We start from the raw sequence: 144179 nt of genomic DNA on the forward strand, positions 1-144179 counted from the left end.
CAGCCCTGGTACACAGCCTCCACTTTGCAGCGATACTTCCAGGCACACTAACCCTTAGGCTAGGTTCACACTACGGAATCTACGGGCAGAAAATTTACGCCCGGAGATTCCGTGTGAATCAGTCGGCGCTAGGACCGCGCGGACATTGCAGTCTCCAATAGGCAGCAATGTGTTCTGCGAGCATTTAGGCTAGGTTCAGACTACGGAATTTCCGCCTTGAAATTTCCGGCAGAAATTCCGCTTACTATAATGCATAGTGTAGTGAAAGGCTTTCCGTTCACAAATTCACACTTCGGAATTTGTGAAGTGAAAAATCCGCTAGAACATTTCCGCCTGAAGAAAGGGGTTGCTCTTTCTTCAGGCGGAAATCCTAGCGGAACACGTAGCAGTCTATAGGAGACTGCAGTGTCCGTGCGGTCCTAGCGCCGACTAATTCAGTCGGAGCAGGCGGAACTCGGAATCTTCGGCTGGAAATTTTCTGCCCGGAGATTCCGATGTCTGAACCTATTACAAACGAAAAAAAACACAGGAGGTGCACCCCTAGTGAGGACCGTTAAACAATGAAAGAAGTTAACATAAAGATGGGTTCTTACCCCTAGGTGTTGCGCTCAGAGCACAACACCTACAGTAGCATCAGTGTGTGGAAGGTAAAGGGAAACCGCTGCCACGAGGAACAAGCCCGGTGAGACGCTCGTCAGTCCGGTAAGTAGCAATAGAGATAGTCCGTGAATAGGTTCCTCTCAAGAAGGCGCTGGTACCCGGGGATAGAGGTAAAGTTCTTTTATTTGCAACGCGTTTCGATCTGCCTGACGAAGATCCCGGTTCGGGATCGAAACGCGTTGCAAATAAAAGAACTTTACCTCTATCCCCGGGTACCAGCGCCTTCTTGAGAGGAACCTATTCACGGACTATCTCGATGTCTGAACCTAGCCTTAAGACTGAAAAACGAGCAACGCCATTCTTCAGGCGGAAATTTCCAAGCAGATTTTCCGTTCACAAATTCCGAAGTGTGAATGTGTGAACGGAAACCCATTCATTATACAGTACATTTTAGCAAGCGGAATTTCAAAGCGGAATTGCAGGCGGAAATTCGGTATTGTGAACCTAGCCTAAATGACCAGCAGGCTGTGCAGAAAACGAATATTTGGTGAATTTCCATTTCAGAATACATTTTATGTCATGTCCCTTTAAATGTGCCCAGTAAGATTATTCCATATTTAGCCTCCCAGCCAGCCAGCCCTCCATCCAGAATCCCATGACTGTCCTCCCCCATCCACTCGCTTCACACTTCTCCATTCACAAGTGACAAACATCTCTGGATGACTCAAGCTTTGCGTCAGCAGCCTCCATCACTGATGAGGGAAGCAGGCGCGTGTCTTCAGGCAGGCAGGTAAGGCGACCCTGTGGTCCTGGGAGTGGTCTGGTGGTCCTGGGTGATGACGTCACGCCTGCGTGCTCTGGCCCCCTAGTGTATGGTCCCCTCTCCTCACAGCCTTGGTCCTGGAGCACGGTCCCTCCTACCTGCATTCATCCAGCCGCATCCGTCCTCGCAGCATCACATGCAAACGGTAAGGGCGCCGCGTTTTCTACTAGTCGCTGCTGCGTTTTGACTGGCAGGAGGCACCGTCCATAGCTTGTGTGCCCTAGGGTGACATTGAAGGATGCCCTCACCTGCGCTGGGCACACTGGCACCACTGGTGGGGGGTGAGTGATAAGAGAGAACGTGTTAGGTGAAGGGCTCCAGATAATGCCACCTTGGAGCAGTGACGTGCCCAGCCATGCCTTTCATTGTGTGACCTTGAGTCCCATTCTCTGAGGTGAATATTTCATCCCCGCGGCCATGACATTGGGTACAGCCCAGGGCCGGGGTGTCGTCTCTCTCCTCATGGATAGGGAACTATTTCCGTATAAATGTACATTATACAATATTTCTATAAAAATGGCCATTATGTCTGTAAACATTTATGTCTGTAATGACTTGCTGTGTGGAATGATACTACAACATATTGCTTCCTAATAGGAAGTTCTGCCAATACCATGTGTGGGCATGGCATCAATATGGGCAGTTCTGGCAGCAGTGTGCTGCCCATCCTATACCACCTGTAGATTGCAGGAGCAGGATATGTGGGGGAAAAGTAAGGCCTTGTAGGGAAATGTGCCCTTATAGCAGTGTTTGCCAACCAGGGTGCCTCCAGCTGTGGCCAAACTACAACTCCCAGCATGCCCGGACAGCCAAAGGCTGTCCGGGCATGCTGGGTGTTGTAGTTTGGCCACAGCTGGAGGCACCCTGGTTGGGAAACACTGCCTTATAGTATATAACATTATGTTTATGTTCCTCTGTAAGACACACACACATGCCTCCGAGGATTTACGCTAGCGGTTTCAAACTGTGGCCCTCCAGATGTGGCAAAACTACAACTCCCAGCATGCCCGGACAGCCAACGGCTGTCTGGGCATGCTGGGAGTTGTAGTTTGGCCACAGCTGGAGGCACCCTGGTTGGGAAACACTGCCTTATAGTATATAACATTATGTTGCTGGGAATGCTGGGAATTGTAGTTTTGCCACATCTGGAGGGCCACAGTTTGAAGACCACTGATTTACGCTATCCTATTATATATATATATATATATATATATATATATATATATATATATACATGTCTTGCAGACTGTACTTTATAGGATATTAACCCTTCTCTTTTTTTGATAGCTGAGCTAAATTTCCCATTAAAAGGGTCTTATAGCTTTAACCCCTTAAGGACCCGGGGTTTTTCCATTTTTGCATTTTCGTTTTTTTCCTCCTGACCTTTAAAAAATCATAATTCTTTCAATTATGCACCTAAAAATCCATATAATGGCTTATTTTTTGCGCCACCAATTCTACTTTGTAATGACTTCACTCATTTTACCCAAAAATCTACAGCGAAACGGAATAAAAAATATTTGTGAGACAAAATTAAAAGAAAAACGCCATTTTGTAACTTTTGGGAGCTTCCGTTCTCTTTATTTTGTAGGTCCATACGATTAAAATGATACCCTACTTATATAGGTTTAATTTTGCCGTAATTCTGGAAAAAATCATAACTACATGCAGGAAAATGTATATGTTTAAAATTGTCATCTTCTGACCCCTATAACTTTTTATTTTTCTGCGTATGGAGCGGTATGAGGGCTCTTTTTTTGCGCCGTGATCTGAAGTTTTAACGGTACCATTTTTGTATTCATAGGACTTATTATTCATTTTTTCATGATATAAAAAGTGACCAAAAATACGCTTTTTTGGACTTTGGAATTTTTTTTGCGCGTACACCATTGACCGTGTGGTTTAATTAACGATATATATTTATAATTCGGACATTTCCGCACGCGTCGATACCACATATGTTTATTTTTATTTACACTGGTTTTTTTTTGGGGGGGGGGAGGGGAAAGGGGGGTGATTCAAACTTTTATTAGGGAAGGGGTTAAATGACCTTTATTCACTTTTTTTTCACTTTTTTTGCAATGTTATAGCTCCCATAGGGACCTATAACACTGCACACACTGATCTCATAGGAAACCATTGATCAATGATTCTGCAGCTTGACTGCTCATGCCTGGATCTCAGGCACTGAGCAGTCATTCGGCGATTGGACAGCGAGGAGGCAAGGTAAGAGACCCTCCTGCTTTGTCACAGCTGTTCGGGACGCCGCGGACATCCCAAACAGCCCCCTGAGCTAACTTTCACTTTAGACGCGGCGTTCAACTTTGAACGCTGTGTCTAAAGGGTTACCAACGCACGGCACCATGATCAGTGCCGCACGCTATTAGCCATGGGTCCCGGCCGTTGTTAGAGGCTGGGCCCGACCTGCTATAATGCGGGGTCACGCCGTGGCCCCGGGTTATAGAACGGGAGCGGACTCATGACATACCGGTACGTCATGGGTCCTGTAGGGGTTAAAGGGGTACTTCAGTGGAAGACATTTTTTTTTTTTTTTAAATCAACTGGTGCCAGAAAGTTAAACAGATTTGTAAATAACTTCTATTAAAAAAATATTTATCCTTCCAGTACTTTTCTTTTTGAATTTCTTTTTTGTCATGTCCACAGTGCTCTCTGCTGACACCTGATGTCCGTAGCAGGAACTGTCCAGAGCAGGAGAAAATCCCCATAACAAACCTATCCTGCTCTGGACAGTTCCTGACACGGACAGAGGTGTCAGCAGAGAGCACTGTGGACAACACAAAAAAGAAATTCAAAAAGAAAAGAATTTCCTCTGTAGCATACTGTGGCTAAAAAGTACTAGAAGGGTAAAGATGTTTTTAATAGAAGTCATTTACAAATCTTTTTAACTTTCTGGCACCAGTTGATAAAAAAAAAAAAAATGTTTTCCACCAGAGTACCCCTTTAAATAAATAGTCTGCTGCAATACGAATTGTAATTTATAGCGTAATTAAATACGTACTGTGTTTATATAGCAAAATGTATGAATGTTACCAAATGCGGCCCCTCTGCAGCTGTGATCCCCCCATGTCAGTCTATTAAGAAGTCCCCTCAAACCTTTATCTATAAAATATTCTCTAGCAACCATGTATTTTTACTGATGCCATAAATGACAAATTTATAATCTTCGTCTTGTGTGAAGGATTTACTCACAGAGCATTGCTTAGTTAACATGCCCCTGTGTGTCGACAAGACCATTTAATAGTAAATTCATGTCAGCTATAATTCAGTAATTGCTTTGTTGCCTGGGAACTGTAATAGGCTTGTACACATTTGATTTACAGTGTATGTTATTACAGCTCACATAGCCATGCATGTTGTTCGGTGCTCTTTTAGCCTATAAATCCATGTGCTTTGCTTTATGAACAGATAGAAGGAATAATTCACAGTGCTGTTACTACAGGCGAACATTCATTAATTGCTGCACAGACACAGCCAAAAAGCTTCTCAAGAGCCATTGAAATGGAACATAATTAATAATTAATATTACAAATTAATTGTTCATCTGAATGTGTCGGAGTTTTGGAGCAATTCTATTAATACTTGTTATTTGTTGATGGTATATTTAGATCAATTTCCTTACTTATTTTGTGTTATTTTTTTGTGTTTATCTATTTTCTAAAAGTATGCCATAACCTCCCATAACCTCATGAAGACACCCGATGAGAAGAGTGCCAGAACTGTAGCAGTGTCTGACATGAGTGGGGATTGGATTTTTGATATATGGAACCTGGATGGCAGCACTCTTCACAACTCCATAGCTGCGAAAAGTGCTGTCGTACAGGTTCCATATATTACACTTTTATTACAAAAAAAATCTGTAAAATAGCCATGTGCTTAAACCGGGTTCACACATAGTACAGTGATCCCTCATCTTACAATGGCCTCAACATACAATAGTTTCAACATACAATGGTCTTTTCTGGACCATAGTAACTTGAAACCAGACTCAACATACAATGCTATGGAATCTGCAAAACATGTCAATGGCTGGAAGAACCGACCAATCGGAATGGGAATTCACTGGTAAAACCTCTGTATTCCTAGGGTGCGTTCCCACACGGCGTATACGCAGCGCAAAATTTACGGCAGCAGCGGGAAATATGCTGCGTATTCCTTGCTCACTATACACACAGGGCTTTCCGGCGGCAGCCCTATGTGTGCAGTGAGTTTTGGAGGCGGAGCCGCACGTCACAGTCACGCCGGCAAAAATCACTACACGCATACGGCTGCCACCGGAAAGCCCTGTGTGTATAGTGAGCAAGGAATACACAGCGTATTTCCTGCTGCTGCCATGAATTTTGCGCAGCTTGAAATACGCTGCGTATACGCCGTGTGGGAACGCACCCTTAAAGTGTATGCACTGACTGGCTGTCTGGTTGCGCCCCCTACAGTACAGGGAGGTATTTCATGTTCTGTACTACTTTTAACTCCTGCCATGGTTAGCTGCTTGGACACCAAGAAAGGGCAGCTCCATTTTATCCATTTTACTTTTTGAAGACATTGCGTGTACTGTACAGGACCCTGAAGAAGCTCCTGTCCTCTACATAGACCAGTGTTTCCCAACGAGAGTGCCTCCAGCTGTTGCAAAACTACAATTCCAAGCATGCCCGGACAGCCAAAGGCTGTCCGGGCATGCTGGGAATTGTAGTTTTGCAACAGCTGAAGGCACCCTGGTTGGAAAACACTGACATAGACAGTGATTTACAGCTCCCAGCAGTTCTTTCTTACTTTTATATATAAGGATTTGCTTTATCTATATTAATTATCTGCTTATTTTTCTTTAATCATCACTTTCTCCTATTTTTGGATGACATTTTGGGGCTTCAGAACCAATTACCAGGTTTTCATAGAGTTATGATGTCAACATACAATGGTTTCAACATCCAATTGTCGTCCTGGAACCAATTAATATGGTAACTTGAGGGACTACTGTATTGGGGGCCTTATTATGGTCAGTATTTTTTTTTTTGTAGATAATACCAGTAGTGGAATGTACACAGAGAAAAAATCATAATGGAAAGATGTTCAACTTTTTTTCTATGTACTGACCAAAATACTACATGGGAATAAAGCCTTCAGGGGATGACATAAATGGTTAGCAGCTGAACAGGACAATTTGTGCATTGTGCAAAAGACCCAAAGAATGGCCAGCAAACAAGAAAGCACTAATTTGGCTGATCGCTCGGGTCATGTGGCACTGGAAATCTCTATTATTTTGCTACAGGGCATGTGTGGTCTAAAAAGATGAGAGTAAGGGCAGCATGAAGGATCCGGTGATGCTGCCCTGCACTCACAATAATTGAGTAGAGGATCCTTTTAATCCTTTATTTTGTTATGATATCTCTCTGGGTTCCATTCAGCTGCGGGGCCGGTGCTCACTCCTCCCGATTGCAGGAGATCTGAACAGTCAGCTCACTAACTGAGTTGCCTTGATTGTGGATATTCCCTTCACTAGCATTCCTAACCCTGTAATATTCTGTCATCTGATCTCACCTGCCCTTTGCTTGTGACCTCAACTGCCCTTGTCTGCTGACTTTGTACTATGCAACTCGCCTGGATTGACCATTGCTTGTCCTGACTCTGCCCTTTCATCTGCTGAGTGGTCTACTTCCTTGCCCGTGTATTGCTATCCTGGCCCGTCTTATTTCCCTGATGCCCTCTGATCTCAGTGAGTGCCAGTTGGGAGTCACAATTTAGGGAATAATCTAAGTAGTGTGGTGCAGTGGGATGAGATTCAGGTCTGTACTGATCCCCACCGGACATAACACTAGATTTGCCTGTCCAAAATGAGATTTAGGCTAGGTTTCCACAAAGGTTTTTTCTGGTGTTTTTTTTGGAAAGCTGCCGCTTCAGTTTTTTAGCCAAAGCCAAAAGTGGATCCAGTAGGAAGAAGTAAACAAGAAATATTGTTCGTCTGTGCAAGGATACAGCAAGGTGGCTGAAGAATACGGCAACTGCGATGTTTGTTGTGATCAATAGATATCTCTGACCATTTGACAAACAATTAGGAGTAAATATGTCCAAGAGTCTCAAGGATTATGGTTCAACATATTTCTACAACTGCCTAAACTACTCATACAATGATTTTGACAAGCTAATAGAAGAAAGGCCAAGGTCTAATGAGATATATATCATTTAAGCTGCATTTCCTTTTTTTTTTTGGAAAACTGCCACTGCAATTTTTAAACCAAAGCCAGAAGTGGAACCATGATGAAGGAGGAGTCTAAGTCCTTCCTTTATATTTCCCTTTCCTCTCACTTCTGGCTTTGGCTCAAAAACGGCAATTTAGTGATTGACAGGCCGGGTACGCATCATCGCTCTGCTCCATTTGCTTAGGGAACAGAGCGGTCAGTCACGCCTAGGGGGCGTGATTACAGCCAGAGAAGACTGGACTAGGTAAATATAGCTCCCTGCCAAGGGGACTACCTATGGGGTTGGCGGGGAAGACTTACTAACTTCATATCCTTACCATCCCTGCGGGTAGGTACGCAGGGATGGTAAGGATATGAAGTCCCCCCTGGTATGTTGAGTAAGAAGATATTACCATATATAAAGCATTGCCACGCGTTGTATTTGGTTAAACCTCATGATTGGTTCCCTTTAAAGAGTACACATGGTCCTGCAAAAAGACAAGCCCTCATGGTTATATGACTCTGTGGATGGAAACATAAAAGTTATGACTCTTAGAAGAAGAGGCAGAAAAAAACAAAACAGCAAAAATGGAAAATGGCTGCATCAACGGAAGCAGAATGCAGCCCTCACACCTGTGTTTGACCCAGAAAACACAACATGCAGCTGTCTGAGGTTGACAGTAATCGCTCTAACCATGATGCTAAGGGGAGGCTGTGTCGAAACTCGGATAGGTGTGTACCACCCACCTGCCAGCAGAGGGGACAACATATAGTCAGACCCACAATTAAACTAAAGTAACTTGCCCATTTGGCTGGGCTGTCACTCTTCTGTCACATGACCTGCTTGACCCCCTCCCTCCCTCAGCTACGCCCCTGTACCTGTCTATCTGTGAGTATTCTGGAAATACAGTAAAGAAAGTATAGAACCACTAATTCTTGTGACAGTGCTTTTCAGTACCATAAATAGTAGGTGTTATGACACACCATTGCATAAAGCTTTACATAACTTAAAGCATTATACATAGGCTAGACTAGTCATATGCTGATCACATCACTGGGTCTATTCATGAACTGTTACTGTAAAATCAAACAAATTAAGAAAGTTACTGAAAGCTACTGTAACGGCACATTGACAAGAAAAGCTGTAACCTTGACTTTCTATAAAACATGCAGGAGCAGATGCAACTAGAACACAGGAAATATTGATCATCTGTGCAAGGATACAGAAAGATAGCTGAAGAATACGGCAATTCTGCTGATTTTTTGTGATCAATAGATGTTTCTCGACCAGTTGACAAACAATTAGGAGTAAATATGTCCAAGATTCTCAAGAAATATGGTTCAACATAATTCTACAACTGCTAAAACTATTTGGACAATGATTTTGGCCAGCTAATAGAAGAAAGGTCAAGGTCTTACAAGTTTTCTATATCATTTAGGCTGCATCCAGGGTCCATGAGGAAGGAGACGTATAAGTTCCTTTATATTTCCCATTCCTTTTTTTAATACACTTTTGGCTTTGGATCAAAAACTGAAGCTGCAATAAAAAAATAAATAAAAAAAAGCCAAGTGGTAATGCAGCTTTAGGGTGTCTGAAATTCTTTGCACAACAGGTGAAAGAGCCAGCACCATAAAATCCGGAGTTTATTGATATCTTTAAAATTCCATAATAAAAGCAGGTATAAGGAGTGCAAAAGGCGATATCACAGCAGTTACCAGCATGGATAGAGGGTCCCTTCACGTCAACGCATTTAGGGTCATAGACCCTTAGTCATGGCATGCATGTTCATTCAACAAGTAACAAGGTCCACCTTCAGACAAAGGGAGGGGGAACTTCCAAGAAGGTTCAAAAAACTTTATCACCTATGTACATAGTAAAAAAAAGAACAAACAAAAAAGAAAAAGAAAGGAACTCCAAAATAACAAAAAAGAAGAAGAAAAAAGAGACATACAGGTATTTAGAGCTCAGTAGTGTAAGATCAAATCAGTCTTGCAGTTCATTCCATTTGGTTGAATACTGTTCAATAGATAGATCCACATTGTTTCTCTGTTAGGGTGTATTCACACCACGTTTTGTACATACGGGTGCCGGATCCGGCGGGGGGAGGGGCAAACCGGGTGCTCCCGTACCCCAAAAATGAGCCATCATACTGCCCCATACGTAGAAAAATAAAAAAGTTATAGGGGTCATAAGATGACAATTTTAAACGTATAAATTTCCGTGCCTGTAGTTATGATTTTTTCCAGATTACAACAAAATCCAACCTATATGAGTAGGGTATCATTTTAATCGTATGGATCTACAGAATAAAGATCAGGTGTCATTTTTACTGAAGAATGTACTGCATAGAAACGGAAGCCCCCAAATTTACAAAATTGCGTTTTTACAATTTTGTCGCACAATGATTTTTTTTCCCATTTTTCTGTAGATTTTTGGGTAAAATGACTGATGTCACTGCAAAGTAGAATTGGTGGCGCAAAAAATAAGCCATCATATGGATTTTTAGGTGCAAAATCTAAAGGGTTATGATTTTTAAAAGGTGAGGAGGAAAAAACGAAAGTGCAAAAACCGAAAAACCCTGTGTCCTTAAGGGGTTAACAGCAAAATGCCTGGAAACATTTGATATATTATATGTGATAGTGTTAAGGTTGGCTGCTGGTTAGGCCTTAAAATGTGCGTGACTGATGCTGTATACTGCTGAGTGTCGACACAAGAAATAAACACCAGACAAAATGTTGGTATATATCTCCTTCTCAGCATACTGGCTTAGGAGCTGTCCCAAGGAGTTCTCCTTATTATACAGAAGTACATTGGTTTTTACATTTGACAAAAAGGGGAGGTTAGTTATCATGTCAAAATCATCATGTTATATTTTGATTGGTTATTTGAGTATTGCGTCTGTATATATTAGCATATTAAGCATTAATTTCTTTCTTGGCCATAGTTCACTTATGTTGCCATCCCCCTATTCTACCAAAAAAATCCGGATTTATCTGTCCTTCTGCACAGTCTATATTTCTTCATATGTTTTAACTCTTGCTTCCAACCTTTTCTTTATCTTGGTTGTTCTTCTGGCCTCATCCCAAGGTGTTCATCTTAGTTACAAGCAAATAGCAAGCTGATATGTCTCAAGGAAAATAATGTTTTTTTGCAGCATATATATCTATTTTTAATATATAAATATATATATATATATATATATTGATCAGTAATCAAAATCATAAGGGTAATCCTTATCATTAGGTCCAGATGCATGCCACAATTCTCTTTTTTAGTGACCGTTTGGTGCTACCTATATAGTTCAAATCACATTTTGTACATGTTATTTTATCAATTAAATGTTTACTATTACAATTGATAAAGTTTTTTTATGGGATATTTTTTCATTATCAATAGTACCTTCGACCACTGAGCATTTAACAGCGTACTGACACACCACACATCTGGACTCCGAACACCTGTGAAATCCTCTTACAGACAACCAGGAATCCTTTTTATTCTTTCCACTAAACTGGGGACTAATGTAGATAACAAAGTAGGCGCTCTTCTACTAGAAAAAAATACACCTCCTTGTAAGCTGTTTAAGATCCAGATCACAAAAAAGTATAGGTAAATGCTTATTAACAATGTTTTAAATTTTATTAAACTCTGCACTAAATGTGGTAAAAAATGTTAACTTATTACTATTCTCAGTCATAAGTTTTACCTTCTCTAGAAGTACGTTGCATAGGATCCACTCGCTTTATGAAGAAGCCATTGGGGGTAACCTCTTTGTCGGAGTCTGGTGCACGTATTTTTAGCTTCCCTAAGATACACATCTCTGTGGAACTGTTCTGTTTAATACGGATTAGTTCCCCTACTGGTATGCTTTCTATTGTGTGTCTCGGATGACATGAGTCAGTTCTGAGCGTGATGTAGCCTGAAATGGGTTTACGGAATGGAATTTTTTCCTCTCTGTTGCCTTTAGCAACCAAGACAATATCTAAAAAGGGTACAGTGTTTTGGTCCCAGGTGTGGGTAAATTTTAGATTGCAATTGTTTGCATTCAGATATTCAATGAATTGTATAGCTTGATTTTTATACCCATTCCAGGCAACAACCACGTCATCTATACACCTGCCATACCAAATTAAACAATGTTTGAAGGGATTATTATCTGAGAATATATACATTTCTTCCCACCAGAAGACAAACAGATTAGCGAGAGCAGGTGAGGATTTAGCCCCCATAGAGGCTCCTGTTTTCTGCAGATAAAAATAATCATTAAACATAAAATAATTATGTTTCAAAACATACGATGTAACTTCCAAAATACATTTCTTGAGATCATCACTATAATTTGAAAAACCATACATGACACTCTCAATTGCTTGCAAAGCTACCTCATGTGGTATGGCAGAATAGAGCGATTCAATATCGCAGGTGATCCACAAATACGAATCGCTCCATGTGAACTGCTGCATAATTCTCAATAAGTGTTTGGAATCTCTAATGTAGCTCGGACACTTCACTAAGAGAAGCTTGAGTACCGAGTCTAACCATTCACAAATCTTTTCTTTTAAAGAACCTATTCCCGCCACGATGGGATGCATCGGCGGCAGGAATTGGTTCTTATGCATTTTAGGCAAAATGTGAAAAATAGGAATAATGGGTTTTTCCACAATTATATACTCTTTCTTTCTCAGGAAAGACAGATAGAGACACTCCCTCCTGTAACAGGTCTCTTAGTTTAGTTTGAAAAGTGGTGTAGGGTCGGTGCCCAAAAGACGGTAAGTATTTTTATCCAAGAGCATTTCTTCACTTAGTTTTAGATATAATCCGGTGTTTAAGCACACTACAGAACCACCCTTATCTGCAGCACGAACAGTCAAATATCCATTTTTTTAAAGAGAATTCATTGCTTGTCTTTCCTTTTTAGTTAAATTATCCTTTGTTCCATTGTTTTCAATACTATGTTTTTTCAAAACTACCAGATCCAATACTGCTGGTCTTGTCTGTACAGGATAGAAATCACAGTTCTTGGTTTTAAACGTTGGAGACTTATTTTGTTATTTCTGGCTTCTACTTCCAAAATATTTAGATTGCGATAAGCCGTTTGTTCCTCAAATGATGTTAATATTGCACATGTTTCTTCCTGTGATTCAGTCCCCGATTCCAATTCCAACATTTCCGATGGACACTCCTCATTTAATGGCAATTTTTTTTTTTTTTATAGTCAACTGTCAAATTTATTTATATCCAAAATAGTTTTAAAAACGTCAAAGTGGTGTGTTGGTAAAAATCCCAAACTTTTGGATAATAATAGTTTTTCTGTAATGTTATACAATGAAAGATTTATAACTTGATATGCATCTATTTTTTCTTCGTTTTGTTTCGCTCTGAGGTTTTTCGTTCGGTGTTTCCTCCCTGCCATCCTTTGTCGTTTTTTGACTGTTGTTTTTTGTTGTTTTTCTCATATTTGGAATTTATGTCTGTGTTCACACAAGATGACACAGACTCTCCGCTGGTTTCTGAGCAGTCTGAGTAATCTGTTGGACTTTCTCTAGTTTTCTTGTTCAGTTGAACTGAAAGTGACGTGTTGGGAATTTCTACGAATTTTATTATATTTATTGTTGCGTCTTTTTAAGATAGATTTTGTATTCCTAAAAATACTCTCCCATTTGCCCCAGTCATATTGTGTATTTGTGTCATGTCTCTATTGGTCTGTATTCACACACAGCCTATTGGTATGGCTGTGTTGTGAATAGTTTTATCTTCCCTGGGTAGGGAAGAGTTAATTTCTCTGGCTGTTTCAGCCCAAGCCTCTGGTAGCCGCTAGCTGCTAGGGTGTGTCAGCCCAGGCTAGTATCTGGGCTGGTGATTACAGAGACTTCTTGATGTCTAGCTGGTAACATACTGCCATGCAGGTAATGGAGGCTGGGTGAAACACTCTGTGCTTTTTGTCTACTATATCTGTTTCTGCTTGCACTTTGTTTTTCTGGTTTCAGTCATGTGTCATGCTCTTAGTGGATTTTAAGCTGTGTTTATTTAGTCGGTTTTAGGGTTTTATTATCCTTTCTGTTATGTGTCTGTTCACACTGTTTGCTCACACTGTTTTTGCTCTAGTTTTTGTGAAGTTCTGTCTTTTAGATTTCTGTTTTCCTACTGGGCCAGAATCCTGACCACACTGAGGTGTGTGTGCCGCTGGTCAGTAGTCTATGTGGATTTATTATGGCTATTCCTATAGTGGACAGTCCAGTGTGAACAGTGTCCTAATATCTGGCATCCCTGTTTCTGGTCCATGGGACTTGGAGTCTGCTGGACGTTTCTGAGGGATTGCGGTTTTCTGGTGTGTTCTGTGTGAACAGTGTTCTGTTACCTGTTCAGTTTGTGTTTTGGCTCTCAGTTTTTCTGCTATCCCCTGCATCTCCTGAATTCTGCTGTATACTCATATCATGCTTAGTCTTGTTCATTTTTAGCATATCTGCTGTTAATCTGATATCTGGTTTATGAACTGTTTGCTATTCACTATATTCTGCCCTGTTAGCGATATATTCCTGTTTCTGGTCCTTGGACTTGGGGTCTATTGGATGTCCTGGGGGATTATGCTAAATTACTGTCTGTTTCTGAAGTCTGTTGACTTATCCGTTTTTCTTGTCTAGCCTCTTAGGGACGCAGGGCGTACCTGTATGCCCTGTGCCAGGTCCTGGTGTTTAAAACAGGGTCACACTGTGACCCCGCATCATACCGGGTCGGTCTCGGCTGCTAATGATAGCTGGGACCCTGGACTAATAGCTCGCGGCACAGAGAGTTGTTTTGGCGTGCTATTAACCCTTCAGACGCAGTGATCAAAGTTGATTGCCGCGTCTAAAACGAAAGTAAAAGCTTTCTGGCAGCTCAGTCGGGCTGATCGGGACCAGTGTGATAAAATCTTGATGTCCCGATCAGCTAGGACGTGAGCGGAGGTCCCCTTACCTTGCTCTGTCGCGTCCGATCGGTGTTTGATTGCTCCAGGCCTGAGCTACAGGCTTGAGCAATTGAGCCACTAGAATGCTGATCCATGCAAAGCCATGGCTTTGCAGGGATATGGGTAAAAGATCAGTGTGTGCAGTGTTATAGCCCCCTATGGGAGCTAGAACACTGCAAAAAAAGTGAAAAGAAAAAAAAATTAATAAAGGTCATTTAACCCCTTCCCTAATAAAAGTTTGAATCGCCCCCCTTTTCCCATAAAAAAAACTGTGTAAATAAACATATGTGGTATTGGAGCGTGCGTAAATGTCCGAACTATAAAATATATAGTTAATTAAACCGCACGGTCAATGGCGTACGTGCAAAAAAATCCAAAGTCCAAAATAGCATATTTTGTTCACTCTTTATATAATTAAAAATGAATAAAAAGCGATCCAAAAAGTCTGATCAATGCAAAAATGGTACCAATAAAAACTTCAGAACACGGCGCAAAAAATTAGCCCTCATACTGGCCCATGTGCGGAAAAATTTAAGTTATAGGGGTCAGAAGATGACAATTTTAAACGTATAAATTTTCCTGCATGTAGTTATGATTTTTTTTTTCCAGAAGTATGACAAAATCAAACCTATATAAGTAGGGTATGGACCTACAGAATAAAGATAAGGTGTCATTTTTACCAAAAAATGTACTGCGTAGAAACTGAAGCCCCTAAAAGTTACAAAATGAATTTTTTTTTTCCGTTTCACCGTGGATTTTTTGGTAAAATGACTAATGTCATTGCAAAGTAGAATTGGTGGTGCAAACAATAAGCCATCATATGGAATTTTATGTGCAACATTTAAAGCGTTAAGATTTTTAGAACGTAATGAGGAAAAAATGAAAATGCCAAAATGGAAAAACGCTGAGTCCTTAAGGGGCTAGTGTTTTGAACTTTGTTTATTAGTTCTTGTATTCTGATTTCTTGAGTTTGGTACATGTCTACTTATCTATAGTGACGTCTGTTCATGACCACAGATCTATAGAGTCCTCTGTTCACGGCCACTGTGCCCCCTGTTTATGTCCAATGATCTTTAGTGTCCTCTGTTCATGTCCACTGATGGTGTCCTCTTTGATAGAGTTGAATGTTCCTGTTAGTTTTCTGGTTGGTGACCGACTATTTATCAGTGTGTGTTTTTATTAGGCCCCAGCTCTTTAGTTGAGGGAGGGACCGGTGCCCAGTTGTCGACTCACTGGTTAGGGTGGGTGGACAAGTAGGGAGGCAGAGCAGTTTTAGGGTCAGTTTAGGGCTCACTCTCCCTGTCCCCCGGTCGGTCCCTAACAACTTGTTTGAAAGTCATTATTTTGAACAAGCCTTTGCTTGGTCTTTAATCATTCACCCCACTATCGCTGACAGACCAGCCCTGTTACAGTCAGGAGTTCGACATCATTTACACTTTCAGGATTCACACCAATACGTAGCTAAAATAAAATCTGCTGACCTCTTTTCTCACCGCACAATTGTTCTTCTGTGTTTTTTCTCTCATTTAAAATCTGTTTGGATGTGCAGACATTTATTTATTTTTTTAATTATAAATAACGGTTCTGGTTGGTCTAAACATCCTCAGGAAAAGTTGGAGTGCATAAAGTCAAGGTCATGACTAGTCCACCAACATAGACTCATTCGGCACTGCATGTAATTAGTAGAGATGAGCAAAGTTGCAGTAATTCGATTCGTTGCAAACTTCTCGGCTTGGCGGTTGCTGACTTTAGCTTGCATGAATTAGTTCAGCTGTCAGGTGCTCCGGTGGGCTGGAAAAGGTGGATACAGTCCTAGGTGAGAGTCTCCTAGGACTGTATCCACCTTTTCCAGCCCACCAGAGCACCTGAAAGCTGAACTAATTTATGCAGGCTAAAGTCAGCAACTGTCGAGAAGTTCATGACTAATGGAATCACTGTAACTTTGCTCATCTCTAGTAATTGAGGTACCTGCTTAAGGATGCTAGTGCAGATATACGGATCCCCCCTTCCTGGAAAACAGGGCTGTGCTCACTCTATGAAGAATGGCAGTCTACAAGTATAGTCCATGAGAACAGAAAAACGGGGCACTCACCACATGATTAGATGCTTCAGTGAAGGGTTTATTTGCAGATCCTGATAACATCAAGTGCTGTGCAGACGAGAATCTGTGCAGGGGTGTCTCGTAGGGCAACAGTGCCGTTTTGCGCACTGGCCGCGCTTCAACTGGCCCACACTATGAACACAAAAGGAAAAAAGTTGCACACCAACTACCATATATATGTATAATGAATAAAACATTTTCTTTATTGAAAAAACACACATAAGAAGGGGTACAGACACCATTAAAACAACTTAAAAAACATACAACTAAATTCAGAGAGCCTAGGAACATAATCCTATCTCTATCCCCTGACTCGTGCAAAATGAGCAGATAAGGTGACCATATTAAATTGCATATATGTAAACAGCCATATAGGCACGCCAGAGCCCCACAATGTGGCAAAAATTTAAGACAACACAATCCCCATATGAAGTGCCTAATGCATAAGAACTGATCACAACATTATGTACCATGAAACAAGGAAGAAAAAACCCTTACAAGGTGGAAACCATGCACTGACTAACTATAAATAATGTATGTGACAGAATACCTAGGGCCCCCCTATAAACTAGTAATAAGCCCCAATAACCCTGTGAAAAGCTAGGGCATCTGGCTGCAGAAAGAATACCAACTACTGTAATCGACAGTCAAACATAAGAATAGTGTCACCCAGAGTCAGGGGACTGGCTTGCTCCATGCGTTCCGCAACACTAGACGGTGGCTTCCTCAGGAAACTGGCCCACACATCTTTGCCTTCCGAGACACGTTATATAATCCCCAACCCGAGTGTCCATGGTTACATGTAAACAACATTGGACAGGTAAGTGATCATAAAAACATATCTAAAAACGCTATAGAGACTCATAACAGTACATTTAGCTCAGTTCTATCACTTAGACCTGTCGTACCCATAGCCTCTAGCCGTAAAATCCACCTTACTTATTTTTTGTCCAGAATTTCTTCTTTTGTCATGCCTCCGTGTGCACGCTTGACCCTTTTAATGCCGGTGAATTGAAAAGTATTTTTTTCTCCTTTTTTGTTTTTCATTTATATGTTGAATAAATCGAGCTGCTCCTACTCCGGTTTTGGATTGTGCGTGTTCACAGATGCGGTGGAATAATGGCCTTTTTATATTCCCGACATAGAACAAATGACAACTACATGTTAAAGCATATACAATATGAGTAGATCAGCAGGTTATTAGTTGGTTTATCTTTATATCATACCCATTTAACGTGATTTTTTTTTTTTTTTTTCCTTTCGAGTTCAGATGGCAAAATGTGCAGGAACCACAGCAGTAATTGCCAATTAGTCTCTATTCAGAAAGCCAATCTTGTTTCTCGTATATATATATATATTTTTTTGTAATCTCTAATGGTAATGTTCTTTTTATATGTTATGATGGGTTTTAATTCCATTACTTGTTCTAAATCCTAATCTACCTGCAACAAATGCAAGTTGTTAAAAATGGCACTTTTGATTGTATTTAACAGGGAATTTGCAAAAGAGAACACCATTCTGGTTTCATCTGTTTTTTGGTTTTAACAACTGTCTCCTTGGAATCAATTCTACTTTTTTTCTTGCCTCATCAATAGGCAGCAAGAAAGAGGCAAGAAAAAAAAGTAGAACTAATTCCAAGGAGACAGTTGTTAAAACCAAAACCGAATAAAAAACAGATGAAACCAGGATGGGGTTCTCTTTTGCAAATTCCCTGTTAAATAATACAATCAAAAGTGCCGTTTTTAACAACTGGCATTTGTTGCAGGGAGATGAGGATTTAAAACAAGTAAAGGAATTAAAACCTATCATAACATATAAAAAGAACATTACTATTAGAGATTACATAAAAAAAAAATAAAAAAAAAAAAATATATATATATATATATATATATATATATATATATACACATTCCAGCAGGTGGAGCAGCACTCAAGTATTGGTGATGGAGTGCAAAGCGGTGGTTGAATCCTGGCCACGGATTCCAAAGGTATACAGCAAATGGAAACACAGCAGCACTTCCAGATGGTGATTAATTAGTGGCTTTATTAATCACAGAGTGAATATGCGACGTTTCGGCCACCTCTCGTGGCCTTCATCAAGCCTGTTGATGAAGGTTGATGAAGGCCACGAGAGGTGGCCGAAACGTCGCATATTCACTCTGTGATTAATAAAGCCACTAATTAATCACCATCTGGAAGTGCTGCTGTGTTTCCATTTGCTATATATATATATATATATATATATATATATATATATATATATGTGTGTGTATGTGTACAGAAAAAAGAGAGAAACAAGATTGGCTTTCTGAACAGAGACCAATCGGCAATTACTGCTGTGGTTCCTGCACATTTTGCCATCTGAACTCTAAAGCGAAAAATCTCACGTTGAATGGGTATGGGTATGATATAAAGATAAACCAACTAATAACCTGCTGATCCACTCATATTGGATATGCTTTAACATGTAGTTGTCATTTGTTCTATGTGGGGAAAACAAAAAAGGCCATTTTTCCACCACATCCATGAACACGCGACATCCTTAAAAACAGGAGTAGGAGCAGCTCCATTTATTCAACATCACCGGCATTGAAAGGGGGGAGCGTGCACACGGAGGCATGACAAAAGAAGAAATTCTGGACAAAAAAAGTAAGATGGATTTTACGGTTAGAGGCTATGGGTACAACAGGTCTTAATGATAGTACTGAACTGTACAGCTCAAAACGCGTCAGTGACCACTGCGACTGTATGTCTTGTCATTAATAAATGCATTAAGTTTTATATCTTAACCCCTGGTGCCGGACATTGTGTTTCTACCTGGATAGTATCAGTGAAGCCGGGGCGGTGCTGGCGGGTTCGCCGCAAAGGTGTGCTCAGAAGGCGGGACTAAGCTGACTTCAATACAAACTATAATCCATTATAGTCTATGGCTGTGTTTTCCAAGCATACAAAAAGTGATACTGTCAGTGGTGACTGGCCCCTGTCACCATGTAAGGACACACCTCTGTGAAGGAGAATGGTAATGTTATGAGTAGCACCGCTGACCGTGGGCACTCTCCCTGCTCGACTTCCCGCATGGACTGTACTGAGCCTCGCATGATGCGATGCAAAAGCGCGCGGTCCACTGCTTCTCACCTGCACGCATACCCACCTCCTAGGGCGCTTGCCGGTTCTCAGAGATTTAAAGGGCCAGTGCATCATTGATTGGTGCTTGTCAGGAACTTACCCTATTTAACCCCACACTTCCTCCTGTTCCCTGCCGGATCTTTGTGCTCACTAGCCTAAGAGAAAGAGTTCCCGATTTTGTATTGTCTTACTGTGTACCAGACCTCCTAGCTGCGTTCTTGACCTTGCACATGTGCCGCTTGCCCTGACCTTCTGCCGGTCCTGACTTCGTAATTGCCTCATCCTTCCTGTGCCACGTTACACCTCGACTGCCTGTGTGGACGAGTCGTATCAGGGGTAGCGACCTGGGTGCCACCTGCCGCTGCAAGTCCATCCTGCTTTGCGCCGGGCTCTGGTGAAAACTAGTTGCACCTTAGACTCCACTCCCTGAAACGGCCCATGCCATCATCCTCATGGGTTCAGCAGATTCACTTCACTGCCGTTACAGGTAAAACACAGTAAAAAAATGATTCAGATCTTTTTAATAGGAATTACTGAAGAACAACAATGGCCCAGGTTTATCAATCTGCCTGAAACCAAATCTGCTTGGTTTTTACAACATATCGCAGCTCAACCTTCATATCTAAACAAGCTGTGGTAAAATGAAAGCTGAGCTGTAATTGGTATTGGCAAAATCAGACAGTATGGGTTTCAGGCAGATTGGTTCATCTGGACTAATGCATGAGTGACTGAGAATTCATTCTAAGACAAATATCTACAATTCTTTTATAATGCAAGTATTCACTAAAATAAGGTCAGGAGACCTGAAAGATCCTCTGTAGTTGTTCTGCCTGTGACTGTATTCTCCTGTATAGTCTGCAGGGTGATGAATCTCTGCAGAGTGCCTGGTGTCTGACCCCTATATAGTCACTGTATGGCGGTATTGTTGGCTATATTGGTCTGTGTATAGTCTAGCATATACTGGTCCCGGACTGAAACAAGTGTACACCTGGCTCAGACATGTTATAAGTTGTTTCTATGCTCAAATTTTACTTTCTTCCTATGTGAGATAGTGTTGAAGGGCTTGGTGAGTTTTGTGTGCCAGGGCTGCTTTTCAGTCCAAGTCGTCCCTGTTCTCACTGACTGTGTGGCGTATATATAGGGTTTCATAACTGTCCCCCTATTTTTGCCCTGGCCCTCAGTGTGCCAGATTAAGGCTGCCTGGAAGACGGAGCACTTCATTATGATGCCGTCCCCCTCCCCTTCCACTGAGTGGAGCAGGAGTCAGGCCCCCGTTAAAATAAAATGGCCTGCATGGTCTAAAATCACTTCAGTTCAAGTCACTCTTTCCAGCTGTTGCAAAGCTACAACATCCATTATGTCTGGAGAGCTGCAGGCATTATAGGAGTTGTTGTTTTGTAACAGCTAGAGCCTAAAATTGGGGTACAGTTTCATCCATTATTACTGCAAAACTTAGAAGTAACAAGAGACCTAATGGGACAGTCAGGAGAATACACAAACATAAAATGACTCACAGGAGACGTCTTCTCTGTTGTCTTTCCTTTTCTTCTACATCTGGTCCAGACCCCATGTCTTCTTCCAGCTCAATCTTCCTCTGTAAAGTTCGATGACTGGACATCTTTGGTTCCTCACTTTGACAGCCGATCCTCATCCTCTGTATAAAGTCAACAATCATTATAACCCTACAAGAGACTGTGCTTCCTAAATATAATACTGCCAAACCCTGTGTACCCTGCTATACTGCCAAACATCATGCCCTCTAAAAATAATACTACACACACTGTGTCCTCTGTAGTGTGCACAGAGCAGCAGCATCCCATTGAAAACAAACAAAATTCTGCTGGCGGAAGTTCTTAGTGTGGACGAGCCCTAATTCCCCCAGACCCCTAAGTCCTCCTCCAGACTCCTGCTCCGAGAGACCCCTAAGGCTAGGTTTCCCCCCCCCCCCCTTTTTTTTTTTCCTGCAAAAACATACAGAAAAACTGCTACTTTTTCCTGTGTTATGGTAATTTTTTAGCATTTTTTTTTCTTGTGCTTTTGCCTTCTCTGGAAACTTAGCCTTAGTCCTCCCCTTGTCCTTAAAGGGGTACTCCACCCCTAGACATCTTATCCCCTATCCAAAGGATAGGGGATAAGATGTCTGATCGCGGGGGTCCCGCCGCTGGGGACCCCTGCAATATAGCATGCAGCACCCACCTGTATCTGCTTCCGGCAGCGCTGGAGGTTCTGGCTCCCGACCACGGGAACGGACGTTACGGAATGCCACGCCCCCTCAATGCAAGTCTATGGGAGGGGGCGTGACAGCTCCCCCACAGTAGGTTGCAGTTCCCCCGCATTACGTTGGCAGTGTCCCCCACAGACATACAGCCTCCAGCCATATACAGTGTATGGCTGGAGGCTGTATGTCTGTGTACTGCCCCACTTCAGTGCTCCGACCACCGCTCCTCTGGTCCGGGGTCATGATCTACTGCTATGGCCTAGGGGCCAAAGCAGTAGGTCCTGAGACCGGAGGAGCGGTGGTCAGAGCACTGAAGATGATGCGTAGGTAACTTACCATGCGTGCATCCTCACTGCTCCGCTCCTACGGGCGCACGCACGGGACACCAGTGATGTCCGGCGGCCCCTGCGTTTTTAAAGTTAACGCGGGGCCGCATAAAGGTAACCGGGACATCCTTGTATCCCAAAAAGATCTTTCAGGACACAGGGATGTCCTGCTGAATGTGAGGGGGGGGGGGGGAATATGACAGTATTTATCTGCATATAACACGCACTGGCTTATAACACGCACCCTCATTTTCACAGGAAAATTTGAGGGGAAAAAATAAATGTAAAATAAATGACTTGGAAGCTCTGAACTACATGCCTCATCATTCCCCCCCCCCTTTGATTCCCTTGATCCTCAGTTTGCCCTCCCCCTCTTATCAGCCCCTGTGCCATATTTACACCCCCCCCACCTCCTTTCCTGTGTTTTCCCCTGCTCATCATTCCTCACCTGCTCTTTCTATTTTTCATATTTCCTTACCTGGCCGCGCTCGGCAGGCTCAGGTAATGCATCGGGTCTTGTGGGCTGTGACGAGTGACGTCTCCTGCGGCTCCTCTGCACGGCGTCAGGTATGTTACTCCTCATTTCCTGCAACGCTGGGGTGTAATGAAGAAAACTGCCCTGTAGCGGCTGCAGGAAATGGTGAGTGACGCCGTGCAGAGGAGCCGTCTCTTGTCACAGACCCACAAGACCCGATGCATTACCTGAGCCTGCAGAGCACGGCCAGGTAAGGAAATATGAAAAATAGAATAGGCAGGAGGAGAAGTGTCTGGGCCCACAGGAGCCACCGCTGGTTACTGTTTAAGTGGCCACGGCCGGGCAACTCTGCGGCCACTTTAAAACAGCCCCCCCCCCGATCCGCTACTGAGCAGCCCGCAGGGATGTCCCGAATGTGACGGGGCCCCCTGCGGGCACGGGGCCCGGAGCAGGTGCACCAGGAGTGCCAATGATCCGGCCCTGGACACCACTCCTTCCTGACTCCAAGTCTGACAATCAGAATAAATCACGAGATCAACAGCCCACTTCCAGAAACTAGTAATTGTAACCTGTAATATTTAATCTAGAAATACATCCAGGCCCCTTTTGAACGTTTTTATTGTGTTCACTATGGCCACTTACACTGGCAGAAAGTTCCCTAGTCTCACTGCTTTTACAGTAAAGAACCTGTCTGTGCTGGTGTAGAAACTTTCCTCTAGGTGTAGAGGATGCCCCCTTGTTATAGATACAGTCCTGGGTATAAATATGTCATGGGAGAGTACTAAATAACCCTAATTCTGATAATCTTTCTGGGTACTGTAGACCTCCCATTCCCCTTATTACCCTGGTCTTTGAACCCTCTCCAGCTCCACTATATCTCAGTACTGTATACAGTATTCTGTGTGGTCTGACTTGTGATTTGTACAGCGGTAGAACTATTTCCTTGTTGTGGGCATGTATGCCCCTATTGATGCACCCCATGATTTTATTTGCCTTGGCAGCAGCAGCCCAACACTGGTCACTACAGCTAAATTTACTATTAACTAAAACTCCTTTCTTCTTGTCAGTTTTTTCCCCCCAGTGTTTTCCCATTTAACCCCTTAAGGACCAAGCGTTTTTCTTTTTGCACTTTCTTTTTTCCTCCTTACCTTTTAAAAATCATCACCCTTTCAATTTTGCACCCAAAAATCCACATGAGGGCTTATTTTTTGCACCACCAATTCTACTTTGTAATGACTTCAGTTATTTTACCAAAAAATCTACGGCGAAATGGAAGAAAAATCATTGTGCGATAAAATTGAAGAAATAACACAATTTAGCACATTTGGGGGCTTCCGTTTCTACGCAGTAAATTTTTAGGTAAAAATTACTTACGGTGTCTTTATTCTGTAGGTCCATACTATTAAAATGATACCCTACTTATATAGGTTTTATATTGTCGTACTTTTGGAAAAAACAGAACTACATGCACGAAAATTAATACATTTAAAATTGTCCTCTTTGGACCCCTATAACTTTTATTTTTCTGCGTACGGGGTGGTATGAGGGCTCATTTTTGTGCCATGATCTGACGTTTTAATTGGTACCATTTTTTGTTTTTGACGAACTCTTTGATAACTCTTTGATAGCTTTAAAAAAAATTTTAATGGTATAAAAAGTGACCAAAAATACGCTATTTTGGACTTTGGAATTTTTTGGCGTGTACGCCATTGACCGTGCGGTTTAATTAACAATATATTTTTATATTTAGGACATTTACACACACGGTAATACCACATATGTTTATTTTTATTATGTTTATAGATTTTTTTTATATGGAATTTGGTAAAAGGGGGTGATTTAAACTTTTTTAATAAGTTAAACTTTATTTTTTATTTTTTTACACTTTTAGTCCCCTTAGGTAGGGGCATAGACGTACATGGTCGTTAACAGGTTAATACATAATTCCTGGATTTTTCGGCCCCATGTGCATAACCTTACATTTATCAGTGATGAATCTCATCTGCCACTTCCCAGTCCAAGTTTCCAACCTATCCAGATCCAGTTCTCTCTACAAGGTAATTAATAAGTATGAATGTGAATTCAGGTAGAGAAAACAGACATGGTCACACATCTACATATTGTATTACGATCTTCTTGCTTCTCAGCATAAATTCTAAAACTAACAGGTTGTTAGTATACATTTTGATCAAAAGGTTCAAGGCCACCTTTTTAGAGTTGGTCCCTAACGTCCCTAGCATAAAATGGTATAGCACTGGTCTGTGACCACCACCGCCGAAACACCTGTGCCCACAGGGGGAATTACCCACTGGCAGAGCAGCCCCAATGCCACTCAAACCAGTCCTAGGGCCTTGCCTCCCCACAGACAAGGTGCCACGGCAGCAATAGACGCCGCACAGCACCACACCAGTGTGAACAAGGTGTAAAAGCTCACTTACCATGTACTCCTAGTCAGACTGGGAGGCTGCCAGAAATGAAAGGGCCCTCTATAGCTACCTGCTACTTTATATAGGGTTGGGCTGAGGAGGTGGGGAAGAGTGCAGACCAAGTGAAACCAACAAAAAAAAGGAGGGGATAGAAAACACAATGTTAATTCAGATAGAGAAAACAGACATGGTCGCACATCTGCATATTGTAGTTCAATCCACTTGCTTCTCAGCATAAATTCAAAAACAAACAGGTTGTTAGTATACATTTTGATCAAAAGATACAAGCCCACGTCAAGGCCACCTATTTTAAGTTGGTCCCTAACGTTCCTAGCATAAAATGGCGTAGCACTGAGTGGCGGCCTCCACCTCTGCAACACCAGTGCCCACAGGGGGAACGACCCACTGGCAGAGCGGCTCCAATGCCACTCAAACCAGTCCTAGGGCCGCGCCTCCCCACAGACACGGTGCCATGGCAGCAATGGACGCCGCACAGCACCACACCAGTGTGGATAAGGTGTAAAAGCTCACTTACCATGTGCTCCCAGTCAGACTGGGAGGCTGCCAGAAATTAAGTATATTAACAAGAATAAGGCCCAGAACTGACCCCTGTGGTACCCCACTAGTAACGGTCACCCAATCAGTGTATATACCACCCTCCTAATAACCACCCTCTGTTTCCTATTACCAGTTACTCACCCACTTACATACATTCTGCCCCCACCCAATCCTTCTCATTTTATGTAGGAACCTCTTATGTGACACAGTATCATATGCTATGGCAAAATTGTGTTGATGCCCGGCTTGTGCAAGCCAAGCCTGGTAACATTTAAAAAGCCAAATATACCCTAAAGTTCTGAGCTAGACTGGGTTCACTGGGCTCAACTCGCTCATCTCTAGTAATATAAAATATTTAAAAAAAATGTTCCTCTATATTTTAGGAGAAAAGGGCACCTAAAGGAATTTTTTTTAACCTGTAGCTCTGACACAAGGACCTTGAAAATCTTTTTCTTTGCACTGCATAAGCACTGGTGCATGATGTCACTTGCTTCTTCCTGTCCTACATAAGAGGCTGTGCTGGCAGCTTATATTATGGGTCAATATGGTCTTTGGAGGCTGTTTCACATTACATCTTCTACATCTGTCCCATGAGTGTAAAGGGTAGTATGAGTCTTAACCCCTTAACCCCTTAAGGACCAGGCCATTTTACACCTTAAGGACCAGAGCGTTTTTTGCAATTCTGACCACTGTCACTTTAAACATTAATAACTCTGGAATGCTTTTAGTTATCATTCTGATTCCGAGATTGTTTTTTCGTGACATATTCTACTTTAACTTAGTGGTAAAATTTTATGGTAACTTGCATCCTTTCTTGGTGAAAAATCCCAAAATTTGATGAAAAAAATGAAAATTTTGCATTTTTCTAACTTTGAAGCTCTCTGATTGTAAGGAAAATGGATATTCAAAATAAAACATTTTTGGGTTCACATATACAATATGTCTACTTTATGTTTGCATCATAAAATTTATGAGTTTTTACTTTTGGAAGACACCATAGGGCTTCAAAGTTCAGCAGCAATTTGGAAATTTTTCACAAAATTTTCAAACTCCCTATTTTTCATGGACCAGTTCAGGTTTGAAGTGGATTTGAAGGGTCTTCATATTAGAAATACCCCATAAATGACCCCATTATAAAAACTACACCCCCCAAAGTATTCAAAATGACATTCAGTAAATGTTTTAACCCTTTAGGTGTTTCACAGGAATAGCAGCAAAGTGAAGGAGAAAATTCAAAATCTTCATTTTTTACACTCGCATGTTCTTGTAAACCCAATTTTTGAATTTTTGCAAGGGGTAAAAAGGAGAAAATTTTTACTTGTATTTGTAGCCCAATTTCTCTCGAGTAAGCACATACCTCATATGTCTATGTTAATTGTTCAGCGGGCGCAGTAGAGGGCTCAGAAGGGAAGGAGCGACAAATGGTTTTTGGGGGGCATGTCACCTTTAGGAAGCCCCTATGGTGCCAGGACAGCAAAAAAAAACACATGGCATACCATTTTGGAAACTAGACCCCTCGGGGAACATAACAAGGGGTAATGTGAACCTTAATACCCCACAGGTGATTCACAACTTTTGCATATGTAAAAAAAAAATAAAAAATTTTTTACCTAAAATGTTGGTTTCCCAAAAATTTTAGATTTTTAAAAAGGGTAATAGCAGAAAATACCCCCCATAATTTGTAACACAATTTCTCCCGAGTACGGCGATACCCCATATGTGACCCTAAACTGTTGCCTTGAAATACGACAGGGCTCCAAAGTGAGAGCGCCATGCGCATTTGAGGCCTAAATTAGGGATTGCATAGGGGTGGACATAGGGGTATTCTACGCCAGCGATTCCCAAACAGGGTGCCTCCAGCTGTTGTAAAAGTCCCAGCATGCCTGGACAGTCAGTGGCTATCTGGTAATACTGGGAGTAGTTGTTTTGCAACAGCTGGAGGCTCCGTTTTGCAAACAGTGGCGTACCAGACGTTTTTCATTTTTATTGGGGAGGGGAGGGGGGCTGTGTAGGGGTATGTGTATATGTAGTGTTTTTTACTTTTTATTTTATTTTTTGTGGTAGTGTAGTGTTTTTAGGGTACAGTCGCACGGGCGGGGGTTCACAGTAGTTTCTCGCTGGCAGTTTGAGCAGCGGCAGAAAATTTGCCTCAGCTCAAACTTGCAGCCGGATACTTACTGTAATCCTCCGCCCATGTGAGTGTACCCTGTACATTCACATTGGGGGGGGGGGGGGGGGGGGGGAACATCCAGCTGTTGCAAAACTACAACTCCCAGCATGTACGGTCTATCAGTGCATGTTGGGAGTTGTAGTTTTGCAACAGCTGGAGGCTCCGTTTTGGAAACGGTGGCGTACCAGACGTTTTTCATTTTTATTGTAGGGGTATGTGTATATGTAGTGTTTTTTTACTTTTTATTTTATTGTGTGGTAGTGTAGTGTTTTTAGGGTACAGTCGCACGGGCGGGGGGTTCACAGTAGTTTCTCGCTGGCAGCTTGAGCTGCAGCAGAAAATTTGCTGCAGCTCAAACTTGCAGCCGGATACTTACTGTAATCCTCCGCCCATGTGAGTGTACCCTGTACATTCACATTGGGGGGGGGGGGGGGGGGGGGGGGAACATCCAGCTGTTGCAAAACTACAACTCCCAGCATGTACGGTCTATCAGTGCATGCTGGGAGTTGTAGTTTTGCAACAGCTGGAGACACACAGGTTGTGAAACACTGAGTTTGGCAACAAACTCAGTCTTTTGCAACCAGTGTGCCTTCAGCTGTTGCAAAAGCTACAACCCCCAGCATGTACGGACAGCGGAAGGGCATGCTGGGTGTTGTAGTTATGCAACAGCGGGAGGCATACTACTTTGGCTGGGGATGCTGGCGATTGTAGTTATGCAACAGCTGGAGACACACTGGTTTGCTACTTAACTCAGTGTGCCTTCAGCTGTTGCAAAACTACAACTCTCAGCAGTCACCGACAGCCAACGGGCATGCTGGGAGTTGTAGTTATGCAACCACCAGATGCACCACTACAACTCCCAGCATGCACTTAAGCTGTTTGTGCAAGCTGGGAGTTGTAGTTACACAATAGCTGAAGGTACATTTTTCCATAGAAAGAATGTGCCTCCAGCTGTTGCAAAACCATAAGTCCCAGCATGCCCATAAGTGCATGCTGGGAGTTGTGGTGGTCTGCCTCCTCCTGTTGCATAACTACAGCTCCCAGCATGCCCTTTTTGCATGCTGGGAGCTGTTGCTAAGCAACAGCAGGAGGCTGTCACTCACCTCCTGCTGCTGCTTGATCGCCGCACAGGTCAGTCCCGCTGCCGCCGCCGTCGTCGCTCCTGGGGCCCCGATCCCAACATTAACGCCGGGGATCGGGGTCCCCAGCACCAGGGGTGCACGTCCCGCACCCGCTCACGTCCTCCGGAAGAGGGGCGGAGCGGGTGCGGGAGTGACACCCGCAGCAGGCGCCCTGATTCGTCGGCCGGTAATCCGGCCGACGAATCAGGGCGATCGTGAGGTGGCACCAGTGCCACCTCACCCCTGCAGGCTCTGGCTGTTCGGGGCCGTCTCTGACGGCCCCGATCAGCCAGTAATTCCGGGTCACCGGGTCACTGGAGACCCGATTGACCCGGAATCGCCGCAGATCGCTGGACTGAATTGTCCAGCGATCTGCGGCCATCGCCGACATGGGGGGGCATAATGACCCCCCTGGGCGATATGCCGCGATGCCTGCTGAACGATTTCAGCAGGCATCGGGCACCGGCTCCCCTCCGGCTAGCGGCAGGGGGCCGGGAAAGGACAGGACGTACTCCTACGTCCTCGGTCCTTAAGGACTCGGAAACGGGGGCGTAGGAGTACGTCCATTGTCCTTAAGGGGTTAAGGACCGGAGGTTTTTCCGTTTTTGCATTTTCGTTTTTTGCTCCTTGCCTTTAAAAAATCATAACTCTTTCAAATTTACACCTAAAAATCCATATGATGGCTTATTTTTTGCGCCACCAATTCTACTTTGTAATGACGTTAGTCATTTTGCCCAAAAATCTATGGTGAAGCGGGAAAAAAAATCATTGTGCGACAAAATTGAAAAAAAAACGCTGTTTTGTAACTTTTGGGGGCTTCCGTTTCTACGTAGTACATTTTTCGGTAAAAATGACACCTTATCTTTATTCTGTAGGTCCATACGATTAAAATGATACCCTACTTATATATGTTTGATTTTGTCGGACTTCTGGAAAAAATCATAACTACATGCAGGAAAATTAATACGTTTAAAATTGTCATCTTCTGACCCCTATAACTTTTTTATTTTTCCGTGTATGGGGCGGTATGAGCGCTCATTTTTTGCGCCGTGATCTGAAGTTTTTAACGGTACCATTTTTGCATTGATAGGACTTATTGATCACTTTTTATTCATTTTTAAATGATATAAAAAGTGACCAAAAATGCACTATTTTGGACTTTGGAATTTTTTTGCGCGCACGCCATTGACCGAGCGGTTTAATTAATGATATATTTTTATAATTCGGACATTTCCACACGCGGTGATACCACATATGTTTATTTTTATTTTTATTTACACTGTGTTTTTTTTTTTTATTGGAAAAGGGGGGTGATTCAAACTTTTAATAGGGGAGGAGTTAAATGATCTTTATTCACTTTTTTTTTTCACTTTTTTTTTGCAGTGTTATAGGTCCCATAGGGACCTATAACACTGCACACACTGATCTTCTATGTTGATCACTGGTTTCTCATAAGAAACCAGTGATCAACGATTCTGCCGGATGACTGCTCATGCCTGGATCTCAGGCACTGAGCAGTCATTCGGCGATCGGACAGCGAGGAGGCAGGAAGGGGCCCTCCCGCTGTCCTGTCAGCTGTTCGGGATGCCGCGATTAGCCGCGGCTATCCCAAACAGCTCGACTGAGTTGGCCGGGAACTTTCACTTTCACTTTTAGCCGCGCGGCTCAGCTTTGAGCGCGCGGCTAAAGGGTTAATAGCGCGCGGCGCCGCGATCGGCGCTGCGCGCTATTAGAGGCGGGTCCCGGCTTCACTATGACGCCGGGCCCGCCATGATATGACGCGGGGTTACTGTGTAACCCCGCGTTATATCAGAAGAGCAGGACCAAGGACGTACCGGTACGTCCTTGGTCCTTAAGGGGTTAATACCAGATTTTTGGTGTTCAGTTTTTCCCAGAATTGTAAGGTCATAGGTAAATAAAACAATTCAGCCTGAAGTGCTATGAAAACTGATTGAAGGGTCACTTTCACAGAAAATCCACCTTTAAGTGATCTAATGGCGTAGATAACCTTTCTGAAGATGAAAACCATGTGGACCTTGTGACAGCACTGACAAGAACACTGCAGTTGTTCATAAAGCTCCTAAATCTCTGACACTTTTACAGGAAGCCTCCGACAGCTAAGGCTGCACTGATGTGAACTTTTGACATCGATACAATGTATGGCCAATGCTATGTGACCACCTGACCATAACCTATATTATCACCCACCTATCTTCATATGCAATTCCAAAACCATAGCTTTTCTGGGAAGGTGTTGGTGTGGTTTGCAGTTTGGGTTCGGTGCAGGCCATTTGAGTTCTTCTACACCAAACTCGCCCATACATGTCTATATAGACCTTGCTTTATGTAGAGAAACACAATCTTGCTGGGACAAGAGTCTTTCCTAAACTGTTACTACAAAGATGGTAGCAAAAATGTCTTTGTATGCCGTAAACTTTAAGGGGTTGTCCAGGGATATCTGAGTACTAACCCAAACCTGAAAAACAAAACCATACCACTATGCCTCCTCTGCCAACACTTACAGTAGGCACTATGCATTCTGGTAGGTAGTGCTCCAGGCATCCACCAGAATCAGATTCTTATTCCAGATTGTTAGATAAATCAGTGAAATATGATTCATCATAGTAACAAAGTTACATAGTTTGTAAAGTAAAAAAAAAGTCCACCAAGTTTAACCTACAACCCTACTGTGTTGATCTAGAGGAAGGCAACCCCCCCCCCCCCCCCCCCACGAGAGTGATGACAATTGCCCTATTTATACAAAAAAAAAAAATATTCCCCCGTGACAGAGGAAAAATTCTGTTCTGATTCCAATATGGTAGTATAAATCCCTGGATAAACATTCTATAAGTCTCTGGATCACTTCATCACTTCTATTACTGCTCTAGAATCCAGTGGTGGCCACTAATGTTGGTGTGGTGGCTAATGTTTGGCAGTATTCTTGGTGATCTTAGACTTGTGTATAGCTGTTTGACCACAGAAACCCATTTTATGAAGCTTTAGACACACTTTTAGACATACTATTTTTGGGTTTATGCTGAACAACATCATCTTTTCACCTGATGTTAACTTTCCCAATTTGTACTCCGATGGAAATGTATTTATTTATGTTTTTAAATCAACTGGTGCCAGGAAGTTAAACAGATATGTAAATGACTTCTATTAAAAAAATCTTTACCCTTTCAGTATTTTTTAGCAGCTGTATGCTACAGAGGAAATTCTTTTATTTTTGAATTTTTCTTTTTTGTCTTGTCCACAGTGCTCTCTGCTGTCACCTGATGCCTGTATCAGGAACTGTCCAGAGCAGCATTGGTTTGCAATGGGGATTTTTTCCTGCTCTGGACAGTTCCTGATACAGGCATCAGGTGTCAGCAGAGAGCACTGTGAACAAGACAGAAAAATTAAAAAAGAAAATAATTTTCTCTGTATTATACAGCTGCTAAAAAGTACTGGATAGGTAAAGATTTTTTTTTTTTTTTTTTTTTTTTTTAATAAGTCATTTACAAATCTGTTTAACTTTCTGGCACCAGTTGCTTTAAAAAAAAAAAAAAAAATTCCACCAGAGTACCCCTTTAAAGAGTTATTGGCATCTTGTAAAGTAATGGCATATTGCTTCATGATTACTGAGGATATGATTTCTGGGACCTACATCAATCCTGAGAATGAATGGACCACAGTACTGATTCTGCACTAGACCTTTTTCATGGTCTTCCTCCACAGCATCACCAGGTCGGCTGTTGTACTGTGTAGTGCCAAACTGTGAATCGCTAAATCAGAACTGCGTCCCCTTCTTCCTCAGCATAGGTGGGGATCCTGTAGTCCAGTGATGTCCAAACTGTAGCCCTCCAGATGTTTTAAAACTACCAGCATGCCCAGACAGCTGTTTGCTGTCTGGGCATGCTAGGATTTGCAAAGCATGCTGGGATTTGTAGTTTTGCAACATCTGAAGGGCCACAGTTTGGACATCACTGCTGTAGTCATACCCTCACTGATCATACAGTTAATGTAAATAGTCATCAATTTGAGATGGGAACACCCCATGGTATTTTGTTACTTTTGCTTTAACTGCAATTAGTGATATACAGTAATATTATTATTATTATTATTATCATGGCTTACACTGTTACCAGTTTTGGGGATAATAAAATGCAATGCCATAAGTGTTACCTGCCTTTTTGCCAACAGGTTACAGGCTGCTAACTACAGTTTGCAATGTGTTATAGCTGAGTAGGATCCAGACCTACTGTGTATGCAGCCTGATAATAGATCACTACCCTAAAGAGAGCTATAGCAATGTCGTATAGTTGTGTTAATATTATGGAATTTGGTAAAAGTGGCACAAATCAGGGGTGTAGCTAAAGAGGTAGTAGTCACACCAGGGCCCTGGTACCCAAGGGGGCCCCAAACCACATCTGCCCCGTAAGAGGCCAGTATTATAATTGCCATATGGGGCCCTGTTTCAGAGTTTACATTGGGGCCCAGAAGCTACAAGCTACACCTCTGGCACAAATGGCTAATATTACTAACCCTTTACCGACCCTTTATACAAAGTTTATTTACTGAGTTTGGAGAAATACTAAATGTGTCTTCTTTTCAGGTCGGTATTGCATGGAAGCCAGTATTAAATAACTCCTTTTTGCTGGATTACATCTGTGCAGAAACATCTGCCTTGGTTTTCTGGAATCTACACTTCTCCAAATGCCTAAAAACAGTAAAGTGACTCAGCGAGAGCACAGCAACCAACATGTCACCGAATCTGTTGCTGACTTGTTGGCCCATGAGGAACCAATAGATCATAAAGCAAGTGCTCTCAATGTTTCTGGTGAGGAGAGTGTAGGAAAACAGCTGGAAGATAATTCAGAGGTAGAGGACAGGCCAGCATGGAACAGCAAGCTACAGTACATATTAGCGCAAATTGGATACTCGGTTGGGCTGGGCAATGTTTGGCGATTTCCGTATCTTTGCCAGAAAAATGGTGGAGGTAAGTGCAAATAATCGAATAATAGGATGTTGAATCTACTTCTAAACACTTCTGTTGTTGTATGTGCTATTGCTCTTTGGATATCTAGACTTTTGATCGGGTCTGGGGTGCTGGCACCATGCATCTAGAACTGATGTAGTGCTACAACTTTTTGTTTTTACTTGCAACCTGTGGAAATAAAGCTGGCAAGGAGTCAGACTTGTATGAGGAACTGTGGTCTGTGGTGTTATTGTGAGGAACGTGTCCCGTGGCAAGTGACTATGTATATGTATGTATGTATATATATATAATTAGTGACGAATCGTCTCAGGGATTAGCTCTGGGATCGTCCTGGTCACTTGCCACGGGACACGTTCCTCACAATAACACCACAGACCACAGTTCCTCATACAAGTCTGGCTCCTTGCCAGCTTTATTTCCACAGGTTGCAGGTAAAAACAAAACATAAACAGGAACAGAATAAAGTCCTAGACCGTCTGGTCGCTGACTCTAACTCTCAGCATGCCCTGTCTATCAACTGGTGAGCTTCCCTCATCCAGTTAAAACCCGTGCCACCTGCAACCTGTTTTACTACCAGTTCACACCCGAACTTGGACCACTCGCAGCGCCTTCTGCGTGTTACCTAAACAGGGCCCGTGTGTCTCCCCTCTAACAGCCAGCATACTGTTTCCAAGGGAGAGCACAGATTAGACTGAATCTCCATCTTATACACACCTCCCTTCCCTGCTGCCTCATTAATTAAGAAGCAGGTGAGCCAAGGAAATACACCCTTTCCTTGCCCCTAATCCTAAAATTATAGCATAATCTAGACATTGCATACCCTAGATGAGAATACCCTTTCAGCCTGTATATTTATAGATGAATACAAAGAGCTTGTGTATGATGTTGTGGTACACCACGGGGTGTGATGTGAGGTGTAAGGGGCAGATGGTGTTGCCCAGGGGTAGATGGTATTAACCCCTTTGTTTGCCTATGTAACCACCCGAAGGTAGTACCCCTAGTCCTAGGTTAGGCAGGGGCAATAAAGAGTCCAAGGCCAGGTTAAGGGTAACAGTAGCTTTTACTGAGGTTAGACAGGGTTACAGTCTATACAGTTCAGCCAGTATCCCAGAGAGGTGGCCAGTGACACAGAGACCTTGCAGGCTTGCTGGGACTTGCAGTGACGTGACAGACTATAATGCATGCCACAGTGACTAGACAGTAGACTTTACTTGACTCATTTCATGACCATTAGATGACTTGAGCTTACTTGCAATTGACAGGTGGCTGCAGACTTTAGGTTTGAGGCCTCCAATGGCTGTACACAGGCACTGAAACGACTTGACTGCACTTGACCTCAGCATCAGCAGAAGAGCAATGAAAGAGAGAGATTGCAGCTCCTCCCCATATATCGGGGGCTGTCCAAGGAGCCCATAGGTCACCTGGTCACTGGGGTTCTCTGGGTAACAATGCAATCATGTGGTACAGATTTAAAGGCACATTATACTTATAATACATAACTACATATAACCTGTAAATACTATAGAGTTTGCTGCAGGAGAGCCCCAAGGACATGCAGGGACTCTGCTTGACAGGGCAGAAGTACAGTACGGCAACATCCCGTACTGGGACATTACAATGTCATGAAATATATATTTAGGCCCAAATATTAGATTGGATACAGAGGGGGCATAGGAGCTATCCTGCTTATCGATGTTGTGTAGGCAGCACACAGTTTTTTTTTCTAGGCTGCAGTCAGTACAAAAAAACACTAAAATATGTTCAATATAAGAGAAATAAATGTGTTATTCTAGATTCACATAAAATACAGATTCTCAACACACATAGCTTGTACAGTAGCCTGCTACACCATGGAAACAGACAGCTCTTCTACATTATTAAATATCTTCAGCTAGCAGGGGTTACTAAGAAACTTTAAGCTAGATAGTGTAGGGTCAGAAAAACAGGAGGGAAATAGACTGGGATCACACTGTGTCATGTGTGTGTTTACATTTAACATATGTTTTAGATGTATAATAACATATATGTTAAACAGATGCAACAAACAATTGACTTACATTATAAAAAAGAACATTACAGTGTATATTTTTGCCATGTACATTATACAGTTTATCTATTTCCCTTTAACTTATATTTAAAAAAGGCATTGCAATGTATACTTTTTTGCTGTATAAAATGCTTCAGTATACAGCAAAATTAAGTTTGTATGAAAAATTGGGAGCAGAGTTTAAAAGAGATGAGAAGTATTGTAATAATATAAACATCTATTCTTTTCTTTATCCATAGCATATACCTTTTTTAACTTTTTATATAATGTAGATAATATATCTCTTTTTGCAATATACATTATTTAAAAAAGTATATATTTTCGGATTAACAAATGCTGCTCCTATTGCCCGGGTGTCTCAGTGCTGAGACAAAATACAGGAAGTGTGGGTGGACAAGAAGGGCTCTGTGCAGTGAGGACAAGAAGGGCTCTGTGCAGTGAGGACAAGAAGGGCTTTGTGCAGTGAGGACAAGAAGGGCTCTGTGCAGTGAGGACAAGCAGGGCTCTGTGCAGTGAGGACAAGCAGGGCTCTGTGCAGTGAGGACAAGCAGGGCTCTGTGCAGTGAGGACAAGCAGGGCTCTGTGCAGTGAGGACAAGCAGGGCTCTGTGCAGTGAGGACAAACAGGGCTCTGTGCAGTGAGGACAAGCAGGGCCCTGTGCAGTGAGGACAAGCAGGGCCCTGTGCAGTGAGGACAAGCAGGGCCCTGTGCAGTGAGGACAAGCAGGGCCCTGTGCAGTGAGGACAAGCAGGGCCCTGTGCAGTGAGGACAAGCAGGGCCCTGTGCAGTGAGGACAAGCAGGGCCCTGTGCAGTGAGGACAAGCAGGGCCCTGTGCAGTGAGGACAAGCAGGGCCCTGTGCAGTGAGGACAAGCAGGGCCCTGTGCAGTGAGGACAAGCAGGGCCCTGTGCAGTGAGGACAAGCAGGGCCCTGTGCAGTGAGGACAAGCAGGGCCCTGTGCAGTGAGGACAAGCAGGGCCCTGTGCAGTGAGGACAAGCAGGGCCCTGTGCAGTGAGGACAAGCAGGGCCCTGTGCAGTGAGGACAAGCAGGGCCCTGTGCAGTGAGGACAAGCAGGGCCCTGTGCAGTGAGGACAAGCAGGGCCCTGTGCAGTGAGGACAAGCAGGGCCCTGTGCAGTGAGGACAAGCAGGGCCCTGTGCAGTGAGGACAAGCAGGGCCCTGTGCAGTGAGGACAAGCAGGGCCCTGTGCAGTGAGGACAAGCAGGGCCCTGTGCAGTGAGGACAAGAAGGGCCCTGTGCAGTGAGGACAAGAAGGGCTCTGTGCAGTGAGGACAAGAAGGGCTCTGTGCAGTGAGGATGTATGACATGCACAGCAGGATGATTGACAAGCCAGGAGCCTGTACAAAGCCCTGCTTGTTCTGTCCTCACTTCCTGTATTTGCCTCCACACAGGGACACACAGGCAGTAGCTGCAAAGACAAGAGAATTATTATTTTATTTAATTTTTTTAACCCAGAATATACACATTCTTACCAATATATGTTACAAACATACATATAGGGGGCGATTTATCAAAACCTGTCAAGGAAAAGTTGACCAGTTGCCCCTGGCAACCAATCCGATTGCTACTTTTATTTTTCAGAAGCCTTTTCAAAAATGAAAGCGATCTGATTGTTTGCTATGGGCAACTGGTCAACTTTTCCTTTACACAGGTTTTGATAAATCTCCCCCATAGTGTTATTATCTACATCATATAAAAAAAATTTGCAAATTACAAGTACACTTAAAGAGGTACTCCGGTGGAAAACTATATATATATATATATTAATATATATATATTTTTTTTTAACTGGTACAGTTTGTAAATGACTTCTATTTTAAAATCATTATCCTTACAGTATCAGCTGCTGTATGTTCCACAGGAAGTAGTATAGTTCTTCTCTGTCTGACCACAGTGCTCTCTGCTGACACCTCTGTCTGTTTCAGGAATTGTCCAGAGCAGGAGAGGTTTGCTATGTGGATTTGTTCCTGCTCTGGACAGTTCCTGACATGGACGGAGGTCAGCAGAGAACCCTTTTAACACAACTGATGTAGTAGACCATGCCTTCTGATAAGGCCTTACTGCTAGTATTAAATGTCTTCACATACTACATTCGTGATAAATACTGTACATAATTCATACACATTGAAAAAAATAACATTTCTGTTATATTTATTGTTTTTCTTTGTTTGACCTGAGTGAATTTTTTGTTACAGGAGCATACATGGTCCCCTACCTGATCTTACTTATTTTGATTGGCATCCCTCTCTTCTTCCTTGAACTGGCTGTGGGGCAGAGAATTCGCAGAGGTAGCATCGGAGTATGGAATTACATATGCCCTCGGCTTGGAGGAATTGGCTATGCTAGCTGTGTTGTAAGCATTGGCTTCCAATAGTTATGTTTCCCTATATTCCTTTAGGTCAGGTTTACACACTCATTTTATGGTTTGGCATGTAACTGCACCTCCATAACAGCTTGTGGATTTGCTGTCATTGTCTGTGCACTAGTAGGTAACGTTCTTAGAACCTGTCGCTAGACTTATCTAACTCCATGATAATGGTAGCAGACTACTGTTCTTTCTAACATTTCCATAAATTAACCCCTTAAGAACGCAGGGTTTTTCCGTTTTTGCACTTTCGTTTTTTCCTCATGTTCTAAAAATCACATTGCTTTCAATTTTGCACATACAGACCCATATGAGGGCTTTTTTTTTTCTTTGCCCCACCAATTGTACTTTATAAGGACAACAATCATTTCACCACAAAATTTATGGCGAAATCAGAAAAAAATATTTGTGGGGCAAAAAAACACCATTTTGTCAATTTTGGGGGCTTCTGATTCTATGCAGTGCACTTTTCGGTAAAAATGACACCAAATGTTTACTCTGTAGGTCCATACGGTTACAAAGATACCTAATTTATATAGGTTTGATTTTATTTTACTACTTACATGCACCAAAATTAGTATGTGTAAAATTGTCATCTTCTGACCCCTATAACTTTTTTTATTTTTACATATACAGGACAGTATGAGAGAATTTTTTTGCACCATGATCAGAAGTTTTTAGCAGTACCATTTTTGTTTTGATGGGACTTTTTGAGCACTTTTTATAAATTTTTTTTTTTTTTTTTTTGGGGGGGTATACAAAGTGACCAAAAATACGCAATTTTGGACTTTGGTATTTTTTTTTACATGTACAGCATTGACCGTGCTGTTTAATTAACATTATATTTTTATAGGTCGGACATTTACACATGCGGCAATACCACATGTTTGTTTATTATGTTTACATATTTTTTACATGGAATTTCGGAAAAGGGGGGGGATTCAAACTTTTAATATGCCCTGCCATGAGATTACATGTGGTCACAGGATACGCTCAACTGCTATTGTCCCTTGAATCACTACTAGGGGTGACAGACTGTTGTATGCGATGGTTCCCCAGATCATCATACTAGCAGTTGTGGCAGTGCATTTCGCTCCACAGCTAAGGCAGCATTGAAGAGCTCACTGCAAATCCTTCATACTCACACTTGCTCTGTGTTGGATCCATAAAAGACCCTGGATTTGCAGCTAAAGACAATATAAGTCCAGTGTGTAGCAGTCCAGTGTTTTTTATTTTATTTTATTTTTTATTCAGGACACCACTGCAAATGAAGGTTACATTGACTGTCAATTATAGGACATGTAATGAGCATTTCTTTCTGCTAGGCCCCTAGAAATAATTCAGGCATAGAGAGTGGTGTGTAATGAAGGTGCTACCAGTGTCTGGATGGCGGACAAGGAAACTATAGGAGCAGTTCGTGCTTGTCTCTGGATTAAACAGCGGATTAATTTCCACTGGTGGTCTGTCTGGGATGTTCGACCTGTTTGCTGTGTGTGCGTGCCCTCATGTAATCATTGCTTTCAACACCTACTAACAGCTTAGTCAAAACAGCACATGGGCAGAAGCTAAAGAATATTGTTCAAATGGGGGAAGAACTAATACATTATAATCTATGCAAAAAATGCAGAATATAACCTATATGTGAAACCATGACACTTGCGCTTCCATTATGCAAGCTCAATAATAACAGCACAATAATGCTAGATGTAATATGAAATCAAATATGTACTTCCATGTGTGTTATCCCAATGCCTACACTGCACATGTGCTGTGTCAGACTGATACAAAGTATGATCAAAATGTTACATGCATGCTTAAAATGGGTTCCATTTTGGTTTACAAATGCATAATGACATTGATTATGTAATGCAGCCTACATTTCCCATGAATCCTCTGGCTTTGGCTGGGGCATTTGATTAGTGCAGCTGGTCATCTTATCAGGATGCTAGTGCTGGAGATCACCCAAGCAGAAAAGCAGCAAGAAACGCAATGTGTAAACACACCCTCATGGGAGGTGTATAACTAATATACATCCTGATACCATAGTGGGGATAGGGGATAATAGGAGGGGGATCTGGTAAGTGATAGTGTCATTCTTTTTAATATATTTTTTTTTAATGACCTTGTAGAGGGATTAGAGAAGATTACAGTAGAATTTCAATATTTGTGGATGATACTAAACTGGGTAGGGTGATTACCACAGAGGATGATGACACAATATTACAGAGGGATCTGGGGAAGCTGGAGGCTTGGGCACAGGCATGGCAAAAGTTTAATGTGGATAAATGTAAGGTTATGCACTTGGGCAGTAAAAACAAAATGTACAATTATGTGCTAAATAAGAAATTAGGCAAACTTCTACAGAAAAGGACTTGGGGTACTTGTGGACAGTAAACGCAACTTTAGTGATCAACGCAAGGCAGCTGCTGCCAAGGCTAACAAAGTCATGGGATGTATCAAGAGAGGCATAGAGACATGTGACAGGGACATACCATATTTTAGTATGGGGGGCAGTGGCACTCATCATTTGGACACTGTTAATCATGAGGACAGTGGCACCATTCATTACGTTGCACGTTACCTGACGACCCACTCCAGCCCAGAAAGCGTCGTTTTTTGTGCCACATAAACAAGTTTATTCAGTATTTGAGGAATAAAGTGGCTGTGAAGTACACAGAACCAGCGCTATTAGACCCTATTTTCCATATTTCTGCTTGCGGACATTTGGGCACAGTGACAGTGCTCATTATAGGCACAGTGGCACCACTCATTGTGTGGGCAGTGGCAAAGATCTTTATGTGGTAGTGCCACAGATCATTAAGTGCAGTTGATTATGGGGACTGAGGCATACTTCATTACTGAGGCATTGACACAGATCTTTAAGAGCACAGTGGCATATTCATTATGGGGACAGGTGTACTTCAATGTGGTGGCAATGTCACACATCATTATGGGGGCAGAGACCCACTTCAATATGGGTACAGTGGCACACTTCAATATGGGTACAGTGGCACACTTTATTATGGGAAGCATGGCATAGTTTATGAGGGGGAGCATTGGAACAGTTCATTGTGGAAAGAGTGACACCTTTCATTATGGGGAAGTGACCTAGATTATTATAGGGAAAGTGGCACAGTTCATGATCAAGGGCACGTGATACAGTTCATTGAGGTAGAGGGGCACACTTTATTTGTGGGGAACAGTATTAATTGTTTGAGGTGGCACAATGGCATTATCAGTTTTATAAGGGGCACAGTGGCATTATTGGTTCTGGGCAAAATGTGTGACATTTGTATGTATTGTATATAGGGTGCATAGCGTGTGGCAGCATTAGGTGCAGAGTGACAATATTTGGAGCTAAATAAAGAGTGTAGATCTCAGGCCAGATGCTCACATTGAGAGCTGTAGATTTACATCTTACACACTGCAAAAGCATGTTTTACCATGTGACTTATCATGAGGGTAAAAATTTTCCTCATCAAGCAGCGCCTCTTGTTGCTCAGACCTTCATCCAATGGCGGATTTAGATAAGCCAACCTAAAAGTAGTTGAGTTCCCATGCTATAAAATAGTTAACTAGGGTATCTATGGATGACCCATTTACAGTGGAAAACTGCATAATAAACAAATAAAATAAAGTGTTAATGTTCCCCAGAGGCTATTTATGAGCTCTTGGGGGACAAGCTGTGCATACAGAATTTACAGAAATTCACTGAAAAAAAAGTATGTACATCGCCTGTGCCAACCCAAACCATCATCGTAACTGCACCAAACAAAATAGAGAATCCATTTAGGTACTTTATTTTATCGTGATTATGCAGATTAAAAAATAAATAAAATAAAGCAATGACCCAGGTTTACTAAAACTGTTTAATTCTTGGCTGGGGAGTGTCCAGTCCAACCACAGGTTTACAATAATGCTGTTACTTTACTATAAAGCTAAGGTTGGACCGATACACTGGGTCACAATATGGGCACAAAAATGCGCTCATAATGTGCTTGTGTGAATTGCCCTAAAGCATACAATAGAAATCCCCTGTTTTGATGGTACTTTTGTAAGATGAAGAATTTTTTTTTCCCGATTGCTGAGAAAATTCCATGTACTCATTACAGTAATTACACCGTGACTTAGCTGGGAGCCCACGTAATTACATTTGCCATGGCACAGACGTTTTCATGATCTGCATAAAATATAAAATTCTTTTCACATTTTCCTTAGGTCTGCTTCTTTGTCGGACTTTACTATAATGTTATCATTGGATGGAGCATATTCTACTTCTTTCAGTCTTTTCAATATCCTCTCCCTTGGAACGAATGTCCAAGCACGAAAAATGGCTCTGTAGTCCGTAAGTAAACTATTATTTTGATGTTCAGCAGGAAGCCTCTTTGTTAAATTCTTTCGATAATTTCCTGTTATTTCTGCTTATCATGTTTAGGTTCCATAAATATTTCTAAATGTTCTAAAAAGAACAACATCTAAAAGTAGTTGACATTAAGGGCTCATGTATATGGATGAAGGCAGAGGGTCCAGCACTTTGTCACATTTTTGACAAAACCTTTTCTGTTCAGACTAGTGGTGTTTCTATGAGGGCCAGACACTCCCCATCCCTTGCCAATTTGACCTTGTCTTATTGGGAATCTAAATATATTTTCACTCCAGACAATCCGTTTGCAGATAGCATACAGTGTTACGGCCACTTTATAGATGACCTTCTTCTAGTCTGGAGGGGGACCTCGCAGCTGTGCCACTGTTTGTAGAATATCTGAACTAAAATCCCGACAATTTGACATTCACACATCAGGTCAATACTTTATCCATAGTCTTCTTAGATCTAGCACTTACCATTACTCCTCAAGGTACCATCTTCATTGCTGCCCACCACAAGTTGATATCAGGGAGCACAGTACTCAGAGCAGACAGTAATCACCCTCATCATACTACTAGAGCTATCCCAGTAGGTGAATTCACCAGACTTAAAAGAAATTGCACAGACATGGAAACTTTCACGAGACAATCTTCTGAGTTAAAAACCAGGTTAAAATTTAGGGGATATTCTTCACATACATTGAGAGCCAAACACATAGTGGCTGGCAAGGAGAGAGAAACACTCATTTATCCTCAACATATTGTCACTTACATTTTCCCTCACTTTAATAGTATCAAACAAATCATACAGACATTTACATTTATTGAAACGTGATGAAATATTGTCTATTTTAAGTGAGGGTTGTCATGTAGTCTCTAAAAGGGCACCCACATTGGGGGACCAATTGTCTCCCAGTGTGGTGAATACTCACAACTAGCAGAACCAATTGGTTAGCCCAGAAGTTTTTTTTTTTTAAATGTATCCAGAAAATCTGCCGTACGTTCCAATATTCTAAACTAACCAATTTGAAAATGCAGATTGTACAGACATTTTCTATTAAATCTTATATTAATTGTAATTACAGTAATGTGGTGTACGTCATTGTACTGCATGGAAGTTGAAGTATAAAAATTGAAAACGCAAGCATTAGAGCATCTTAATGACAGTAGCACCACATCTGTAAGGCACTATCTGTGCCTGCAGCATCGGCTCATTTTCAGACAGTGCATAATGGAAATGTGAATTCTTTAAAAATTTATGCCATTGAACATGTGAATGTGGGCATAAGAAGGGGATGCATTCGTAAAAAAACTGTCCGACAGAGGCATATTGGCAGTTCCCTTTGGGGACTCGTGCCCCAATGGGTTTAAAGCCCGCTGTGAATTATTATTTCACTATTAAATTCAATCCCTTTTTTGTGCCGCATACATTGGTACTTTTTTCTATTAATGTGCATTTATGAATTTTAGAATCTTTTTACATTTTGTATATTGATCCTCCAGTCAGTTGCATCTCCGGTGAGGTGGGAGGTATTATCAGCATATTCTCCACCCTATTCCCAGGTATTTAAACCTCACCTGAATATACACTGACGTCACTGAGGAAGAGCGCATGCGCTCAAAACGCGTCTGACTGTCCCTTTTACCGTGTGTTATCCACTTCAATAAAGCTGCAAATCATCAAAGTGCTGGACCCTCTGCCTTTATTCAGTATTGTTTGTGCCTAGCTGGGCACGGTCCGTGCGCAGTCAGGAGAGGTGTGCTGGACTGTCTTCTACATTGCTCATGTACATGGATGTATTATGGAACTATGTTTGAGCCATATACAGATGTGTACAAATTTGTTGGTACTCTTTCATTAAAGAAAGAGAAAGAAATACCCATATTGCTCCCTGAAATAACTTGAAATGACTAGTAAGGAGGAAAAAATCACAGAAAATAACTCATGAAAATCAGACATTGCTTTTGAATTGTGGTTCAGCAGAATCCTTTTAAAAAACAAAATAATGAATCTGTCCTGGACACAAATGATGGTACCTGAACTCAATATTTTGTTGCACAACCTTTTGAGACAGTCACTGTAGTCAAGTGATTCCTATAACTCTCAATGAGACTTCTGTACTTGTCTAGTTATCTTGGCCCAGTCCTCATAAGCACATTGTGGGAAATGTGCCTTCTCCAGACAGCTAAAAATACCCAAGGAGTGCAAAACATTGGGCTACTGTGAAGTTGCCTTCTATGAGACCAGATCTGAATCCTATTGAACATCTGTGGAAAGAGCTGAATCTGAGGAAGGCAACTTTCAAACTTTGGATAGCTGGAGCGGTTTGCTTGTGAGGATTTGGCCAAAATACCTGTAGACAAGTGGAAAAGTCTCAATGAGTTACAGACATTGCTTATATGGACCTGATGAAGCGCTAAGGTAGTGTGAACCCGACTGTCATCCAAGTAACACCCCCACTACATGTACTGCTTGTTGTTCTACCCACTGCATGTTATGTATCCAGTTATTGAATATAGTTTATACAAGCAAGATCACAGTGGTAGGAGCCCTGTATATTTTCTTTCTTTGAATGGATTATAATATAAAAAAAAAATTAATACTAAAATATTAAAGGGAAACTGACAGCTGGTTTACCCATACTAAATCTAATACATGGAATTATAGTGCAGGTAACCCACACTAAAATGAGGTATAATTTACCCGGATCAGTGGCTCATTTAATGTACATAGATCCGTTATCAGCCTCCATTGCTTTGCACAATGGAGGTGGTACCTGGCATACCCAGCATCCCTGCTTTAATGCCGGGTCCCTTCTCCATCGAGCAAAGCCAGCAATTAACATATTAGCCATGTAGGGTAAAAAAGCCGGACCATGGATCTGGGTAAATTATACCTCCTTTTAATCTGGTTCACTCCTGCACTATAATCCTCTGTATTGGGTTTAGTGTGGGTGAATCGGCTGTCAGTTATCATCATTTATTTCCAGGTCAGCTTCATTTTTATTTTTTTATTATGTAAAACCACAATTTTTCTTTTACTGAGCATTGTCAATTTTTTTGTCTTTACCAGAAGGGTACCAACAGTTTTGTCCAGATCTGTATTTACATTAGATTCATGCCCTATGAGGTAAGAACAGACCTTAAGGAGGACAGGATCTGATCATATAGTTGACGCAAAAACCGCCATAATAATGCTGTGTATAAGCCTAAAAGTGTATAAAAGGCAGAACTAGTCATATCATTAAACCAAGCAATGCAATCCAATCACATCTAGATAATGCAACATTGAAACAAAGTGTTATGTCTTTTAGTAGTGGAAGCGGAATGTGAGAAAAGTTCAGCTACAACATACTTCTGGTATCGGGAGACTCTGGATATTTCAAACTCCATATCACAGGGAGGAGGTCTAAACTGGAGGATGACCTTGTGCGTATTGACTGCATGGTGTATTGTGGGAATGGCAATGATTAAAGGCATACAATCTTCAGGCAAGGTGAGGTAATACAGACTCTGGCAAAGACTAGTAACCAAAAGGTTATAAGGAAAAAGAGTATTCTTTCTAGTTATAGTATTTATGTCAGCACAAAGCTGAAAGAGGTTTTTGGTTCAGGGCATCACAATTATTTTCTCCGGGGGCCAGAACATGGTGGTGCCTGAGCCTCGTCACAAGTCATAGTCATGCAACAATTTATAAAACTACACTGACTTAAAATGTGTCTTCTGAACTCAGTATAACATTAAACCCAAAAAAGGTGGCAAGAAAAAGTACAATTTGTTCTGTGAAAAAAAAAAACCCTCATATGGCTTTGTTGATTAAAAAAATAAGAAAGTTGAAGCACTTTGATGGCAAAGATTGAAAAAAAAAAATGTTTTGCTTGGGCGCAAAGCCCAAAAAGCATGACCGGGGGAGGGGTTAGGCCCTTAGCGTTTCGGATCTGTGCGATCCTTAGTCATGGCCATGACTAAGGATTGCACAGATCCGAAACGCGTTGGCGTTCTTGTCCCTATGCTGCATGTTTTTATGACTTAATAAAGCCGAAGAATTTTTGCATCCTAAAGCGCTGGACATTTCCATTATTACCTGTCGTTTCCATTCGGCCAGGTGGGCTGCTGGCCCGTCCGAGCGCAGGTGCGGGAGAGTGGAGTGGTCGAGTTACTACACAGTGTTTAATACAGTTACAAACTAAACTTTACAATCCACTGCTGGGGTAGCCGGAGGGCTTACCTCTCCTTCACTGCCGGCTCCTGCACTCTGAATGATGAAGCCAGGCTGTATCAATCGAGCGCAGAACACACAGATCAGTGTGGTTTTATGAAACCACATTGATCTGTATGAGGAATCAAAATGATTCCTCCTAAAAGTCCGCCAAGTTTAAAAACACACACACATTAAACCATTCCTTATTAAAATTTTAAATCACCCGCCTTTTCCCAAATTCCATATAAAAGTTTGTAATCATAATAAAAATAAACATATGTGGTATCGCCGCGTGTGTAAATGTCCGAACTATAAAAATATATCATTAATTAAACTGCACGGTCAATGGCGTATGCGCAAAAAAATTCCAGAGTCCGAAATAGCGTATTTTTGGTAAAAAAGTCAGATCAATACAAAAATGGTACCGCTAAAAACTTCAACTGCAGAAAATGAGCCCTCATACCACCCTGTACACGTAAAAGTAAAAGTTATAGGGGTCAGAAGATGACCATTTTAACCCCTTAACGCAGAATGACTGTTATACCCGTCTGCTGCTGAAGTGCATTCGCGCAGAGCGACGGGTATACCCGTCATTCACATAATTGCAGCTGCTGCTGCATCCCGGGGGCTGAACTTTTCACTTCCGGTTGTCTCCGGCAGGTGAGAAGTTCAGCTTAACCCCCGTTGCGCTGGACGCTGCATTTATACGGCGGGTAACGCGATACCTTCCGCATTCCGCCGTAAAAAGGCAGTGTTCATTGTGCGCACTCGCGCGGCGCGGATTGGTTTAATTAGCTAAAGTCCCGGGGTGTCCGGCAGGAGACCACTCCCGCCCGGGACCCCATTTGATTAACCCGATCAGCGATCGGGTGTGTAGGGACGGCGGGGTGTGTGTGGCGGATGCGTGGCGATCCAGGTGTCCGGCAGCGGCGATCCGGAGGTCTGGCAGCGGCGATGGCGGGGGTAAGTGCACCCGCCATCGCCGCTGCCAGACCTCCGCCCACATGTGTTAGTCCGGGGAGAGCGGGGCACAGAGGGAATAAGTCCTTGCTTACCCGGTGGCGGATCCTTCAGGCTTCAGCGGGATCTGACTGTGAGTGATGCTCCAGATGTTGCAAAACTACAACTCCCGGCATGCCCAGACAAGCATTGGCTGTCTGGGCATGCTGGGAGTTGTAGTTTAGCAACATCTGGAGGACCACTGTTTGGAGACCACTGTGTAGTGGTCGCCCAACTGTGATCCTCCAGATGTTGCAAAACTACAACTCCCAGCATGCCCAGACTGCCTGGACATGCTGGGAGTTGTAGTTTTGCAACATCTGGAGAACCACTGTGTAGTGGTCGCCAAACTGTGATCCTTCAGATGTTGCAAAACTACAACTCCCAGCATGCTCAGACAGCCAAGACATGCCTGTCTGGGCATGCCGGGAGTTGTAGTTTTGCAAGATCTGGAGGATTACAGTTTGGAGACCACTACCCAGTGGTGTCCAAACAGTGGTTCTCCAGATGTTGCAAAACTACAACTCCCAGCATGCCCGGCTGCATTTGCTGTCTGGGCATGCTGGGATTTGTAGTTTTGCAACATCTGGAGGGCCACAATTTGGAGATCAGTGTGCAATAGTCTCTAAACTGTAGCTCTCCAGATGTTGCAAAACGGCAAATCCCAGCATGCCCAAACACCTGTCTCGGCATGCTGGGAGTTGTAGTTGCGTACCTCCAGCTGTTGCATAACTACATCTCCCAGCATGCCCTTCGGCAATCAGTACATGCTGGGAGTTGCATGCTGGGAAAATACTGAATTAGGTAACAGAACCTAACTGAAGGTTTTCCAACCAGTGTGCCTCCAGCTGTTGCAAAAGTAGTTTTGAAACAGCTGGAGGTTTGCCCCCCCCATGTGAATGTACAGGGTACATTCACACGTGCAGGTATACATAAAGATTCCTGCTTCAAGTTTGAGCTGCGGCAAATTTTCTGCCGCGGCCCAAACTCCTAGCGGGAAACTCACTGTAAACCCGTCAGTGCGAATGTACCCTAAAAACACTACACTATACTAACACATAATAAAGGATAAAACACAACGAATACACCCCCTTACACTGTCCCCCCCCCCCCCAATAAAAATAAAAAACATATCGTACGGCAGTGTTTCCAAAACAGAGCCTCCAACTGTTGCAAAACAACAACTCCCAGCATTTCTGGACAGCCACTGACTGTCCAGGCATGCTGGGAGTTTAGCAACAGCTGGAGGCACCCTGTTTGGGAATCACTGGCATAGAATACCCCTATGTCCACCCCTATGCAATCCCTAATTTAGTCCTCAAATGCGCATGGCGCTCTCTCACTTTGGAACCCTGTCGTATTTCAAGGAAACAGTTTAGGGACACGTATGGGGTATTTCCGTACTCAGGAGAAATTGCACTACAAATTTTGGGGGGCTTTTACCCCTTATGAAAAGGAAAAGTTGGGGGCTACACCAGCTTGTTAGTGTAAAAAAAGAAATAATGTTACACTAACATACTGGTGTTGCCCCATACTTTTTATTTTCACAAGCGTTAAAAGGAAAAAAAGGCCCCCAAAATTTGTAACGCAATTTCTCGGAAATACCCCATATGTGGGCGTAAAATGCTCTGCGGGCGCCCAAAAAGGCTCAGGAGTGAGAGCGCATCATGTACATTTGAGGCCTAAATTGGTGATTTGCACAGGGGTGGCTGATTTTACAGTGGTTCTGACATAAATGCAAAAAAATAAATACCCACATGTGACCCCATTTAGGAAACTACACCCCTCACGGAACGTAACAAGGGGTATAGTGAGCCTTAACACCCCACAGGTGGTTTACGAATTTACATTAAAGTTTGATGGGGAAAATAAAGAAAAAACTCTTTTCACAAAAATGCTGGTGTTACCCTAAATTTTTCATTTTCACAAGGGAAAATAGGAAAAAAGACCCCCAAAATTTGTAACCCCATTTCTTCTGAGTACATCCACATATGGGGTATGTTCTTAAAGTGCTCTGCGGGCGAACTACAATGTTCAGAAGAGAAGGAGCGCCATTGGGATTTTGGAGAGAAAATTTGTCCGGAATTCAAGGCCACGTGTGTTTACAAAGCCCCCATAGTGCCAGAACAATGGACTCCCCCTCCCCACATGTGACCCCATTTTGAAAACTACACCCCTCACGGAATGTAATAAGGGGTGCAGTGAGCATTTACGCCCCACAGGTGTCTGACAGTATTTTGGAACAGTGGTCCGTGAAAATGAAAAAATAAATTTTTCATTTGCAAAGCCCACTGTTCCAAGGATCTGTCAAAAGCCAGTGGGGTGTAAATGCTCACTGCACCCCTTATTAAATTCTGTGAGGGGTGTTGTTTCCAAAATGGGGTCACATGTGGCGGGGTCCACTGTTCTGGCACCACGGGGGGCTGTGTAAATGCACAAGGCCCCCGACTTCTATTCCAACCAAATTCTCTCTCCATAAGCTCAATGGCGCTCCTTCTCTTCTGAGCATTGTAATGCGCCAGCAGAGCACTTTTAGTCCACTCATGGGGTATTTCCATACTGAGAAGAAATGGGGTTACAAATTTTGGGGGGCATTTTACATTATTACCCCTTGTAGAAATGTAAAATTTTGGGGAAAAAACTGCATTTTAGTGAGGAAAAATAAATAAATTCATGTACACGTGCAACTTTAACAAAAAGTCGTCAAACACCTGTGGGGTGTTAAGGCTCACTGGACCCCTTGTTATGTTCCCTGAGGGGTGTAGTTTCCAAAATAATATGCCATGTGGGGGGTTTCTCGCTGTTCTGGCACCATAGGGGCTTCCTAAATGTGACATGCCCCCCAAAAACCATTTCAGAAAAATTCACTCTCCAAAATCCTATTGTCGTTCCTTCCCTTCTGAGCCCTCTAGTGCACCCACAGAACACTTGACATACACATATGAGGTATTTTCTTACTCGAGAGAAATTGGGTTACACATTTTAGGAAGATTTTTCTCCTTTTACCCCTTGTAAAAATTCAAAAACTGGGTTTAAAAGAACATGCGAGTGGAAAAAAGGAAGATTTTGAATTTTCTCCTTCACTTTGCTGCTATTCCTGTGAAACACCTAAAGGGTTAACAAACTTACTGAATGTCATTTTGAATACTTTGATGGGTGCAGTTTTTATTATTTGTGGGGTATTTCTAATATGAAGACCCCTCAAATCCACTTCAAAACTGAACTGGTCCCTTAAAAAATTCCGATTTTGAAAATTTTGTGAAAAATTGGAAAATTGCTGCTGAACTTTGAAGCCCTCTGATGTCTTCCAAAAGTAACAACGTGTCAACTTAATGATGCAAACATAAAGTAGACATATTTGTATATGTGAATCAATATATAATTTATTTGGGATTTCCATTTTCCTTATAAGCAGAGAGTTTCAAAGTAAAAAAAATGCTAAATTTTAAAATTTTTCATGAAATTTTGGAATTTTCCACCAAGAAATGATGCAAGTATCGACGAAATTTTACCACTAACATAAAGTAGAATATTTCACGAAAAAACTGTTTCTGAATCAGAATGAAAGGTAAAAGCATCCCAGAGTTATTAATGCTTAAAGTGACAGTGGTCAGATTTGCAAAAAAGGCCTGCGTCCTTAAGGTGAAAATGTCCTTAAGGGGTTAAATATTTTCTTGATTCCTTTTTTTATTAACTTCTTTGATTTTAAAATTTGATTGTCATTTATTGTTTTCAATTTTAAAGGTAAGCCGTTCACCGTACAGCTTTGTTCTACTAGACTACAAAATAGCATGCATTGTCAAGCAGCTGCTTCTAAGGGCAGCAGGTTATTGTCATGCATTAAAACAATCATGGACTCGCTGGACTGGGACATAATACTATCATGTTATAAAGCATTGGTGCCACCTCACCTGGATTATGCAGTTTGGTTTTGGGCAACAGTTCATAGAAAGGATGCCTTAAAGCAGGAAATGGTTATAAAGGCATGCAACTAAATATAAGGGAAAAGAGCATCCTAGTTATGAGGAAAAATTGAAATAATAAAATTTGTTTAGTCTTCAGAAGAAACATTCAAGGGAAGATATGATCAACTTAAGTATATAACTTGATCATACAAAAATTATAGGAAAAAACTGTCCTAGATATATAAAAATATTATGGTAAAAAAGACAAAAGGACTGTTAATTCATGGAATAATCTAATCACAACAAAAACATTTCAGGGCTTCAAAACATAATTATTTTTTAAACAAATTAACATTAATGTGTATGTAGAAATATAGTATCACATGTCGTCCTCTTCATCCATTCATACCTCTTCCCTTTAGCCATCTCTTTCCTACCTTGGTTAAACTTGATGGACATGTGTCTTTTTTTAACTGTACTAACTAAATAAGTTTGCATTCACAAGATTTGTGCCTGTTGCACAAAAATGATTTCTTAAGCTAAAATCAGCTGTAATCATATCCGTGCATGGACAGGCACAGACGCCATTCAATCCCATGACCTGAACAGACATGAGTGTAGTCAGCTAGTGACTATGATAAGGTAATTTAACAAGAAAATCCAACTTTTTACTTTGACAAAAAATTCTGCCACGTTTTTCAGTCCGATCTAAAAGTCGGAAAAGCTGGACAAAATGGCTCAAAGGTAGTCACTAACTTACTACAATTGGGTCCATTCAGGTTATAGGATCAAATGGTGTTTGTGCCAGGCCATGCACAGATACGCTCGAAGCCGATTTGAGCTTCCAAAATCGTATCAGTGTCACAGAGGCACAAATCATGAGGTGAAAGCACCGTAACTATGGACAGAGGATGAAGCTTCCTTTTTTAACCTAACCACAGCACCTCCACCTTGATTGCAGGGTGCCAGTCAATTACTTTGCCAGCCAGACCCTGATGGCTTTCATAAATCCCTATAAAGTCAATATACATCCACATTTCTGTACTGATTCATCTCTTAAAATATATTCATAGCAGTCATTAATCTGTTGCAACAAAGTAAATACAGATGAAAAAGGACATATCTTTAAATACAGACTAAAGCTGTAGATCCAGTCCACTAGCAGATAAATTTTACTGTATTTCAGGGTCCAGATGCCAAATAATCAGCATGCTTTTCTTTCTTTCAAAGCAAAAGTATAGATCAGACAATAATAATCTGCAGAAATGAAGCCAGACCAGTTGTGTAACACTACAACAAAGAACTGCAACTAGGAATGTAGCATGATCAGTTTGTAGTAAAAATCATTCAATTATATGCTTTTTAAATTTAGTGCTGAGCAGACATGTTTTTTTTTTTTTTTAAGCTGTATGTTTCTTAGGCTAAGTTCACCTGGCAGAATTTCTGCTGCAGCAGAGTCGTATTGATTTCAATAGGATTCTGCTGCTCTGTACACAGGGCAAATATTCTGCAGCAGTTGTATCTGCTGCGGAAATCCTGATTCCGGCATCTGCAGAAACATTGAACCTGTTCAATATTTCTTCAAATCCCGCTCAAAAATGCATTGCCTTCCATGGAGACGGCGCATTTCCGAGCGGCCCTAGTGCCGCGGAATCAAGCAGATGTGCGAAGTATCCACCCATATTTTCCTGCAGACATTCTGCACATTTTTGGCTGTGTGAACATGGCCTTAAAGTGACTGTATGAGTCACTCCCATTTAAGCCTCATGCTCATGGCTACATTACAGCTCTGGTTACACAGCAAAGTCACATTATAAATGGTGTAAACAGGTCCATAAAACACCTAACCATAGGCTTTTTAGTGGGCCCCGTGGAACACTGCAGAAGCCTTGCTTGTATAACCATTCCACACCACGATGAACAGAGTTGTCAAAGCTCCATAGGACAGAGCCTCGTGTACTCCATGTGCCAACCTGGGGCTCAGTCATAACTCCAAGATTAAAAAACAGCCAAGCCCTCTGAACAAAAAGAAAATAGCCGGTTAACTGCACTTGAAGAGTTATTGACTTTAAGAGGGCCTGTGCCCAAATATTGGCCAACCCCAAAGATTTTACGGTCGTTAAATATCTAAGGGTGCCCTGATCACACACCTTAAAGTTTATTGAAATGCCCTCTAACACCTGAAATGTGGGTTTATAGTTTTTGACAATTCAGAGGGACTGTATAATCCTGCCCATCATCTGAGAGTCCATCCCATTATTAAAATTACGTTCACACACATTTGACTGATTTATAAACCTATGTATCTCATAAACAGATGGGTGTATCAAAAGTTGTGGATTCAAGAGACAATCTCATTTTTGGAGTTGGCCACAGGTTCTCTTTAAACATTATTGTAATGCTTATGATCATACATTTTAATGCTTTTAAAAAGCTACTGAACCATTTTATTCTCTCTTCGCAGGTAATGTACTTCAGTTCGCTTTTTCCCTATGTGGTTCTTATTTGCTTCCTTGTCCGTGGATTATTACTAAGAGGATCTGTTGATGGTATCCTACATATGTTAACACCAAAGGTAATGCTCATCATTTTCTCTAGTAATTCAGCTTCCATGATTCTGTTTTCTGAAAAAAGGAGTCTGATATGTCTTTTACCTGTCCTAGGTTGAGAAGATGCTGGATCCACAAGTTTGGAGGGAGGCAGCAACTCAAGTTTTCTTTGCTCTAGGTCTTGGCTTTGGTGGTGTCATTGCTTTTTCGAGCTACAATAAGCAAGATAATAACTGTCAGTTTGATGCAGCGCTTGTCTCTTTCATCAACTTCTTCACATCCGTACTAGCCACTCTGGTTGTATTTGCCGTCCTTGGGTTCAAAGCCAACATGATGAATGAAAAATGTGTGGTACAGTAAGTACTCATGCTACATTATTTACTTCAAGGTTGTTACAGGCATGTAGAACTATATATCCAAAGCTCAGATTCATGTAACAGCAATTTACAACATGAACTTTGATCTACCTGTAATTATATTTTATGTATCCAGCTTTTGTATCATACTAAAATTTGGGTCTGCAATGTCTTTCAGTCTAGTAGAAAATTCAGATACACTTGGAAAATTACCTGAATATAGGCGCTAGCTAACTGTAGTCAAGTTATGGGGTTAAATGGCATCTGTGGCTATCCATGCATGGATACGATTGCAGCAGATTTGAGTTTCAGAAATCATATCTGTGCCACGTAGGCACAGACTGTGATGTGTATGCACCCTAAGTAATAGCTTTGTAACCATGCATAATAAAAAATTATAAAGGGGAAAATATATTTTCATTCCATTCTCAGTTTCCTTTTTGGGCGCAGGGAGAATTGAAGTTATGACTGAAGCTAAGCAAATTTTCAATAAGTTTAGATTCATCAGCAAACAATGAATTTTGTTTTGTCTGAAAAAAGTTGTGACACATGGAAAGTTTTACGATTGCATGGAACAGGCCAGTGTGACATTCTGAAATCTTCTACAACTGTGTCTAAAGTGTTCTGTGTGGATAAAACAATCCAGTGTGATATTTGAAGGTCTCTGTATCCAAAGTGAGGACTATATCCAATGTGGATAGATGTGGAAAATCCTTTGGACAGGACAGTCTGGCATGATAATCCTAGGTTTCCTAGAACTGTATCTAAAGTGTTCTGATTGGATTGATTGGATACAGTCCCAAGACCCCTAAGAATGTCATGCTGGACTAAAGTGTTCCAATTGCACCGAACAGTCCAGTATGACATGATAAGGTCTTCTAGAACTGTATCTAAAGTGTTCAAATTGCATAAAACACTCTCTCATATGATACTCTGTTCATCCAGGACTGTATCCAATGGATACAGTCTTAACAGACCTCAGGGTTTCATACTAAATTGTTCTGTGCATTTGGAACACTTTGAATGAGGCACAATTATAATTTTTTTTTGTTTTTCTTTTTTCGATTGCAACTCCGTGAATCTGAAATTACTGTAAATTTGTGCATATATACATACACACTACCTATACAAAATGAAACGTGCTTGCCAGCTATATATAGTTCCAAAGCCATAGAAATGCAAGGCAACCATGTTAACCACTGAGCCTTTGTGACATCAAATGACATATACTGTATCATATTTTTATACCCAAACATTTCTTGGGGCCTCTAATGTTTATCCCAAAGATAGTATTTTTACCATGAGTGAAGAAAAGATCATATTCATGTCCTAATTTGCTCTATATATAAACAGACCTTTTCCTTCTTCCTGCTTCTTTATCCATTGTTACAGCTCTAACTCAAGAATATAAAAGGAGCAAGCTAGTAAAATATTCATCATGCACAACCTGATTGTGGAGATAATGGAATGAAAAGAAAGGGATACTGCATCCTGCTTCTTATCTCAAGCTGCCATCGTATGCCATCTCATGGCAACATTAATCATCTTCTTGTTCTTTAAGAAAAGGGACCCTAGCTGCAACAGTTTGCCTTATTTTGTATGAGAAAACAACCAATCACGGCTCGGCTTTCACTTTACCAGAGCTTGTTAGCTGAGCTGTGATTGGTTGCTGTGGGAAAGTTACTTTTTTTTTTTTTTCTCTCTCACACAGTTTGATAAATCTGGGCCATCGTTCTTTTATTAGGGTATGTTCGCACATTGAGGTTTTTAATTGTAGTCATTAATCCCTTCCCGCTATAGGACGTATGCATATGTCCCAGCACCCGACACGTTCGCGTGGGACGTATGCATTCATCATGACGAGATCTCCTGCTCTGCTGCGCGAAGCTCAGGAGGTCGGCGGCAGGACCCGGCATTCAATCACAGCCAGGGTCCTGCTGCAGCTGCCGGGGCCGCGATCGTGCCTGTCCCCGCAGCATTAACCCCATAGATGCCGTGATCAATCCTGATTACAGCATCTGTGTTGTTGACCAACGGCAGCGCCGCCGCAATACGATCGTGGGTCCCCGTTGGTTGCTATGGCAGCAGGAAGTCAGATGATGACCTCCTGTCTGCTTGCTACAGAAGCCTGTGAGATCCAGCCAGAGGCTGAAGTGCTTGCCGCTCATCAGGTCCTACTGTGCTGCAGTACAAATGTATTGCAGCATAGTATTTAACCTGTGAAAAAAATTAAAAGGTTCTTCAATAAAAGTATGAAGTGTAAAAAAAAAAAAATGCCCCTTTCCCAATAAAAGCCCTGCATTATCATAAAAAAAAAAAAAAAAAACACAAATCATATAGTTCATATACAAATCATAGACATTGCAGGAAGTACTTCCCAAGGGGAGGAAACCAGCACTCCAGATTCCAGTCAGGATGTAATAAAAATCACAAGCTTTATTTTCATCTTGTTAAAATAAATCACAAAGGGGGGGGGGGGGAAAGAATAAAAACATCGAAACACTGATGCGTTTCGGGAAGAACCCTTTATGCCTTGATAAAAGGTTTCTTCCCAAAACGCGTCAGGGTTTCCATGGTTTTTATTCTTGTTTTTTTGTGATGATTTTAACAAGATGAAAATAAAGCTTGTGATTTTTATTACATCCTGACTGGAATCTGGAGTGCTTGTTTCCTCCCTTGGGAGTTACTTCCTGCAGTATACACCATGATTGAGGCCCCATGCACCTGGCCAGCCTGGGACTATTGGACTCGTTGTGGAAAGGGCGAGCGGATCATCTCCTTCTGTTTGTAAAATCATAGACATTGCCATGTCTGTAATGACGTGTACTATAAAGCTATAATGTAAATTATCCCGCACGGTGAACGTCGTTAAATAAAACCACCAAAAAAGCACAAAATTTTGGTGCAAATAGCGGAATAAAAAAGATCAAAAGGTAGCATGTACCAATAAAAAGTACAGCTTTTCCCGCAAAAAATAAGCACTCACTCAATGGTGTCAGATGAAAAATGAAAAAGTTATGGCTGTCGGAAAATGATAACACGCTCCGAAAAGGAAAAAGAACATAAAAAATATATAAAATGGGTATCATCATAATCGTACCCACCCACAAAATAAATATAACATCACTTTTTCTCAAAAAATGCTGCATGTTTAAACAAAAATGCACCACTTATATAAAGTACAATATGTCACGAAAAAGAATTATCAGAATCTCTCCGCTCAGAAAAAATGTTCTAAAGTTATTACTATTTTAAAGAGACACATGTCAAACTTAAAAGAAAAGAGCCTGGTCATTAAGGTAAAAAATTAGTCCATCCTTAAGGGGTTAACTACAAAGCAAAACACAAAGCCGTGTTTTGCATTCCAGCCCAGCTGGATTTTTGTGTTTTATTACTGTAACTGGGTCATGTGATTATCAGCCTGACCCACAGAAAAGCAGTGTTTAATGTGTCTGAGGAAGTGGTCAGTCCTGGGTTAGCTAAGTTTCTGTAACTACAGGATGACATCATCATCTAGTCACCTTCCCACCCACCTCCATCTGTATACTGCTGCTGCTATCTTTATGGGATCAGGATTTATTACATTTATACCTATCTTGATGCTGTGTTCAATTGTTACACTCTTGCCGGATTTTTTCTGGGTTCAGCGGTCATTATCCTGAAATTTCAAGAAAATGCAACTGCACAAATCACTGTAAAAGCTGCTATTTTTTTTTCTATGATTTTTGAAAATTACTGCAAAAACAAAGCCAAAACGCCGGAAACATGCTACAAAATGCAGTAAATATACAACTTTTGAACAAAAACAATGGAGACTTAAAATCTTTACAAAACACCTGAAGTGTGATTATAGGTCAAATCACTTTCCCCTTATGACAATACTTCTATAAAAACACACTTTGCGTAAGAAAATGCATCAAAACTGAACTTTAGGAAAACTAACCCCAACCCACTTATAAGTCTTATTAGTTCACCTGGCTGTACTCCAGCACCAGAAACCTTATGTGACCTGTAGTGATGAGAATCCACCCCTCCCTCTGCAAAAGCAGAGGATTCATGGGAAACGTTGGTAGCATTACAAAATTCTTTCAGGGAAATGGGGATCAATATGGCTGAAATCCAATGCCTGTTACATCAGCTAAAACAGGTAAACCCAAGCATGCACCAGAACCTCTGTATTATTCTCTAATAAAAGCCCATGCTGCTATGCTGCATTATACAAGGAAGAAAATCCTGTTTATTTACATAAGACAAGCATCCAACCCCATTAAATTTCATTTTTTGGTTCCTTATCATATATTAATATATTTTGTTTCTCAATAGAAATGCAGAGAAAATCCTTGGTTACCTGAGTTCCGGAATTCTAAGCCAATACATTATACCACCACATGTGAACTTTTCTCACTTGACAACAGCAGATTATGCGGAAATGTATGGCGTCATTAAAACGGTGAAAGAGGATGGATTTCAAGATCTCCACCTGGATGCCTGTTTGTTAGAGGATGAACTAAATAAGGTATTTATATTGCATATTACATGTCACTGAAACCAGTTTCATGTATGGTCAACCAGCATTCATAGTTTAGACTATATTCACATTGTATCAAAAATGTGTAGCTCACTTAGAGTATGGGGAAGAAGAGGGGAGGGGGGTGCTCGAGGTTAAAGGTGATGCCTTCACCTAATAGGCCTAAGAAATATATGTAAAGGAAGGATGTATATATGATATATATACAAAAACCAGTCCTCAAGAGCACTGAGGGTAGGAATGAGGAAAAGAAAGAAAAGTTTAGGATCCAATAAAAGTATATTTATTATGATAAAAATATGACCGATCGCCCTGCAGGGCCCTTGCAAAAGCGAAAGGTGTATGTGATATTAGGTAAAATAAATGTAGCACTAATCAAACGATAATAAAAATATATATATCCACTATAACGAGTTGTGTTGGTATAAATAGATATATGATCCACAGTTCGTCACAACCAACAATATTGTAGAAAAGTAGTAGCAATAAATTCCAATGGTACTGAAATTATATCAGAGTCTCCAGTAGCATAAATCGTGCCGTTTGTGACTGTATTGCCATGCGCAATTGTATCAATAAATCCAGAAGTAAAGTTTGTAACCTTGTTGCAGTTTTGAGATAGTTATAACATAACTGTATCAGCGGTGTTTGTAAAGGTAATGTTCGTAACGGAACGGTGCACAGCACCACTCACCCTCCTCGGCAGATCTCGGATGCAGGCTTAGTACGGCAGTATCTTAAGCGATGTCTGTCTGTACTTGCGGTGCCTTGTTGAGGTGCAGTCTGGGTGAGTGGCTCTCCGGTGGGCTAAGAAGTTCCCGGGTTGGCACGGAATGGCGTCCGGCCTCGTGGGGTGATGTCCGGGAGTTCCGCCGCCCGGGGCTGTGATGGAAGATTACAGGAAGCAGGTGCGAATCTGAATAGGGCGCTAGCAGTTCGCGCGTCACAGTGGTCCCAATGATAGGGGCATCCAGCAGTTGCAAATAAATAAAAATAGTGGATATAGTCTATTTTCAAGTGATGTACACTTAATAGAGTAGTGCTTGATCACGGGTCAGACGCGTTTCAAGGCCGCGGGCCTTTTCTTCAGTGACAAGAAAGAAAAGGCCCGCGGCCTTGAAACGCGTCTGACCCGTGATCAAGCACTACTCTATTAAGTGTACATCACTTGAAAATAGACTATATCCACTATTTTTATTTATTTGCAACTGCTGGATGCCCCTATCATTGGGACCACTGTGACGCGCGAACTGCTAGCGCCCTATTCAGATTCGCACCTGCTTCCTGTAATCTTCCATCACAGCCCCGGGCGGCGGAACTCCCGGACATCACCCCACGAGGCCGGACGCCATTCCGTGCCAACCCGGGAACTTCTTAGCCCACCGGAGAGCCACTCACCCAGACTGCACCTCAACAAGGCACCGCAAGTACAGACAGACATCGCTACCTTAAGATACTGCCGTACTAAGCCTGCATCCGAGATCTGCCGAGGAGGGTGAGTGGTGCTGTGCACCGTTCCGTTACGAACATTACCTTTACAAACACCGCTGATACAGTTATGTTATAACTATCTCAAAACTGCAACAAGGTTACAAACTTTACTTCTGGATTTATTGATACAATTGCGCATGGCAATACAGTCACAAACGGCACGATTTATGCTACTGGAGACTCTGATATAATTTCAGTACCATTGGAATTTATTGCTACTTCTTTTCTACAATATTGTTGGTTGTGACGAACTGTGAATCATATATCTATTTATACCAACACAACTCGTTATAGTGGATATATATATTTTTATTATCGTTTGATTAGTGCTACATTTATTTTACCTAATATCACATACACCTTTCGCTTTTGCAAGGGCCCTGCAGGGCGATCGGTCGTATTTTTATCATAATAAATATACTTTTATTGGATCCTAAACTTTTCTTTCTTTTCCTCATTCCTACCCTCAGTGCTCTTGAGGACTGGTTTTTGTATATATATCATATATACATCCTTCCTTTACATATATTCACATTGTGTTTAGACAGTACATTTCAGGTTTTTGTTTTGTGGGATATATGATGTATACGGAGTTGTCATAGAAAAGCCGGTCCAAGCAGAGGCCTACCCTCTGTGACATCCAAATGATTTAATAGGCATTTGGGCATGGGCTGGCCCATGTGTTCTGTCTATGAAGTAAAGACACATGTTGTGTAATGAAAAATTGTCTTTTTCATTTGCAGGCAGTACAAGGTACTGGATTAGCTTTTATTGCATTCACCGAGGCAATGACTCACTTTCCAGCATCTCCTTTTTGGTCTGTCATGTTTTTCTTTATGCTGATCAATCTTGGTCTTGGGAGTATGATTGGCACCATGTCTGGTATTACTACACCTCTTATTGACACATTTAAAATAAAAAAAGAGGTTTTGACAGGTAAGTCTTAGAAATCAGCTTTTTATAAATATCTATGCATGAAAACATTCTAATTCAAATAATTGTCTCTAAAATGTAAAATATCTATAGGAACTAATATATTAATACAAATATGCTGTTACAGATATAAAAAAAAAAATGCTAAGACTGTTTTTATCCTTCAATGGATGTAACATATACAGTGGGGATCAAAAGTTTGGGCACCCCAGGTAAAAATTTGTATTAATGTGCATAAAGAAGCCAAGGAAAGATGGAAAAATCTCGAAGGCATCAAATTACAGATTAGACATTCTTATAATATGTCAACAAAAGTTTCACTCTCAAAATAACAGAAAACAAAAAATGGCGCCTGCAAAAGTTTGGGCACACTGCAGAGTTAATATCTTGTACTGCCCCCTTTTGGCAAGTATCACAGCTTGTAAACGCTTTTTGTAGCCAGTCAAGAGTCTTTCAATTCTTGTTTGAGGTATCTTTGCCCATTGTTTGAGATTTCTGGGCTGTCTGTCACGCACTGCTCTTTTAAGGTCTATCCATAGATTTTCAATTATGTTGAGGTCAAGAGATTGTGAAGGCCATGGCAAAACCTTTAGTTTACGCCTCTTGATGTAATCCCCCATGGATTTCGAGGTTTGTTTAGGATCATTATCCATTTGTAGAAGACATCCTCTCTTTAATTTCAGTTTTTTTTACAGATGGCATCAAGTTAGCATCCAAAATTTGCTGAAATTTTATTGAACCCATTTTTCCTTCTACTTGTGAGATGTTCCCTGTGCCACTGGCTGCAATACAACCCCAAAGCATGATTGATCCACCCCCATGCTTAACAGTTGGACAGAGGTTCTTTTCATTAAATTCTGTTCCCCTTCTTCTCCAAACATACCTTTGCTCATTCCGGCCAAAAAGTTCAATTTTAACCTCATCAGTCCACAGAACTTGTTTCCAAAATGCCTCAGGCTTGTCTATATGTTCATTTGCAAAGTTCAAACGCTGATTTTTGTGGTGAGGACGTAGAAGAGGTTTTCTTCTGAGTACTCTTCCATGAAGACCATATTTGTATCTCTTTATAGTGGAATAGTGTACCACAACTACAGTGTCTGCCAGATCTTTCTGGAGAGATTTTGCAGTGAAACATGGGTTTTGAATTGTTTTTCTCACAATCCTGCGAGCTGTTCTGTCTATTTTTCTTGGTCTTCCATATCTTACTTTAATTTCCACTGTTCCTGATGACTGCCATTTTTTAATTACATTCCGAACAGAGGATATTGACATCTGAAAACGTTTTGCTATCTTATAGCCTTCTCCAGCTTTGTGAGCGTCAACTATTTTTAGTTTCAGATTTCTAGACAACTGCTTAGAAGAACCCATGGTGCTGATTGTTGGGGCAAGGTCAGATGAGTCTGGGCATTTAAAACCTTTGAGATTGACATCATCCGGTCTTCACAGATGATGATTGAGGACAATCCATGACACTGGCAGGTCTCAGCTTTGCAAAGGGGGCAGTGCATGCTATAAATTCAGCAGGGTGCCCAAACTTTTGCAGACGCCGTTTTTTTATTTTCTGTTATTTTGAAAGTTTAAATGATGGAAATAAAATCTAACTTTTGTTGACATATAAGTATGTCTAATCTGTTATTTGATGCCTTTTGGAGATTTTTCCATCTTTCCTTGGCTTCTTTAGGCACATTAATACAAATTTTTACCTGGGGTGCCCAAACTTTTGATCCCCACTGTATGTATATGTGTGTGTGTGTGTGTGTGTATATATATATTTATCACACTCCCTAGCCCATTCCCCCATTTAGTTTCCATTATCTGTCCTTAAAGGGTTACTCCGCTACCCAGCATCCGGGACATTGAGTTCCGAATGCTATGTGTGGCCTTCAATGTTCACGCCCGCCCCTCGTGACGTGACACCCCGTCATGTGACATCACATCCCGCCCCCTCAATGCAAGTCTATGGGAGGGTCCGCCGCGCCTCCTTCCCATAGACTTTCATTTAGGGGGCGGGTGTGAACACGGAAGCCTGCACACAGCATTCGGAACTCAATGTTCTGGACGCTGGGGAGAAGAGTAACCCTTTAACCCTTTAATGCAACGGAGACACCCACTTAGCCATGTCCTCAAAGGATGCTGTTTTCAAGGTGTATGCCATGTTAGACTGTTACTTGATGGTCTAGCTATAAGTGATTATTATAACATCTATTACTCCATAGCCTCACTGCGTACGTCTAACAGTTACTTAACACAATCCTCAAGGTCTGTATAACAATGTTATTGTGTGGGAAACATATGTGCTGTTGCATTGGACTAAAAGAGAGAGAATCTATGGAGCATACAAAAAATGACATTTCCTTTACATCCTGCAGCAGCACAAAAAGGGGATTTAGCAATTAACCATTAGAGTAGTTTTCACATACTGTATTACCACTCTACTGCAGTACTTCACAAGCATGTGAGACAAAGATCAAGAGGCAACTCTACATGTCTGGTCAGTAAGGACACATTTATTTTCAGTTTTTTTTTATCTCTTTGGTGTGCTCCACATAGGGGTTTAAGGCCATGTCTACATAAAGAGATGGAAGGCTCTTCCTCTCTTTAGTAGAGAGATCAGGAAAACCCAGTAATTCAGTCTGATTATTAAAGGGGTATTCCAGGTTTTATTTTCTTTGAGCCCTTATTCTTTTGATTTGAATCATTTATCCTTCCAGACTTGCTTTCTTGTGTCCATAACTTCTGCTAAGTGCATTAGCGAGATCCAGACTTTATCAGACATTGAGACCTTTAACCTCTTTCACCAAGGTGTCCCTCTTCACCAACCACAATAAAGGGATATTCCAGGATTTCTTTTCTTCAACCTTGGAGCCCATGATACCATGATAGGCAATATGCTTCTATTACCTCCATGTGCTGCTTTGAACTGTTTTCATGCACAGAAGTGCTGTAGTGAAAGTCTTTTTTATTTTGCCATTGTCCTTGACCATTCCCAGCATTTAATGCGGGCAGAGACAATATGTCATTAGTTACATGGTTTCAGGGGTGTGGCTATGCTGCATTTAGTGAGTGGATAGCAGGGTGGAAGCGATTGTCTCTGGCCACATGAAATACTTGGAAAAGTCAAAGACAACAGAAACTTCCGGATGAAAAAGGGGGGAGTGGCGCACAGATGTAATAGAAACATATTGCACAGTATGATAACTTTATTTCATGGGCTCAAAGGCTGAAGAAAAAATCCTGAAATACCCCATCAATGTTCTTGGTGGGCAGCTTAGCGAAAGAGAAAACTCTGTCTTGAATAACAATTAGGTAGGGGTCAATGTCTGCTAAAGTTTGAATGTCCCTAATGCACTTAGCAGAGTTTATGGACACAAGAAAGTATGCCATGAAGGATACGTGTTTCAAATCTGAAAAAGCTCAAATTTGGCTTTACAGAGTTGGTATAGAACAAGGCAAAGATCCTATTTAAGAACCAGATCAGTAATCACTGACTAAATCATAGAAACCAGCTTAAAACATCTCTGTATGAGTGGCTTCTGTAAAAGCCTTTTCCCCAGAGCTGTTGACCATGCCAAAATATGCACTTTAATAGTCTGAGATTTAAAGGGAAAGTGTTATCAGAAAATGACCTGTTGTGTAAATCTGTTTTATGTTAAACATATTTAAGAATTTTTGGTGACTTTTTTTTTTTCTAATTTTCCTTTTTTCACTATCTATATATTAATCCTGAAACTTTTATTATTAATAATAATAATAATAATACTAATAATAGTAAAATAAGAATACCAATAATAATTAATATTAATAATAATGATAATAAAATTTCCTGAAACTTTTCTATTCAGGCCACAATGTTTCCATTTAGGCCACTGTAACAAATATTTAAGATGAGACTTCCTGTTCTGTGCAGATAATTTCCAAGTAATGCCTTTCTTCTCGGAGCAGACAAGGAGCACAGTGAAAGGTGACACCAGTGTATATAGATACACACAGCCTTTTCTTTTACAGCCCTTCCCCTCTCTGTAGAATGACCTCTGAAAAGGTACCAATTCGAATGACCTCTGAAAAGGTACCAATTCATCTGAATGGGAAAGGTCCTGTCCATTCTCGTCTATGTCCATAGATCCTGCCATAAAGTATATCAGTAAATGCACTAAAAAAACAGCTCAGGCAAGATGACAGCCCCCATAATAATGCACAAAAATAACTAATAAAAATACAATCATAAAATAGATCTGTACAGAACACTGGTGAGACCTCACCTGGAGTTTTGTGCACAGTACTGGAGACCGTATCTCCAGAAGGATATAGATACACTAGAGAGATTTCAGTGAAGAGCTACTAAACTAGTACATGGATTGCAGGATAAAAATTGCCAGGGAAGCTTAACCTCTTCAGGACATAGGGCGTATGGATACGCCCTGCATCCCGAGTCCTTAAGGACCGAGGGCGTATCCATACGCCCGTGGGAATTCCGGCCCCCACCGCTAGCCGGTTGGGGACCGGAGCCGGATGCCTGGTGAAATCGTTCAGCAGGCATCCCGGCATATCGCCCAGGGGGGTCATTATGCCCCCCCATGTCGGCGATCGCCGCAGATCGCTGGACAATTCAGTCCAGCGATCTGCGGCGATTCCGGGTCAATCGGGTCTCCAGTGACCCGATGACCCGGAATTACTGGCTGTTCGGGGCCGTCTCTGACGGCCCGAACAGCCAGAGCCTGCAGGGGTGAGGTGGCACTGGTGCCACCTCACGATCGCCCTGATTCGTCGGCCGGATTACCGGCCGACCAATCAGGGCGCCTGCTGCGGGTGTCACTCCCGCACCCGCTCCGCCCCTCTTCTGGAGGACGTGAGCGGGTGCGGGACGTGCACCCCGGGTGCTGGGGACCCCGATCCCCGGCGCCCCTGTTGGGATCAGGGCCCCAGGAGCAGCTGCGGCGGCGGGACTGACCTGCAGCGTCTGGATCGTTGGAGGTGAGTGACAGCCTCCTGCTGTTGCTTAGCAACAGCTCCCAGCATGCAAAAAGGGCATGCTGGGAGCTGTAGTTATGCAACAGCAGGAGGCAGACCACCACAACTCCCAGCATTCCCTTATGGGCATGCTGGGACTTATGGTTTTGCAACAGCTGGAGGCACATTCTTTCTATGGAAAAGTGTACCTTCAGCTGTTGTATAACTACAACTCCCAGCTTGCACAAACAGCTAAAGTGCATGCTGGGAGTTGTAGTGGTGCATCTGCTGGTTGCATAACTACAACTCCCAGCATGCCCGTTGGCTGTCGGTGACTGCTGAGAGTTGTAGCTTTGCAACAGCTGAAGGCACACTGGTTGTGAAACTCAGAGTTTTTTTTTACCTAACTCAGTGTTTCACGACCGGTGTGCCTCCAGCTGTTGCAAACTACAACTCTCAGCAGTCACCGTACACCATGCACCGTACATGCTGGGAGTTGTAGTTTTGCAACAGCTGGAGGCACACTGGTTGTGAAACACTGAGTTAGGTCACAAACTCAGTGATACATAACCAGTGTGCCTACAGTTGTTGCAAAACTGCAACTCTCAGCAGTCACCGACAGCCAACGGGCATGCTGGGAGTTGTAGTTATGCAACAGCTGGATGTTCCCCCCCCAATGTGAACGTACAGGGTACACTCACATGGGCGGAGGATTACAGTAAGTATCTGGCTGCAAATTTGAGCTGCCGCAAACTTTCTGCTGCAGCTCAAATTGCCAGCGAGAAACTACTGTGAACCCCCGCCCGTGCGACTGTACCCTAAAAACACTACACTACACTAACACAAAAAATAAAATAAAAAGTAAAAAACACTACATATACACATACCCCTACACAGCCCCCCTCCCCTCCCCAATAAAAATGAAAAACGTCTGGTACGCCACTGTTTCCAGAACGGAGCCTCCAGCTGTTGCAAAACAACTCCCAGTATTGTCGGACAGCCGTTGACTGTCCAGGCATGCTGGGAGTTTTGCAACAGCTGGTGGCACCCTGTTTGGGAATCACTGGCGTAGAATACCCCTATGTCCACCCCTATGCAATCCCTAATTTAGGCCTCAAATGCGCATGGCACTCTCACTTTGGAGCCCTGTCGTATTTCAAGGCAACAGTTTAGGGTCACATATGGGGTATCGCCGTACTCGGGAGAAATTGTGTTACAAATTTTGGGGGGTATTTTCTGCTTTTACCCTTTTTAAAAATGTAAAATTTTTGGGAAAACAAGCATTTTAGGTAAAAAAAAAATTTTTTTTTTTACATATGCAAAAGTCGTGAAACACCTGTGGGGTATAAAGGTTCACTTAACCCCTTGTTACGTTTCCCGAGGGGTCTAGTTTCCAAAATGATATGCCATGTGTTTTTTTTTGCTGTTCTGGCACCATAGGGGCTTCCTAAATGCGGCATGCCCCCAGAGAAAAATTTGCGTTCAAAAAGCCAAATGTGACTCCTTCTCTTCCTAGACCTGTAGTGTGCCAGCAGAGCACTGTTCACCCCCATATGGGGTGTTTTCTGAATCGGGAGAAATTTGGCTTCAAATTTTTAGGGGTATTTTCTGCTATTACCCTTTTTAAAAATAAATTTTTTTTGGGAAAACAAGCATTTTAGGTAAAATTATTATTTTTTTTTTTACATTTGCAAAAGTCGTGAAACACCTGTGGGGTATTAAGGTTCACTTTATCCCATGTTACATTCCCCGAGGGGTCTAGTTTCCAAAATGGTATGCCATGTGTTTTTTTTTTTGCTGTTCTGGCACCATAGGGGCTTCCTAAATGCGACATGCCCCCCAAAAACCATTTCAGAAAAACGTACTCTCCAAAATCCCCTTGTCGCTCCTTCCCTTCTGAGCCCTCTACTGCGCCCGCCGAACACTTTACATAGACATATGAGGTATGTCCTTACTCGAGAGAAATTGGGCTACAAATACAAGTAAAAATTTTGTCCTTTTACCCCTTGTAAAAATTCAAAAATTGGGTCTACAAGAACATGTGAGTGTAAAAAATGAAGATTGTGAATTTTCTCCTTCACTTTGCTGCTATTCGTGTGAAACACCTAAAGGGTTAAAACGCTGACTGAATGTCATTTTGAATACTTTGGGGGGTGTAGTTTTTATAATGGGGTCATTTATGGGGTATTTCTAATATGAAGACCCTTCAAATCCACTTCAAACCTGAACTGGTCCCTGAAAAATACTGAGTTTGAAAATTTTGTGAAAAATCGGAAAATTGCTGCTGACCGTTGAAGCCCTCTGGTGTCTTCCAAAAGTAAAAACACGTCAATTTTATGATGCAAACATAAAGTAGACATATTGTATATGTGAACCAAAAAAAAATGTATTCGTAATATCCATTTTCCTTACAAGCAGAGAGCTTCAAAGTTAGAAAAATGCAAAATTTTCAAATTTTTCATCAAATTTACGGATTTTTCACCAAGAAAGGATGCAAGTATCGACAAAAATTTACCACTATGTTAAAGTAGAATATGTCACGAAAAAATTATCTCGGAATCAGAATGATAACTAAAAGCATTCCAGAGTTATTAATGTTTAAAGTGACAGTGGTCAGATGTGCAAAAAACGCTCCGGTCCTTAAGGCCAAAATGGGCTCCGTCCTGAAGGGGTTAAAGGACCTTAACATGTATAGCTTGGAAGAAAGAGACAGAGGGATATGATAGAAACTTTTAAATACATAAAGGGAATCAACACGGTGAAGGACGAGAGCATATAATCCCCCAAAAATGTACCAGAGTGTTAATAATGACCTTGGACAGTCCAGCGCTTGTTAGATTTGGCCTAGCAACTTTTCAGGAAATCTAGGTGAGGACAACATGAACCGTACTAAATCTGTGGAAGCCTCGGATAATATCCACTGGACATCAGCATTAGCAGTGTAAACCAGATCCTGTTGGGCCAACAGAAAATGACAATGACCATTTCATGTTCCAGTTTGGTCCTCTTGTAAACTTTTGGGATAACGGTATAGAAGGAAAAACATATGCATGATGGAGGTTCCCCTGGATGGAGTTTACATCCAGGGCCCATGGTTTATCTCTCCTGAGTAGGGAGCAAAATCATGCAACCTTGGAATTCTTGCAATTGGCCATTATGTCCACTTGTTGCAGGTCCCAGAGGTCTGCGATCAGCTAGAAGATCATTTGGTCGAGATACTATTACTTTAGAGGGGCAGATTGTGATGTAGTCTGTTTTCAGAGCAGTTGGAGCTTCCTTTAATGTCTACAGCTTACTGTTAAAGGAAAGTCTCTGGCCAATTTTAGCTTATAAAGTACCTGTCACCAAAAAAACTTTTGTAAACTAACTCAGGCTATGTTCCCTAACTATTCCTAACACTCCTTCTACTCTTAAAAAAAAAGTCAGGGCTGTGTATCTTACCTTTTTATTCTTTCTCTTAGTGCAATCTCCCAGCAGGAGAAAGTGGGCATTTCCCAGCAGGCATGACATCTCTGAAGCCTGCTGGGGGAACACTTCCGCCTTCACATCGTTCCAGTGCTGTGATGAATAGAAGACCTCAAGCTCTTTGCAGCTTTCAGTCTGTGTATCTTTCCCTGAGACTCTATGCATGGTTCAATGAGGCTCTTTGCAGCTTTCAGTGATGCTCTGTGCAGCTGTAAACCATGCTCGGTGCAGAGAAACACTTCCCGAGTTTGATCTCCTGCTAGGCCAGGAGGAGACCAAACTTACTGTATTAATTGTGGCAGGGAACAGAACCACCTAGTGGCCGTTTTTTCTATTACATTGTATACATATTTATGTTAATTTTCAAAGCAAGTGAATGGGAAAGTGTCTGCTAAGTACACAAGGAACATTATATTAAAAGTTCTATTTGGTGACAGGTACTCTTTAAGCAAAAAGCAGAGCTAAAAGATTCTGCAGAAGGCATTGTAAATTCTGTGATTAGCCAAACTTTACCCATGCTTAAAGAGATTAGGAACAGCAATATTCACGTTCAGGAAGATTTTGTAACCATTTATGGTCTATTCACATGTACAGTATTTGGCGCAGTTTTGATGCGCAGGATTTCAAGCTGTGTTCAGATTACATTGAAATCTGCAGCAGAAAATCCTGCGCATTAATCTGTGCAGAATACTGTACATGTGAATAGACCATTAAGGACTCAGGGCGTACCTGTATGCCCTGAGTCCGCTCCCTTTCTATAATGTGGGGCCATGGCGTGGCCCTGCATCATAGCGGGTCGCTGCATAACAACGGCCGGAACCCGTGGCTAATAGTGCGCTGCACTGATTGCAGTTCCGTGCGCTATTAACCCTTTAGATGTGGGCTTCAAAGTTGATCGCTGTGTCTAAAGTGAAAGTAAACTACTCCCGGCTAGCTCAGCTAACCTCAGCCCTACTTTCCTCCTGCGTGTCCGCTTGCCGCTTGACTGCTTATGCCTGGATCTCAGACACTGATCAGTCAAGCGGCAGAATCATTGATCAATGTTATCCTATGGGATAACAATGATCAATGTAAAATATCAGTGTGTGCAGTGTTATGCACTATGGGGGTTATAACATGGCAAAAAAGTGAAACAAAAATTAAAGATCATTTAACCCCTTCCCTAATAAGTTTGAATCACCCCCCTTTTCTCATTTCCCATTCAAAAAAACTGTAAATAAAAATAAACAAATGTGGTATCGCCGCGTGCAGAAATGTCTGAATTATAACAATATATCTTTATGTAAACCGCAGGGTCAATGGCGTACGCGCCAAAAAATTCCAAATCCAAAATAGCGTATTTTTGGTCACTTCTTATATTGTGAAAAAATGACTAAAAAGGGATCAAAAAGTCAGATCAATACAAAAATGGTACTGCTAAAAACTTCAGATCACGGCACAAAATAAAATGAGCCCTCATACCACCCCGTACGTGGAAAAATAAGTTATAGGGGTTAGAAGATGACAATTTTAAACGTATTCATTTTCCTGCATGTAGTTATGATTTTTTCCAGAAGTACGACAAAATCAAACCTATATAAGTAGGGTATCATTTTAATCGTATGGACCTACAGAATAAAGGTGTAATTTTTACCGAAAAATGTACTGCGTAGAAACGGAAGCCCCCAAAATTTACAAAATTGCATTTTTTTTCTTCAATCTTGTCGCACAATGGTTTGTTTTCCGTTTCACCATAGATTTTTGGGTAAAATGAATGATGTCACAAAGTAGAATTGGTGGTGCAAAAAAATAAGCCATCATATGGATTTTTAGGTGCAAAATTGAAAGAATAATAATTTTTTAAAGGTAAGGAGGAAAAAACGAAAGTGCAAAAATGGAAAAACCCTGAGTCCTAAATGGGTTAAAAACAGTTACACAATGTAGACTTTACATTCCTCTAATGCATCAAGTGGGAAATCTTTCATCCACAGCAACATTTTATGTTTGGAAAGTGGTTGATCTTCAACAGAAAAATCATTAGACCTGCAGGCTGCACAGAAATGATATTCATTACTATCGGGCAGTGGGGTATCAAAGGATCTGCATGCATTGGGGGAGATTTATCAAAGGATTTAGACTGTTTTTTTTTTTTTTCATCTAAATTTGTCGCAGTCTAAATATGTGCAAACTTTTTGGGACTTTTGCTTTTAGAGGATTTTTTAGAACATGATGCATTCTAGTCTATTTTAGACAGAAAAATGCATTGGTGCTGAATTTATCAAAAGCGACTTTTCAGCGGCAAGATGTATCGGCTGAAAGTACGCCGAAATTTCAGACCATGCTGGAGCAGGTTTAAATACAGTCCAAAGCATAGATCCCAAAGTCCGTGCGCAGAATTTATCAAGAGCGTGCGACTTTAAATTAGGCGCACAATAGACCGGCCTAACCCTCTGTAGTTTGGTCTATATTGATGCGGGACATAGACACATTGGGGGAGATTTATCAAAGTTGTCTATTTCTTGAAAGCCTTCTAGTTCTAGCCCCAGAGCCTTTAACTGCATATAGGCATTTACAAGCTTAATATCCCAAGAAAAAGAGGTATCCATGGTAATCATCATCGAATCTATTGTCATAAGGAGTAGCAAATGAGTAGACTCATTTGCAGCTCAGCACCGCTTTGTCATAACCCCCCCCCCCCCCCCCCAATCCTATATTGGGGGAAAGGAAATAGAATATAACTTTCCCAGATTTGATCTGTCCCACAGAAGAAAAAAATAAAAAACACAGTGAAGCTATGAAGCAGTAGATTTAGTTCATATAATTTGTCTTATTTTTGCAGGAAGAGAATCTTCTTCATTTGTGCTGCTGCAGGATTTCATTGAAATAACAATGTGACATAAAAACACAGATGAAAGATTATAATAATGCTTGGAATAGAAGTTGAGAATTAGATTTATTACAAATCTACTGTAAATAAAAAGGTAGCAATCATTTAAAGATGTCCTCGATAGTCTACATGTTGATGTACATCTTCAGAATGTGTATTAGGGTGAATCCACACAAGACACATCTACACAGGTGGACTATGGCAAGAGGTCATTATGCTATTAAGGTCACTGAGCATGTCCAGACACATGTTCTATTTATCTGAATGTTACAACTCCTGTCTATTGTTGCCTATATCCATGGGGCTTGCTATAAAGCATATGATTAAATGCTGTTAACAGTTCAGGCAAGATGGCTGCCCCCCATAATTATGCACAAAAAAAATATATAAAAAAAATTACAATAGAAACAGATTTGAAAAAAGAACACTCCTCAGTATCTGGCTCTAATCAGGAAAAAATAAAAGTCTAGGTGATACATTCTCTTTAAGGCTGTATTCACACGTACAGTACCCTGCTCATATTTGATGTGTAGGATTTGAAGCTGTGCTCAGTTATTAAGTTTACATTGAAATATGCAGCATTAAATTAGCAGCTTCAAATCTTGTACATCAGATATACTGTAGGGTCAGTTCACACGTCCTTATTTTTTCCCCCCAGCAAATCTTCAGCAAAAATAAGGACGTGCGAACTGACCCTTAGAGAATTTTTTTTAAATTATTTTAATGACAGTCCTAGATATTATAATAATGTTAAATGTTTGCAGTTAATAAATCATGTTAAAATAATATTTATAGGAATTTTATTAAAATGGGCAACCCTGCTTGTTTGCTACCATGGTACAGGGTAACATTTTGCCCTCAAGCGTTGCTGACACTTTGACAATATAATATTGTGTTGATGTATTCTTTTCTAGATTTTTTTATTCCTTACCTGTGTGGTAGAATTACAGCTAAGCAGACTGGTATTAACAATGACAACACTAAACAACCAGTAGAGATGAACCAATACTAATGGGAGGTGATGAACACCTACTGTACCTTATGTCAAAAACAGATGTGTGTACCAGGTTTCCCTCTTCAGACAATGCCTGTGTGACTGCCATATAAGCATGTTCACCAACCAGACCATAATATATGTATACGAGGAGGGACAGAATCATTACCATTAATGACTGCTGATATAGAGTTCCTTGTTGCACATTATTAATAATGGATATTTACAGTCATTCTTTTCAGAATTCCAGTTCATCTGCTGGTGTATTTAGTCATGGCATAGCTTTTCTGCCATCTAGAAGATTATGTATCTGCATCAGTCTGTGGAGTGCAGACCTTTGGCTTAGCATGTTTACGAATGGTCGATTCAATTGATTTAACATTTACAGCAAAACCATGTGGATCCTGAATGAGGAAGTTCTGCTGAAAGCAGAACTGTCCCGATCCGCTGTGGGTTGCATGTATGACTTGCATGCATGTTTATACTGATACATTCATGTTCCAAGCACATCATTTCACTGTCTAATTTTTCTTTCTGCTAATACTTGTAGTCAGCTGTTGCATCCTTGCCTTCCTGCTGGGCTTGATCTTTGTTCAACATTCTGGAAATTATTTCGTCACCATGTTTGATGATTACTCCGCCACACTGCCACTCACCATTGTGGTCATCCTGGAAAACATTGCAGTAGCTTGGGTGTATGGCACAAAGAAGTAAGAATCCTCCCACTCCTTGTCTAACAAACACCTCCAACCTGAACCTTCTCTCTTCAAGTAGGTTCCATCTGAACTGTACTCCTCTGGAAGGACGACAAAAGGCAGCAATGCAGAAATATCAGCAAGTGGAAGAATATTTTATTCTTAACACTTTCTATGTTGTATGTATAATTGAGCCTCTACATAAAATATGACAGCTGCAAAGCTACATTTAAAGTGGTTGTACAGGAATAGAAAAGCAGAGGTAATTTCTTTCAAAAAACTTTCCCCGTCTGTCTCCAGGTTGGGTGTGGTTCTACAGCTCAGTTCCATTTAAGTGAATGGAGCCAAGTTGTAATACAACACACAACCTGGGGACAGACGTGGAGCTGTGTTTGAAATAAATTAGCTGTGTTTTTTTATTTATTTTTTTTATTCCTGGATAACCGCTTAAATTTTACATTCCACTTGCAAAAGAGATTTTTTAATAAAGACATATTAAGATTGACATACATTTTAAGATACTTACGTAGTAATGTAATGGAAATACCAGCAGAATTGTCTTGAAGACCAATTCAGCCATATGTTGTACTTCCCTTTGTCTCCATTTATCTGTTACTCTTGTACTAAAATAATATTCTTATTTGGAAAGAACCACCTGCAGTTAGCTGTATGGATATGGAGGAAAACTAGTGGAAAGGAAATAACTGCATTACCCATAGCACCATGGAATCTTGATAACATGTCCTAGGCCATTTACAACATGGCATTTTGTGGGCCAAGGGCCACATTGTTAGGAAGTACTGTTTATATGAGCTCCAATAAAACTTAAAGTGGTATCTCTATCTGTGACACGGATAGTAGATAGACTGTATATACCATAAATGTCTGGGAGTATTACTTTAAAACACAACTCCCATAAACTAAAGTGGATATGGCAACATGAATGAACCTATGCCCTCAGTCTCTGGAGTGCTGATCAAGGGATATATCATAAGGTGGCTCAGGAAATATGCCTTTAAAAATTATTCTGGGTAAAGCTCTGTTCACACCTTGCTTTCTGATAGCCCTGCCGCCAACATTGTGCTCAAATTATTTATTTATGGTTTTATATTCATTTTACTATATTTTCAGAGCCTTTTTGACTGATTCCTCTCCTTATAGTACAAATATGAAAATTTTCATATGAGTTAATTAGTTAAGTCTTTGGAATAAGGAAAAGGTTTTTTTTTTTGTTTTTATTTTTTAAGAACCAATTATTCGAATACATCCAGGCAGCAATGCCAGACAAAGCCCTTGCACAGGAGTGGTGCTCTTTCTGGAGAAGACCCCCCCAAACCCCCCGCCCCCCCAAAAAAGCAAGCCTTTTTTCCGTATCCTAGACAATCCCTTGCCTTAACTGTTTTTACTTTGTCCAATAGCAAGACTTACTCTGTTGGATGACACACTTTCTCTGTGTACATTTTCAGGTTTATGCAGGAGCTCACAGAGATGCTTGGATTTCGTCCATACCTCTACTACTTTTATGCATGGAAGTATGTTTCCCCAATCTTTATGGCGCTTCTGCTATCAGCTAGCGTGATTCAGCTAGCTTTCAGTCCTCCGGGATACAGTGCTTGGAACAAAGAATTGGTAAGTAACACATACCCTTTATGAACTGTAGGTTTTATTTCTAGGATTAGGGTTTTGATTTTTTTCCCCTATGTTTTATCTACTCCCAATTTTTTTTTAAACATGGTTAACGGGATTTAGTATGCGAGAAGATGAAATAAAAACAAAATATTAGATGGAACAATATGGACATATAAGGCAAGGGGCTGTAGGGAATAAAGAGGTATATAAAGGATTTGGACAATGCAGTTGGAAAGGGAAAAGTAATAAAAAGTAGCTTGTGGGCCCAGCCACACTCTGCAGCCATTGCTAAATAAAGCGATTACAAATTTTATATACCGGTAGCTACTATTAAAGTGTACCTGTCATCAACAAAAACTCTTTAAATAAAGTAGATAGTACCATTCTATGTATATTTGTAATATACATTGGTTAAAATTGATGTACATTTTCATCCTTGCAGCTTTTGCCTTTGTGTCTCTGAGGAGTCCAAATACAGGAATTGACAAGTGGGGCTCTGTGCAGTGAGGACAAGCAGGACCGTGTGCACTGAGGCTCTATGACATGCTCCTGGCCTGCACAGAGCCCTGCTTGTCCTGTCCTCACTTCATGTATTTGGACTCCTCACAGGCAATAGCTGCAGAGACAGCACTTTTTCACCCATAAATATACACATTTTTAACCAATGTGTATATTAAAAATATATATGTATTATCTACAATATATACATTTTTTTGGGAGATGACAGGTACACTTTAAAATCAACTGAAGCTGTATAAATCTCTATGCAGTGAGAAGGGTTTGCAGTAAGCAGAGATCCATATGAATTGCCACTTAATCCCTTATTGGCTGACTGAGCATGAGGTATACATCGTATGCCTCCTGCTCAGACCAAGCAGGGCCCACAGCTGTATGGCAACAGGCCCATCTCAGGAGCAGCGGGTGTGCCAAATCTGGTGCACCTTCTGCTCTTTAGTGGGAAACTCTATTTATAGCAGGGACTCCCAGCATTAACATAACAGAAGTCCACTTTGCTGGTCACACTGCTTAGAGCTTCCTGTTCTGTCTTTACACATAAGAAGCGCCCAGTGACTCGCTTTTGCTAGTAATTGGTGGAGCAGGCAGAAGTGGGGAGCAGGGCCAGCATCATCGGAACAACATCGGTGGGGTATTGGCAGCAGTTGAATAAATATATTTTGTGTTTTAACTTCCACCCTTAGCTGCTCTTAATGTAAAAAAAAAATTTCAGGCAACTCCTTTTAAAAGCAAACAAAAGGTATAAAACCAATGAGCTTGCAAGAGAAACTCTACACAAGCAATGATTGCTGCTTTCTCATGGCTAATAGAAGCTAGTCTAAATATAACCAGCTTTCTCTCCTTCTTTATAACGTCTGTGAATTGGCTCTGGGGTAGAATATCACCATACCAATTTTTCTTTTCCAGGCTGAAGAACAATATCTGTTGTATCCTACATGGGCTCTCTCATTACTTATTTGTCTCATAATAGTAGCAATCCTACCAGTGCCTGTCATTTTCATTCTCTGGCAATTTGATTTAATACCTGATGGCTCCAATAGATTGTCTGTGTCATATAAGAAAGGCCGTATGATGAAAGATATCTCCAATTTGGAAGATAATGATGAAACACGTTTTATTCTGAGTAAAGTGCCTAGTGAGACCCCATCTCCAATGCCATCCCATCGCTCATACTTGGGCCCAGAAAATGCTTGTCCTTTGGATTTGGGTGGAGCATCAAATGGACGGTATGGAAGTGGATATCTAATGGCAACCACTCCTGAAACAGAATCGTGATCCTACACTATGGCTTATACTACAATACTGTCAAATGCAATTAACATTTTGTTTTGTAAATGATAGAACTTTCTAAAACACTTCCCTGCAGACCGAACAAAGCAATGGGTTGCTTAAGACTGAAAAGCACATATGGATTTCTCCCAACACAACACAACCTGTGTATCTACGCTACATTAGAAATGTCATCTGTACTGCATTTTTCTACAAATCATCGACTTTGCTTCTGCTTTGCAAATTTGTACATCCTGCCATAATATATGCATATATCTGAAAAGCTAGTGGGTGTATAGCACTGCATAATTGATGTCTATACACAGGTATGATACCTTTATTAACTCTTATTTGTGTTTAACCCCCCCCCCCCTCCACTTGAATTATTGAAACCGTTTGCACAAGTCTACCAAGCACACTCGCAGGACCAGGTAACCTGCATAGTTTGTAAGCACAACTTATGTAAAATCAATGAAAGTCTGAATAGATAAATGCTGAACATATAAAACAAAGAGAAAATATAGCTATTATTTTTATACTTTGATGTGATTCATTTTAAGAAGTTCTTAAACTTTAAAACCCTAATACATATAATCAAGATATTTAAATGATATTCCTATTTATTTTTTATTATTCATGACTTACTGTTTTGATAGTTGTGATGCTTTTTCTTTAAAATGAAGCATACAATGCATAATACACAAAGTATAAAAAAACAAAACAAGATTAAAGTGTCCCTGTCATTAAAATAAACTTTGGTAAGACTTAGTGTTGAGATCCCCTGAACAGGAAAACAAGCAGGCAGAAGCACATGGTAGCATGCTTCACTCCCTAGCTTGCAGCGATCTTTGTCCTGTGGCTCCAGTATAGGGGGCTGTTCAGAGAAGCATTATGAAGATCGCTGCAAGCCGGAGAATGAAGTGCAGTACTGCATGCTTCTTCCCGTTCTCCTGATCATGGAGGTCTCAGTAGCGAGACCTCGACAATCAAAATTTTGACTTGTCTCTGGGACATGTCAAAAGTTTTTCTAAATTACACATACACTTTAATGTCAAATTAAAAGGTGGTACAACTGACTATGTGAAAATTCCTCATCCACATAGCAGCACCTAAGGTATAAGCACTCCCAACAGAGTTGTATGGATCCATTGTCTAACTCTATGGCCCTGACTTAATATTGTCAACCCGACTTGCTTTTGTTAGGTTGTGCAGCAAAAAGTGGCACACAAGAAATACCATATAAGTGCCCATCTTAAAAAGATGTTGTTTTTTAATGTCCTCAAAAAATGTATACCCAATGGAATGGATCACAGCTTAAAAAAAGAGACTAGACCTACACACAAATGTTACCATACCTAGAAAGAGTTCTGGTGAATTTTAAACCATAGTCATTTTTACATGATATATTATGCTGGCCCAAAGTTAGCTTACTGCCCAATTGTATTCTTATAAAAAAAAAAATCTAATTATTTTATACTACCACTACTTATAAATGTACTTATAATACTACATTATTAAAGGAAATCTGTCGTCCCTTTCAAGCTGCCAGAACTAAGAGTTGTCAATCCCTGATGGTTAGTCCCTGCCCCTCTAGCCTTGATTCTCTTATAGAGCTCTCCCTGTTGGAGTATAGGAAAATATTTATCATTCAAGGCGGATAAGGCAGGGAGAGGCCAATAGGGACCACCCTGAAAGTAGGAAAGTTATGGCACAAAAGGATCTTTGTTATCAACTTACTATCTACTGTCTTCTCGCATAGACTGTGATCATGTGATGTTTTAGGATTTCATGTTTCTTCAGTTCAGATTACACATTTTAGCACATAATATGGCTTGATTTATTTGCTGTTTCAGAGTCTTCATAGGAACAATCATTTTTACTATGTATAAAATTGTCCTAAATTCACATACTAGATTACTGTGTGTCCATCATGAACATTTACAAGCATTTATGGGATTATGCAAAAAGTATAAGAACCATGAACTATAGTGGTTAAAGTAATGTTGCAGCAGTGGATACATTATAAATAGTGACCCTGCAAACCCAAGATTTTTTTTAGTCTATGAAACAATGTTTTTTTCAATCACAACAACTGAACATAGATATGAACATAATATGCATTATACAGTATAATTTCAGTGCATGCTGGGGCTGTAATAAACACAGTTTGGGTGTATTTAACAGGAGCAAAACTCCATAGCAAACCTATGCTGCTCTGGACAGAAAAAAAACCTTTCTCTGTAATATACAGTCTCTAATAAGTACTGGAAGGATAAATATTTTTTTTAATAGAAGTAATTTACAAATCTGTTTAACTTTCTGGCACCAGTTGACTTAAAAAAAAAAAAAAGGTTTCCACTGGAGTACCCCTTTAAAGCCATAGACACTCCACAAGCCACTGTATGCTGCCCTAAGCTTTGCCATATGACATGGTTATTCTTCCTTAAAAGCAATGCTCTATAACATGGCACATAAAAACCTGTGTAAATAGCATTCTATAGGCACTTATAAAGATGTACCTGTCATAATAACTATTGACATGTCCTAGGAATATGTCAGAAATTTTGTCAATCAGGGTCTGAGTGTTGGCACCTCGACTGTTTCGTAGAATGAGCAGGGACAGAACTGCCATCGCCCATATTATTGTGTTGGTTAATGGATGTTAATATATCCAGACATACTGTGTATAATTTAAGGGTGAAATTATGCAAAATTTAATCTACATTAAAGAGAAAACATGTCATGTGCCACGCCCGCAAGTATCACAAGGGGTTTCTATTTTGGCCAAAAGATTTATCTAAAGGTATAAAATGGGCAAAGCGGCATAAACGCAATCTTTGCTCATAGCTATGAAAAGTATCTGCTGTATAATTATTGAACAATAAGTGATCTTAGAAGTCATATAATTTAAATGGTATCTTATGGACAAGCTTGTCTAAGGTTTTTAAAGTTTTTTTTATTTTTTTTGTTCTGGAACACATGCACTTTAACTAGGATGGAAATATTATAACTCAGGGTCCCAACATTTTTGGTAGCCCATATAAACGACACACTGTGGAATTCAGAACTATAATACTTTGTAGTTTTTTCAGTACTTTTTGTTGCTTCTTTTAAAGAGAATCCGTCAGCTCACCTGATAGGTTTCTTTTATTTCCCACAAAATAATTTTATAGCATATTTCCTTATAGCCTCTTGGAAATGGATGAATAAGTTGACAATAGAATGTTACCATTCCCCATGTGTGTCTGACATCGAGGTAACAGTCTAATAATCCTAAGTATACAATTGGTTCATACTGTGTCAGAAGGAGTGGCATACGAATAAAATATAAAACAGGTCAGGAGTGCGATCCTAGTGCATAATCCGAGGACACTTATTATACAGTGCAGGGTGAAGTTAAGTTCTGCTCCCCTAGGTTGGTTATGCTCAGAGCATAACATCTAATGCAGCATGTCCTATGTGAGCGGGTCAGTAGCCCTGAAGTACCCGATTTCCTTTGGATTTTGGCAGACAGCAATATGTGGATCAGTAAAAACTCTCCAATCCTGGTGCTTCTCCCAATAAGTAAAATTCTTTATTGTTTCATCATCCATAAATACAGTGTGCAGCAGCAATCTGGGGCATGACACAGATGAGGATGTAAATTCAAAAAGTTTGCACCTCCTTTTTGTTGGCTTAGTTTTATACCAAAGATGGGAGCATTTTTGGCACATCCAAGCCCTGCCCTTTTCACAGAAGCCATAGCCACTTTCCAAAAAGCTCCACACTAGATTTTTTGGCATAGCCTCCTTCTCCCCAGAAAAGATGCTAACCTTTTTTTCTAATGTGGAATAAAAGCATTTAAACACAGACATGTCCTGAGGGCTTTTAACATTTTATCATTTATTTTTAGTTAATGTATAACTGGAATTGGCAACAGTGAGAGTCAGTATATTTTTTAATTGCAACTTGATCTTATAATGTCACATGCAGTACCAGTTCAGGTTTGGTACCCTGGCATCTGTATATTGTGAAACTCACCTATTGTCTATAGTATGCAAATAATAAAAAAGTGACTTTACATCCAACAAGCAACCTTAAGCTTGGTACCATATGTTAATATCTGTAAACAGAATATTTTCCTATTGCAATGAATATCATGAAGACGCTTAGGACTTTCATGGGTAGGACTACATACTCTAAATTAAATGTATAATTAATATATTGTATATTATATTGTACATGTATGTGTAAATTTTGTCTCTCCAGTATCTTGTGAATTAATTTATATACATTGTATATATTGCTGTATACTGTAAATTAGCTTTACTTTTCCAGTGACTTGAATGTGACCGTAGCTTTTGCAGAACTGCTTGTTGCCTTGTGTAATTTACTATGTGTATAATGTTCCAAGCTAGCGATAGGGCTAGTTAACACTGTGTGTTATGGTTAGAATAATCTATGTGCCTGTATATTTTAGAGCCATGTAGAATGTATCCTGCTTTGGGAGCAAAAGTCAAGCAGAATGCACATAAGAATTGGATGAAGCCTGCTCCAAACCTTATTGAAAGATAATATTCTGCAACATCCTTGCCACCTGATCTCCTGCAAACTCATGCAATTAATAGCCTGGGAGAGAGCCAGTAATGGGCCAATTACAAGCATTTCCAGAGCGCACTATAAGGCCTCACCAGTCTCATGGGGCAGCTCAGATGATATCTAATCTGCCCTAAAAATACATAGGTTTAAAATAGCACATGAAAAAAACAAGAAGCACAAAGGAAACTGGATAAGAATTGATTATTGTATTCACCAGATGTTCTGTAAACTCACAACCCCACTCTGCCCAGCTGTAATGTAGGCTTAGGGAATGACGACAGGGGCATTGTGTAAAATACTGATAGTATAATGTAAGATGTTAGCATTGTAAATAAAAGGAAATAAAAACCATATAGCAATAAATAAACTAGGAGAGATGTATTTACTGATTTAGCTATGTGATAATAAGTGTGATAATGTAAGAGAAGTTAAAGGAGATCTGTAATGCTTTGAACTTTGTCCCCTATCCGAAGGTTTTAGATCACGGCCCCATACAGGAGATCCTTCGGATAGGGGATAAAGTTTAGAGCACTACAGATCTCCTTTAATAAGAGAACACAATTACCAGCACTCTAGGCCGCTCCACACAAGATTCCGGTTATACACTGAAAGGCAGCTTTACATGATGGTAACAAAAAGGCATCTGTTCTAGGAAGGAAACTGGTGTCAAGCAATAATAGGAGAAACATGTAGGGGAAAACTTACTTAGACTAGCATTTCATATGTAAGGCTGGGTTCCCACTACATTTTCTCCCACACGGGAGCGCATACGGCAGGGGAGAGCTAAAACCTCACGCTCCCGTATGCCTTCATATGCGCTCCTGTATGTAATTAATTTCAATGAGCCGGTCAGACTGAAACATTCAGTCGGCTCATTTTTGCGCCGTATGCACTTTTACAACCAGACCTCAAACCGTGGTTGACCACATACAGCGCAAAAATGAGCTGACCGAACGTTTCACTCCGGCCAGCTCATTGAAATGAATTACATACGGGAGCGCGAGGTTTTAGCTCTCCCCTGCCGTATGCACTCCGGTATGGGAGAAAATGTAGTGGGAACCCAGCCTGAGTCTGAAGCAGAAGTCTCTTTTGAAATGGAGAGAGAGAGAGACTCAAAGTTGCAAATTCAGCACAAAACAGACGCGAGTCTAAAAAATGTGACGTTATTTTGTTAAGTGTCCCTTCCCGATAATGATTAATATTCCTGTACCATCTTAATGGTTGGTGATAGAGAGCTGATAATAGTTGACATCTCTGTGGAATGTTCTGTCTTCCTCATACCTTATAGTCTCCTGCATGCTCCTAATGCAGTACTACTTTAAGTAGCCTGACTAAAGTAGCCCCTTCCTGACATAGGGTACAATTAGTAAAAGGAGATTGGTAACAAATTTTTATAATTGTAGAGATGTTTACTTGTAACATGGAGGGAGATTGAGGTTAAAGGGGAACTCTGGTGGAAAACAAATGTTTTCAAGTCAGCTGGTGCCAGAACTTTCAGTACTTTCCAGCTGCTGTATACTACAGAGAAAAGTGTGAAGTTCTTTCCAGTCTGACAACAATGCCCTCTACTGTCACCTCTGTCCGTGTCAGGAACTGTCCAGATTAGAAGCATATCCCCATAGCTCTGGACAGTTCCTGACACTGACAGAGGTGTCAGCAGAGAGCACTGTGGTCAGACTGGAAAGAACTTCACAAATGTCCCTGAAGTATATCTGTAGTATACAGCAGATGATAAGTACTGGAAGGGTTAAGATTTTGTCATAGAAGTAATTTACAAATCTGTTTAACTTTATGGCACCAGTTGATTTGAAGAAAAAAAAATTCCACTGGAGTACCCCTTTAAAAGACCCCTTGGGATCCAAGTTAGTTATATTCCTGATGTCAGCGTATAAGGAGATTCATTACAGTCCTAGGTATTGGTAAGGTATTGTTTATGTAACCTTCTCAACAAATACATAAGTATTGCTAATGGACCATATATTTATCTATTCCCCTTTTACATTCCAAGTCAGGTTGTACTTGAGACTAGTCACCTGCTTTGTAATAGCAATGGTTGTGGCACTGGCCTTGGGTGTTACTCTCTTAACCCTTATTGTGGCAGAATATGATTGTGTAGGATTCCAACAACTATGCTCTCTGGATGTCAGTCACAATGGTATATAATGAATCCTGGAAGCATTGTTTACTGTTATTATGCATTGTGACAGAGGTATGGAGATTACATGCCGGACATTAAAATGACCACCTTCCTGTATAATAAACTTCTCTAAAGTCTGGCAATTCTGGGAAATACATTTTCCTATAAAATAATATTAATTGTGGCATTTTCATGCTGTATATGTATATGACATCTATATTATGACATTATTACAATGTAAGACCAGCATTACCATTGTAGCCACGATCAGCAGAACCCATAGGAACCATAAATAAAACAATTGATATAAAATGGCATCTGGAAGAAATAGAATGAAATGGCACATTAGCAATAATTTCATAGTTTATGGTAATATAGATAAATATATACACGAGAAACTGTAATGAATGCACAGTATATAATCTTAAGCACAATGAAGGCACATTGTTTATACATTATTTCTGTAGAATAGAAGCACATACTGATAGTGTTGTATGATAACGCTACATGATGGAGGACTCAGTCTTCACTCCAGATGCTGGATTCCAACTATACAGCATCTATCTATGGCTGGTCATATAACCTACCTGTGAGGAATATTTTGGATGCCAACTTGGTTTTAAGATAAAAATATTGCGTGAACCTGTCCAACCAGATATGTGTTGGCAAGTCCTTCCAGTTACAGCGGTACCTATTGTAAAGAATGATGTTTCTAAAATTATAAAAAGTAAACTGTAACTTGACAGTAGGCCATTGGTTTCAATGTAATGAAATGGCAGGCCCAGTTTCAATAAGATGAATTTGCTTCATACTGTATGTGTATTTTATGCCGAACCTCAACACCTGATGTGTTATTTATAAAAGTCTCCTGCACTGAGAAATGGCTCCACCTTGTGGCAGAGACATTTTGTGATGGTTAAGGAGTGTATTTGACATGCTGTTATATCACTCCCTAATGCAGCATATTATGTGTATCTGTTGTCAGATACAATGTTTGCTCATTGTGTAATAGATATCTTCTATGAGTGTTCTCCAGTGCTCTGTTCAGTGTAGACATCAACACGTGTAACAGATCAGACAGTGCTCATGTACATGAAATAAACTCTGTTCTTACAAGAATGCCTCGTGTGTTTCTTTGTGTATTTCTTGTTCCATAAAATAACAATGTATCTGTCTGCAGCATTCACCTACGCTGTGCCACTCACTGTTCCTGCAAGGACTTAAAGGGGTATTCCGGCCCTTAGACATCTTATCCCCTATCCAAAGGATAGGGGATGAGATGCCTGTTCGTGGGGGTCCCGCCGCTGGGGACCCCCGTAATCTTGCACTCCGCACCCTGTTAAAATCAGTCCCTGGAGCGTGTTCGCTCAGGGTCTGATTACTGTCGATCACTGGGCCGGAGCATTGTGACGTCACGGCTCCGTCCCAGTGTGACATCACGCTCCGCCCCCTCAATGCAAGCCTATGGGACGGGGGGCGTGACAGCTGTCAGGCCCCATCCCATAGGTTTGCATTGAGGGGGCGGAGCCGTGACGCCACAATGCTCCGGCCCCGTGATCTACCATAATCAGACCTGGAGCGAACACGCTCCGGGGACTGATTTTAACAGGGTGCGTCATGCAAGATCACAGGGGTCTCCAGCGGTGGGACCCCCGCGATCAAGCATCTTATCCCCTATCCTATGGATAGGGGATAAGATGTCTAAGCGCCGGAGAACCCCTTTTAAAGGAGTACTTCATCTCGAGACATCTTATCCAAAGGATAGGGGATAAGATGTCTGATTGCAGGGGTCCCCCCGCGATCTCCGTGTAGCACCTGGCAATCTAAACAGTATGATAAGAGTGCTGGGTTCCCACAGCAGAAGACGTGACATCACACCATGCCCCCTCACAAAATCTTGCCACGCCCCTTCCATTCATGTAAATGAGAGGGGACATGACAAATTAGCTATTTAACAGGGATTTTCTTTTTTATTCCTGCAACCGAGGGAAAGAGGATAGGTGGCTAGGAAGCACTTCTACATACTTTTATGGCTTTTTTTTTTATGGATTCAGCAGAAATAACTTATGCATGCCACCATATAGAATCTGAAGCAAATGCAAATACACCTGTACAGGGACTGTATTATGCTAAGTTCAACTTTTTTTTTTACACAGCTGTTACATGAAGCTTTAGGGTATGTTCACATGACTGAATTTTTGTGCGGAATTCCGCACGGATATTCTGCAGCAGCATTGATATCAATGGGACTCTACTGCGCTGTGCACATGGTGGAATTCTTGCGGAGTCTGCACGGAAATGCATTGCTGTGTATGAGATATGAGACGGCACATTTCTGAGAGGTCCTAGCTGTCGGGAATAGCATAATTTTGGAAATTAAGAAATAGCAAACACAGACACTAAGTCAATATTTTTTTTGAGGGGGGATAGAAGTCATTTTCAGATGTGGGCCAAATGTTTGGTGGGGCCATTCCAAACATACAGACGTGTAAAGAATTGTTGGTACCCCTCCATTAAAGAAAGAAAAACCCACAATCCTCCCTGAAGTAACTTGAAACTGACAAAAGTAATAATGAATAAAAAAAATACTAAAAATTAACTGATAAAAATTAGACATTCCTTTTGAATTGTGGTTCAACATAATCATTTAAAAAAAAACAAAATAATGAATCTGTCCTGGACAACAATGATGGTCCCTGAACTTAAAGGGGTTATCCAGGAAAAAACTTTTTTTCTATCAACTGGCTCCAGAAAGTTAAACAGATTTGTAAATTACTACTATTAAAAAATCTTAATCCTTTCAATAATTATCAGCTGCTGAAGTTGCAGTCAAGTGATTTCTGTAACTCTCAATGAGAATTCTGCACTTGTCTACAGGTATCACCATAAGATGCTGCTCCAGCTGTCTCAGGTGTGAATGTGTCTTCTCCAGATGGTATTTTTCAGCTCCTTCCACTGTTCAGTGGGATTCAGATGAGGGCTAATAGGTGTTTTCACCATGGAAATTCAAATTCCTGGACTCTGCAGAAAGCATGAACATTCATTCTTTCTGCGAAATCCGCTCATTAATGCATTGCCATCTATGGAAGCAGCGCATTTCTGAGTGTTTGTGACAACATTTTTAACCTCTTCAGGACGCAGGGCGTATGCATACGCCCTGCATCCTGAGTCCTTAAGGACGCAGGGCAAACAGGTACAGGAATTTTTTTCCCTTTTAGTTTATATTTTTTCTGTTAGGGTGGGGTTAGTTAGTTAGGTTAGGGCGGGTTAGGGAGGTAGTCTCACACCACATCACACACATACACACCCCCCCCATCCCCATTAGAGTGGGGAAATGGCCCGCAGGGCGTTTTCAGCAGAGGAGCTATATGCCATACTTGCCTCTGAAACTGAAAGCGCCACAGAGGATGAGGAAGACCCCAGCTTCCTTATTTCCTCGTCCTCCTCATCATCTAGTTCTGATGATGTGCCACCAAGGCGATGCGGGACCTACATAGCTACCTACCTGGTTACCTATCTAGCTACCTACTTGGCTACCAACCTTCCTACCTAGTATACAAAAAAGAAGGTTGCAGCAGCACTCTTGGTCAAAAAATAGAAGCTCTTAGAGCACTTTTTGATCAAAACATGTCCCCCATCCACCACGCGGAGGTGGCCTCATTTCGGATGGGACCCTAACAGTGATTTCACTCACCTCTGCTGGGCATATGGCCTTTGACTGGGTGACATGCTGGATCCACTATCAATTTAAAAACCTACTGTGAAAAAGGGGAGGGGTGCACAGCTAGAGAGGGTGCTACTCCCCCCTAAATTTCACAGCAAAAACAAAAAGAAACATAGCACAACTACCTAATACACAGGTCCACGCTGCTGTGGCAAATACAGAGCATACAAAAAAAGTTGCAGCAGCACTCTTGGTAAAAAAATGGAGGCTCTTAGCGCACTTTTTGATCCAAACATGTCCCCCATCCACCACGCGGAGGTGGCCTTCCTACCTACATAGCTACCTACCTAGTTACATACCTACCTATCTACCTACATAGTAACCTACCAACCTACTTTGCTACTAACCTGGTTATCTACCAAGCTAGCAACCTACTTATTTACCTACTTACCTGGCTACCTACCTACTTATCTTCCTAGCTACTTGATTACTAATCTACCTAGCTATTACATACTTACCTACAATTCTAGCTCTCTAACTGGTTATCTATGTCACGATGCCGGCTGGCAGGTAGTGGATCCTCTGTGCCAGAGAGGGATTGGCGTGGACCGTGCTAGTGGACCGGTTCTAAGCCACTACTGGTTTTCACCAGAGCCCGCCGCAAAGCGGGATGGTCTTGCTGCGGCGGTAGTGACCAGGTCGTATCCACTAGCAACGGCTCACCTCTCTGGCTGCTGAAGATACTGAAGATAGGCGAGGTACAAGGGAGTAGGCAGTAGCAAGGTCGGACGTAGCAGAAGGTCGGGGGCAGGCGGCAAGGTTCGTAGTCAGGGGAGATAGCAAGGTACTGGTACACAGGCTATTGAACACACAAGGAACGCTTTCACTGGCACTAAGGCAACAAGATCCGGCAAGGGAGTGCAAGGGAGGAGACTAGATATAGCCAGGGAACAGGTGGGAACCAATTAAGCTAATTGGGCCAGGCACCAATCATTGGTGCACTGGCCCTTTAAGTCTCAGGGAGCTGGCGCGCGCGCGCCCTAGAGAGCGGAGCCGCGCGCGCCAGCACATGACCGCAGGAGATGGGAACGGGTAAGTGACCTGGGATGCGATTCGCGAGCGGGCGCGTCCCGCTGTGCGAATCGCATCCCCAACGGCCATGGCAGAGCAGCGCTCCCGGTCAGCGCTGACCGGGGAGCTGCAGGGAGAAGGACGCCGTGAGCGCTCCGGGGAGGAGCGGGGACCCGGAGCGCTAGGCGTAACAGTACCCCCCCCCTTAGGTCTCCCCTTCTCTTTATCGGGTAACTGCCTCCCCTGGGATGAGGACACCGGGAAAGGATGGAGGGATTCCTCAACGGCAGGCAGAACCGCAGGAGTAGGAATGGGGAGAGAGGGCAGAGGGCGAGACCTGGCACGGGGCAGTGTGACACCAGGACGAGGGCCATGAGGGGACACAGAAGCTTGCCTGATGGAACTGGGAGGGGGGGAGGGGCATTTCCTGTGGCAGGCAGAGTCCTTAAAGACCTTAGGGGGACCGAATACAGGAGAAACCACAGAGTTACGGCAAGGGTTACTGGGAACAGGTTTTAGACAGTTCTTGGCACAAGAGGACCCCCAACTCTTGATCTCCCCAGTGGACCAGTCCAGGATTGGGGAATGAAGTTGAAGCCAGGGAAGTCCAAGGAGAATTTCCGAGGTGCAATTGGGGAGGACCAAAAGTTCAATCCTCTCGTGATGAGATCCGATGCTCATAAGAAGGGGCTCCGTGCGGAAACGTATGGTACAGTCCAACCTGGCTCCGTTGACCGCGGAAATGTGGAGTGGCTTGACAAGACGGGTCACCGGAATACGGAATTTATTCACAAAGGACTCCCGAATAAAATTCCCAGAAGCTCCAGAGTCCAGGCAGGCCACGGCTGAGAGGGGAGAGCTGGCTGAAGTGGAAATCCGAACAGGTACCGTGAGACGTGGAGAAGCCGACTTGGCATCAAGAGACGCCACACCCACAAGAGCTGAGTGCGAGCGTGCGTTTCCCAGACGTGGAGGACGGATTGGGCAATCCACCAAAAAATGTTCAGTACTGGCACAGTACAGACAGAGATTCTCTTCCTTACGGCGATTCCTCTCTTCCAGGGTCAGGCGAGACCGATCCACTTGCATGGCCTCCTCGGCGGGAGGCCTAGGCGCAGATTGCAGTGGAGACTGTGGGAGAGGTGGCCAGAGATCTAAGTCTTTTTCCTGGCGGAGCTCTTGATGCCTCTCAGAAAAACGCATGTCAATGCGAGTGGCTAGATGAATGAGTTCATGCAGGTTAGCAGGAGTCTCTCGTGCGGCCAGAACATCTTTAATGTTGCTGGATAGGCCTTTTTTGAAGGTCGCGCAGAGGGCCTCATTATTCCAGGACAATTCTGAAGCAAGAGTACGGAATTGTACGGCATACTCGCCAACGGAAGAATTACCCTGGACCAGGTTCAACAGGGCAGTCTCAGCAGAAGAGGCTCGGGCAGGTTCCTCAAAGACACTTCGGATTTCCGAGAAGAAGGAGTGTACAGAGGCAGTGACGGGGTCATTGCGGTCCCAGAGCGGTGTGGCCCATGACAGGGCTTTTCCGGACAGAAGGCTGACTACGAAAGCCACCTTAGACCTTTCAGTGGGAAACAGGTCCGACATCATCTCCAGATGCAGGGAACATTGGGAAAGAAAGCCACGGCAAAACTTAGAGTCCCCATTAAATTTGTCCGGCAAAGACAGGCGGAGGCTAGGAGTGGCCACTCGCTGCGGAAGGGGTGCAGGAGCTGGCGGAGGAGATGGTTGTTGCTGCTGTAGCTGAGACTGAACTTGCTGTAGCTGCGACTGTTGCTGCTGTTGCTGTGACTGGAGCTGCTGTAGCTGCGACTGGAGTTGCTGTGTCATGGAGGTCAAGTACGACAGCTGGTGCTCTTGTCGGGCGACCAATGTAGGGAGGTCGGCGGCAGCTGGCAGAGGAACTTCAGCGGGATCCATGGCCGGATCTACTGTCACGATGCCGGCTGGCAGGTAGTGGATCCTCTGTGCCAGAGAGGGATTGGCGTGGACCGTGCTAGTGGACCGGTTCTAAGCCACTACTGGTTTTCACCAGAGCCCGCCGCAAAGCGGGATGGTCTTGCTGCGGCGGTAGTGACCAGGTCGTATCCACTAGCAACGGCTCACCTCTCTGGCTGCTGAAGATACTGAAGATAGGCGAGGTACAAGGGAGTAGGCAGTAGCAAGGTCGGACGTAGCAGAAGGTCGGGGGCAGGCGGCAAGGTTCGTAGTCAGGGGAGATAGCAAGGTACTGGTACACAGGCTATTGAACACACAAGGAACGCTTTCACTGGCACTAAGGCAACAAGATCCGGCAAGGGAGTGCAAGGGAGGAGACTAGATATAGCCAGGGAACAGGTGGGAACCAATTAAGCTAATTGGGCCAGGCACCAATCATTGGTGCACTGGCCCTTTAAGTCTCAGGGAGCTGGCGCGCGCGCGCCCTAGAGAGCGGAGCCGCGCGCGCCAGCACATGACCGCAGGAGATGGGAACGGGTAAGTGACCTGGGATGCGATTCGCGAGCGGGCGCGTCCCGCTGTGCGAATCGCATCCCCAACGGCCATGGCAGAGCAGCGCTCCCGGTCAGCGCTGACCGGGGAGCTGCAGGGAGAAGGACGCCGTGAGCGCTCCGGGGAGGAGCGGGGACCCGGAGCGCTAGGCGTAACAATCTACCTACCTACCTACCACCAATACATATACCTACTTAGGCGGGATCAATCTACCTACCTAAGGATCTTTTTTTACCTATCTCCCTATATACCTGCCCATGGGAGGGACTCCCTAATAAGAGAACTAACTGCTGAGGGACATACCTACCTTTCTACTGTGGGGGGAAGATATCTGCTTAATGAGGGAACTACTATTCTACCCACATTTACTGTGCAGGATATAAGGGGGCATTATTACAGTTTGCATTAAAAATGTGGAGACTGCAGATGCTGAAGAGGTGAAGTTCTGGCTGGAAGAAGTCATCATGGTAGTCTGAGCTGGGGATGGAGAAGAAAATGAAAGAGGACAGCATGGTCTCTGAAGCGTTGTGTCAGCTAGGATGAAAGGCTCAGCATTTCAAAATCAATGGCCCTCATTTACTATTCTAAACCCGACTTGTTTTGTCGTTTTTTTTTGGCGCATCTTTGTCTGCGACATGTCGCAGACATCGTGCGCCAGTCTGCGACACGATGCAATATTTTTTCCTGACGGACCCGATGTGGATTCTCCCAAACCCGAAAAAGGGGCGTAACCCGACATTTCTGAGTTTTCCCACGTATTTATAAAGGTTTCCAACCCGAATTTGTTGAATTGTTGTGGATTTTTTCCCGACAACTCAGAGGAGTTGGAAACCAAAACCAACAAAACCCACGTGCGACAAACAGAATGCGACATAAAAATAAATACCAGGGGAAAAAAGCAGCCGGGTAAGAAAGCAAGATAGACTTACAACCCGATTTTCTAAGTAAATGAGGGCCAATGTTTGTGAAGCTGGGGCAATCCTTTGATCACACACTACTGGGTATCAAGAGTACTATACTTATGAATCCATGATTGCCTCTGAGAGGTGTAATTCCTAAGGAACTCGGCTCCATTTGACATTTAGTGTTTGGTGGAGCTCCTGAAGGGGCAGTTTATTTGTTAGTATTTGAGATTACCGTGTTTCTCCGAAAATAAGACCGTGTCACAAAAAACACACTAGGGCTTATTTTCAGGGTAGGGCTTATTTATTTATGGGGGGCTGCAGGAGTGTGGAGGATGGGGGGCTGTGGGGGGATGGGGGGCTGTAGCAGTGTAGAGGAGGAGGGGCTGTAGCAGTGTGGAGGATGCCGCACCCCCCCCCATCTTCCACACTGCCACAGCCCCCCATCCTCCCACAGCCCCCATCCTCCACACTGCTATACAGCCCTCCATCCTCCCGCAGCCCCCCATCCTCCACACTCCTGCAGCCCCCCATACTCCACACTCCCGCAGCCCCCCATCCTTCACACTCCTGCAGCCCCCCTGTCACGATTCGGCTGGCTGGAGGTGGATCCCCTGTGCCAGAGAGGGATTGGCGTGGACCGTGTCGGTGGACCGGATCTAAGATGCTACTGGTATTCACCAGAGCCCGCCGCAAAGCGGGATGGTCTTGCAGCGGCGGTAGCAACCAGGTCGTATCCACCAGCAACGGCTCAACCTCTCTGAGTGCTGAGATAAGCGCGGTACAAGGGAGTAGACAAGAGCAAGGTCGGACGTAGCAGAAGGTCAGGGCAGGCAGCAAGGATCGTAGTCAGGGGCAGCGGCAGGAGGTCTGGAACACAGGCTAGGAACACACAAGGAAATGCTTTCACTGGCACAATGGCAACAAGATTCGGCGAGGGAGTGCAGGGGAAGTGAGGTATAAGTAGGGAAGTGCACAAGTGAAGGTACTGATTAAAACCTCATGCGCCAATCAGTGGCGCACCGGCCCTTTAAATCGCAAAGACCCGGCAGGGCGCGCGACCTAAGGAGCGGGGCCGCGCACGCCGGGACAGCACAGACGGGGAACGGGTCTGGTAAGGGAATCGGGATGCGCATCGCGAGCGGGCGCGTCCCGCATCACGAATCGCATCCCGACTGGGAACATTATCGCAGCGCACCCGGTCGGCAGGTCTGACCGGGGCGCTGTGAATAAGAGAACGCTGTGAGCGCTCCGGGGAGGAGCGGGGACCCGGAGCGCTCGGCGTAACACCCCCCATCCTCCACACTGCTACAGCCCCCCTCTTCCCCCGTCGTCCTCCACACGCCTACAGTGCCCCCCACCCCTTTGCCATAATAAACCAGCACTTCCCAACCTTCATGTGTCCGCAACTGAAGCTGCAGCTCTCGGCAGCGGGATCTCCTACTGCTTACCGGTAGCAGCCGGGGCAGGGACACGTCCGTGACGTCGGGCGTGCATACGCGCAGACATTTTAATAAGAGAACGCTGTGAGCGCTCCGAGGAGGAGCGGGGACCCGGAGCGCTCGGCATAACAGTGCCCCCCCCCTTGGGTCTCCCCCTCTTTTTGGAACCTGAGAACCTGAGGATAAGACTCTTGTCCAGGATGTTGTCCTCAGGTTCCCATGATCTCTCCTCTGGGCCGCAATTCTCCCAGTCAACCCAAAAAATTTTTTTACCTCTGACCGTCTTGGATGCCAGAATTTCCTTCACCGAAAAAACGTCAGAGGACCCGGAAACTGGAGTGGGAGAAACAACTTTGGGAGAGAAGCGGTTAAGGATGAGTGGTTTAAGGAGAGAGACATGGAAAGCATTGGGAATATGGAGAGAAGGAGGAAGAAGGAGTTTATAAGAGACAGGGTTGATCTGGCACTTGATTTTGAAAGGACCAAGATAACGTGGTCCCAGTTTATGACTGGGGACACGAAAGCGGACATACTTGGCGGAGAGCCATACTTTATCTCCGGGAGAAAAAATGGGGGGAATTCTTCTTTTCTTATCGGCATGTTTTTTCATCCGGGATGAAGCCTGTAAAAGAGAATTTTGAGTCTCTTTCCATATGGTGGAGAGGTCCCGAGTCACTTCATCAACAGCGGGCAAACCAGAGGGCATGGGAGTGGGGAGGGGGGGAAGAGGGTGACGGCCGTACACCACGAAGAATGGGGATTTAGCGGAGGATTCGGAGACTCTGAAATTGTACGAGAATTCGGCCCATGGTAGAAGATCTGCCCAGTCATCCTGGCGGGAGAAAACAAAATGTCGCAAATAGTCACCCAGAACCTGATTAATTCTTTCTACTTGCCCATTGGATTGGGGATGATAAGAAGATGAGAAGTTTAATTTGATTTTGAGCTGATTACAGAGGGCCCTCCAGAATTTAGACACAAATTGAACGCCTCTATCCGAGACGATATGCGTGGGCAGCCCGTGAAGGCGAAAAATGTGTATAAAAAATTGCTTCGCCAACTGAGGCGCCGAAGGAAGACCTGGAAGAGGGTTAAAGTGTGCCATCTTGGAGAATCGATCAACGACCACCCAAACAACTGTGTTGCCATGGGATAAAGGTAAGTCAGTAATAAAGTCCATACCAATCTGAGACCATGGTTGTTCAGGAACAGGCAGAGGATGGAGGAGACCAGCAGGCTTCTGGCGAGGGGTGTTGTCCCGGGCACAGACTGTACAAGCCCGCACGAAATCAACAACGTCAGTTTCCAGGGTAGGCCACCAATAAAATCGAGAGATGAGTTGGATGGATTTTTTGATGCCAGCATGGCCTGCGAGGTGAGAGGAGTGTCCCCACTTGAGAATCCTGAGGCGCTGGCGTGGAGAGACGAAGGTCTTCCCTGGAGGAGTTTGTCTGATGGAAGCTGGAGAAGTGGAGATCAGACAGTCCGGAGGAATAATGTGTTGCGGGGAAGCTTCCACTTCAGAGGCATCTTATGAACGAGAGAGGGCATCAGCCCTAATGTTCTTGTCAGCAGGGCGAAAATGAATTTCAAAGTTAAAACGGGCAAAGAACAACGACCACCTAGCCTGGCGAGGGTTCAGCCGTTGGGCAGACTGAAGATAAGAGAGATTCTTGTGGTTAGTGTATATAATAACTGGATATTTGGATCCCTCCAGCAGGTGCCTCCATTCCTCAAGCGACAATTTTATGGCCAGTAGTTCTCGATCACCAATGGAGTTGTTTTTCTCCGCTGGAGAGAAGGTCCTAGAAAAAAAACCACAAGTAACCGCATGCCCGGAAGAATTTTTTTGTAGGAGTACTGCTCCAGCTCCCACCGAGGAGGCGTCTACCTCCAATGAGAAGGGTTTAGATGGGTCAGGTCTGGAGAGTACGGGAGCAGAAGAAAAGGCAGTCTTGATATGTTTGAATGCGTCTTCCACTTGAGGAGGCCAGGACTTAGGGTTGGCGTTTTTCTTGGTTAGGGCCATGATAGTAGCCACAATAGTGGAAAAGTGTGGGATAAATTGTCTGTAATAATTGGCAAACCCCAAAAAACGTTGGATAGCACGGAGTACGGAGGGGCGTGGCCAATCCAATACGGCAGATAGTTTATCTGGGTCCATTTGTAGTCCCTGGCCAGAGACTAAGTATCCTAGGAAGGGAAGAGACTGACATTCAAAGAGACATTTTTCCATTTTGGCATATAATTGATTGTCCCGAAGTCTCTGAAGAACCATGCGGACATGCTGGCGGTGTTCTTCTAGGTTAGCAGAAAAAATCAGAATATCGTCTAGGTAAACCACAACACAGGTATATAGAAGATCACGAAAAATTTCATTTACAAAGTCTTGTAAGACGGCAGGGGCGTTGCAAAGGCCAAAGGGCATGACCAGATATTCAAAGTGTCCATCTCTGGTGTTAAATGCAGTCTTCCACTCGTCCCCCTCCCTGATGCGGATGAGATTATATGCACCTCTTAAGTCCAGCTTGGTAAAGATGTGGGCGCCTCGTAGGCGGTCAAAGAGTTCCGAGATAAGAGGTAGGGGATAGCGTTTTTTTACAGTGATTTTATTAAGTCCGCGGTAATCAATGCAAGGGCGTAGGGAGCCGTCTTTTTTGGAAACGAAAAAAAATCCAGCTCCGGCAGGGGAGGAGGACTTGCGGATAAACCCCTTTTTTAAATTCTCTTGGATGTACTCCGACATGGCTTGAGTTTCCGGAGCAGACAGAGGATAGATTCTGCCCCGGGGTGGAGTAGTACCAGGGAGGAGGTCAATAGGACAGTCATAAGGCCTGTGAGGAGGCAAAGTCTCTGCTTGTTTTTTGCAAAAAACATCAGCATAATCCAGATAGGCCTTGGGGAGACCAGAAAACGGGGGAACCACAGGGTCTTGACTGACAGTACAGGGAGCAGGCTTAAGACAGTCCTTGTGGCAAGAAGTACCCCAGTTCTTGATTTCCCCGGTGGTCCAATCAAGGGTTGGTCCATGGGGAATGGCGTTGAAGCCACGGTAATCCAAGAAGAATTTCTGAAGTGCAGTTAGAGAGAACCAGAAATTAAATTTTTTCGTGATGGGGTCCGATGCACATTAAGAGGGGTTCCGTGCAGTAACGCACAGTACAGTCCAATCTTTCATTATTAACAGAGGCGATGTAGAGGGGTCTGGCGAGACTGGTCACCGTGATGTTGAACCTGTTGATGAAAGAGGCCAAAATAAAATTTCCTGCAGATCCGGAGTCCAAGAAGGCCATAGCTGAGAAGGAGAAGGTAGAAGAAGAAATCCGCACAGGCACAGTAAGACGTGGAGAAGCAGAGTTCACATCAAGAGCTGTCTCACCTTTGTGCAGAGTCAGCGTGCGTCTTTCCTGGCGTGGAGGTCGGATAGGACAATCCTTCAAGAAATGTTCGGTACTGGCACAGTACAGGTAAAGGTTCTCCATGCGGCGTCGTGTCCTCTCTCGAGGTGTCAAGCGAGACCGGTCAACTTGCATAGCCTCCACGGTGGAAGGCACAGGAACGGATTGCAGTGGACCAGAGGAGAGAGGAGCCGGGGAGAGAAACCGCCTCGTGCGAACAAAGTCCATATCCTGGCGGAGCTCCTGACGCCTTTCGGAAAAACGCATGTCAATGTGGGTGGCAAGATGAATAAGTTCATGCAGGTTAGCAGGGATTTCTTGTGCGGCCAGCACATCTTTAATGTTACTGGATAGGCCTTTTTTAAAGGTCGTGCAGAGGGCCTCGTTATTCCAGGACAATTCAGAGGCGAGAGTACGGAATTGGATGGCGTACTCGCCAACAGAAGAATTACCCTGGACCAGGTTCAGCAGGGCAGTCTCGGCAGAAGAGGCTCGGGCAGGTTCCTCAAAGACACTTCGAATCTCCATGAAGAAAGAGTGTACAGAGGCAGTGACAGGATCATTGCGGTCCCAGAGCGGGGTGGCCCATGACAGGGCTTTCCCAGACAGAAGGCTGACTACGAAAGCCACCTTTGACCTTTCAGTTGAAAACTGGTCCCACATCATCTCCAAATGCAGGGAACATTGCGAAAGAAAACCACGGCAAAATTTAGAGTCCCCATCAAATTTATCCGGCAAAGATAATCGGAGGCTGGCTGCGGCCACTCGCTTCGGAGGAGGTGCAGGAGCTGGCGGAGGAGATGATTGTTGAAGCTGTGGTAGTAACTGCTGTAGCATCACGGTCAGTTGAGACAGCTGGTGGCCTTGTTGCTCTATCTGTTGCGACTGCTGGGCGACCACCGTGGTGAGGTCAGCGACAACTGGCAGCGGGACCTCAGCGGGATCCATGGCCGGATCTACTGTCACGATTCGGCTGGCTGGAGGTGGATCCTCTGTGCCAGAGAGGGATTGGCGTGGACCGTGTCGGTGGACCGGTTCTAAGTTGCTACTGGTATTCACCAGAGCCCGCCGCAAAGCGGGATGGTCTTGCAGCGGTGGTAGCAACCAGGTCGTATCCACCAGCAACGGCTCAACCTCTCTGAGTGCTGAGATAAGCGTGGTACAAGGGAGTAGACAAGAGCAAGGTCGGACGTAGCAGAAGGTCAGGGCAGGCAGCAAGGATCGTAGTCAGGGGCAACGGCAGGAGGTCTGGAACACAGGCTAGGAACACACAAGGAAACGCTTTCACTGGCACAATGGCAACAAGATCCGGCGAGGGAGTGCAGGGGAAGTGAGGTATAAGTAGGGAAGTGCACAGGTGAAGGTACTGATTAAAACCTCATGCGCCAATCACTGGCGCACCGGCCCTTTAAATCGCAAAGACCCGGCAGGGCGCGCGCCCTAAGGAGCGGGGCCGCGCGCGCCGGGACAGCACAGGGGAACGGGTCTGGTAAGGGAATCGGGATGCGCATCGCGAGCGGGCGCGTCCCGCATCGCGAATCGCATCCCGACTGGGAACATTATCGCAGCGCACCTGGTCGGCAGGTCTGACCGGGGCGCTGTGAATAAGAGAACGCTGTGAGCGCTCCGGGGAGGAGCGGGGACCCGGAGCGCCTGGCGTAACACCCCCCATCCTCCACACTGCTACAGCCCCCCTCTTCCCCCGTCGTCCTCCACACTCCTACAGTGCCCCCCACCCCTTTGCCATAATAAACCAGCACTTCCCCACCTTCATGTGTCCGCAACTGAAGCTGCAGCTCTCGGCGGCGGGATCTCCTTCTACTGCTTACCGGTAGCAGCCGGGGCAGGGACACGTCCGTGACGTTGGGCGTGCATACACGCAGACATTTTAAAGGGACAGCGTCCCTGCCCCGGCTCATTTAACTTGCCAAGGGACCAGCCAAAGGGGGGGGGGCAGGGGGTCCGCATCGCATTACTGGCGTCCGCGGTCCGCCAGTTGAGTACCCCTGGCCCTAGGTCTTATTTTCGGGGTAGGGTGTATTTTCGGGGAAACAGGGTAAGTGGCTTTGACATACTGATTTATGGCTGTGTGGACGATAACCTTCACTTGCAACTTTATCAAAATAATTTGTTTAGTTTTTCACAACTTTCTCCTATCAGACTTACATAACAAATATGTCAGCAGCTGGACAACTTTCTTTATTTTGAATAAAAGAGTCCAAAGTTCAGACCAAATCTGTAAATGTTATAAAAGTCATGTGCATGGCGGCTGTATTTCAGCTCTTTATGACAATAGATCTTCTATAGACAAACATGAATCCACTTTTCTACCAATGTTTGCATCTGGTCTTATACAGAGGGATTTTTCCCAATTCATACAGAAAAATTATAGCAAGCTATATCTGATTTAGTATTCATAGATGTTTTCTCCCCTACAAGATTTATTCATTTATCTTTCTACAGTATTATTATATTAGATATTGTACACTTTTACATTCCTAGTACCCTATCTCTGACTTTTGGTTCCATAAAACTATATATTTTTATTCTTAATATTATACCTTCAATTTCTTTTTAAAAAGTATGTAACACGTCATACATAACATTGTTATTTTGTTTGTTTATATGTAATTATCTTGAAAAAATGTCCATAAAAAACTATTGAACAGGAAACATGTTTCGGAATTATTGGCATGTTTTCATAATACATTTGCATGCAGGACACAAGAGGGCAGTGTTTCATAACTTGTAAATTGATTTAAATGAATTTCATCTGTTGAAATCATTTCTTTTTTTTATATGAAAATAACTGGATTATGATATAAGGATAATAGAGTTTGACTGGAGACTATACATTACTTGTTCAAAGAAAAATAGTAGTGCTTAAATGCTGAATACATTTAACATAGTACATTGTATATCCATTATATCATTTAATTCATTTTTGCACATGTGTTATGGCGGGATGGTGATGATGTGATGGCTACTTAAAGGGGTACTCCGGCGCTAAGACATCTTATCCCCTATCCAAAGGATAGGGGATAAGATGCCTGATTGCGGGGGTAAAAGCTGTCACGCCCCCTCCATAGGCTTGCGTTGAGGGGGCGGAGCGTGATGTCACACGGGGGCGGAGCCGTGACGTCACTATGCTCCGTCCCCGTGATGCCAGTAATCAGACCCGGAGCGAGCAGGCTCAGGAGGCTGATTCTAACGGGATGCGGCGTGGAAGATCACGGGAGTCCCCAGCGGCGGGACTCCCGCGATCAGGCATCTTATCCCCTATCCTTTGGATAGGGGATAAGATGTCTTAGCGCCGGAGTACCCCTTTAACTGGCAGGTTGTCAGGTTTATGACACCAGACGTAGAGTTGTGATTGTAGTGTATGATGAGAGTTGTAGTGTCGGGTGGCAGAAATGGAGCAATCCTGTAAGTAGATGACAGTTTCCACTAACCACTACTTCAATTAAGTTGATATCTATATCAAGTCCTTAGAAATTAATACCTCAAAAGGCAGAATTTATAGATAACAACTTGTTCTTTATTGGTTAGGCAGATCCAATAGAGAAGGAACACATTTGGGACATGGGACATAGTACATGATATACACTTAAGAAGTCGAGAAGTAACTGATCACTGTCATAGTCCTGGAGTGATTTGACAGACTTGAGAATTGGCACTATGTGACTTGTAGTCCTCCTGTAGTAAAGTAGATCTCTTTCCCTTTGGGGCACTTGTAAAACTCAAAGGCTTACAGGTTTTCTACCCTGCCTTGATCTACACTGCTCTTACAGGATACGACTTGAAACTGGAGACTTTACTAGACTTGGGACCTGACTTAAAAGGTAGCTCCCACCATTCCTTTTTTTCCCTCTCTGTCCCTGCCTATTTCCCATCTATCCCTAACCTTTTTTTACTATATAAAAATGCAGTTTTGTCTGCCTGGTAGCGTGCTCACTACCAGGCAGACTTCCCCAGCAGGCACCACATCACTGATGCCTGCTGGGGGGGGGGGGACTTCCGCCCTTAGTTCATCTACACAGGGTGCCTCCAGCTGTTTCACCACTACAACTCCCAGCTTGCCCTGACATCTATTGGCTGTCAGGGCATGCTGGGAGTTGTAGTGGGGAAAAACTGGAGGAACCCTGTGTTAAAAACAATACATGGCCGCAGCGCAAACCGAACTCCGCTACCCCTCCCTTGAACCCCGCTACCCCTCCCCTGAACCCCGCTACCTGAACACCCGCTACCCGAACAACCCCCCCTAACCCCCCCACCCCCCAGACATACCAGGACAGTGAGGAGATGGGCAGGACAGCAGCGATTGGATGCCGGGACGCGGGGCCAGCGTGCAAGGCCAGGGAGCAGGGGAGCCAATGCACGCTTCTTCTGTTCTCAGCGCTGGCTCCCGCCTGTTTGATTGACAGGTGGGAGCGAGCACCGCAGTGAGTGAATTCCGACTCATTGCCAGGCTTCAATGAGTCGAAATTCACTAGTGACGTCACTGCCGAATGCATTCGGCCACTAGGAGGGCGACCCCTAGTGGCCGAATTTAAAAGTGATTTTAAACTGTTTTAAAATCACTTTTTTTTTATTAAAGTATATTAGAGATATGTTCTAGTACTTAAGTACTACAACATATCAATTTTTTTATTTCATGACAGTGCCCATTTAAGACTTGACTTCTGACTAGACTTAAATCTCCCTTGTAGCATGTGCTGGTTCAGAGGCTTACAAGGTTTTTGCCCTGGCTTGTCTCTTGTGGTACTCAGTATACACTTGTCTGTAGTAATTTAGAGTTTGGTATAAGACTATACTTATATCCGCTAGCTACAGTCCCATGTGTGAGTGCATGCTTTAGGGGTCTTCACTGCGGTGGGTGCTATGGTACACTATGCAAAGATCCCCTCTCATCTACATTTTCTCGGGTTGCGCTGAGACGCCACTATTTTTGAGGGCATCCAAAAAGAGATCCCCAGACTTTAGAATGTCGCCCAGAGAATGCTTGTACCTAAGTCCTTATTTTAAATTGGAACCCGCCGCTGTTGCCTCCAAAGCAACCTCTTGCAATTGTATTACTCCTGTAGCGGACACACTAGACAGGTACAAAAGGCGGCTTCACACGGAGCAAATGGCAGAATCAAAACAGTGCTGGCTGGACCAAGGAGACAATCAGGTAAAATTCAAGAGGGTTTATTTCACAGAATGCAACGCGTTCCTGCACAGGCACAGCGAAACACATTGTCTCATTGTCTCCATTTTACGTGATTGTCTCCCTGGTCCGGCCAGCGCTGTTTTGATCCTGCTGTTTGCTCCGCGTGAAGCCGCCTTTTGTACCATAAGATTCCAGGCTGGAAGCTGCAGACGGGACCTTGCATTCACTTTTTAAGTGCACATCATTGTTCTGTATGACGGTACACAACTATACAGGGTAAGTGGTATTTTGTAATTGATTACCCTCAACCGTCCTCCGTGTTACACCATGGAGCGCTCTCCTCTCATGTTCTAGATCTAGACAGGTTGCAGCTTTGTTACCTTGTCCTAGAATGCTGTGGCTTGGAGCAAAGTCCCACTAAAGGTGTGAGAGCTGACCAGAGACAAGAGCCTAACTAAACATGTGCTTTAAAGGGGTACTCCGGTGGAGAACTTTTTTTTTAAATCAACTGGTGCCAGAAAATTAAACAGATTTGTAAATGACTTCTATTATAAAATCTTAATCCTTCGGGTACTTATTAGCTGCTGAATACTACAGAGGAAATTCTTTTCTTTTTGGAACACAGTGCTCTCTGCTGACATCAGGACCACAGTGCTCTCTGCTGACATCTCTGTCCATTTTAGAAACTGTCCAGAGCCGCATGTGTTTTCTATGGGGATTTTCTCCTACTCTGGACAATTCTTAAAATGGACAGAGGTGTCAGCGGAAAGCACTGTGGTCATAATGTCAGCAGAGAGCTCTGTGTTCCAAAAAGAAAAGAATTTGAGGGGAGGCACACCAAGTAGCCCATATTTTATGACATTTAGCGGGATTCTTACCATGTTTGTATACAAGGTACTCATAGTTCACCGTGGTATTGACAAGAGCCTTCCATCCCGCTAGTGTGGATGCTCTGGGGGTCCATCCAGTGCAAAGCTATGGCCTTGCGGGCAAGAAACAGAACTTCCCTGAGAAACACTATCTCTGTAGGTGTCCACTGCTCCTCATCAAATGATCCTAAAAGGCAATGTTTAGGAAGTATAGGGACGGGGCGCTGCATCAACATATTAATAAATTGTATCACTTCCGACCAGAATGAGCTAATGAAGTGGCAGGACCACATCATATGCATGTAATCCGAGTCAAGATCCCCACAACGGTGACAAGAGGAATCAGGCTGCCTTCCCTTCTTCACCAGGCGGATCGGGGTGAGGTACGACTGGTGGAACATGTACAGCTGAACCAGACGACTATTTATAGAAGGAGAAACATATAGATGGGAGGATAGGGCCTCATCCCATTCCTCCTCTGTCAGGTCAGCTACACATGCCCTCCACCGCACCTCCACCGACAGTGGTTCAGTTAACATTTTGGCATCTAGCAAAGCAGTATACAGAGCAGAGATAAGACTCCTGGGGCCCTGTGTGGCAAATACTCCAATAATCGGGAAACGTGAGAATGGAGCACTAGGTCTGGGAAATTGCATATAGAAGGCGTGTCTGAGCTGGTGGTATCGGAAGAAGGACTGTCGGGGGACAGCCTTTTCGTCCTGAAAGTACTGGAAGTTCCTAAAAGAGTCACCGTCATGAACATCCCCAATAGAGATCACCCCATGGGATCTCCAAAATTGCTGGTCAATTTGGGCAGAAAAGTGCGGCAACGTGGGGTCATGCCAAAGCTGCCGGTCCAAGACATTGTCAGTATACACATACAGTCGTTTGGTCAAGTTCCAAAGTTTGAAAGCCAGCTTATGTAGCAGCAACCATGTGCCCCCCTGTCCAATCTTACCCTCCAGTACAGGCCACAAATGAGACATATGTAAGTAATAGGCCAGGTGTTGCTCACTATTAGGAAGAGGGTGAGGAGAGACCCAATGTCTAAGGTACCGGAGCTGCCCGGCCATATAGTACAGTTGTAGATCAGGGAGTGACATACCCCCTCTGCTTCTTGGTTGTTGCAGGGTAGTCAACTTCAATTTGGATCTATTGCATCTCCATATAAACGAAGGAAAAAGGGAGTGAAGCTGTTTAAGGAAAGATACAGGCACTGCAGATGAAGCGTGTTCCAGCAAATAAAGGCATTTGGGGAGAATTAACATCTTGATGAGATTGATTCGTCCTGCCACTGAGAGCGGCAGTGTGGCCCAGATCCTGAATTTGTCTCGAACATAGGGGAGCAAAGGCAGCATATTCGTCTGATGGTCCTCTCCAAACCGCCTGTTTATGATAATCCCCAAATAACTGGGGGCCCACCGTCGAGTCTCTCAATGACATGTATACTGATTTACCCCAGTTGATTTTCAAGCCTGAGTAAACCCCAAACCTATCTATCAAGTCTATACCCAAGGCTAGTGTGTCAGTGGGGTTAGACATGAAAAGAATCATGTCGTCAGCGTACAGGCCTACCCTATCCTACCTTGAGCCAATATGGATACCCGTATAATCCGAATGTTGACGGATTTGCAGAGCATGGGGTTCTATAGCAATGGCGAATAAAAGGGGAGATACAGGGCAGCCCTGACGGGTACCCCTACCCAGTGTGAAATACGGAGAAAGAGCACCATTAATAGACATGCATGCTCTCGGGGACCTGTAAAGGAGGGAAATCCATTTAATGAAGTTAGGGCCAAACCCAAATCTTTCAAGGACTGCCAGCAGGAAAGGCCATTCAACGGAATCAAATGCCTTAGCCGTGTCTAGGGAGGCTAGAGCCCAGTCCCTCCCCCCAGTGGCCCCAATCTGAGTAAGCACCCGTACCCTGCGGATGTTATTACAGGTGGACCTGCCCGGCATGAATCCAGACTGGTCAGTATGTATAATATCTAGAAGAGTACTGATAGCAAGCATTTTAGTGAGAAGTTTATAATCTCAATTAAGAAGGGATATAGGTCTGAATAAAGTGAATTCTAGGGGGTCTTTATCTGGCTTAAAGGGGTTATCCAGGTAAAAACTTTTTTTTATATATATCAACTGGCTCCAGAAAGTTAAACAGATTTGTAAATGACTTCTATTAAAAAATCTTAATCCTTTCAGTACTTATGAGCTTCTGAAGTTGAGTTGTTCTTTTCTGTCTAAGTGCTCTCTGATGACACCTGTCTCGGGAACCGCCCAGTTTAGAAGAGGTTTGCTATGGGGATTTTCTTCTAAACTGGGCGGTTCCCGAGACAGGTGTCATCAGAGAGCACTTAGACAGAAAATAACAACTCAACTTCAGGAGCTCATAAGTACTGAAAGGATTAAGATTTTTTAATAGAAGTCATTTACAAATCTGTTTAACTTTCTGGAGCCAGTTGATATATAAAAATACGTTTTTTCCTGGATAACCCCTTTAAGAATAACCCCAATGGAGGCGTCATAAAACGATTCAGGTAGGACATTAGCAGCAAAGGCAGCATTATACATGTTCAGCAGCACCGGAGCCAGCTGCTCCTTGTACTGCTGATAAACTTCTAGTGGGATGCCATCGGGGCCCGACGACTTGGGCACCCAAGGCATCTTCAAGCTTCTCCACCGTAAAGTCGGATTCTAAAGAGGATATACCGTCAGGAGTCAGTCTAGGGAAAGCAATAGTCAAGATAGTCAGAAAGGTCCTGTGGGGAGTAGGTGGCCTGAGAGGTGTATAAATCAGAATAGAAAGAGACAAATCTGTCAGAGATTTGGGAGGTAGAAGACAACAGAGATCCATCTGCAAATCGAATCTGTAAGACCGTCGGGGACATAGAATTTTGATGAATAAGGTGGGCTAATAGTTTACTAGACTGATTCCCCAGCTCAAAGGCCACCTGTCGGTTAAAGAAAAGTTTACGGGCCGCTTTTTCCTGAAGACAGTGGAGGTACAATCTCCCAGCCTGTAGCCATAGGGACTTGTTACCATCAGTTGGGTCTGATATGTATGTCCTTTCCAGCTCAGCACAGCGATCACCAAGCTCAGACTCCTCCCACATCGCCTCTCGCTTAATGTAGGAAATGGCGGATTGGAAACACCCACGTAGAAATGCCTTAGTCGTCTCCCACACCAGTAAACGATCACTCGTGTCCCTATGATCAGTGAAAAACATAGACAATTGAACGGGGATACCGTCATGGGGGCCAAGCAAAGACAACCAGTAGGGGTTTAGTCTCCAGCTGTTGACAGTAGGAGGGCCAGGAACCAGCAATGTCAATAATAGGGGGGAGTGGTCGGAAACCCCCCGGGTCACATAAGCAATAGCCTGCACTAGAGGGCGTACTGACAGACTCCCAAACATCATATCAATACAGGAGAGGGAGTTATTACTGGCAGCCTGGCAGGAATATGTGCGTGCACTGGGGTACATATGTCTAAAGATGTCCCTCCATCTCATTTCCTGAATTAAAGCATGCAACGGAGTAAATGAGGGAGAGACGACAGCACCATCCCCTTGCCTATCCATAGCCAGATCCAGCACATTATTAAAGTCATCCATGCAAATAACTTTAGTCCCAGGGAAGGAAGCTGCAAAAACCGCAGCCTGATGTAAAACCGACAGAGCACCAGGGGGAGGGATATATATGCCCAAGAGAGTGTAAGGTAAATTATCAATGAGGGAGGAGATGAACACAAATCTACCCTCGGGGTCAACCTCCGTGTGTCTCACCTCCCACCTCAGGGACTTGTTTATCATGAAGGAGACCCCCCCTGGAGTGTGAAGTGTGGCATGAATGCAATGTCCATTGCACCCACGGGCGGGATAGCCAACGGGCATTAGAGGCAATCAGGTGCGTCTCCTGTAAACAAACTATGGAAGGTTGGTACTTACGAATAGTCGCATAGACTAGAGAGCGCTTACATCAGCCAAGTCCCCTCACGTTCCATGATAGGCATTTAACAGTCGCCATAGGTGAGATGTGTGTCTGAGATCAGAGAAACAGCGAGTAGAAACAGACTGTGTGAAGACAAGGAGCCAAAGCAAGGGGGTAAGGGGGGAATGGAGAAAAAGTGGAGAAGAAGGGTGGGGGAGGAAAGCACAGAAGTACGGACAGTCAGACCAGAACCAACATACAAAAGGACAAACAGCAAACAAGAGACAAAGACAAAACAGAGGAACATGAAATAAATGCAGTATGGATAAGGCCATAAGCCTAAGGCCAAGTAACAATGTACAATACGGGGGGGGGGGGAATCCGTGTTAATAAAAAGTATGAATACGTGGGATACCACACAAATCTATTGGGTACTAAGGGTGATACCGTCAGAGGATCGAGAACCCAATAACATAAAGAAGGTATAACCGTATATGGGGTCAGACAACACTGAGTCCAGCAGATATGCAGAGTACGGGGAACAAGGTACAGCGGAAAGTTCCGAGTGGCCAGGGACACTGCAAGCCCAGGCCATGGAGCTCTCAGTATTCATCCGGGACTCATGTATGAAAAACAAGTGGGGTGTTCGGGGGATGAGGGGCACAAGTCCCGGTGGGTGGAAGTCCAGCATGGGGAACAAGGACAGAAGCAGGGGGGGGGGGGGTCAGTGGGGGTAGGGAAGTCCATGGGTCAGGGAGAACAGGAGAGGCCAGGGTAGCAGATGCAACAGTCTACAAAGTCACCGCCATATCTCTCAACTTGCGCTTTACAGCTTGAAAGGTAGCTAGTTTCTTTTGGAGATCCGGGGAGAAGTCGGGAAAGATGGACACTGGGGAGCCATTGAAGGTGATCTCAGGCAGGCGACGCAGCAGTCGCAAGGCAATATCCCGATCATTGCAGTTAAGCATTCTGGCCAGCAGCGGTCTCGGAGGGGCCCCAGGTGGAAGAGGGCGTGTCAGCACACGATGAGCCCATTCTACAGCAAAGGTCTTGGTGAAGGGAGCATCTGGCAGGAGCTCCCGAAGCCATTTCTCCACAAAAGAGCCGGGATCTTGTCCCTCCATGCGTTCCGGGAGGCCAACAATGCGGAGATTGTTCCTCCAAGTCGTCGGCTTTCTCCCGCCACTGTGACGGAATGCACTCCAGGTCAGTAATAGCAGCAGGTAAGGGCGCCACCGAGTCCTCCACAGAAGAGATGCGGTCTTCAGCCTGTCTCACCCGGTCTCTGAGGTTTTGGAGGTCTTGCCACAACAGGCCTATGTCAACCTTCACCTCCTCTAGCATACTCGTGAGGAAGGTTTTACATGTGGTGATAGCCGCCAGTAGTGTGCAGAGACGTCACTAAGAGTCGGCTCTCCCGATGTAGCAGAGAGGGCAGGGAGTGCCGGAGAGCTGGAGCTAGCTGCTGTGCCATTAAGAGCAGCGGGAGAGGAATCGGCGCCATCTTGTTCTGGGCCACGTGCAAAGCTTTGCAACTTTGCGGCAGCAGCTGCACCACTTTTGTTGGCTGGCATAATGGAGCCCAGCGATCCACTGCGGTTCCGGAGCCTCTGGGGTAGGATTCTGGGGTCCAGGATGAAGGCAGGATGCTAGGAAACATGGGTTCAATGCGGAGCTCCTACAGCATGCGTCCGCTCAGCACAGCATCCAGGCCACGCCCCCTGGTTGGCCATCTTTGAACCCTCTCCAGCTCCAATATATCTTTCTGCCACTTCCCAGCCCAAACCTCCAACCTATCCAGATCCATTTGCAACAGTTCACTGTCCTCTACTGTGTTTACCGCTTTACAGAGTTTAGTATCATCTGCAAAGATTGCTACTTTACAATTTAACACCTCTATAAGGTCATTAATGAATATATTAAATAGGACAGGACCCAAGACTGACCCCTGTGGTACCCCACTAGTAACAATCACCCAATCAGAATAAGTACCATTAATAACCACCCTCTGTTTCCTATCACTAAGCCAGTTACTTACCCACTTACACACATTCTCCCCCAGCCCGATCCTTCTCATTTTATGCACCAACCTTTTATGTGGCACCGTATCAAATGCTTTGGAAAAATCCAGACATACGACATCCAGAGATTGCCCCTGGTCCAGTCTGGAGCTCACCTCCTTATAAAAGCTGATCAGGTTAGTTTGACAGGACCGATCCCTCATAAAGCCATGCTGATATGGAGTCATACATTTATTTTTATCAAGATACTCCAAAATAGCATCTCCTAGAAAACCCTCAAACAATTTACATACAATGTAGGTTAAACTAACAGGTCTATAATTCCCCTGTTCACTTTTTGGCCACTTTTTAAATATTGGCACCACATTTATTACCCCCTTAACATTTTTATTCATCCATATTGATTTTCTTTTATTTCTGACCCTTTTATTACCATAAGGTATATACATCTTACAGTGAGAATTTAAGATATTTTTAAGTCTCCCATTTAGTGTCAGTATTCATGTTTTTGAGGACAGTATCCCATTTTATATTGTTAAAGTGTAGCTCCCACCATGCTTTTTTTTTCTGTCCCTGCCTATTGCCCATCTATCCCTAACCCCCTCCCTGCTTAAATTTTTTTTTTACTATATTAAAAATGCTTTTTTGTCTGCCTGGTAGTGTGCTCACCACCAGGCAGACTTCCCCAGTGGGCACAACGTCCCTGATGCCTGCTGGGGGGCCGACTTCCGCCCTTAGTTCATCTACACAGGGTGCCTCCAGCTGTTTCACCACTACAACTCCCAGCTTGCCCTGACATCTATTGGCTGTCAGGGCATGCTGGGAGTTGTAGTAGTGAAACAGCTGGAGGCACCCTGTGTTGAAAACAATAAGTCAGGGCCATGGGTGCGGTGCTGTGCTACCCCGCCCCCCTCTCCGTGTTAAAACCTCGAACCCTGCTCTCCCCCAACCCCCGTGTTAAAACCCCGATCCCTCTAAACATATCTCCCCTAAACATACTTACATGCCGCAGAGTCCTGCAGCAGCAGCGGCGACATGTGCGGGAGGAGACCAGTGGCCAGGGAGCCAATGCGCTTGCTCCCGCCTTTCTGATTGACAGGCAGGGAGCGAGGGCAGGCTGAATGAATTCAGACCGATTGCCCGGACGGCATCGGTCCGAATTCAGGCGTGACGTCACGCCAGCCTGCAGCTGGCCACTAGGAGGGAGACCCCTAGTGGCCGGTTTTCAAATGTAAATTAAAAGGGTTTAATAAAAATAAAAAGAATATGAAAATATATTAGAGATATGTTGATGACAGTGCCCATTTAAGGGCTTCTCTGAGTTGATCAAACTTTGCCTTCCTAAAGTTCATTGTTTTTGTGCCCCCTCAAAAGATTCCTTTATTGAAGAACAAGTTATGTATTATATTATGATCACTTTTTCCTAGGCATCCTTCTACTTCACAAAAGAAACCAAAGGCTTGGTTTATATATGTTACAAAAGTATTCATTCCGGGTTAACATCAATCAAGGGTGAACTCAAAACAGATAGTTGTTACGCAACACCATTACAGACAGTTGTTACAAAACCACAATAGGTGAGCCAATTAGTGGAATCAGTAGAAGCAACTAGTAAAAAAGCAATTAACCCCTTAACGCATATGGACGTTTAAGAATGTCCATAAGTGTCTCCTGAGGTATGACGCCTGCTCAGCAGGTGAGCTCGCATCATACCCGGTGGGTCCCGGTTGCTATAAGCAACCAGTACCCGTGGCTAATGCCGGACATCGCCGATCTGGCTGATGTCCGGCATTAAAGTGAAAGTAAAAGCTTCCCGGCAGCTCAGTCGGGCTGATTGGGACCATCGCTGTAAAATCACGATGTCCCAATCAGCTAGGAGCAGAAGGGTGCCTTACCTGCCTCCTGCTTGTCCGATCGGATATTGATTGCTCCAAGCCTGAAATCCAGGCTTGAGCAATCAACCGCCAATAACACTGATCCCAGCCATTGAATGCAATGGCAGTGATCAGTGTATTGAATCAATGTATTGTATGCTATAGTCCCCTATCGGGCTATAACATTGCAAAAAAAAAAGGGAAAAAAAAGTTAATAAAGATCATTTAACCCCTTCCCTAATAAAAGTTTGAATCACCCCCCTTTTCCCAATAAAAAAACTATGTAAATAAAAATATGTGGTATCGCCGCATGCGTAAATGTCTGAACTATAAAATAAATCATTAATTAAACCGCACTGTCAATGGCGTACACGCAAAAAAATTCCAAAGTCCAAAATAGCGTATTTTTGGTCACTTTTTATACCATAAACAAATGAATAAGAAGCAATCGAAAAGTCTGATCAAAACAAAAATGGTACCAATAAAAACTTCAGATCATGGTGCAAAAAATGAGCCTCATACCACCCTGTACATGGAGAAATAAAAAAGTTATAGGGGTCAGAATAGGACAATTTTAAACGTATACATTTTCCTGCATGTAGTTATGATTTTTTTCAGAAGTACGACAAAATCAAACCTATATAATTAGGGTATCATTTTAACCGTATGGACCTACAGAATAAATATAATGTGTCATTTTACTGCGTACAAACGGAAGCCACCAAAAGTTACAAAATGGCGTTTTTTCTTCCCTTTTGTCGCACAATGATTTTTTTTCCATTTCGCCGTAGATTTTGGGGTAAAATGACTGATGTCATTACAAAGTAGAATTGGTGGCGCAAAAAATAAGCCATCATATGGATTTTTAGGTGCAAAATTGAAAGTGTTATTATTTTTAGAAGGTGATGAGGAAAATGCAAATACCTAAAAACCCTCCATCCTTAAGGGGTTAAAATAAGTGACTCACAAGGTTGTAACATTCCAAAGAAATAGTTAAAAACATATATATGTATATATATATATATATATATATATATATATATATGTATGTATATATATATATATAATGGGATGTGCAATGTACTGCAGTAAAAATGACGTCCACTGGAGGATCCAAAACAGGCGTTAGAGTAACGGGTAAGATTCACAGTATTGAATGATAAGGGACAGAAAAAATAGTGCAGAAAAAATTAGTGATGCAGAAAAAATATCCTTGCGATGGACAGGGGATATGGGGGGAGCCACAAAAAATTGTGTCAACAATATGGCAATACTAGACTGGAACAACTGGACATAGATGGCCTTAATAAGCATATATAAATATTTTTGAAGAAAATATGTGCAACAATATGTAAAAATAGCAATATAAATATGTGTTATTGACAGAGAGGCAGACTAATATAAACAGCACTATTATACAGCACAACCGGTACTACCTGTCCTATTGATATCGGTAATGCAGGCTTGGTGCGAGGTCCTATAGTCTCCTGGTATGCTCCGGTTGCTTCTGTATCGCCTTCTGGACAAGAGCTGATGTTCCACGATGCTAGGGAGCCGATTGCTGGGAGATCTGCCCTGGCCGGAAGCGTCTCACCGGCTGGCTTCCCTGATGTTACTGCACTAGAGCCATGACCCGGGGTATGCTAGTGACGTCACTACTGCATGGGCCTAGGACCAAAAAGGATCTGACGCGTTTCATAAAGTACGCGTTCCTTCCTCAGAGATCAAGGATTCTACAGGGTCACAGCTATTTATGTTGGATTTGTCAATCTTCCGTCTCTCGTCATTCTGAATTTTAAAATAGTCCATATATCTCCTGCATACTTCATATTACACTCCAAATGGGATTTAGGTTTTATTCCCCAAGCTAAAACAGCAGTCCTTATGTAAAAAATGCATGGAAAATGCACCTAAAGTATCTCCTAATGTGAACAGGTTCCAATATGAGAAATTTTGTAAAATATGCTATAACATCCTCAGCTATGTTAGTAAGATATTTATGTTTTATATATAAGCGAATATCTCAAAGTCTGTATTTAAACCAAAGGGGGCCCTGGTATTGAGAATAAAAATCCATTTGCCCTCTGTTCTGGATTTAGCTGCTATATAGCCCCTCCCCCCCTCTCCAATGTTATTTTTACATGCTCTATTCCAAAAAATTGTGAGCCAGAGAATGAAGCACTATGTTTCTCTAAATAATATTTGGATAGGGGGTGTCACAAAAATTTTCTTTTGATATTATAAATATGTTCCCCGATTATTTTAGATAACATCCGTTTTGTTCTTTCTATATACATTTTCCTACAGGGACATATTATTCCATAAATGACCCCTTTCATCTTACAGTTTATATGTGTCTTGATAGGTTGATTAAATTAGTCATCTTCACTTCTTATTTCCAATGTTGGTTTTCCTTTTGAAATCCTGCAACCTTTACATGAGCGACACGGAAAAAAGCCAGGCTTTCGAAGGAATGTGGATGTGGAATGTGTGGATTGATCTATACCCCTGTCATTCTTTACTGTGGGTGCCACACAATTGCCTATGCTTACCGATTTGCGAAAAACAAACCTTGTTTTTTCTGGAAGTAATTCTCCAATAGTTTGGTCACCCTGTAAGATATCCCAATGTTTTTATATAATTTCTTTTTAAATAAAAAACTATGGCTATTATATGTAGTAATTATTGGGATATCTATCTGTCTTTGTGCTTTTAAGTCCCTACTTTTTCCTTCTTTATTAGCCAACAGGGAATCACGGTCATACTCCTGGATTTGCTCAGCTGTTTTTTTCTAAAATCTCTCTCCTATATCCCTTTTCCATGAATTTGTTTTGTAATTCATAAGCCTCTCTTTTATACTCTTCCACTTCCGTACAGTTTCTACGCAAACAAATAAATTGGCTCTTCGGTATATTATTCAGCCATGCTGCTAAATGACAACTATTTAGATCTATGTAGCTATTACTATCTGTGATCTTTCGGTTTTTGTGTATATCTGATAATCTTTAATAAATTTGGTAATGTCTAAAAAATTAATCTCGGTCCGGCTGACGATAGGGGAAAAAAGACAAATAAAAATCATTTTTATTTAAGTTATCTAAAAACATATTCAGCTCCTCCTCGGACCCTTTCCATATAAAGAATATATCGTCAATAAAATTATGCCAGAGGACCAGATTTGATGCCAGGCCAGTTTTTGGGAGGATAGCCTGTTCCCCCTAATGCCCCATATAGAGGTTAGAATAGCCCGGCGCAACTATTTAGATATACGTAGCTATTACTATCTGTGATCTTTCTGTATGTTTTTGTGTATATCTGATAATCTATATATATAAAACTCAACGTATGTGTGTGTGTATGTATGTGTCACGATGCCGGCTGGCAGGTAGTGGATCCTCTGTGCCAGAGAGGGATTGGCGTGGACCGTGCTAGTGGATCGGTTCTAAGTCACTACTGGTTTTCACCAGAGCCCGCCGCAAAGCGGGATGGTCTTGCTGCGGCGGTGGTGACCAGGTCGTATCCACTAGCAACGGCTCAACCTCTCTGACTGCTGAAGATAGGCGCGGTACAAGGGAGTAGACAGAAGCAAGGTCGGACGTAGCAGAAGGTCGGGGCAGGCAGCAAGGATCGTAGTCAGGGGCAACGGCAGGAGGTCTGGAACACAGGCTAGGAACACACAAGGAAACGCTTTCACTGGCACAATGGCAACAAGATCCGGCAAGGAAGTGCAGGGGAAGTGAGGTATTAATAGGGAAGTGCACAGGTGAAGATACTGATTGGAACCACTGCGCCAATCAGCGGCGCAGTGGCCCTTTAAATCGCAAAGACCCGGCGCGCGCGCGCCCTAGGGAGCGGGGCCGCGCGCGCCGGGACAGGACCGACGGAGAGCGAGTCAGGTACGGGAGCCGGGGTGCGCATCGCGAGCGGGCGCCACCCGCATCGCGAATCGCATCCCGGCTGGAGGCGGTATCGCAGCGCCCCGGGTCAGTGGATCTGACCGGAGCGCTGCAGTGAAGAGAGTGTAGCGAGCGCTCCGGGGAGGAGCGGGGACCCGGAGCGCTCGGCGTAACAGTACCCCCCCCCTTGGGTCTCCCCCTCTTCTTAGAGCCTGAGAACCTGAGGATCAGACTTTTGTCTAGAATATTGTCCTCAGGTTCCCAGGATCTCTCTTCTGGACCACAACCCTCCCAATCAACTAAAAAAAAGGTTTTCCCTCTGACCTTCTTGGATGCCAGAATCTCTTTGACGGAGAAGATGTCCGAGGAGCCGGAAACAGGAGTGGGGGAAACAAGTTTGGGAGAGAAACGGTTGATGATGAGTGGTTTAAGAAGAGAAACGTGAAAGGCATTAGGAATACGAAGAGAAGGAGGAAGAAGAAGTTTGTAAGAGACAGGATTAATCTGGCACAAAATTTTGAAAGGACCAAGATAGCGTGGTCCCAACTTGTAGCTAGGGACACGGAAGCGGACATATTTAGCGGAGAGCCATACCTTGTCTCCAGGAGAAAAAATGGGAGGAGCTCTTCTTTTCTTATCCGCAAATTTCTTCATGCGTGATGAAGCCTGTAAGAGAGAATTTTGGGTCTCTCTCCATATGATGGAAAGATCACGAGAAATGTCATCCACAGCGAGCAGACCAGAGGGCAAGGGGGTAGGGAGGGGGGGAAGAGGGTGACGGCCGTACACCACGAAAAATGGGGATTTGGAGGAAGACTCAGAGACTCTGAAGTTATACGAGAATTCGGCCCATGGCAGAAGATCTGCCCAATCATCCTGGCGGGAGGAAACAAAATGTCGTAAATAATCACCCAAGACCTGGTTAATTCTTTCTACTTGTCCATTGGATTGAGGATGATATGCAGAAGAAAAGTTTAATTTAATCTTGAGTTGTTTACAGAGAGCCCTCCAGAATTTTGACACGAATTGGACGCCTCTATCCGAGACGATTTGTGTGGGCAACCCGTGAAGACGAAAAATGTGTACAAAAAATTGTTTAGCCAACTGAGGCGCTGAAGGAAGACCAGGAAGAGGGATGAAATGTGCCATTTTGGAGAATCGATCAACGACCACCCAAATAACAGTGTTGCCACGGGATGGGGGTAAGTCAGTAATAAAATCCATACCAATCAGAGACCAAGGCTGTTCGGGGACAGGCAGAGGATGAAGAAAACCAGCGGGCTTCTGGCGAGAAGTCTTATCGCGGGCACAGACAGTGCAGGCTCGTACAAAGTCCACGACATCCGTCTCCAGAGTCGGCCACCAATAGAAGCGAGAGATGAGTTGCACAGATTTCTTGATGCCTGCATGACCTGCGAGATGGGAGGAGTGACCCCATTTGAGGATTCCGAGGCGTTGGCGTGGAGAGACGAAGGTCTTTCCTGGAGGAGTTTGCCTGATGGAGGCTGGAGAAGAGGAAATCAGGCAGTCAGGAGGAATGATGTGTTGCGGAGAGAGTTCAACTTCCGAAGCATCCGAGGAACGAGAGAGAGCATCGGCCCTAATGTTCTTATCGGCAGGCCGAAAGTGAATTTCGAAATTAAATCGGGCAAAGAACAGAGACCACCTGGCCTGGCGAGGATTCAGCCGTTGGGCAGACTGGAGGTAGGAGAGGTTCTTGTGGTCGGTGTAGATAATAACAGGAAATCTTGATCCCTCCAGCAGATGCCTCCATTCCTCAAGTGCTAATTTAATGGCTAGAAGCTCTCGATCCCCGATGGAGTAGTTCCTCTCCGCCGGAGAGAAAGTCCTAGAAAAAAAACCACAAGTAACAGCATGCCCGGAAGAATTTTTTTGTAGAAGGACCGCTCCAGCTCCTACAGAGGAGGCATCAACCTCCAATAGGAAGGGTTTAGATGGGTCAGGTCTGGAGAGCACGGGAGCCGAAGAAAAGGCAGACTTGAGCCGTTTAAAGGCGTCTTCCGCTTGAGGAGGCCAAGACTTGGGATCGGCATTTTTTTTGGTTAAAGCCACGATAGGAGCCACAACGGTAGAAAAATGTGGAATAAATTGCCTGTAATAATTGGCGAACCCCAAAAAACGTTGGATAGCACGGAGTCCGGAGGGGCGTGGCCAATCTAAGACGGCAGAGAGTTTGTCTGGATCCATTTGTAGTCCCTGGCCAGAGACCAAGTATCCTAGGAAAGGAAGAGATTGGCATTCAAACAGACATTTCTCTATCTTAGCATAAAGTTGATTGTCACGAAGTCTTTGAAGAACCATACGGACATGCTGGCGGTGTTCTTCTAGATTGGCAGAAAAAATCAGGATATCGTCCAGATATACAACAACACAGGAGTATAAGAGATCACGAAAAATTTCATTAACAAAGTCTTGGAAGACGGCAGGGGCGTTGCACAGGCCAAAGGGCATGACCAGATACTCAAAGTGTCCATCTCTAGTGTTAAATGCCGTTTTCCATTCATCCCCCTCTCTGATGCGGATGAGATTATAAGCACCTCTTAAGTCCAGTTTGGTAAAGATGTGGGCACCTTGGAGGCGATCAAAGAGTTCAGAGATGAGGGGTAGGGGGTAGCGGTTCTTTACCGTGATTTTATTAAGACCGCGGTAGTCGATGCAAGGACGTAGAGAGCCATCTTTTTTGGACACAAAGAAGAATCCGGCTCCGGCAGGAGAGGAGGATTTACGGATAAAGCCCTTTTTTAAATTTTCCTGGATGTATTCAGACATGGCAAGAGTCTCAGGGGCGGACAGAGGATAAATTCTGCCCCGGGGTGGAGTAGTGCCCGGAAGGAGGTCAATAGGACAATCATAAGGCCTGTGAGGAGGTAGAGTCTCAGCTTGTTTTTTGCAAAAAACATCCGCAAAGTCCATATAGGCCTTAGGGAGACCGGTTACAGGAGGAACCACAGAGTCACGGCAAGGGGTACTGGGAACCGGTTTTAGGCAGTCCTTGAAACAAGAGGGCCCCCAACTCTTGATCTCCCCAGTGGACCAATCCAGGATTGGGGAATGAAGTTGAAGCCAGGGTAGTCCAAGGAGAATTTCGGAAGTGCAATTGGGGAGGACCAACAATTCAATCTTCTCGTGATGAGGTCCGATGCACATTAGAAGGGGCTCCGTGCGGAAACGTATGGTACAGTCCAATCTTTCATTGTTTACACAATTGATGTAGAGGGGTCTGGCGAGACTGGTCACCGGGATGTTGAACCTGTTGACGAGAGAGGCCAAAATAAAGTTTCCTGCAGATCCGGAATCCAAGAAGGCCATAGTAGAGAAGGAGAAGGCAGAGGCAGATATCCGCACAGGCACAGTAAGACGTGGAGAAGCAGAGTAGACATCAAGGACTGTCTCACCTTTGTGCGGAGTCAGCGTACGTCTTCCCAGGCGGGGAGGACGGATAGGACAATCCTTCAGGAAGTGTTCAGTACTGGCACAGTACAGGCAGAGATTCTCCATGCGGCGTCGTGTCCTCTCTTGAGGTGTCAGGCGAGACCGGTCGACCTGCATAGCCTCCACGGCGGGAGGCACAGGAGCGGATTGCAGGGGACCAGAGGAGAGAGGAGCCGGGGAGAAAAAACGCCTCGTGCGAACAAAGTCCATATCCTGGCGGAGCTCCTGATGCCTTTCGGAAAAACGCATGTCAATGCGAGTGGCTAGATGAATGAGTTCATGTAGATTAGCAGGAATTTCTCGTGCGGCCAGAACATCCTTAATGTTGCTGGATAGGCCTTTTTTAAAGGTCGCGCAGAGGGCCTCATTATTCCAGGATAATTCTGAAGCAAGAGTACGGAATTGTACGGCGTACTCGCCAACGGAAGAATTACCCTGGACCAGGTTCAACAGGGCAGTCTCAGCAGAAGAGGCTCGGGCAGGTTCCTCAAAGACACTTCGAATTTCCGAGAAGAAGGAGTGTATAGAGGCAGTGACGGGGTCATTGCGGTCCCAGAGCGGTGTGGCCCATGATAGAGCTTTTCCAGACAGAAGGCTGACTACGAAAGCCACCTTAGACCTTTCAGTAGGAAACTGGTCCGACATCATCTCCAAGTGCAGGGAACACTGGGAAAGAAAGCCACGGCAAAACTTGGAGTCCCCATCAAATTTATCCGGCAAGGATAGTCGTAGACCAGAAGCGGCCACTCGCTGCGGAGGAGGTGCAGGAGCTGGCGGAGGAGATGATTGCTGAAGCTGTGGTAGTAGCTGCTGTAGCATCACGGTCAGTTGAGACAGCTGTTGGCCTTGTTGCGCTATCTGTTGTGACTGCTGGGCGACCACCGTGGTGAGGTCAGCGACAACTGGCAGAGGAACTTCAGCGGGATCCATGGCCGGATCTACTGTCACGATGCCGGCTGGCAGGTAGTGGATCCTCTGTGCCAGAGAGGGATTGGCGTGGACCGTGCTAGTGGATCGGTTCTAAGTCACTACTGGTTTTCACCAGAGCCCGCCGCAAAGCGGGATGGTCTTGCTGCGGCGGTAGTGACCAGGTCGTATCCACTAGCAACGGCTCAACCTCTCTGACTGCTGAAGATAGGCGCGGTACAAGGGAGTAGACAGAAGCAAGGTCGGACGTAGCAGAAGGTCGGGGCAGGCAGCAAGGATCGTAGTCAGGGGCAACGGCAGGAGGTCTGGAACACAGGCTAGGAACACACAAGGAAACGCTTTCACTGGCACAATGGCAACAAGATCCGGCAAGGAAGTGCAGGGGAAGTGAGGTATTAATAGGGAAGTGCACAGGTGAAGATACTGATTGGAACCACTGCGCCAATCAGCGGCGCAGTGGCCCTTTAAATCGCAAAGACCCGGCGCGCGCGCGCCCTAGGGAGCGGGGCCGCGCGCGCCGGGACAGGACCGACGGAGAGCGAGTCAGGTACGGGAGCCGGGGTGCGCATCGCGAGCGGGCGCCACCCGCATCGCGAATCGCATCCCGGCTGGAGGCGGTATCGCAGCGCCCCGGGTCAGTGGATCTGACCGGAGCGCTGCAGTGAGGAGAGTGTAGCGAGCGCTCCGGGGAGGAGCGGGGACCCGGAGCGCTCGGCGTAACAGTATGTATGTATTTATGTATGTATGTTCCACAAAAACATCAAACGGCTAAAGATATTCACCTGAAACTTGGCACACGTTACTTATATGTCAACAACAAACATAGGATAGGTGATTTAACCCTTACTCACCCCCATTTGCCACGGGCGGGGTTTATGTTTAAAGTCCCATACAAGTCAATGGGAAATATCAGTTACTGCATAACTTCCAAACGGCTGGAGATATTTCGATAATACTTGGTCACATGTTACTTATATGTCCACTTAAAATATAGAATAGTTAATTTAACCCTTAACTACCCCAATTTGTGAGGGTCGGGGTTTTTGTTTAAAGTCCCATGCAAATCAATGGGAAAAGTATGTTCCCACATAACTTCCGTATGGCTGGAGATATTTCAATACCTGGTACACATATTACGGGTCGGGATATGAGGACGGGATGGGTGGTTGGGATAGGAGGATGGGATATGAGGACGGGATATGAGGATGAGATATGAGGTTGGGATAGGAGGTTGGGATAGGAGGTCGGGATAGGAGGACGGGATAGGAGGACGGGATAGGAGGTCAGGATAGGAGGTCGAGATAGGAGGACAGGATAGGAGGTCAAGATAGGAGGTCGAGATATGAGGACGGGAAAGTAGGTCGGGATATGAGGACGGGATAGGAGGATGGGATAGGAGGTCTGGATAGGACGTTGGGATAGGAGGTCGATATAGGAGGATGGGATAGGAGGTCGAGATAGGAGTTCGAGATATGAGGACGGGAAAGGAGGACAGGATAGGAGGTCGAGATAGGAGGTCGAGATAGGAGGTCGAGATATGAGGACGGGAAAGGAGGATGGGAAAGGAGGTCAGGATAGGAGGTCAGGATAGGAGGTCAGGATAGGAGGTCGAGATAGGAGCTCAAGATTGGAGGATGGGATAGGAGGTCGGGATAGGAGGTCGAGATAGGATGACTGGATATGAGGACTGGATAGGAGGTCGGGATAGGAGGTCAGGATAGGAGGACGGGATAGGAGCATGGTATAGGAGGTCGTGATAGGAGGTTGGGATAGGAGGTTGGGATAGGATATCGGGATAGGAGGTCGAGATAGGAGGTTGGGATAGAAGGTCAGGATAGGAGGACGGGATAAGAGGACAGTATAGGAGGTCGGGATGATAGGAGGTCGAGATAGGAGGACGGGATAGGAGGATGGGATAGGAGGTCGAGATAGGAGGTCGGGATATGGGGTTGGGATATGACAACAATATATGAGGACTGGATATTAAGTCAAAAGCTTCCTCCTTTGTTTATTTTCCTCCCCAACAAGGATTAGGAAGGAAAAACCGGGCAACGCCGGATACTCAGCTAGTCTTTAATAAATATGGTAATGTCTAAAAAATTTCTCTCGGTCTGGCTGACTATAGGGGAAAAAGACAAATAAATATAATTTTCATTTAAGTTATCTAAAAACATATTCAGCTCCTTTTAGGACCCTTTCAATATAAAAAATATATCGTCAATAAAACAATGCCAGAGGACCAGGTTTGACGCCAGGCCAGTTTTCGGGAGGATAGCCTGTTCCTCCCAACGCCCCATATAGAGATTAGAATAGCCCGGCGCCAATCTGGTCTCCATGGCGGTACCCCATTTCTGCAAATAAAAATCTCCCTCATATAAAAAATAATTATGGTTTAGTATAAAAGCAATGCAATTTCCAATAAAATCAATCTGGTCCAAAGGTAAGGTGGCGTCTTTCTTCATAAAATATTCAGCTGCCTCTTGTCCTTTTTGATGTTCAATTATGGTGTAAAGCGATGTTACATCTAATGTGCCTAAAATAAATTCAGGTTGCCATATTATACCCTTCAAGACTTGAAGAACATGTTTGGTGTCTTTAAGATATGTAGGTAGCTGAACTACATGTTTTTTGAAAATGTGTATCTACATATTTTGATAAATTAGATGTTAAGCAATTGATCCCAGAAATAATTGGACGTCCTGGTGGTTTTATGGTAGATTTGTGTATTTTGGGAATATGATAAAAAGCTGAAATTTGTGGATTTTTCAAAGTAATGAACTCTGCTTCTTTTTTTATTTAGAATCCCTTTTCTAATACCGTCCTGGATTAGTGCTTGAAATTTAAAGGTAGAATAATTTTTAAGCTTTTGATATGTTTTTTTAAATCTTTAAGTAGTCGTAGGGATTCTTCATGATAGTCTTTAAAATTATGTACAACTATACTATCCCCTTTGTCCGCGGGTCTTATGATAATGTCCTTATTTTCTTGTAGTGATCAGATTGCCTCCTGTTCTTTCTTTGTCAGATTAGATTTCTGATATTTCTGATTAATTTTTTGTCGCCTAATATCCTTTATTACCATGTTCTCAAATACCCGAAATGAGTCTGAATACTCATTCTGTGGGTGAAATGTAGATTTCTTTTTGAGGGTTTGCTTCCCGATATGGGATTTAAAAAAAATATATTTTTTTAAAGACAAATTGCGCATATATTTCTTTACACCAATAAATGCATTAAATTTATTAAAAGTGCTGGTCGGGCAAAACTGGCCTGGCATCAAACCTGGTCCTCTGGCATCGTTTTTTTGAATTACACCAAAATTGAACATCAAAAAGGACAAGAGGCAGCTGAATATTTTATGAAGAAAGACGCCAACCTTACCTTTGGACCAGATTGATTTAATTGGAAATTGCATTCCTTTTATACTAAACCATAATTCTTTTTTATATGAGGGAGATTTTTATTTGCAGAAATGGGGTACCGCTATGGGGACCAGGTTTGCGCCGGGCTATTCTAACCTCTATATGGGGCATTAGGGGGAACAGGCTATCCTCCCAAAAACTGGCCTGGCATCAAATCTGGTCCTCTGGCATAATTTTATTGACGATATATTCTTTATATGGAAAGGGTCCGAGGAGGAGCTGAATATGTTTTTAGATAACTTAAATAAAAATGATTTTTATTTGTCTTTTTTCCCCTATCATCAGCCGGACCGAGATTAATTTTTTAGACATTACCAAATTTATTAAAGATTATCAGATATACACAAAAACCGAAAGATCACAGATAGTAATAGCTACATAGATCTAAATAGTTGCCATTTAGCAGCATGGCTGAATAATATACCGAAGAGCCAATTTATTCGTTTGCGAAGAAACTGTACGGAAGTGAAAGAGTATAAAAGAGAGGCTTATGAATAACAAAACAAATTCATGGAAAAAGAATATAGGAGAGAGATTTTAGAAAAAACGGCTGAGCAAATCCAGGAATATGACAGTGATTCCCTGTTGGCTAATAAAGAAGGAAAAAGTAGGGACTTAAAAGCACATAGTCAGATAGATATCCCAATAAATACTACATATAATAGCCATAATTTTTTATTTAAAAAAATTATACAAAAACATTGGGATATCTTACAGGGTGACTGAACTATTGGAGAATTACTTCCAGAAAAACCAAGGTTTGTTTTTCGCAAGTCGGTAAGCATAGGCAATCGTGTGGCACCCACAGTAAAGAATGACAGGGGGATAGATCAATCCACATTCCTTCGAAAGCCTGGCTTTTTTCCGTGTCGCTCATGTAAAGGTTGCAGGATTTCAAAAGGAAAACCAACATTGGAAATAAGAAGTAAAAATGACTCATTTAATCAACCTATCAAAACACATATAAACTGTAAGACGAAAGGGGTCATTTATGGAATAATATGTCCCTGTAGGAAAATGTATATAGGAAGAACAAAACAGATGTTATCTAAAAGAATCGGGGAACATATTTATAATATCAAAAGAAAATTTTTGGGACACCCCCTATCCAAACATTATTTAGAGAAACATAGTGCTTCATTCTCTGGCTCACAATTTTTTGGAATAGAGCATGTAAAAAACATTGGAGAGCGGGGACTATATAGCAGCTATGTTCAGAACAGTGGCCCCCTTTGGTCTAAATACAGACTTTGAGATGTTCGCTTATATATAAAACATAAAATTATATCTTACTAACATAGCTGAGGATGTTATAGCATATTTTACAAAATTTCTCATATTGGAACCTGTTCACATCAGGAGATACTTTAGGTGCATTTTCCATGCATTTTTTTACATAAGGACTGCGGTTTTACCTTGGGGAATAAAACCTAAATCCCATTTGGGGTGTAATATGAAGTATACGGGATATATATGGACTTTTTTAAAATTCAGAATGATGAGAGATGGACGATTGACAGATCCAACATAAATAGCCGTGACCCTGTAGAATCCTTGATCTCTGAGGAAGGAAAGCGTACTTTCTGAAACGCGTCAGATCCTTTTTGGTCCTAGGCCCATGTAGAAGTGACGTCACTAGCATACCTCGGGTCACGGCTCTAGTGTGGTAACATCAGGGAAGCCAGCCGGTGAGACTTTTCCGGCCAGGCAGATCTCCCAGCAATCGGCTCCCTAGCATCGTGGAACATCAGCTCTTGTCCAGAACTCTGTACCTGATCACCGCTCTGGACAGCGGAAGACGATACAGAAGCAACCGGAGCATACCTGGAGACTATGTAGGACCTCACAGCAAGCCTGCATTACCGATATCAATAGGACAGGTAGTACCGGTTGTGCTGTATAATAGTGCTGTTTATATTAGTCGGCCTCTCTGTCAATAAGCTAACTTGTGGTTACAATAACTTTGGAGGAATATATATGGACCAATCACTGTGTACATCTCCTTTTTACAGTGAATATTGAGTGCCGCATCTAATACTCCCTGCAACCATATGAATGTATGTCACCAATTAAAGTAAGTGTCATCCATACTTGTTACTAGTAAAACTAAATAGTAGTAATATTCTACCTCACATAAGCGCCGATACACATATTTATATTGCTGTTAACCCCTCTTTGAGTGGAACTTCAGGGATCCACTTTGGTGTATCTAGGCTGCTCAGATAGCTAATCCCAGTGCACCGGTGCTATAACTCCTTTGTGTTTAAATATATAAAAATATATTAAAATGATGGTATAAGGGGAATGGATTGGGAAAAAAAATCTAACATATATGAACGCATTATAAGCATGATAACAAAAGAAATAACACATTTTTAAGGATATAAAAAAATATATAAAATTAATAAAATATTTAAAAAAGGAAAAATTCTTTATATAAGGTCTGCAGTCTAAAAACATAATGGCCTTGATTTACTAAGAGTAGAGTGTAGTTTTCTTTGTGTATTTTTCCCCTACAGATATTTTTCCACGGTATTTACTAAGGTTTCCCTACATTTTGCACTTTTCCCTACATTTTGCTTTTTTTAAACAAGCTCTGATCTGTGAGGTTTTCCTCAGCTCAAATCCACCCCGTTTTCTGTGGAAACCTTAGTAAATATGTCTGTATTTTTGAAAATTTTGGGGACACGCCCCCTTTTCGGTGACCATACCACTTTTCCTACCGGCCATGCTCCTTTTTTGGGTTTTCTCAGTAAAATGGACAGTTGGTTGGTTTTTTTTCCACTTCTGGTGCAAATTCTGGTGCAGACAGGTTTACAATAGTAAATCAGGGCTTAAATGTATCCAAATTTGTGCCATTAAAAATTCAACCTATCCCATAAAACAAAGTTTTTAGATGTCAAACAAAATTGGTGCCTGGTCATTAAGACACCAAATTGAAAATAGAGGTAATTAAAAGGCAAACATATTTCAAAGAAATGTTTTATCCCCTTAACGACTAATGTCCCTTTAAATATAGCACAGCCGTGTGGCAGGTCTATAAAGTGAGCTCAGGAGCTGAGTTAACTTCATATACATTTGGTCTCAGCTCATATCAGCAGTCGGGACCTTTGGCTATTGCCAGACATCGCCGATGAGGCCAATGTCCGGCATTTACCCTTTAGATGCTATGATAAGGAACGTTCCGCCATCCTCTAAGCTGTTCATGATCCCACGATTTTGCAGCGGGTGTCACGATCAGCTCCACTGAGTTACTGGCACATGATTTTTTGCATTTTAGATGATACAAACAACTTTATCACGGCACTTAAAGTGTAAATGCCGAACATTGAACTGATCGGCAATGTCTGGCAATAGCCACAGGTCCCGACTGCTGATATCAGCTGGGACCAAATGCATATGAAGTTAGCTCCTGAGCTAACTTCATGTCCATTTGGTCCCAGCTGATATCAGCAGTCGGGACCTGTGGCTATTGCCAGACATCGCCGATCAAGCCATCTAAAATGCGAAAAATCACGTGCCAGTAACTCAGTGGAGCTGATCGTGACACCCGCTGCAAAATCATGGGATCCCGATCAGCTTAGAGGATGGCGGAATGTCCCTTATCTCATCTCCAATGCTGCAGGAAACCATAGTAGCCTGTAGCAATGGAACGCCGATAACACTGAGCAATGCTGGCACAGCATGTAATAATCCCCTATAGGGACTAAAAAATAGTAAAAATAAATAAATAATAACATAAACACATGTAGTATCGCCATGTGTGTAATTGTTTGAACTGGTAAAATATAACATTAATTAAACCGCATGGTTGATAGTGTACACGATAAAAAATACCAAAGTCCAAAATTACATATTTTTGGTCACTTTATATACCATAAAAAATGAACCCTTAAGGACCAGGGGTTCTTCCGTTTTTGCACTTTCATTTTTTTCTCCTTGCCTTTTAAAAATCAGAATTCTTTCAATTTTGCACCTAAAAATCCAAATGATGTCTTATTTTTTGCGCCACCAATTCTACTTTGTAATGACATCAGTCATTTTACCCTTACCCAAAAATCTGTGACGAAACAGAAAAAAAAAATCATTGTGTGACAAAATTGACGAAAAAACACAATTTTGTAACTTTTGGGGGCTTCCGTTCCTACGCAGTACATTTTTTGTTAAAATTGACACATTACCTTTATTCTGTAGGTCCATATGATTAAAATGATAACCTACTTATTTAGGTTTGATTTTGTGTTTCTTCTTAAAAAAATCATAACTACATGCAGGAAAATTTATACATTTAAACTTGTCCTTTTCTGACCCCTTTAACTTTTTATTTTTCCTCGTTTGGGGCGGAATGAGGGCTAATTTTTTGTGCCGTGATCTGAAGTTTTTATGTGTATCATTTTTATTTTGATCGGACTTTTTCATCGCTTTTCATACATTTTTTGATGGTATAATAGTATACAAAAAATATGTTATTTTGGACTTTCTTTGTGCATAAGCCATTGACTGTGCGGTTTAATTAATTATATATTTTTATAGTTCGGACATTTACGCACGCGGTGATACCACATATGTTTATATTGTAACACTCAGGTTTCAGTAGACTGGAACACTGATGATAGTGGATCTGCTGGACCTGTGTGGTGGATGACTCGGAGAGCGGAGTCTAAGGTGCCGCTGGTTTTTACCAGAGCCTGCCGCAAATCAGGATGGACTTGCTGCAGCAGGCGGCACCCAGGTCGCTACCCCTGGCACGTCTTGACCACACAGGCGGCTGAGGAGATTCGAGGCACATGTGGGATAAGGCAACTCATGGTCTAGATAGCAGGAGGTCAGGGCAGGCAGCATAGTAGCGTATTCAAGAAGGTAGCAAATAGTCAGTAGGCCGGCGGCAAAGGAGCAAGGTCAGGTCAAAGAGCAAGGGTATGATACACAGCAAGGCAATACACAGGAATGCTTTCTCTAAGGCTCTAGGGCAACAAAGATCCAGCAGGAAAGTGTGAGAGGTGGAGCAATTTATCAATGAGCCACAGGTGTTGCTTCACCAATGGGCGCACTGGGCAATTAAATCTTAAAGCTCCGGCACACGCACCTTAGGGGACGGGGACACTCGCACCAGAGCAGAGAGGCAGAGGCAGGGGCAGGAGAAGCACCAGGTGAGTGATGGGCTGGGATTCGCATTCGGGCGTGCCATGCGATGCGAATCCCAGCCACGCTGGCACCAGCAGGTAATGGGACCATGCACTCTCGGCCAGCGCGTGCGGCTGGAGCGCATAACGTAACATAACCCCCCTCCTTTTATGATTCAGAAAACTCCTGAGAAGGTCACGGTCCAGGATATTCTCCTCAGACTCCCAAGATCTCTCCTCAGGACCGTAACCCTCCCAGTCGACCAGAAAAAATTGTTTAGCTCTCATGGTTTTAGTGGCAAGAATCTCTTTAACTTTGTAGACGTCAGAAGAGCCAGAAACAGGTGTGGGAACGAGATTATTTTGAGAAAACCAGTTTATGACAAGAGGAAAGAGACATGGAAGGAATTGGGAATACGTATCGTAGCAGGTACACTGAGTTTGTAGGAGACAGGATTAATTTTTTGTAGAATCTGGAAGGGACCAAGGTAGCAAGGACCAAGCTTGTAACAGGGTATCTTGAAGCGGAGGTACTTGGATGAAAGTCACACCATGTCACCAGGAGAGAAGGACGGAGGAGGTCTTCTACTTTTGTCAGCTTGCGCCTTCATGCGTGAAGAAGCCTGGGATAAAGACTATCGGGTCTGTTGCCAGATGGGGGAGAAGTCACGGCTCCACCTCATCAACAGCAGGCACACCAGAGAAAACTGGGAGAGGAAGAGGAGAACGGAGATGAAGTCCGTAGACAACAAAAAAGGGAGACAACCTCGTAGACTCTGAATCCTCAAGATTATATGAGAATTCTGCCCAGGGGAGAAGGTCGACCAAATCGTCTTGGCGAGCTGAAACAAAATGCCGAAGATAAGTCTCAAGAATTTGATTTACCCTCTGCACCTGACCGTTGGACTGAGGGTGGTAGGCCGAGGAGAAGTCCAGATTGATGTCCAGAAGTTTACAAAGGACTCACCAGAACTTAGAGACAAACTCTACACCACGATCCGAAACTATATGCTGAGAAGACCATGTAAACGGAAGACATGCAACAAGAAGTACTTTGTTAGCTGTGGGGCAGAAGGAAGACCTGGTAGAGGAATAAAATGAGCCATCTTGGAAAACCGATCCACAACGACCCAAATGACAGTGTTGTTATGAGAGGGTGGCAAATCGGTGATGAAATCCATGGCGATATTGGACCAGGGAGTCTCCGGAATGGGTAAAGGATGTAAGAGTCCTGCAAGTTTCTCTTATGGGGAGTTTTGTCATGGGCACAAGTTTCACAGGAACGAACAAAATCAAGATGAGGCCACCAGTAGTGGCGTGAGATTAGAAGTAGAGTTTTGCGTATACCAGGATGACCTGCTGTCAAGGAAGAATGATCCCATTTCAGTACCTTGCGTCTCAATCTGGCAGGCACAAAGGATTTTCCTGGAGGAACTTGCTGAATTTCAGCAGGAGCAGCAGGAATCAAATGGTCAGGAGGAATAATATGCCTAGGCGTGGAGTTCTAACTGATGACATCCGAGGCCCTGGAGAGACCATCTGCCCTTATGTTCCTATTTGCTGGACGGAAGACGATGAAGAAGTTAAACCTAGAAAAGAACAGTGACCATCTTGCCTGGCAGGGGTTCAAACGCTGAACAGACTGAAGGTATAGAAGATTCTTATGGTCAGAGTAGATGCTGACCAGATGAGAAGAACCTTCCAATTAATGTCACCATTCCTCCAAAGCTATCTTGATAGTGAGGAGTTCACATTCTCCAATGGAGTAATTCCTCTCAGCACGAGAGGCGGTCTTGGAGAAGAACCCACAAGTTACACTCTTGCATTTTACCACATATGTTTATATTGTAACACTCAGGTTTCAGTAGACTGGAACACTGATGATAGTGGATCCGCTGGACCTGTGTGGTAGATGACTCGGACCATACCAGGGAGTGGAGTCTAAGGTGCCACTGGTTTTCACCAGAGCCCGCCACAAAGCGGGATGGACTTGCTGGGGCAGGCGGCACCCAGGTCACTACCACTGGCATGGCTCAACCACACAGGTGGCTGAGGAGATTCGAGGCACAGGTGGGATAAGTCAACCCGTGGTCTGGATAGCAGTAGGTCAGGGCAGCCGGCACAGTAGCTTAGTCAGGAATGTTGCAAATAATCAATCGGCAGGCAGCAAAGGAGCAAGGTCAGATCACGGAGCAAAGGGTATGATACACAGCAAGGCAATACACAGGAGTGCTTTCTCTAAGGCTCTAGGGCAACAAAGATCCGGTAGGGAAGTGTGGGAGATGGAGGAATTTATCAATGAGCCACAGGTGTTACTTCACTAATGAGCGCACTGGCGAATTAAATCTTAATGCTCCGGTGCGCGCGCACCCTTGGGGACACGCGTGCCAGAGCAGAAAGGCAGAGGCGAGGGCAGGAGAAGCACCAGATGAGTGACGGGCTGGGATTCGCATGCGGGCGCATCCTGCAATGCGAATCCCAGCCATAACGGCAGCAGCAGGTGACGGGACCATGAACTCGCGGCCGGAGTGCATAACGTAACATATATTTATTTTTATTTACACTTTTTTTTTTATGGCAAAAGGGGGGTGATTCAAACTTTTATTAGGGAAGGGGTTAAATCATCTTTATTAACTTTTTTTTTGCAATGTTACAGCCCGCATAGGGGACTATAACATGCAGTACATTTATTCAATACACTGATCCCTGCCATTGCATTGCAATGCATTGATCAGTGTTATCGGCGGTTGATTGCTCAAGCCTGGATATCAGGCTTTGAGCAATCAATTGTCGATCGAACGCACAGGAGGCAGGTAAGGCACCCTCCTGTTGTGTTCTAGCTGATTGAAACATCGCAATTTTACCGCGATAGTCCCGATCAGCCCGACTGAGCTGCCGGGAAGCTTTTACTTTCACTTTAGATGCGGCGATCAACTGTGATCGCCGCGTCTAAAGAGTTAATCCAAGCTAAAGAGTTAATCAGCCCGATCGGCGATGTCCGCCATTAACCATGGGTCCTGGTTGCTTATAGCAACCGGGACCCACCGGGTATGATACGCGCTCACCTGCTGAGCGCGCGTCATGCCTCGAGAGCCGCTTATGGACGTTTATAAACGTCCATATGTGGCAAGGGGTTAAGGGGTTAAAGGGAATGTATATATTTTTAAAAGAGTATTCCAGTCATGAAAAACGTATCCCCTATCGTAAGCATAGGGGATAAGTTTCAGATTGCAGGGGGTCCGACCACTGGGACCCCCCAAGATCTCTGACACGGGCCCCTGCAGCCCTGCCTTCGACAATCTTCGGCTCTGTCATAGCGCTGTATTGAGGGGGAGTGTCGGTCGCCGCTTCATGCAGTGGTCGACACACACTATCTGGCTGGAGAGCCAGGGCCCCGTACGGGAGATTACACGGGGTTCCACTGGTCGGACCCCCCGTTATCTGAAACTTATCGATAGGGGATACGTTTTTCAGGACTGGACTACTCTTTTAATGTTAGTATTGTTCATTATATATAAGTCTGTAGATGACATTTTTTTTTGTTCTTTATATGTTGGAGAGACACACTTCCTTTAGTAGGGTGTATGTGTGTCGTGTAGCACCTGAAATGAAGGGGAGTCAACTATTAGAGAAATGTTAAAGGTTAACTCTCATTTAAACTAATGTTTTCTACTGCACTCCTTATGGTAAATAAAAAAGATTTCTAATATACTTTGTTTAAAAAAAAATGAAGTTTTCTATCTTTTATTTGGCTTAAAAAAAGCTCAAGAGCACATTTTCTCCCATCTGGGTTGCTGAAGGGGGGTGTGTCCATCCTCATCCATTCATAGCTCCAGCCATATGCTGTTGGTTGGACACCCCCCCATCAGCACTCCAGGCTGCACTTCCTGTGTTTGCGCTTCGGTCCTAAGTCTTGTCACGATGCCGGCTGGCAGGAGGTGGATCCTCTGTGCCAGAGAGGGATTGGTGAGGACCGCGCTAGTGGACCGGTTCTAAGCCACTACAGGTTTTCACCAGAGCCCGCCGCAAAGCGGGATGGTCTTGCTGCGGCGGTAGTGACCAGGTCGTATCCACTAGCAACGGCTCACCTCTCTGGCTGCTGAAGATACTGAAGAAAGGCGAGGTACAAGGGAGTAGGCAGTAGCAAGGTCGGACGTAGCAGAAGGTCGGGGGCAGGCGGCAAGGTTCGTAGTCAGGGGAGATAGCAAGGGTACTGGTACACAGGCTATTAAACACACAAGGAACGCTTTCACTGGCACTAAGGCAACAAGATCCGGCAAGGGAGTGCTAGGGAGGAGACTAGATATAGCCAGGGAACAGGTGGGAACCAATTAAGCTAATTGGGCCAGGCACCAATCATTGGTGCACTGGCCCTTTAAGTCTCAGGGAGCTGGCGCGCGCGCGCCCTAGAGAGCGGAGCCGCGCGCGCCAGCACATGACAGCAGGGGACGGGAACGGGTAAGTGACCTGGGATGCGATTCGCGAGCGGGCGCGTCCCGCTGTGCGAATCGCATCCCCAACGGCCAGGACAGAGCAGCGCTCCCGGTCAGCGGAACTGACCGGGGAGCTGCAGGGAAGGAGACGCCGTGAGCGCTCCGGGGAGGAGCGGGGACCCGGAGCGCTAGGCGTAACAGTACCCCCCCCCTTAGGTCTCCCCTTCTCTTTATCGGGTAACTGCCTCCCCTGGGATGAGGACACCGGGAAAGGATGGAGGGATTCCTCAACGGCAGGCAGAACCGCAGGAGTAGGAATGGGGAGAGAGGGCAGAGGGCGGGACCTGGCACGGGGCAGTGTGACACCAGGACGAGGGCCATGAGGGGACACAGAAGCTTGCCTGATGGAACTGGGAGGGGGGGAAGGGCATTTCCTGTGGCAGGCAGAGTCCTTAATGACCTTAGGGGGACCGGGTACAGGAGGAACCACAGAGTTACGGCAAGGGTTACTGGGAACCGGTTTTAGACAGTTCTTGGAACAAGAGGACCCCCAACTCTTGATCTCCCCAGTGGACCAATCCAGGGTTGGGGAATGAAGTTGAAGCCAGGGAAGTCCAAGGAGAATCTCCGAGGTGCAATTGGGGAGGACCAAAAGTTCAATCCTCTCGTGATGAGATCCGATGCTCATAAGAAGGGGCTCCGTGCGGAAACGTATGGTACAGTCCAACCTGGCTCCGTTGACCGCGGAAATGTGGAGTGGCTTGACAAGACGGGTCACCGGAATACGGAATTTATTCACAAAGGAGTCCCGAACAAAATTCCCAGAAGCTCCAGAGTCCAGGCAGGCCACGGCTGAGAGGGGAGAGCTGGCTGAAGTGGAAATCCGAACAGGTACCGTGAGACGTGGAGAAGCCGACTTGGCATCAAGAGACGCCACACCCACGAGAGCTGAGTGCGAGCGTGCGTTTCCCAGACGTGGAGGACGGATTGGGCAATCCACCAGAAAATGTTCAGTACTGGCACAGTACAGACAAAGATTCTCTTCCTTACGGCGATTCCTCTCTTCCAGGGTCAGGCGAGACCGATCCACTTGCATGGCCTCCTCGGCGGGAGGCCTAGGCGCAGATTGCAGTGGAGACTGTGGGAGAGGTGGCCAGAGATCTAAGTCTTTTTCCTGGCGGAGCTCTTGATGCCTCTCAGAAAAACGCATGTCAATGCGAGTGGCTAGATGAATGAGTTCATGCAGGCTAGCAGGAGTCTCTCGTGCGGCCAGAACATCTTTAATGTTGCTGGATAGGCCTTTTTTGAAGGTCGCGCAGAGGGCCTCATTATTCCTGGACAATTCTGAAGCAAGTGTACGGAACTGTACGGCATACTCGCCAACGGAAGAATTACCCTGGACCAGGTTCAACAGGGCAGTCTCAGCAGAAGAGGCTCGGGCAGGTTCCTCAAAGACACTTCGGATTTCCGAGAAGAAGGAGTGTACAGAGGCAGTGACGGGGTCATTGCGGTCCCAGAGCGGTGTGGCCCATGACAGGGCTTTTCCGGACAGAAGGCTGACTACGAAAGCCACCTTAGACCTTTCAGTAGGAAACAGGTCCGACATCATCTCCAAGTGCAGAGAACATTGCGAAAGGAAGCCACGGCAAAACTTAGAGTCCCCATTAAATTTGTCTGGCAAAGACAGGCGGAGGCTAGGAGTGGCCAGTCGCTGCGGAAGGGGAGCAGGAGCTGGCGGAGGAGATGGTTGTTGCTGCTGTAGCTGAGACTGAACTTGCTGTAGCTGTGACTGTTGCTGCTGTTGCTGTGACTGGAGCTGCTGTAGCATGGTGGTCAAGTACGACAGCTGGTGCTCTTGTCGGGCGACCAATGAAGGGAGGTCGGCGGCAGCTGGCAGAGGAACTTCAGCGGGATCCATGGCCGGATCTACTGTCACGATGCCGGCTGGCAGGAGGTGGATCCTCTGTGCCAGAGAGGGATTGGTGAGGACCGCGCTAGTGGACCGGTTCTAAGCCACTACAGGTTTTCACCAGAGCCCGCCGCAAAGCGGGATGGTCTTGCTGCGGCGGTAGTGACCAGGTCGTATCCACTAGCAACGGCTCACCTCTCTGGCTGCTGAAGATACTGAAGAAAGGCGAGGTACAAGGGAGTAGGCAGTAGCAAGGTCGGACGTAGCAGAAGGTCGGGGGCAGGCGGCAAGGTTCGTAGTCAGGGGAGATAGCAAGGGTACTGGTACACAGGCTATTAAACACACAAGGAACGCTTTCACTGGCACTAAGGCAACAAGATCCGGCAAGGGAGTGCTAGGGAGGAGACTAGATATAGCCAGGGAACAGGTGGGAACCAATTAAGCTAATTGGGCCAGGCACCAATCATTGGTGCACTGGCCCTTTAAGTCTCAGGGAGCTGGCGCGCGCGCGCCCTAGAGAGCGGAGCCGCGCGCGCCAGCACATGACAGCAGGGGACGGGAACGGGTAAGTGACCTGGGATGCGATTCGCGAGCGGGCGCGTCCCGCTGTGCGAATCGCATCCCCAACGGCCAGGACAGAGCAGCGCTCCCGGTCAGCGGAACTGACCGGGGAGCTGCAGGGAAGGAGACGCCGTGAGCGCTCCGGGGAGGAGCGGGGACCCGGAGCGCTAGGCGTAACAAGTCTGTGTATAAGATGGGGGAAAATGTGCTCTTGAGCTTTTTTAACCACAAATAACACATAGAAAACGTAATTTTTTTTAAACAAAGTGTATTAGAAATCTTTTTTATTTACCATAAGGAGTGCAATAGCAAAAATTAGTTTTAATGAGAGTGCCCATTTAAACTTCAGTGTGCCAGAAGTCATGGAGTAAGGTGCTTTTTTATTGACCCTTTTCAAGTTTAGACAGCAAAGCTCACAAGAGAGCGTCAAAAAAGCCAATAGTATACGTCTACTGTGTGTTCTCTGCTGGCAAATGAGAAAACTAACACTTAATACTAAAATAAACTAAAACTACAAATATTTTAATAAAAGATAACCCAAAAATCTTCTAAATCAAGAATGGCTGACATCACCTCATTCAGGAATAACAGCAAAAATGTGCGCACAATCTCAGCTTACTGTTTACTGTTCTAAAGTAAATTATCCTCTTAGTGACCTGCTTAATTTAATATGTAAGATAATGTCTTATGTCTAAGGGTGCACTTCATCTCATGTATACAATGTCTATAGCAATATTAAGAGTTGTGTTTTGGAACAACTATAAAGCTCATGCTGAAAGGATCAGCAAATGGATAAAGATTTCAATATCCTCATTGTAAGTAGCATCACATGCACTTATACACTGTATTTCTAATGCATTTAAAACGGTGTATTGACACAATGATAACATTTTCACTAATATTTGTTGTCATAATGGCCTGCACACAAATTTAATGCAACATTGACTATATAGACTGATCATGTATTTACTTAGAATGAAAGCAATGCACTAAACCAAACATTAATATTACATGAATTTCTATTATTTCCCCGTTACAAAAACTGCAACATTAAGGCTTTATAATGCTCTCAGAAAGACAGGAAATAGTACAGAGCAGAAAAAGTTTCTGTCACTGAAATAATTGCTACTGTATTTGTGAAAAGGTACAGAAATGCAAGCACATGAATTTATAGATAGTGTACACATTGCACATATATTGTACAAAATTGAACACACAAATTCTTGCATGCATGTACAGTGTACAAAAATGTCCTCAAAAGTGAAATCAATATTATACTTTACAAAGTAGAATACTTTAAGGAAATTTAACAATGATCACAAAGGAAGCTCAGAATGTCAAAAAATTCTTCAAAAAGTAATACTATCAACAATAAAAATTTTTCCTCATCACTACTTACAAGTTTAGCAACAATTTTTAAATTTTAAAATAATTTCCGAAACAAAATTTTTTAGGGATCGATTTCGTTCTGATGTGGATTTAATAAGCCTCTGTATGTTAGAAACCCCAATTAATCTCCCCATTTTCTCCTCTCAAAGCATTTAAAGTGTTAAGGATAACTTGTCAGCCTGTATTTGTGGAAGCGTCGGAGTATACATAAAAGCCTCTCTGTTGGCTACGGCTGCAACGTTACGCCTGTTGTCACTACGTTGGACGTCATCCTGTTTGTAGGTGTTCCCTGATTGGTCCGGTTTGGCAGGAATTTTCCTCGTGCAGCAACTCAGCGGTCCTCTTCCAGGTAGTTTCTGGCTTTGTCCGCAGCAGATCGGGTTCAGCAGCCAGCATATCTGGGGTCCAGCGGAGCTTATAGCCGGCTCAAAAGTTAGAGGGGTACTCCGGTGGAAAACTTTTTTTGTTTTTAAATCAACTGGTGCCATTTGTAAATGACTTCTATTAAAAAATCGTAATCCTTCCTGCACTTATTAGCTGTTGAATACTACAGAGGAAATTATTTTCTTTTTGGAACACAGAGCTCTCTGCTGACATCACGAGTACACTGCTCTCTGCTGAAATCTCTGTCAATTTTCAGAAATGACCAAGAAGGAGAAAATCCGCATAGCAAACATATGCTGCTCTGGACAGTTCCTAAACTGGACAGAGATGTCAACAGAGAGCACTGTGCTCCTGATTCAGCAGAGAGCACTGTGTTCCAAAAAAAAAAAACAATTTCCTCTGAAGAATTCAGCAGCTAATAAGTACAGGAAGGATTAAGATTTTTTAATAGAAGTAATTTACAAATCTGCTTAACTTTCTGGCACCAGTTGATTTAAAAAAAAAAGTTTTCCACCGGAGTACCCCTTTAAGTTAGCCTTGCTGCTTTCTCACCCTTCGACGCCACTCCAGTCTCCAGAGTGGCACGACTGAGCAGCTGGATGTGGGGTTGTGGATGGAGGCAGCTGCGGTCAGCAGCGGCAGTCTCGGGCTGCATAGGCCAGTGTCAGGCTGCTAAGGACACCCCCTCTAGGCCCCACAGCTCATCCTCCGCTTAGCTGAGGTGCTATGCAGCCCAGCTGCCACTTAGACCTGTGGTTGGAAGCACAGGGATCCCGAACAGGGCCGGTTTTAGACAAAGTGTGGCCCTGGGCAAACCTAAAAATGGGGCCCCAAATTTTTTTATATTCTGCCAAAAATAGAGGCGCATTTCTTTTTTTTCTGGTATATGAAGTAGCCAAAAATATGCAAATCTGGACTATGGTATTTTTTTAAGTTTACGTCATTGACAGTGCGGTTTAATTAATGTTATATTTTAATTGTTTGGAAATTTCTGCATGCAGCATTACCACATATGGTTATGTTTATTTTTGTTTACATTATTTTTAGAGATGAGCGAACTTTGGAAAAATTCGATTCGGCCGATTCGCCGAATTTTCTGAAAAAGTTTGTTTCGATCCGAATTTTTTCGCGGCAAATTTATATTAACCCTTTGGGGACGGAGCCCATTATAACCCTAAGGACGGGAGCATTTTTTGCAAATCTGACCACTGTCACTTTAAGCATTAATAACTCTGGGATGCTTTCACTTATAAATTTGATTCCGAGTTTGTTTTTTCGTGACATATTCTACTTTATGGTAGTGGTAAATTTTTGTCGATACTTGCATCATTTCTTGGTGAAATATTCAAAAATTTGATGAAAAATTTGAAAATAACTTTAACGCTCTCTGCTTGTAAGGAAATTAGACATTCCAAATAAATTATATATTGATTCACAAATACAATATGTCTACTTTATATTGCATCATAAAGTTGACATGTTTTTACTTTTGGAAGACATCAGAGGGCTTCAAAGTTCAGCAGCAATTTTCCAATTTTTCACAACATTTTCAAAATTGAAATTTTTCAGGGACCAGTTCAGGTTTGAAGTGGATTTGAAGGGCCTTCCTATTAGAAATACCCCACAAATGACCCAATTATAAAAACTGCACCCCTCAAAGTATCCAAAATGACATTCAGTAAGTTTGTTAACCCTTTAGGTGTTTCACAGGTATAGCAGCAAAGTGAAGGAGAAAATTCTAAATCTTCATTTTTTACACTCGCATGTTCTTGTAGACCCAGTTTTTGAATTTTTACAAGTGGTAATAGGAGAAAAAGCCTCCAAAAAATTGTAACCCAATTTTTCTCGAGTAAGGAAATACCTCATATGTGTATGTCAAGTGTTCGGCGGGTGCAGTAGAGGGCTCAGAAGGGAAGGAGCAACAATTTTGGAGAGTGAATTTTGCTGAAATGGTTTTTGGGGGGCATGTCACATTTAGGAAGCCCCTATGGTGCCAGAACAGCAGAAAACCCCACATGGCATACCATTTTGGAAACTACACCCCTCAAGGCACGTAAAAAGGGGTCCACTGAGCCTTAACACGACGCAGGTGTTTGCCGACTTTTCGTTAAAATCGGATGTGTAAATGAAAAACATTTTTTTTCACTAAAGTGCAGTTTCTTCCCCAAATTTACCATTTTTACAAAGGGTTATGGGAGAGAATGCCTCCCAAAATTTGTAACCCCATCTCTTCTGAGTATGGAAATACCCCATGTTAGGACGTAAAATGCTCTGCGGGCGAAATACAATGCTCAGAAGAGGAGGAGCGCAATTGAGCTTTTGGAAAGAGAATTCGTTTGGAATGGTAGTCAGGGGCCATGTGCGTTTACAAAGCCCCCTGTGGTGCCAGAACAGTGGACCCCCCACATGTGACCCCATTTTGGAAACTACACCCCTCACAGAATTTAATAAGGGGTGCAGTGAGTATTTACACCCCACTGGCGTTTAACAGATCTTTGGAACAGTGGACTGTGCAAATGAAAAATAAAATTTTTCATTTTCATGGACCACTGTTCCAAAAATCTGTCAGACACATGTGGGGTGTAAATGCTCACTGTACCCCTTATTACATTACACGAGGGGTGTTGTTTCCAAAATGGGGACACATGTGGGGGGGGGGGGTCCATTGTTCTGGCACTATGGGGGCTTTGTAAACTCATGTGGCCTTCAATTCCGGACACATTTTCTCTTTAAAATCCCAATGGCTCTCCTTCTCTTCTGAGCATTGTAGTGCGCCCGCCGAGCACTTTACATCCACATATGGGGTATGTTCTTACTCAGAGGACATGGGGTTACAAATTTTGGGGGGCTTTTTTCCTATTTTCCCTTGTGAAAATGAAAAATGTAGGGTAACACCAGCATTTTAGTGAAAACATTTTTTTTTTCATTTTCCCATCCAACTTTAATGAAAATTCGTCAAACACCTGTGGGGTGTAAATGCTCACTATACCCCTTGTTATGTTCCATGGGGGGTGTAGTTTCCAAAATGGGGTCACATGTGGGTATTTATGTTTTTGCGTTTATGTCAGAACCACTGTAAAATCAGCCACCCCTGTGCAAATCACGAATTTAGGCCTCAAATATACATGGTGCGCTCTCACTCCTGAGCCTTGTTGTGCGCCCGCAGAGCATTTTACGCCCACATATGGGGTAATTCCGTACTCAGGAGAAATTGCGTTACTAATTTTGGGGGGCTTGTGAAAATAAAAAGTATGGGGCAACACCAGCATGTTAGTGTAAAAATTTTTTTTTTTACACTAACAGGATGGTGTAACCCCCAACTTTTCATTTTCATAAGGGGTAAAAGGAGAAAAAGCCCCCCAAAATTTGAAGTGCAATTTCTCCCAATTACGGAAATACCCCATATGTGGCCCTAAACTGTTTCCTTGAAATACGACAGGGTTCTGAAGTGAGAGAGCGCCATGTGCATTTGAGGACTAAATTAGGAAGTGCATAGGGGTGGACATAGGGGTATTCTACGCCAGTGATTCCCAAACAGGGTGCCTCCAGCTGTTGCTTAACTACTAGAATGCCTGGACAGTCAGTGGCTGTCCAGAAATGCTGGGAGTTGTTGTATTGCAACAGCTGGAGGCTCCGTTTTGTAAACACTGCCGTACAATACGTTTTTCATTTATATTGGGGGGACAGTGTAAGGGGGTGTATATGTAGTGTTTTACTCTTTATTATGTGGTAGTGCAGTGTAGTGTTTTTAGGGTACATTCGCACTGGCGTGTTACGGTGAGTTTCCCGCTAGGAGTTTGCGCTGCGGCGATAAAATTGGCGCAGACCAAACTTGAAGCAGGAAACTTACTGTAAACCTGTCCGTGTGAATGTACCCTGTACTTTCACATGGGGGGACAAACCTCCAGCTGCTTCAAAACCACAACTCCCAGCATGCACTGACAGTGCATGCTGGGAGTTGTACTTTTGCAACAGCTGGAGGCACACTGGTTGGAAAACCTTCAGTTTTTCTGTTACCTTCAGTGTTCTGTTACCTAACAGTATTTTCCAACCAGTGTGCCTCCAGCTGTTGCAAAACTACAACTCCCAGCATGTACTAATCGCCGAAGGGCATGCTGGGAGATGTAGTTATGCAACAGCTGGAGGTTACGCAACTTCAACTCCCAGCATGCCGAGACGGCTGTTTGCTGTTTCAGCATGCTGGGATTTGCAGTTTTGCAACATCTGGAGGGCTACAGTTTATAGACGACTGCCCAGTGATTTCCAAACTGTGACCCTTCAGATGTTGCAAAACTACAAATCCCAGCATGTTCAGACAGCTAAGAGCTGTTTGAGCATGCTAGGAGTTGTATATTTGCAAGATCTGGAGCGATAAAGTTTAGAGACCACTGTATAGTGGTCTCAAACTGCAGCCCTCCAGCTGCTGCAAAACTACATATTCCAGCATGCCCAAACAGCAAACAGCTGTCTGGGCATGCTGGAAGTTGCAGTTTTGCAACATCTGGAGGGCTACAGTCTCAGACTTTAGCCCTCCAGATGTTGCTAGGCAACTTACCGGCTTCTGTAGGATCCAGGGAGCCATCCTCTTCTGCCGCACGCTGCACGCCGCCCGCGCCGATCTCCGTCGCCGCCTGCCGATCACCGTCGCCCGCAGCCTCCAGAGGGGTAAGTGGACCTTCGGCGTTCGGTCCCCGTCGTTTTCCCCGCCCTGCCCCGCCTATTGTGGGTGGGCAGGACGGGGAAAACGAAAGTAAACCCCTCCGCCCCTGATCTGCTATTGGTGCTTGCGTCTAGACCACCAATAGCAGAGATAGGAGGAGTGGCAACCCTGCCACCTCACTCCTATTGCTGTAGGGGGAACTTAGTTGTCTTAGACAACCACGATCCCCCTTCTATTCTGGGTCACCGGGTCACCATAGACCCGTAATGACCCGGAATCAGCGCAAATCGCAAGTGTGAATTCACTTGCGATTTGCGCCGATCGCCGACATGGGGGGGGGGTCTAATGACCCCCCTGGGCATTTGCACGGGGTGCCTGCTGATAGATATCAGCAGTCACCCCGGTCCCCACCGCGCGCCCTTGGATACGCCCTTCGTCCTCAAGTACCAGGATGCAACGGCGTATGCATACGCCCTTCGTCCCCAACAGGTTAAAAAAGGCTATTTCTAGCCTGCATACAGCCTCTACAGGGGTATAGAACACTTTGCTGTGTTCTAAAATGCATATGGAGTGTGCTGGGGTAGTGAAATAATACTGTTATTCAGAATAACATGCAGATTACTGGCATCGCTTTTAGAATCACTGCCGCACAACAGCCCAATGACAGAGCCTGGTGGTGGCATCAGTGTTAGGAGACCATATAGTGACTGAATGACACAGCGTGGAGGTGTTGGCAGCATGAGGAGACCATTTAGTGGCTGAATGGCACAGTGTGGAGGTGTTGGCAGTATGAGGAGACCATATAGTGACTGAATGACACAGCGTGGAGGTGTTGGCAGCATGAGGATACCATATAGTGGCTGAATGGCACAGCGTGGAGGTGTTGGCAGCATGAGGACACCATATACTGGCTGAATGACACAGCTTGGATGAGGCTGAAGCATGAGGATACCATATAGTGGCTGAATGACACAGCGTGGAGGTGTTGGGAGCATGAGGAGACCATATAGTGGATGAATGGCACAGCGTGGAGGTGTAGGCAGCATGAGGACACCATATAGTGGCTGAATGACACAGCCCGGAGTTGCCAGCAGCATGAGTAGGCACTAGGCCTTCACAATCCCTAAGATTAAAAGAGGAATTTAGACATTTAAACCAAAGATTTTGGATAGCGGGTGCTACCTATGATAAAATTTGAATTTCCCAGACCCAGGCCCAGCAGCGGCATCAGTAAACCATATATTGCCTGAATGACACAGCTTGGAGTTGGCTGATGCAATAGTATACATCAGGGCTTCACAATCCCCCCCAAAAACACAACAATTTTAGAAATTTTTGAAAAAGATTTTGGATAGCGGGTGCTACCTATGAAAAAATTAGAAATTCCCAGACCCAGTCCCCACAGTGGCATCAGTAAACCATATATTGCCTGAATGACACGGCCTGGAGTTGGCTGATGCATGTGGAGACCATTGAAATGTCTGATTTTTTTATTTGAAATTTAAATCAAACTTTGAGTGTCCCGGACCCCAGCGTGTGGGTACGATGGACTAAATCTCACAAGCCCCACAGTGGCGTCAGTAAACCATATATTGCCTCAATGACACAGCCTGGAGTTGGCTGATGCATGAGTACACATCAGGGCTTCACAATCCCCCCCCCCAAAAAACACAATTTTAGAAATTTTTGAAAAAGATTTTGGATAGCGGGTGCTACCTATGAGAAAATTTGAAATTCCCAGACCCAGGCCCAGCAGTGCCATCATTTTTGATTTGAAATTTAAAACAAACTTTCAGTGTCCTGGACCCCAGCCTGTGGGTACGAAGGACCAAATCCAACAAACCCCCACAGGGCTCATGTGGCCGTGAGATGTAGGCGCAACGTCTCCATTGCCCTGACCGGCCATTGTTTCCAAGACTTTTCGCCAAACCATGCGAAGAACAGCGTGACACCGCCGTGCCCTGCACACATGATATGCTGAAGAGCCACTGAGACTTGTCCGGGCAGTGGTAGCTTAAGACACAGTGGAGCATGTGGAGGCGGAGTAGCACACAGGACCAAGGGGCTGACAGACTGTAGCAGGAAGCAGCATTGAGTACACACCAGGGCTTCAGAATCCCAAAGAAAAAAAACATAAAAAAAAAATTAAGAATATTTAGGACAGCGGGTGCTACCTATATATTGCCTGAATGACACTGCCTGGAGTTGACTGATGCATGAGTACACACCAGGGCTTCCCAATCCCCCCAAAAAAACACAACAATTGTAGAAATTTATG

General features: G+C 43.5%; 1 protein-coding gene across 2 annotated transcripts; it reads left to right on the plus strand.

The window, feature by feature from the left end:
• Positions 1-1208: 1208 nt before the first annotated feature.
• Positions 1209-86039, plus strand: SLC6A17 (solute carrier family 6 member 17). Of its 2 annotated transcripts, none has more exons than XM_056557926.1 (12): positions 1209-1390; positions 33680-34063; positions 38328-38485; positions 42716-42842; positions 46177-46358; positions 54432-54542; positions 54631-54872; positions 59196-59388; positions 61635-61827; positions 74647-74806; positions 76258-76420; positions 77843-86039. In XM_056557926.1, the coding sequence occupies exons 2-12, from the start codon at positions 33781-33783 to the stop codon at positions 78209-78211; spliced, it is 2181 nt and encodes a 726-aa protein (XP_056413901.1). In that variant the 5' UTR covers positions 1209-1390; positions 33680-33780; the 3' UTR covers positions 78212-86039. The 2 variants fall into 2 exon arrangements, with proteins under 2 accessions (XP_056413901.1, XP_056413899.1); XM_056557924.1 differs by lacking the exon at positions 1209-1390 and adding an exon at positions 1397-1568.
• Positions 86040-144179: the final 58140 nt, after the last annotated feature.

This window comes from Hyla sarda, chromosome 2, assembly GCF_029499605.1.
Source record: "Hyla sarda isolate aHylSar1 chromosome 2, aHylSar1.hap1, whole genome shotgun sequence".
NCBI lineage: Eukaryota > Metazoa > Chordata > Amphibia > Anura > Hylidae > Hyla > Hyla sarda.

Excerpts from the sequence above, each read along its gene's own strand:
- SLC6A17 (XM_056557926.1), top strand. The coding sequence starts at position 33,781 with ATGCCTAAAAACAGTAAAGTGACTCAGCGAGAGCACAGCAACCAACAT. Across the intron at positions 54,873-59,195 it reads AATGAAAAATGTGTGGTACA|AAATGCAGAGAAAATCCTTG; the intron begins GTAAGTACTCAT and ends GTTTCTCAATAG. Across the intron at positions 59,389-61,634 it reads TAGAGGATGAACTAAATAAG|GCAGTACAAGGTACTGGATT; the intron begins GTATTTATATTG and ends TTTCATTTGCAG.